This window comes from Mauremys mutica, chromosome 1, assembly GCF_020497125.1.
Source record: "Mauremys mutica isolate MM-2020 ecotype Southern chromosome 1, ASM2049712v1, whole genome shotgun sequence".
Lineage (NCBI taxonomy): Eukaryota > Metazoa > Chordata > Testudines > Geoemydidae > Mauremys > Mauremys mutica.
This window is the reverse complement of record NC_059072.1, coordinates 115,988,306-116,132,484: the sequence shown is the minus strand read 5'-3', so window position 1 is coordinate 116,132,484 and position 144,179 is coordinate 115,988,306. Positions and strand designations below refer to the sequence as shown.

The window sequence follows — 144,179 nt, the reverse complement described above, 5'->3', positions numbered from 1 at the left end:
GCGCAGGGCCACGGCTTCTGTCCTGAGCTGGGCACTAGGCGGGCGTACATAAATGCCCCGGCAGGCACCATGGCGCCCGCAGGCACCACGTTGGGGACCACTGTATCAGACCTTTTGGATACAAGACATTTGACAGACATCTAGCGTTTCAGAGCAGGTGCCATAGGTAAAATTTTCAAAAGCACCTAGGTGACTTAGGAGCTAAAGTTCACTGGCTTTCAATTTGAAAATGGAATTTAGGCTCCTACGTCACTTAGGGCCTTTTGAAGATGTCACCCCACACCGTCACATATGTTTGTACAGCATCTAGCACAAAGCAATTGCAATCCTGACTGGGACCTGTGAGAATTATTGCAATAAATAACACTAGGCCTGAGTTGAACAGTTAAGATCAGAAGTTCTCGCAAACTGTGGGGGTATTTGGTTATCAGGATTCAGTCAAGACTCATCTTTAATCTATTTTTATCCAATTACAGGACTATAGGGGCTGAGAGGGTCCTGGGTTTGCCAGGGGCCAGTGTGACCCCCTAGTACAAGTTAGGACCGCTCAGGGGCTCACCCTTGTCCCTGCCAGCAGGTATATGGGATCTTGGGGAGCAATTACCACACGGGTGGGGTGCAAAATAAACTTTATTAAGAAAATACAAAAACAGGGAAAATTCAATAGTGAGGGGTATGGGGTTGTTAAGGTAGACAATTGGGGAGGGGTTTCTTTTTGGTGAACAGTAAGGGAGTTTCAATAGTTGGGTACAACACAGTAGGATGCAATACAGTGGGTAATCAGTTAACACTGAGGTATAAATGTAACAGGTAGCTAGCGATTTCTATGTTAAAAGGTGTGTCACAGCAGCATATAACCAACTAACAGTTATGGATAAAATGTGTTAAATAACAAACAATTCCAGGTAAAAATGTGTCACAGTGGTGTAAATGTAGAATGTGAGGGGTACCAGAAAGGAAGAAAGTAACCAATGGGGTTTTATGCTAGAGATTTAAACTTAGTGAGACAGAGCAAACAGGTTGCAAGCTTAAGCAGCAGAGAGAGTGTAACAAGGTAGAAAGACACAGAGAAGCTGGGGGGGGGGGGGTGTTTGCAGTGGGAAGACAGACAATTACAATTATAAAGAACACAGCAAAATCTTATTTATGAGCTAACTTAACCAAGACTACACAAATTAAAACACAATGCAACAATTCTCTAAGCCTAACTTACAAAAGTATAATGCTAAACTTAACTTAATGGGTGCACCTTATGCTAAGGATAGTTCCAGAGGGCTGAGTGGTGTGTGTCCAGGACACAGCTCCAAAGAAGGGGGGGGGGGGTGACTGCAGCAGTGGATACAGCTGAAAACAGTCCAAGGCAAAGCCCACAGGAGCAGAACTTAGCAGCAGCACAAACTTATTTTTAGTGGCAGAGTGCCACAGAGTTTAAGAGAGAGGTTTTAGGACACAGACCAAGGTTTAGCTTGAGTCTGTGTGCTGGGGAGACAGAGCCAGCAGCCAGGATAAGGGGGGGGGGTGGTAAGAGAGGCTTTAGGACACAGACCAAGGTTTAGCTTGAGTCTGTGTGCTGGGGAGACAGAGCCAGCAGTTAAAATAATAAAATAAAAGTATAGAAAGTTTCACAGAGGGATTCTTACCATCCCCCAAGGCAGCAACAGAGGCAGAAGCAGCAAGAACATCAGAAGGCTTGGTACAGTCTTGATAATCAGGAGATCTCTCAGGCAGCAATTCGTTCTTCGTGGGGGGGGGTTCAAAAACAGGGGTACGCTCAAAATAAAACGAGAGTGGAGAAAGGACCCCCAGAACCCCTGGTTGATCAGACCAGGCAGCAATGCAAGAACCTTTCTGAAGTCTGTTCAAAATGTCTGTTTTTAAAGGCAAACCCTGGCAGCTTCCCGCCAGTAACTCTGATTGGTTCCCCTTCTCACAGGGAGGAGAGCAAGCAGGGAAAAACTGCAGGTAGCCACAGAGGCATGTTAGGACTAGTCCTGAGCCCAGAGGTATGACTCATGCCCAGGATCTTAAAAACACAATAGTCTTGCAGCTCTGGATAGAGCCTACCCTACACCCAGCCCAGGTTTTAACAAGGTGATAACAGGACTAACCCTTTGAACAGGGCAGTGGTCCCACTTAGCATAAGTGGCCATTCCTTTGAGAAGGGCAATGGCTTTTGTTAAACAACTTAAGGGGCCCTCCCTTTGAGAAGGGCAGAGGCCCTGGTAACAACTTAACAGCCAGGGAAGGGCGGCCACAGAGGAGAACAAGAACAAAATGGAGTAAGGGGACAGCTTTAAGAAACAAAATGGAGCTGTAACAGACATGCCCCCCTGGCCGACCTGAACGGGCTGTGAGGGGGATATCCCATGCAAAGACCAAAAAAAAAGGTAAAAGAGAAAAGAAAAAAAAATAGGTGTTTTACAAGTCGTCGTCTTCGTAGTATGGAGGTGGTGGTTTGCTGCTGTCCAAGGGGATGGAGGAATACCTCACCTGCAAAGGCAGGGCTGACACAACCTTACGAATTAGCTGCTTGACCACTGCCATCCCCAACAAAAAGGCTACAAGAATAAAAGCAACAGTAATAAGCCACTGCTCAATGGACTGGGCCCAGGATCCCACTGCTTACGCTCCTTACGAATCTGCATGGCGAAGGAGGACAGTTGGTCAGCCACGGCTGAGATGTTGTTCCACCCAGGCTGAAGGTGCAGGCAACATTGTCCCTTAAAGCGAGGATCAGGGTCCTCTAAGGCAACACAAAAGTCCTTCTGTAGGTTGGTCTGGATCAGAAGACGGTTCTGCTCGGCGTAGCTGGCTAGGATAGTGAGGGCGTCACTGGTGGTGTGGCACGTAAACAGAGGCCGATGAACCCAGTCTGTGTCATTGCAGGGTGAAGCTGGATGCTGTGGAGTCAGGTTCGTGAGGGGGAGGAACTCCCAGAGGGAGGGGGACCCTCCCTCTGAGGCCTGTGGTCTTGTACAGGCAACGCAATCGTGCGATGGGGGGACATCTGACAGGTTCCCGATGAGGACCTCCTGTAGGGCGTAGGCTCTCAACCAGGCAACCAGGGGGTTTTCTCGAGGCGGGGCGGCAATCATGGCGACTGATTCCCCCCACTGGGACACCGTCTGGTCTATAGCTCTACTCTTGAACGGTGGCCCTCCATTGGTCTGGATCTCTTCGGGTGCCCCCCAGGCAGCAATTACCTGGAGAAGGGCTACAGAAACAGCTGGTGCAGTAGATCGCCTGAGGGGAGAACACATTAGATACTGTTTTGCCCCCGGGAGGGAGCCAATGAGGTCCATCTGCCAGGTTTTACCCGGGCTAAAGTGCTCAGGGCTATAAGCACCATGAGCATAGACAGGCTTGTTAGTGACTCGTGCCTGTTGGCAGCTCAGATACCCTTGGACAGCTTGGGTGCACTGCTGCCTAGACACACTCGATGTTCGTCTCCCTCGGTCAGTCAACAGCTGATGTAGGGCACGGGCAGGCAGGTGCCCCCACTCTTTATGGAGCCAGGTGATGAAGGGATCACTGCAAGAGATAATGTTAACCTGGGATGTGTTACATTTATGTTCTCGGAGTTGTAGATCCAGGCTGGAATGAAGAGGGTTACTGTCAGACCTGTGTGAAGGACAATGGGTAACAAACCATGGCAGCTTGGACTGTGCTGCCAGTTGTGCCCATATTTCTTCATGAGCGGTGGGCCGTCCTTCTCCCACCAGGATGGACACGCAGTAGCTTGAGTCCACTCCCAGGACCACATGTGTTTTCGGGCGGGCTGCCACAATGTGAGAGGCTGCCAACAGGACGCCTTCTGCTTCGGCCTTCTGAGCTGAGCTGCAAAAATCTAAGAGTTTAACTTTGAGGGTATTACAGGTAGCACATAGCATTCCTGCTCGGGGAGAAGGCGATGTGCCCCCATCAGATACAATCCAAGGGGCATAGGCACTTAGTTGGCCAATAGCCCCCGGCTCAGTGGGAGCTGTGGTGGAGGAGGACTTAAGGGCCCAATGTCCAAATACCTCTTGGGCCTGGTAAACAAGTCGCTCCCAAGTAGCAGGGGCTCCCTGGAACTGGGGGGCCGGGGTGAAGGTGAGGTATGGGAGAAGCTCCACATGAGGCCTCTTTAGGGTGCCTGTGGCAGATTTACCCCATGGGAGAGCACACTGGACAGCAAGCATGGCGATGCCCACAGGCCCATCTGTGGGTATGGGTCTGTATTTCCAGGGTGTGGGGTTGAGCAATTCAGGCTTGTGGGGGGCACTGGCACCCGATAGGGTGACTGGTAGTGCATCGAGCACGGCTTTGGCCAGTTTAAAACGCCGTAGTTCCTGAACCCCAAGGAGGGGCGTGGGTCCCACTAGGGCCCGAAATGTTATTGGTGTGTGGTTTATGTGTGCATGAACCTTTACCTCTGAGCGGGGCTCTGTGCTATTGAGGCCTTGCACATAAATGGTGTGTCCTGTGGGAGTGTGAGGGATGTGAGGGGGTACAATGGACACCTGTGCCCCCGTGTCCAGCAAAAAGGGGATGACAAGACCCTTGTCAAAAACTAGCGGATAATAGGGACGGGGGTCCCCTGGCCGGGTGCTGGCCGCCGCCAAGCACCCGGCCGCTATTCGTTTTTTGGCTGGGAAGGTTTTGGGCGCTCTTCCCATCCCAGAGCTATGGCCAAGGCTCTTTGCTGCTCACTATTGAGCTTACGTACAACCTCCTTAGTGAGGCCCTTGTACAATAAGAACCCAAAGATTTTGCGTTCTGTAAATGAATGTTGTGAGTACTGAGACCTGGGCTGTGGACTGGCGTGTGGTGGGGGAGGACTGATGGGTAGAGCTTGGGCTGAGGGCCATCTTACTTTCTCGAGGGCTTCATAGAGTCGCCCAATGGGGCGCCTAGCATACCCCCTTAGCCACAGAACTGCCCCAGTGTCAGGGGTGGTACTGCTATCCATGGCTAAGTCAATGGCAGCTTCGGCTATGGGTATCTCAGTGGGGTCAATAACATGCCTGAAGGCATTGACCTGGTTAATCTGGGCCTGAGTAAGTCCGAGAGGGTGTAGGGCAGGGGACCATAGCATGATGGACCCCCCTGCGATGGCACATCTCAGGGAAGGGATGTCCTTGACGCTTCCTCTGGGGACTTGGACCCCTTGAAGGGAGTGCTGTAAATGGAGGAAAGCCAGGGCTGGGGCAGTCAGGGGCCATGCGGTGTTAGATATCACCGGGCTCCCTGAGAGACCCCGGGACCAGCTACTGGTCCTGGCTAGTACTATGCCCTCTTCTCTATTTACTAGCTCCTGTCCATGTTCCAGGGCCAAGCGGCCTAGCCACAGTAGTGGTGGCTCATTGGCTTCCCTAGCAGTGTCTGAGATGAACTCCTTCATCTCTGCTTTGGAGCGGGGTCGGAGTTCTGTCACCTGTGTGGTGTTGCCCTGGTCATCAATCTTTATACGACTGATGGATACTGGCAGGGCTTCACCAGAGGTGACAGTGGGTGCAGGTTCATGGGCTTGGGCCTCTAGAGGGGCTGAAGGTAGGGCTGGGTATAGTGGGGTTTTCTTGAGGGGAGATGAGGCCTCTGGGCGGATATATGGGGGTGGTTTTTCAGGGGATTTATTGGGACTGGGCAGGCTAGGGGTCAGTGGTGGTCCCTCCTGGCTAGGCTGGCTAGTGGCCTCCTTGGCCGAGGTCATTAGGGCCCCATGGAAGACAGTTAGTTTATCAAGGGCCTGAGCCAGGATCTCATAGGTAACTGTGGCTACCCTTTGGGGCTTATATATGTCATGCCACAGTTTCTTGGGCTTTCGAATTTCATCCAGCTTTTGTACCAGTTCTGTTAATATCTGGTGGGTGGGGGACCCCTGCAAAATTCGAGGTTCAGGGGTGAGCTTAGATGGGGCCCCCCCGCAGGCTTTCATGACCCTTCCCACCTCTCTCCAGAGGCGGGTGGGATCTGAATCTGCGGCTGGCTCTCCTGCCTTAGTGCAGACTGGCCGGAGGCTGGAATCAGCAGGGCTGGCCCTGAATGTGGGGTGGCAGGTTAGGAGGCACCCCACATCAGTGAGCCCCAGGTGGGTGGTATACACCCTGGAGCTCTGGCCATTGCCAATAGTACAGACCCATTCTAGGGCCTCAGGCTGCTGTTTACTTTGCAGCAAGTGGTATTGTAGGTGGTTGGTCTGGTCTTCCTCTGTCCCAGAGGTCTTGGCCTCTTTCCAGGGACAGGGATGGCAGTAATTGTTACCCCAAGATCCTGTTCGTGACGCCATGTCCCTGCCAGCAGGTATATGGGATCTTGGGGAGCAATTACCACACGGGTGGGGTGCAAAATAAACTTTATTAAGAAAATACAAAAACAGGGAAAATTCAATAGTGAGGGGTATGGGGTTGTTAAGGTAGACAATTGGGGAGGGGTTTCTTTTTGGTGAACAGTAAGGGAGTTTCAATAGTTGGGTACAACACAGTAGGATGCAATACAGTGGGTAATCAGTTAACACTGAGGTATAAATGTAACAGGTAGCTAGCGATTTCTATGTTAAAAGGTGTGTCACAGCAGCATATAACCAACTAACAGTTATGGATAAAATGTGTTAAATAACAAACAATTCCAGGTAAAAATGTGTCACAGTGGTGTAAATGTAGAATGTGAGGGGTACCAGAAAGGAAGAAAGTAACCAATGGGGTTTTATGCTAGAGATTTAAACTTAGTGAGACAGAGCAAACAGGTTGCAAGCTTAAGCAGCAGAGAGAGTGTAACAAGGTAGAAAGACACAGAGAAGCTGGGGGGGGGGGTGTTTGCAGTGGGAAGACAGACAATTACAATTATAAAGAACACAGCAAAATCTTATTTATGAGCTAACTTAACCAAGACTACACAAATTAAAACACAATGCAACAATTCTCTAAGCCTAACTTACAAAAGTATAATGCTAAACTTAACTTAATGGGTGCACCTTATGCTAAGGATAGTTCCAGAGGGCTGAGTGGTGTGTGTCCAGGACACAGCTCCAAAGAAGGGGGGGGGGGTGACTGCAGCAGTGGATACAGCTGAAAACAGTCCAAGGCAAAGCCCACAGGAGCAGAACTTAGCAGCAGCACAAACTTATTTTTAGTGGCAGAGTGCCACAGAGTTTAAGAGAGAGGTTTTAGGACACAGACCAAGGTTTAGCTTGAGTCTGTGTGCTGGGGAGACAGAGCCAGCAGCCAGGATAAGGGGGGGGGGTGGTAAGAGAGGCTTTAGGACACAGACCAAGGTTTAGCTTGAGTCTGTGTGCTGGGGAGACAGAGCCAGCAGTTAAAATAATAAAATAAAAGTATAGAAAGTTTCACAGAGGGATTCTTACCATCCCCCAAGGCAGCAACAGAGGCAGAAGCAGCAAGAACATCAGAAGGCTTGGTACAGTCTTGATAATCAGGAGATCTCTCAGGCAGCAATTCGTTCTTCGTGGGGGGGGTTCAAAAACAGGGGTACGCTCAAAATAAAACGAGAGTGGAGAAAGGACCCCCAGAACCCCTGGTTGATCAGACCAGGCAGCAATGCAAGAACCTTTCTGAAGTCTGTTCAAAATGTCTGTTTTTAAAGGCAAACCCTGGCAGCTTCCCGCCAGTAACTCTGATTGGTTCCCCTTCTCACAGGGAGGAGAGCAAGCAGGGAAAAACTGCAGGTAGCCACAGAGGCATGTTAGGACTAGTCCTGAGCCCAGAGGTATGACTCATGCCCAGGATCTTAAAAACACAATAGTCTTGCAGCTCTGGATAGAGCCTACCCTACACCCAGCCCAGGTTTTAACAAGGTGATAACAGGACTAACCCTTTGAACAGGGCAGTGGTCCCACTTAGCATAAGTGGCCATTCCTTTGAGAAGGGCAATGGCTTTTGTTAAACAACTTAAGGGGCCCTCCCTTTGAGAAGGGCAGAGGCCCTGGTAACAACTTAACAGCCAGGGAAGGGCGGCCACAGAGGAGAACAAGAACAAAATGGAGTAAGGGGACAGCTTTAAGAAACAAAATGGAGCTGTAACAGACAACCCTAACCTGCACCCCCACTGATACAGCCACTACTGACTGTTCTGGCACCCAGTGACAACTGGGGCATAGGAACTCCCCAGCTACACCCTTCCCTTCCTTGGCTTAGTTTAGGGGAGCCAAACTGGCTGTGTACCTGCCAGACAAGCAGAGAGTATTCTCTGAAGAGGTCTTATGGCCACAGTGCAGGGGGCATTTTTCCCATAGTCGGTAGCTTTAATAATTTATAGAAGGTAAAGAAACATTAAGAGTTGTCAGTTCTTGCAGTTGTCATGAGTCTCATGATATTTGGTGTTAATCTTAAAGCCCCACCCTGAAAGTCAGGTGATTACATAAATCTCAGCTTCCATTAAAAAATAAAATTTCTAGCCCTCGAGATTGTGGAGAAAAAATTGAAAACATGACCCAAGTGCAGCCTAAAGGCTCAGAGCTAGAAGGCAAAAAAAAATCCCAATTTATTTTTTGCTTAAAAAAAATAATCATGATTTACAAGCAATCTCAGGATCCTGGGGCCTGGTCCATGATTTTTTTAAACTAACCATTCTTTTCTGAAACAAAATCACTTTGCTTTGGGGGTGGGTAACCGGGTTTGGTAAATGTCTGGACTGGTTTTTATTTTATTTGAACTACATGGACCATCCCTAAATTCTAGATTAGTGATTTAAAAGAGTATTAAAAAACAGCCAGTCATATGGCGCCAGATCCTGGAAAGTGCCGAATGTCTCCGGGCAGGGCTGACTGCCTTCAATGAACATTAGCAGCAACATTGGAAGTTGAGGGTGCTAAGCACCTCAGGTTCAGGCCTATGGTCCTTTGGAGCAATTAATAGCTTTCAACAACATACGAGTTCTGGGGCATTTTATTATGTGTGAAATGATGGACAATCTTCTGGTGAAGGCATTGGACTGGGACTCATGAGCTGAGTTTGAGTCTCAGCTCTGCCACACTTTTCCTATGTGACCCTGGGCAAGTCACTTAATCTCTCTGTACCTCACTGTAAAATATGCCCATCTGTAAAATGGAGATAATGACATTTCCTTTCTCCCAGGCTTTTAGTCTCTTGTCTACTTAGACTCTTTGGGACAGGGCCTGTAACTGTACACCTCTTAGCACCCTGGGGCCCTGATCTCAGCTGTAGCCTTTCAGTGCAGTTGTAATACAAATAATTAATAGTAATGTCCAACAGTCAGTGGTGTTACATCAGGGATGGATTTGGCCCAAGGCCCATATAATTTAAATATGATAGATTTTTAATTGATTATTTGGAAAGAGACCTTTTCCCAGGTTCACTAACTCACTTAGCCCCACGCACCAGTTAGCTATATTTAGGGATGAGGAGGAGGCAGAGTAATTCTTAAAGTGCTCTGTGTGTCTAACAACTGAGTTGACTGACAGCCCTTAAGTGCTGCCTCTTTCAAAACAAACATGACTCACAGCCCTCAGGCAGAGAATATGCAGGTAGGAAATGTTATTGAACTGTCCATATTTGAGAAACAATGAAATTCAATATAATATCAACTAATAAAGTTTCATTTATTTTATTAAAATCAGGCTAATACAATGAGGAAAGGGTAGTTATAGCTGCAAGAAGTCTAGCAGTGAAATGCAAAAAGATGACGTGAACCTAGCGTTAAGAGCTTAGTGTAAACCTGGAGAAGCAAAGCAGTATTTTCACCTCATTCCCTTGTGCTCGAAACACTGAAAGGTACAATCAGGGTCCCAGCCATATGGTGTGTTCTGTGTAATCTGTGGTTCTCTTTGTAAGAGTAATGGCTGTAGTGCGGTTGTTGTAGCTCAAGTCTAAGACCTCAAGTGTATCTGGCCTTGCACATGGTATCATTGCCCTTTTTCAACCTGAGTGGCTAGTCAAAGTTTGGGATCTGGAATGTTGCAGTTGGGGTAGAAATTGATGACGGAGTCTAGCATTTTCTTTGATGCAGTCTTATTCACAAAGAATATACAAGGTTTTGCTGCTCCAAATGCTGGAGGAAACCGAAACAACGGTTTCTTAGATTGCAGACGCGCACGTGGTCAGAAGACTATAGTGGAACATGGTGCTAGTTTCTGGGTAGGCTTTATTAAGCTTTGTTTTAGTGGTGGCCCCTTGATTGTCTCACAACCTTCTTAACTGAAGGGTCAGTTTTAATGAGGTTTAACTTTTGACTCATAATAAGGTTTAACCCTGCTCATAACAATCTGTTGCTATTTTACCTATAAGAGAAATGGGCAAGAGCTTGTCTCCTTTCCTTCCCTTGTACACTTTCTGTCCCAAACAACATTTTAAGACAAGAAGTGACAAATATATTTTCCAAATGATGCTGCAGGCAGAAACTAAGTAGGCTGAATCAATCCATAGCGAGGTGTACAAGAGAGTGGGAATACACCCCAACCCTCAGACTTCTGAGCAAAGGTTAGCACAAATATAGTCCAGTGGGGACACTACACTCTGTCCAAGAGTGATGCTGATGCTCTGCTTTACTTGTGCTCCTGGAGACACTGGGCCAGGTTCATTGTCACTCTGTGCCTTGCACAGTCATCTACCTCAGTGCAAAGTGGATGTACAATCCTACCATTCGGATAGGAAGCATTTTGCATGCCCTCTGCATGGAGGTATATGGACTACACACACTACAGGCCAATAGTGAATTGGTCCCATTGTGACTGTCTGGAAGACAGTGCATCCAGAAGCTGCCACTGAAGCAGTATCAACGTCTTAAGAGCACAGTTCAGTTCAATCCATGGTAAACTACCTTAGGCCCTAGCCTGTGGTGGTTTTGTTTCATTTAATATTTATTTAGCTCTTATTCAGGCAGATTCCCACTGAAGTCACAGGAGCTCTGCCTAAGTGAATTATAGAATACCAGGGTTAGAAGGGACCTCAGGAGGTCATCTAGTCCAACCCCCTGCTCAAAGTAGGACCAATCCCCCGGCAGATTTTTGCCCCAAACGGCCCCCTCCAGGATTGAACTCACAACCCTGGGTTAAGCAGGCTAATACTCAAACCACTGAGCTATCCCTCCCCCTTCTGAAGTCCTTGGCCAATTCTGCCTACTTACATTCTTTCTTCAGTTTCACTGGCAATTATATTAATCACTTCCTGTCCTAGACTTGGTTGCTGTTTAGCAGTCACCATGTTTTATTCCAGAGGTGGCTGCATTTAGTGGATCCTGGAACATATAATTTAACAGTTAGTGCAACACTTTGGAATAAAAGGAACTACATAAATGCAAGGTCATGATCTTTAACTATCTCATGATTGTCAGAACAGTGTGTGATACACACCGTGGGTGAAATCCTGGCCTCATTGATGTCAATGGCAAAAATCTCACTGACTTCAATGGGGCCAGGATTTTACCCCATGTGTATTACCACACCTAGGAACAATGGGATCTCTTGAAGACACAGTAGCAGCTTTAGCTCTGAATTTCTTTGGTTTTGTCACTTTACAGAAAACTCAATATTGATTTTGTATTTACCCCGTAGTCTGTTTTTAACATTTAACCCAGTGAGAGGGCTATTGTGGTAGCTGGGAATAACACCTTTCTCATGTCATTTAGCAAAGGAAAAGTATTGGCAGACACTCTTCAGTGTCTTTTTTTCCCTTGGGTCTCACCAGCCTAGGAATCATTGTCTTAAAATTCATCTCAGGCATATTTTCATGTGGCTTTAGTGTTCCTGAGAGGTGGCCTGGCAGACCCAGGGATTGGAGACCTCTGTTAACCATGGAACAGGGAGTGGCAGCAAAAGCTTCCCAGCCACCCTGCCAGTTTGCTACTGTGTCTTCAGCCTGATCTGAGTGGACCTCTTCTTGAGGAAGCCAGGCACTTCAATCTACAAGCTCATTTAATCTTTGGCCTCCCAGGATATGGGTGCATAGGAACACAGGAATTGCCATGCTGGATGAGACTCTAAATCAGTCTAGCCCAGTATCTGGCAGTGACCCATACAAGTTGCTTCAGAGGAAGTTATAAGATCCCCACTATGCAATAAGCAGAAATGGGACAATTTGCCTCTACAACCTAGATTGCATCTAATCTCTAACAGAGATTGGCCTAAGGCCTAAAGCATGAGGTCTACATCCCTTGCAAACATTTTTGTTAACAATCACTCTGATAACTCTGGATATTCTTGTTAGCCATATAAAAATCCAATCCTTTTTTGAGTCTTGCTAAGTTGTTGGCCTCAGTGCCTTCTTGTGAATAAGAACTATTTTAATACATTGCTTATATTCAGTGTTGTGAACTGACAACTGCTTGTGAAGCATTATCTGCATCTAAATAAAAGTACCTTTCATCATTTTGTCTCCAGACTGGATCTTTTGCCACAATTAAGCAAAGTAGAGCCCATCACAGGACACCCATTGGTACTGTAAATGACTCCTTCATCATGGAAGTATCTCTGGAAGACCACAGAATTTGCTACAGTGTCAATGGAACCACTACAGTCCAGGCCCTTGTAAATGTGAGGCACTTCTACTGACATGCAATGAGATTCACAAGTCTGGATCCAGCACACACACCATGGAAGTCAACAGGAAAGCCACCGTGTTCTCTACCTTGATCTTGATGAAGGTACAATTGGGGGAAATTAGCTACTGAATTTGATTCAAGTAAATATTTCAAATAAATTCACTAAAAAAACATAGACTAAAAGCACTCACACAAACTATAGCCCAGGGGTCGGCAACCTTTCAGAAGTGGTGTGCCGAGTCTTCATTTATTCACTCTAATTTAAGGTTTTGCGTGCCAGTAATACATTTTAAGAAGGTCTCTTTCTATAAGTCTATAATATATAACTAAACTATTGTTGTATGTAAAGTAAATCATGTTTTAAAATGTTTAAGAAACTTAATTTAAAATTAAATTAAAATGCAGAGCTCCCAGACTGGTGGCCAGGACCCGGGCAGTGTGAGTGCCACTGAAAATCAGCTCGCGTGCCGCCTTCGGCACTCGTGCCATAGGTTGCCTACCCCTGCTATAGCCTCTGCAACAACTCTTCAATTTGTTACGGTTGGTATTATTGTCCTTGACTGGGGCCTAGACACTAAACGTCCTAGACACTAAACAAATTCTCTTTGTCAACAGAATAAGTACAGCAGTGACCGCTCTTCTCTAAGGGGGAGAAGATGGAGTAACTTACCCTTATGGCTTATTGAGGCTTTGCCATTGCCAAAAAAATGCTAAATTAGGGCTTGATCTGGCACAGCTGAAGTCAATGGGAGCCAAGCCATTAACTTCAGTGGGAGTAGAATGAAGCCCTCATTACTCATTGCTGAATTGATGTTGTGGATGTGGACACCTGACCACCAGAGACCCCCTGAGACTACAAATTCCTTTCTCCTTTTTTAAGGCACTTAAGGGGGGAAATGAATAACTATGGTGGGCTGTCAACTATTGTGCCAACTTTCCTCCTGATCTGATTCCGAAAACAGCTAAGATAACCTCTGGGGGGAAAAAGATGCTTTGTAATGGAAATAGCAAGTAGTTCTTATTCTAATGAACACAGTGCTGTCATAAGTTTAAAGTTCAAGTCTGAGGTGTAGAGACTGAAAAAAACAGAACCCTTAAAATAGGACTATTACAGTGTGTGTGTTCATTGTCTGGACTCTATATAAAACAAGAGAAAGAGACAAAAACTTAATTTTCCCAAGGAGGTTTACAATATTTCTTAATTCTCAGCAGGTAGATATTTCACAACATTACAGTTTGCTTCTGCATTCCTTGTGCAACCCTGCGTGGGATTGGTAGGCATTTTTCCCAGCCCACCTCTTGTGCCCTGAGGTCCTTCAGCATTGTAAAACACACTATCACAATTGGTGCTAATTGACCCCTTGTTGGCAGTTTCAGCCAAGAGGCCAAAGACTGAATGGGCCATGGAGATTAAACTACCCTTTAACTCTTAGGGCAGTGATACGAAAATTGAGGCAAGTGGCCCTTTAATGTATCTCCTGTGGCTCTTTGCAGCACAAAATTAAAAAACTATGTGATTTAATTATTAACCAATCAGGATGTTTTTACTATGTTATTAACCAATTGTAGCTGATAAAATAATAATACTTGGTCAATCATTTCGCTGGGAGAATTATATCAGAATTGTAAATGAAACAATGACTTCACACTATGGTGGCTCTTTTGGGTAATGTTGATCGCTAATTTCATTCCTGAATGACTGAGGTCTGAGGGCTAGTCTACACTACTGCGCTACATCGGTGCAGCTGCGCCGTTATAGCGCATCTGGTGAAGACACGTTATGCTGATGGGAAAGCGCTCTCCCATTGGCATAATTACTCCACCTCAACGCGAAGCAGAAGCTATGTCAGTGGGAGAGCATCTCCTGCTGACTTAGTGATGGTGTGGACAGTGCGTAGGTCAATGTAACTTCCATCACTCAGGCTTTTTCACACCCCGAGTGATGTAAGTTACATGGACTTAAGCGGTAGTGTAGACAAGCCCTGAGCAGGGGCGGCTCTAGGAATTGTGCTGCCCCAAGCAGGGCGGCATGCCGCGGGGGGTGCTCTGGCGGTCGCCGGTCCCGCGGCTCCAGTGGACCTCCTGCAGACGTGCCTGCGGAGGGTCCACTGGTCCCGCGGCTCTGGTGGACCTCCCGCAGGCACGCCTGTGGATGCTCCACCGAAGCTGCGGGACCAGTGGACCCCCCGCAGGCACGCCTGCGGGAGGTCCACCGGAGCCGCCTGCCGCCCTCCCGCGGCGTGCCGCCCGAAGCATGCGCTTGGCGCTCTGGGGTCTGGAGCCGGCCCTGGCCCTGAGTATCACTATCTTAAAGTATGTCTGTGCTGCAATTAGACCATAGCTGGCCTGTGGCAGTTGACTCAAGCTCTCGAGACTGAGACTGAGAGGGTGTGAGATTGTGGTGTAAAGGTTTGGGCTTGGGCTGGAGTCTGAGCTCTGGGAATCTCCCACCTCACAGCATCCCAAGCCTGAACGTCTACACTGCAAATAAACAGCCTGATCCCCGCAAGCCTGAGCCAGCTGGCACAGGCCAGCCGCAGGTTTTTAATTGCAGTGTAGACATACTCCTAGAGAGGAGGCTCTCCTACCTAGAGTTGAGGTGCACTGGCCAGGGCTGCAAGAGAGAGTTTGTATTGTTGCTTCTTGTTCAGTTAAAAAACAAAGGACTTTATTACTAGCCATCCAGCTGATTTCACTAGCAGTTAATTCGTTTCAGAAATGCTTTCAATAAATAATAATAATTTAAAAAATCTTTTCCAGGAAAAGTTTCAGGCAGGAAGTACATTACTAGTAAAGTTTATAAATCAATGGCAGGTTAACCTGCCCCTGAACTTAGATGACACATTTCTCCTGATCAGAGCTATGCTGAACTGTATGAATGTAATTTAGGTATTCAGTGAACCATGGTATCTGCAGGTGTGCTGAGGTTGATAGCTTTTTACTGTTGGTCTGACTTTTTTTCTGTCCCAAGGCTAAGAGTTGCACTAAATCTTCACCATCAGCTGTCTTAGAAACTATCTAGTGTGTGGAAAATAAACGTAACAGTTTTAAAATAGTTTGTACTAAATACTATATAGCTATTAGTCTGATTTTTCTAAGGATGCACCCTATGTCAAAGCACTAGGCTAGTAAAAACTATTTTATTGGCCTCCTCTGGATTCCTGGAATAATCTATGAAACATTCCAGTGGTCTTTCATGTATTCAGTGCTGGCTCCCTCCTCCAAAATAAGTCTTAGGAGGACCGGAGACAGAGTTTTAAAAAGGGAGATTCTAGCGATCAGGCCAAATTCAGTTCTGTTATACCAGTGAAGCGCCACTGAAGTTTGCCCTGGTGTTGCCAAGAATAGAATTTGGTCCACTGTATTCTTTTAAAAAACATCTTGGACCAAACTCTACTCTCAGTTACTCTGGTGCAAATCCAAGTAGCTCCATATAATTCAATAAAGTTACTCAAGGTCCCTCCTCCCCCCCCCCATTCAACAAGATACCTAAGTATGTGTATTTTAAGCATATGAATCACTGACGTCAATAGGATTAATCAGGTGGTTAAAGTTAAGCACGTGTTTAGGTATCATGTTGAATGGGGGCCTTAATACATGCCAAGTCACTAGAGTTTCTGCTTTACTGTTATTAGGTTGTTCAACTTGTGCTTGAGAGTAAAACAGACATTTTTATGAGAGGTCTTTCAAAGCTGTATTTGGTGTCACAGCACTTTGACTGCTTTAGGTTAGAGATCTTTACTGGTATCTCACACAAACTAGTATAAATATTTTTATATTTATTTCTATAACTTTTTTGCATATATTGAGAGGGAGGGAACCAACTCTAACCCTTCTAAAAGTTTTTTTTTTTAATGAGCATGAATTAATCTGAAAAGATGGGTAGTATATGTTGATGATCAATACAGAAATTAGATTATAAAATCTTTAGGGCAGGGGCCATCTTTTTGTACAGATCCTATCCCAGTGGGGTCCAAGTCTGATTTAGAAATAATCACGACACAAATACTATGAAATAATAATGTTCTCTAACACAACCATAATCCCCTCAGCGGAAAAGGCTAAAGAGAAACAGGCATTACCTGCTTCACAAGAGAATGATCATATAATATCCATATTTAATCTAAACCTGTGATGGACAAAATTTGGCTCTTAGACGCACATGCTGTCTGTCATTGACTCAAGTGGGAGTCACATGTACACACTGAGGGCAAAATGTAGTCCTGTCTCTATTTTCTTAAGCCTAAATACTAACTGATCTGATGGATAACTAAAATATCCAGAGAATGGCTAGATTCCACAAAAAGTTTGGATTTTCAGAAGGCTCCTACATGCAGGGGCGGCTCTAGGATTTGCGCCGCCCCAAGCAGGGCGGCACTCCGCGGGGGGCGCTCTGGCGGTCACCGGACCCGCGGCTCCGGTGGACCTCCCTCAGGCATGCCTGCAGATGCTCCACCGGAGCCGCGGGACCAGCGGACCCTCCGCAGGCACGTCTGCGGGAGGTCCACCGGAGCCGTGGGACCAGTGGACCTTCTGCAGGCATGCCTGCGGGCGGTCCACTGGAGCTGCCTGCTGCCCTCCCACAGGACACCGCCCCAAGCGCGCGCTTGGCGCGCTGGGGTCTGGAGCCGGCCCTGCCTACATGATCCTGTGAAGCTCCCAACATAGGAGTATAACCAGAGCCTACCATACTTCACCAATCCCCAACAGATGGTCCCTTGGCAGAGGCTCCTCTAACCAACTCTGGAACCAGACTGGACATAGAACCTACCTCTAGATCAAGAGGAAGCCACCAGCTTCTTTGTGGACCCTTCCTTGCTGCACCCAGTGTCCCTTTCAAGAATAGTTTCTTATGAACCATGCTCACTAAAAATTTGGCTTGAAGTCTGCCAATGTCAAGACTTGTATACTAGATCAGGTTGGAAAATGGGGAGGAAGACAACAATTCTGGCAAAGTTTTTTGTTTCCTTTTTGAAGCAGATTTTTGTTTTGCCAGACAAAAACAAAAAAAATCCACCCATCGCTACACTAAATACTAAAGTCTAAACTTGTATGCAGTGTTGTTGTAGCCAATATTAGAAAGACAAGGTAATATCTTTTATTGGACCAACTTCTGTTGGGGTGAGAGACAAGCTTTTGAGCTACACAAAGCTCTTCTTCAGTCTGGGAAAGATACTCTGATGGTTACAGTTAAATACTAGGTGGAATTTTTGCATAGGTAGTTAGCACACATTCTACAGGACTGTTCAAGGAGTGGCCCATTAACACTGCTGTGGTCATAAGGCAAAAGAGAGGGGGGAAGGGGTATTGGGTTACAGATTGTAATAAGCTATATATCCAGTGTCTCTATTCAGTCCATGATTTTTAGTGGCTAGCAGAGTTATGAATTTAAGCTCCCAGGCTTGTATTTTGAAAGTGTCGTGCAGGTTTCCTTTGAGGATGAGGACTGCGAGGTCAGATATAGAGTGATCACTTTGTGAAAAGTGTTCATCCACAGGTGATAGGGTGTTTGTCTTTTATCATTTTCCTATCTGAGTTCATCTAAGAGCATAGTGATTGTCTGGTTTCACCCTCATAACTTGTTATTGGGGCATTTAGTGCACTGGACAAGGTATATCACATGTTGTGATTGGTGTGAGTAGGAGCACTGGATCTTGAAAGGTGTGTTGATCTTTGTAGCAGTAGAGATATGTCTGAAGGTTTTGCATCTGTTGTCCTGGCAGGGTCTGGTGCTGTTTTGAGTTGGTGTGCCCTGGTCTGTGAGGGAGTTTGCTTCTGATGATGCGCTTGAGGGGTTCTTTGAAGGCCAGAAGTGGGAGTTCAGGAAAAATTTCTTTCAGGATGGAGTCCTCATTGAGTTGGATTTTAGTTGTTTGATGATCCCCTGTATGAGACCCAGTATGGGGGGGAGTAGACAACTGGGATATGCAGTCAGAGGGGTTTTTATTTCTGTGTTGAAGCAGGTTGTCTCTAAATTAGATTATAAATTCCCTCTAAACATGGTATAGAAGCACTTAGAACAATGTAGAAAATCAGCTGCTCTGCACACTCACTTCACTGTCAGCCCTATGAAGCTTTGTTGGATCCCTGTAGATCAGTGTTTCTCAAACTGGGGTCGCCGCTTGTGTAGGGAAAGCCCCTGGTGGGCCGGGCCGGTTTGTTTACTTGCCCCATCCACAGATCCGGCCACTCGCGGCTCCCACTGGCTGCAGTTCGCTGCTCCAGGCCAATTGGAGCTGCTGGAAGTGGCATGGGCCGAGGGACTTACTGGCTGCCGCTTCCAGCGGCTCCCATTGGCCTGCAGCAGTGAACTGGAGCCAGTGGGAGCTGCGATCGGCCGGATCTGCGGAGGGGGCAGGTAAACAAACCAGCCCGGTCCGCCAGGGGCTTTCCCTACACAAGTGGCAACCCCAGTTGAGAAACACTGCTATAGATATAGGTGCTGGCAGAATGAGGTGGTGAGCATGCAGTGCTTTGGCATCATGTAATGGTTCATTTGTTTGTGGGGTATAACCCTTCAATGGCAGCTGCGTGGAGTGGTAAATAAGGCCTTGACTACACACAGAATTTGTATTGCTTTAAGTAAGTGGTACAGTCCTCTAGTGTGATGCAGTTTTATTGGTATAAGAGTGCTTTTACTATTATAGTTATCCATGTATGGGAAGAAGACTAAACATACTGATATAAGTCACCTTTATCCACTGTGTCCATACTAAGACTTTTACTGGTATTCCTAGATCATCAGAAAAAAAAATCACAGTCTTAACCAAAGTGCTTATACCAGTAGAACTTTTATGTGTAGACCTAAGTCAAAGACTGGGAGCTTCTTAGGGCAGAAACCATAGATTGTGCCTAGCACATTATGGGTTCTACTGTAATATAAATACATAAATTATGAATGATATAGTAAGGCAAAATAGATTCAGGCAGGGAGAACACACTTTTCTGGTAATAGCAGCAGCAGCTGAAAGAAATGAACCATAGCAGAGAAGCGTTTCCCTGAGATCTAAGTGCTATACATTCAGATTAACAGAATTAGGGAGACCTTTTCCAGTAACCGCATCTGATAACTTCCAATAATGTTCTGGAGAAGCACCTGGGAATTCAGTGGGAATTGATGTGATCAGGACCTTTTGGAAGGCGTTAAGCACTTTGCAGGATGCTCACAGTATTTCCCCCCTTCTCCCCAGTCTTAAATCATTATTGGAAAAAGTTTCAAATCAGAGGCTTGAGATCAGGGCTCTTTATTTATATTTTGGCTCTATTACTGAGACTATGTGATTTGGGGTAATTTCCATAACTTCCCTGCGCCATAGTTTACGCATCTATAAAATGGGGAATACTACTACTTACTTACCTGTCAGGAATTTTCTAGCCTTAATTAGCAGAGGACTAAAGTTTCAAAAATGACTATAGTGCAGAGGTCAGCAACCTTTCAGAAGTGGTGTGCTGAGTCTTCATTTATTCACTCTAATTTAAGGTTTGGCGTGCCAGTCATACATTTTAACATTTTTAGAACATCTCTTTCTATGAGTCTATAATATATAACTAAACTATTGTGGTATGTAAAGTAAATAAGGGTTTTAAAATGTTTAAGAAGCTTCATTTAAATTAAATTAAAATGCAGAGCCCCCCGGACCAGTGGCCAGGACCCGGGCAGTGTGAGTGCCACTGAAAATCAGCTCGCATGCTGCCTTCAGCACGAGTGCCATAAGTTGCCTACCCCTGCATAGTGACTTTGGATGTTCAACTTGATTATCCCTCTGAAAATCAGGTCCCTTTAAGGTGTCTCAAGGTGGGCACCCAAAATCACTACTCACTTTAAAAAAAATTAGGGGTATATGGTCATAAAGTATTTTTGAGACCCTCCAGTAAGAGTGTTTATATGCAAGGACAAAGCTATAATATTTGAGAAGGGGGAGGTTACCCATCACTGTATATTATTTATCATCATTTTGGTATAAAGATGTTCTGAAACAGAAATCTCCCTCCCTTCATCTTCTCCATTTTGGGGCAGAGAGGGAGATGGGGGAAATCAGCCAAACCTACCCAGAGCAACCTGCAAAGATCCATAGAAGAAACAAGCCACAAATTGTGAGAAGAGATCAGTTAGGGAAACTCAGTTTGATCCCAGTTCCCCTCAGGATATGGAAACCTCATGAAAGTATGTTACGTGATTGCCAAAGGCAAGTGGTTTTAATTGCAAAATACCATACGTCATCGTGTCATCAAAAAACTGCCAGCACTTACTTGCATAGCGCACGTGAATGCTACAAGGCTTAGCTTTCATTACGGATCTCTTGCTTGCTGACCCAGTTTTGACTGGTGTCAACTCAGTGCTGCAGTGTAAATTCTTTTTGAACGACTGGACAGAATTCCACTGAAGCGTGTGAATAAACACAAGTTTGTTGGAGGCTGAGTTAAAATCTAACATCTCCCTGGTGGAGCTACATAAACTACTAATTTTTTTCCTATCAGTTGTCTGAATATTAATAGATGTTGTAAATGAATTAAAAACATCTCACTTCGGCTTCTTGCCATCAAGTAGCTTATTTCATCCTTTCCTTGGAAGGAGCCAAATAACATCCTGGAATATATTAATTAGAATTAAAATACAATGTAAAATGCAAGCATTAATACGTGTTCATTTTGAAATCATGAGCACAAAAGTGAAGAGACTGTAAAAGCTAAAGTGGCTTCTCCCACGTTAGCTTGGCTGAATCACACCTCCTAGATTATGTTATGGAAATACATTCATAACAAGCCATAATATCTTAAGGTTAGATTTAGAAAACAGAAAAAATATTACTCAGGGGCAATGTGACTATGTAACAATATGGAGCAACCTTAATTTTGAAATGTCACAACTTTTTAGTGCTTGACCTTCAACCTCGCATGCACATTTTCTGTTTTGATTTTATCTTTTGGCCAGGGGTGAGGTGGTCGACAAGGGAATGCATTTTACTCCCCGCCTCCTTTTCAATGAAAAAGTAGTTCAAATGAAATAGAGAAATAAGAATTTCTTGGGCTCGGAGAGCATGTAAGTGAACAGACCCAGGCAATGGATCTAGTCAAAATCTTTAAAAAGTGCCTCTGAAATTTCTCCCTTTCTGCACAAATTAGTATTTCAGTGTCCTGAATTCTAAGGGCCCTGGTTGTACTCAATAGTTGACCAAGTTTTCTTCCAAAATTAAAAAAAAAAACCAGACAAATGTATGAAATCCTAAAGAAAATAACATGACTTGGGGAGAAGAAATTTCCGGTGTTCAGATGGGCCTGATAAATAATGATAATAAACATGATTTAAGATAGATGTAACTTAATATTTATATACCAGTAGTTCTGACAGTCACAAAACAAGATCAGGGTCCCATTGTGCTATACAAGCACACAGCAAGGAACGGACCCTTCTCCAAGGAACTTGCAATGTAAATATGCTTGAAAGTGAACCCTGTTCACAATACCAATAACTGTTATAGTAGGCAGCAGAAGCTTTCTGATCTACTTCTAAGAAAGTCAATCGTAAAGGTGTGAAAAGGTCTAGAAAAATCTTACTTGTTGCTTGGTCAAAAAACTGTAGCTGTTACTCCTTTCTTACCTGATTGGGTGTGTCCTTACAAGCACCACCAATACTGTATTGTTAAGGGGTTAGGTAATAGTTGGAGATATACCAATCTCCTACAACTGGAAGGGACCTTGAAAGGTCATTGAGTCTGGCCCCCTGCCTTCACTAGCAGGACCAATTTTTGCCCTAGATCCCTAAGTGTCCCCCTCAAGGATTGAACTCACAACACTGGGTTTAGCAGGCTAATTCTCAAACCACTGAGCTATCCCTCTCCCCTGGGTCACATCACAGCAGGCTTTTACACAGGAGCTCAGAGAGCAAGGATGCTTCTGTACAGTGATAAGCATGATGGTTACCTGCAGTCAAACTCCCTTTACTGTCAAGTAGGGTGCACCACGCAGACAACCCCAATAGTGACCTAACAGCTATGAAATGTGAGGAGTAAGTCCTCAAAATGTTTCCTTCGCTCTGTGCTAGAACACAGAGTCACTCTCAGTACAAGATATCTCCTATCTGCCACATTTATAGAGAATGGGTAGTTTAAACTGTGCTAAAAGAAAACATTGTCTGCTGCTGCCCATGCTGAACCACAGTAGAACAGAACTAGCCCACTAGGTAGGATGCTCAGGGTGGATTTGTCACATAAGACTTGGGTTTAGGGTTTTAATCACAGAAATGTAGGGCTTGAAGTGACCTTGAGGTCATCAGGTCTAGCCCCCTGTGCTGCGCCAATAAACAAACCATTCCGGACAGGTGTTTGTCCAACCTGTTCTTAAAAACCTGCAAGTATTCCACAGCCTCCCTTGGAAGCCTGCTCCAGAGCTTAACTACCCTTATACTTAGAAAGTTTTTCCTAATATTTAACATAAATTGCCCTTGCTGCTGATGAAGCCCATTACTTCTTGTCCTACCCCCAGTGGACATGAAGAACAACTGATCACCATCCTCTTTATAACAGCCATTAACTTATTTGAAGACTGTTACCAAGTGCCCCCCTCAATCTTCTTTTCTCAAGGTTAAACATACCAAGTTTTTTTTAACCTTTCCTCATACATCAGGTTTTCTAAACCTTTCATCATTGCTGCTCTCCTCTGGACTCTCCAATTTATCCATATCTTCGCTAAAGTATAGCACCCAGAACTGGACACCGTACTCCAGCTGAGGTCTCACCAGTGCCAAGTAGAGCAGGACAATTATCTCCCAGGTCTTGCACATGTCACTCCTGTTAATACACCCCCAGAACTATATTAGCTTTTTCAGGGTTATTTCTGTGGGGTTGGGGAGGTTAAAATGTCTTCTCTATATTAGAGCTGGTCCAGTTTCTGATTACTATATTTAAAGTTGCCTGGCTCTTTCCAGGCACTGTGTCTGTGGGCACTGCGATGGAGAGCAGGGAGACTGTCAGTCCTAGGCTCTTGTTCCTCCACACAAGCAGCACGGCGAGTAGAGCTGGGAGGACAAAGGTAATTTCATTTTGCCGAGGATTTTAATCTTTCAAAATTTGGTTTCATCACAATTTGAAATGAAAACCAAAATTTTTTCACACTCTGGAATGGAGCCCCTGCTCTGAGACAGTCATCCTGGCAGGCTGTTTTAGGGATGTGGACCCTAGAAACCCTGGGATCCAGAATCCAAAGGTAGCCCTACTGAAGGGTTGTTGAGGGACTGACAGGAACCAAGCACGTTTCTGATGCAAACCTGCCTGAGATCCGTTGGATCTTTGCTGAAATCAAACTGTCTCTGTGAATGGTTCAAAGTTCAACAAACTGACAAAATCTGACCAAAGAATTATTGGAATTTTTTCAACTAGCTGTACTGGAGAAGAAGGAAGAAAAAAGCCTGACAAACATAAAAAGAATGAAGACAATAGGGAAAAGAGGAAGAAATGCTGTGATGCTGGTACAGTAGGTGCCAGCTCATGCAAAGGCCCTTATGTCTCACTAAACACTGAAAAATGCATAGCTGGAAACCAGTCTGACTCACCTGTGTGTTAGCATTGTTATAATAGATGTTCAGTTGGATTTATATAGAGGCAATATGATATTTTCTGTTGTCTTATCTATCCCTTTCTTAATGATTCCCAACATTCTGTTTGCTTTTTTGACTGCCGCTGCATATTGAGTGGATGTTTTCAGAGAACTATCCAATATGACTTCAAGATCTCTTTCTTGAGTGGTAACAGCTAATTTAAACCCCATCATTTTCTATGTATAATTGGGATTATGTTTTCCAATGTGCATTACTTTGCATTGATCAGCATTGAATTTCATCTGCCATTTTGTTGCCCAGTCACCCACTTTTGAGAGATTCTTTTGTAGCTCTTTGCAGTCTGCTTGGGACTTAACTATCTTTAGTAGTTTTGTATCATCTGCAAATTTTGCCACCTCACTGTTTACCCCTTTTTCCAGATCATTTAAGAATATGTTGAATAGGACTGGTCCCAGTACAGACCCCTGGGGGACACCACTATTTACCTCTCTCCATTCTGAAAACTGCCCATTTATTCCTACCCTTTGTTTCCTGTCTTTTAACCAGTTATCAATCCATGACAGGACCTTCCCTCTTATGCCATGACAGTTTAAGAGCCTTTGGAGAGGGATCTTATCAAAGGCTTTCTGAAAATCTAAGAACACTATATCCACTGGATCCCCCTTGTCCACTTACTTGTTGACCCCCTCAAAGAATTCTAGTAGATTGGTGAGGCATGCTTTCCCTTTACAAAAACCATGTTGACTATTCCCCCAACAAATTATGTTCATCAATGTGTCTGACAATTTTGTTTTTTACTATACTTTTAACCAGTTTGCCTGGCACTGAAGTCAGGTTTACCAGCCTGTAACTGCCAGGATGACCTCTGGAGCTCTTTTTAAAAATTGGCATCACATTACCTATCCTCCAGTCATTTGACACTGATTTAAATGATAGGTTACAAACTACAGTTAGTAGTTCTGCAGTTTCACATTTGAGTTCCTTCAGAACTCTTAGGTGAATACCATCTGGTCTTGGTGAATTATTACGGTTTAGTTTATCAATTTGTTCCAAAAACCTCATCTAATGACACCTTAATCTGGGACAGTTCCTCAGATTTGTCACCTAAAAAGAATGGCTCAGGTTTGGGAATCGCCCGCACATCCTCAGCCGTGAAGACTGATGCAAAGAATTCATTTAGTTTCTCTGCAATGGCCTTATCGTCCTTGCATGCTCCTTTAGCATCTCGATCATCCAGCAGCCCCACTGGTTGTTTAGCAGACTTCCTGCTTCTGATGTACTTAAAAACAAATTTGCTATTACTTTTTGAGTCTTTGGCTAGCTGTTCTTCAAATTACTTTTTGACCTTCCTAATTATATTTTTACACTTCATTTGCCAGAGTTTATGCTCCTTTCTATTTTCCCCACTAGGATTTAACTTTCACTTTTTAAAGGATGCCTTTTTGCCTCTCACTGCTTCTATTACTTTGTTGTTTAGCCACCGTGACTTTTTTATTATGTTTTTTAATTTGGGGTATACATTTAAGTTGAGCCTCTATTATGGTGTCTTTAAAAAGTTTCCATGCATCTAGCATGGATTTCACTTTTTGCACTGTACCTTTTAATTTCTGTTTAACTAACATCCTCAATTTTTTATAGTCCCCCTTTCTGAAATTAAATGCTACAGTGTTGGGCTGCTATGGTGTTTTCCCCACCACAGGGATGATAAATTTAATTAGATTATGGTCACTATTACCAAGTGGTCCAGCTATATTAACCTCTTGGACCAGATCCTGTGCTCCACTTAAGACTAACTCAAGAATTGTTCTCTTGTGGGTTTGAGGACTAGCTGCTCCAAGAAGCAGTCATTTAAGGTGTCAAGAAACTTTATCTCTGCATCTTGTCCTGAGGTGACATGTACCCAGTCAATATGAGGATAGTTGAAATCCCCCATTAATACTGAGATTTTTATTTTAATAACCTCTCTAATCTCCCTGAGCATTTCACAGTCACTATCACCATCCTGATCAGAGGATCAGTAGTATATCCCTACTGCTATATTCTTATTATTAGAGCATGGAATTCCTATCCAAAGAGATTCTATGATACAGTTTGGTTCATTTAAAAGTTTTGCTTCATTTGATTGAATGCTTTCTTTCACATATAGTGCCACTCCCCCACCAGCACAACCCGTTCTCTCATTCCGATATATTTTGTACCCTGGTATTATTGTGTCCCATGGATTAGCCTCATTCCACCAAGTTTCTGTGATGCCTATTATATCAATATCCTCATTAAATATGAGGCACTCTAGTTCACCCATCTTATTATTTAGACTTCTAGCATTGGTATATAAGCACTTTAAAACCTTGTCACTTTTTAGTCTGCCATTACATGATGTAATTGAATGGGACTTTTTTTCATGTGATTGTTCTCATCAGATCCTACCTGTATTTGATCATCTTCCATCCTCTCCTCCTTACTAGGACATAGGAGAGGATCTATTAATGGAGATTCTCTAAGGGATGCCTCTGCCTGAACCATTTGCTCCTCTACACCTGCTGGCTTTCCCCCCAGCCCTTAGTTTAAAACCTGATCTACGACCTTTTTAATTGTAAGTGCCAGCAATCTGGTTCCATTCTCCTATAATCTGCCAGATACATTTTGATCTCAGAACTGGAACATCACAGGGTTAATTCATGATATTGGCTTCAGATGCTCTTGCTATGGGTAGACAAGTTGGCTCTGATTCTTCTTGTATTTACACGGGGGTAAATCATTAAGCAACTCTGTGGGACTACAAGAGATTACACTGGTAACATTTATGGAAGGAAGAATCAGGTTCATAATGTTTATATTGTTCTGGGTTGGTTAAACCTCTTTGAAACTGAGGGGTGTGCTGGCTTTCATTTAAGATAGGTGTAAGATACCATTAAGCTCCTTTATGGAATCAGATAACTGAAACAAGAGCAGCCTCCACCCAAAATAAAAGGCACATGCTGGCAGAGGGGTTCTGTGGCTCTTGTTCTGTGAAGGTTTGTGTGCCTGTGAAAGAGAAGGAGAAATGGCAGAGAAGTTTCCTTGCTGCCTTCTCTCTCAGCACCAAACACAGCCTGAACAAGTACTGGGTCTGTGGCTCTGAGAAAAGCCTAGAGAGAGCTTTTTTAGGCTGAGTCCCGGCTAAAAGGAGTTTAGAGCTGCAAGCAAAGAAACTCTCTCCTATTTGATTCCTCCTGTGCTGTGGTAAACAGGACTTTATACACATTCTTTGTCAACAAACATGATTGCATCAAAGAAATATCAACCCCATCATCAATTTCTCCTTCTAATGGGACCAAGCCACAAGACCCCAAACTTTGGGTATCCACTCAGTTCAAAAAGGGTAACAATATTAAAGACCTAGTATTTTATAGCAGCTGGATTACTACCCAAACAATCAAACATATGTAGTAATACACACACAAAAACTACATGAAAGGAACACCATGTTTGCAAAATCATACACTCCAAAATTAGGAAAGGCTAGAATAAAGGTTTCCTGTGCAACCTTAATTTGGCCCTGTTGTCTGTATGTATTATGATATAGTCTATAATTACATGATCACACAGGACCCCTGCCTCATTCGGTGCACAGGATGGACAATGCTCACTTAATGAGCACCTATTCAATATTGTTTTTGCCTTGTTGTTCAACATGTGGCCCCAGGCCTTATTTACTGCACACTTTTCAAACCCTGCTCTGAAAATGGAACTATTAATTTCCTCCTGGGCTTTTCTAGGACACATTCTTGTGTTCCCCGCATACCGCTGAAATGATACTCAAAGCCTGCCATCTACTTTCCACGCTAGGAATGGCTCTCAGTTGGCCAGCTCAGATTTGAGATCTTAGCCAGGCCCATTCCCAAGACAGCAACGAACAGCAAAGCTGGGAACGTGACTTCAGGTGCAGACTTGCTCCAATCCAGGCTTTGGGTCCGCCTCTGCTGTGAAGGTGACAAAGGTTTTGTGACTGCACAAACATGTGTATAGTTAGGGGGGCAGGGATAGCTCAGTGGTTTGAGCATTGGTCTGCTAACTCCAGGGTTGTGAGCATCTAGGGCAAAAATCAGTACTTGGTCCTGCTAGTGAAGGCAGGGGACTGGACTCAATGACCTTTCAAGGTCCCTTCCAGTTCTAAGAGAGATATATATAATTGGAGATATACCTATTATATTAATTATACAGCATAAGCACCTTGTACTAGCAGATTTTTATCCTTCACTCTTCTCCAGTTGACTTCCCCTCTCCATTTATTCAGACCAGTCCTGCTTCTTGTGCCATTATCAATTATGTTTCAACACCATACTGTATCCTACCTAATCTCTCTGCTATCAGGAGTCCTTTGTCCTCTCTGTTTCAATACTAACTCTTCCTCTGCTAACCAGTCAAAGGAATTCTTTGTTTTGTACCTGTTGTGGCAGTCTGTAAACACAAATTCACATTCTTTGAACCAACAGAGAATTGCTAAGTGTATAACCATTTGTAATGCATTTGCATTAAAAGCTTTGAATTGCTATCATATATTATCTATGATTAAGCCATTTAGTTTGATTATATGATTTTGGAATTACATATTCAAGTTTGTGTATGTTTTTGAAAAGTGAATCTGTTTCAAAATGTAATATTTCTTGAAATGTCTTGATTTTTTTTCCAAATACTGTATGATTTTGAATAAGCAATGGTATTTCTGACATCAGTCCCAGCTCCCAGCAATTAAGAGTAGGATTCAAAGTTCATTATTTTATCTCTCATTTAAGGATATTGCAGATATGGGGAAGATAAATAATCTTGAAATTTTATGCAGCTTCTCAGAAAGATCCAAAAATGCTTTATAGATTGTATATATAGGGATCGCTCACCCACCACTGAAATCCATTTCTTGAGTGGAACATGACATGTATTTTGCACAAACAATAGTTGGCAATTTTAAAATGGAGAGTGAAGAATATCTTCTTCCAAGTGAATGCAGGGGGAATTTTAGCTCAGTAATATGTAATCACTCATATTGGAATTTGGTCAGGATATCAAAGTAATAAATATCACCTAATCTTTCAGAAATTCTGTGGGATCTTTAAATAACCATGATTGGCCAGGGACCTGAAGCATTAGATAACTATCTATCTTAGTACCAGTTACTTATGTAACACCAACTGATCTGCTATCTGTTGAATCTCCATGATAACTTCTTGCAGCACCCTGAATTTTCTTTGGTCATCGTGCATCCAGATACTTGGCCAGACCTTGTTTGGCTTATGAGAGTTAGTGCAATCACAGTCCAAGACTCTGTATCTAAAAAAAAAAAAAAAACAATCGAGAAATTCACACACACAAGATAATCTATGAACTATCTGTGGGGAGTGGGGGAAATCCACTGTGTTTTGGTATATTTTCCACCTACATTGTTAAGTGGAAATACATTTGGAGTAGTTAAATATAGAACGCAGCCATCCACATCATGTCAGTTTAGGGTTAATATGATTAAATTTTTTAAACTCTCAAGAGTTATCCTTATAGGGTACTGCGCATATCTTGAGCTATAAACAGAGCACCCACAACTTCTGTCAATGGCTGCTGAGATCACCCAGGACCTAACCAGGAGTGCTTAGCACCTGACATAATCAGGGTCTAAATAGACTTTTAAATCATCCTCCAGGGGCCAGATTTTAAAAAGGTGTTTTAGGTGCCTAACTCCCACTGATTTCCATTTTTTAGATAACATCCTACTTTCACTCTCTTAACTGCTAACTTGACATCTGACCCTTTTTCAGTGATTTAAAATGAGGAGATGATCATTATTCTTTTTTATTTTTAAGAAGACGCTGATAGCAATGATGGAACAATGATTAAACTGGCCTAAGCATTTGGAACATGTGACAGGCACTGATCTAACTGGCCTCTGGAATTAAAACAACAACTTGTATTGTGACTTATCATGCTGAGAGACATCTCAAGGTGCTTTATAAAAAGCTTTGCAATGGTTTAATGATACATTCTTCAGTGCCACGCTAACAAGTCAAAGCCAGAAAGAAAACAAGCGTGTCTCGGGTTTTGTTTAGTTTTTAAATAAGTACAGTGAAATCAGTACCCCTTTCACATCTGCTTAGCAGGCTCCAGAGAGAAACTACTAAATGGAGACAGTGACAGCATTGCATTATATTAGTAGCAAGGCACACAAGCCAATAACACACAAAAATTGCAATTCAGTAGGAGTTAAGTGCGGATGGCAAAAGTTAGGTATCTAAATAGGTGGTCTGATTTTCAGGCCCAGTCACAGAGGTTTGAGGCCCCAGTACATTATGTTTGCTGAGGCCCCACCCCTCCCATTTCACGCTATTTACTCAGACAATACAGATGCTCAGAGCCCCAGTACAATTGTCCCTGCTTTCCCTCCCTATTGTCAGTGCTGTGAGCAGCCACAACTCCCCTGGGCACCAGTGAGAATTGCAGGTACTTACTACTTCTGAAAAAGTCAGGCCATTCTTATTTTGGTGCCTGGGTTTGAATAAAAGGAGGGATTCTCCCCTTCACTAAGGCACCTGCACTAGCATAGAGCAGCTGTAAAAGCCCCATAGTCAGCTAGGAAGAATTCCTCCAGTGCAGGCCCCTGCACAGGACCTCACATAAGCCCTGGCACAGGTGAAATACCAGGAGGGGGAGGGATAGCTAAGTGGTTTGAGCATTGGCCTGCTAAACCAAGGGTTGTGAGCTCAATCCTTGAGGAGGCCACTTAGGGATCTGGGGCAAAAACTGGTCCTGCTAGTGAAGGCAGGGGGCTGGACTCAATGACCTTTCAAGGTCCCTTCCAGTTCTAGGAGATTGGTATATCTCCAATTATTACATATTTGGGGCACTAGGGGAGTCCCCACAGCACATGCTACTTTAAGAATTTTGGGCTGTACCATGCTGTGGATGAGCCCAAATGGTAACCCACAAGAGGCAACCATCAACTAGAGCAGTCTCTAGGTTCTCAAATTTATGCGAGGGGCCCTCACTGGAATCCTACTGCACACAGACGTCTTAAAGCCACCTTACGTGAGACATTTAAAACTAGAGATGGGCCACTTGTGCTTCAGTTTGGGAGCATTTGAATCTAGCATTTTGATTCAGGCCTAAGTTTACTTTAAGACTGCCTTCACACGGCCCTAGAGAAAATACTATTGGGAACAATCCTGAATTAGGTTGTGGGGAGCATCCTAAAGTAGTCTTTTACTCTCTGATTTCTGTGTTTTAAGGCAGTTAAGTGCTCACTCTTCCTTGAGCTGGATAGGATCCTAGCAGCAGTATTTTGTACCAGCTGAAGTCTGTTAATTGTGCGTGCTAGGAGATCAGCCAAAAGGCCATTACCACAGTCTAAAGGAGATAAAATAGAGGCCTAAACATGGTTCTGTGCATCAGCAATCAAGAACTATTTCTAAGGCAGTAAAGGGAGATTTTCACTCTACCAGAGAGATATAATTCATATGTTAAGCTTCAAAGCCTAAGAAGAGAATAAAGATGTGCTGGAGCCTGGAAATTCCTACTGAAATCCAAACTTTCCCAAAGTTCAAGGGTGATCCATGATTCTGATTCAGGCCTCTCTCTTGAAGAAACTTCATTAGACAGTTACCAAAAAAAAAAAAAAAAAGACAAAGATGGAAGCCAGTGTCTCGACTAGACACGCAACAGCTCTGGTTTGGCTGAATCGAATTAAAGCTCTAGACATCTAAGCCTTTATATTGGCTATCCAAGCAAACAGCACAAAGATGTGAGAAATATTAGAACTATTTTAAAATTCACCCTAACATATGTATCATTAGAATAGGAATGCAATTTCAAATCCGCATTGATTCATTCAATTGCTGACAGTGACTTGCATACACAGATTAAAAGCAGGGATCCAAGCACACAGCTCTTTGGGGCACCCTAGACAATTGATTTTACTGTCTGGGCAAAAGGTCAATGTTAATTATTTCAGTTGAAGTGTTACTGCATATTATAGCCCAATTCCCCCATTTAAAAAAATAGAAGCAATTGACTAGAACTGTACAAAGAGGAAGGAGGAGGGGAACCACACACACAAAACCATACTATTACAAGCTATCTGGGTTTGAACTAAAAAAAAAAAAAAAAAAAGATGAGGTTTGAGTAAAATTAGCTCTGCAGCTAGCAGTCTACTTTGCGGGTGTCACAGTTCAGGGCAACTGCACCTGTATTTCCCCTCCATAGTTCAGCATGGGTATCCACTCTAGGCTTCTGGCTGTCAGTTGTCACCTCCCCTGGGTGCTTCTCTCCTTCCTGACTGGGGTTCTTCCAAGCCCCACAGTTTGGGTATAAAAGGACCTATTATTTTCTGAGAACAGTAGGAACCATCTCGGATTCACAGATAATATTGTCTCAGTTGTAGACACAGCCTTAGAATCTATTTCCAATCTCTACCTAAAAATCTATGTCAGAAAAGAATATCCTAAGTGCCATCTACAAACTATAATGTGACATAAAAAAGCCATCTTTCTATATGATAGAACTGGTTCTAATCTTCCCATTAGAACAAATGTCATCATAAAAAATATCTGCCAACAATGTGATATAAAACCGCACCATGCATCATGAAAAATAATTGCAATACAATTATTCCTGTATTATAAAAACGTCAAATAGGTGCAATAAGACAAGAGCCTGAGAACATATATAATTAACTATGCTGAGCAGTTTTTCATATGTTTGAACAAAATCTCAAGAAATAAAACCTCTGCTGCTCAAAGGAACAGTGTAATCATGCCAAAAATCATTCTTATTATAGTAGTGGTTTTTGGATCAGCAATTTTAAAATCAGCTCCCTGCAGAGGACTTTATAAAGGCAAAATTAGTTGACTTTTCTCTCAGGTAGTTATAAACCATGTACTCAACAGCAGAACCAGTAGCCATCTTCTCCCCTCCTTTGCTTACTCTCTATCGTTCCATTTCAGCAAGGTAGAGTACCTTATAACTGTAAGCAGGCGAGTAGCCACATTCACTTCTGTAGGACTGCTTGTACTTAAAATTGCACATGTGGTGAAGTACCTGCTGGATTGGCCTGTAAGGATGGCAATAGAAAACTTAAAGGTTATTTCTAACACTTTGTACTTCCATAGCTCCTTTCATCTAGGATCTCAAAGCACTGTACAAATTTTAGTGAGCATGGCCTCATACCACTATGGTGTGGTAGATAAATATTATCCCAATTCTGAAGATGGAGAAAGTAAGGCCCAGCTGAGGTAAACGTGACTTGCCCACAGTCACACAGGAAATTTGCAGAAGAACCACAATAGAAATCTTGTCTCCCTGACTCTTTTCATTATTTAGGGCCTGACTTTACAAGGTGACAGGGACCTTCAAATTCTATTCACTCACATGACAGTTAGGAGACACAGGATTGGGTCCTTAGTTTTAGGAGGGAAAAATATAAACGGGGGCATTTTAAAATGATCACAAATTATTCTGAGGGCAAAGGGACACTACTTTTTGGAAAGAAAAGTGTAGAACACAAGGGGAAAGGAAGACGAGTAAATTTATTGCTACCTTATGAAAGTTAACTGCATATATTTTCAGATTTGAGATCTAATATTTGAAGCAATCATAAAAATATCTCAACATTATCCAGCCTCCACTCAAAAAGGGGGTTATATGATATCTAACCCCCCTAGGGATGCTACAGATTATTCTCATTTGAGAGTTAAATATGAAACTGGTCCTGTCTGCACACTTCACTGTTGGTCTGGAGTGATGCTCACTTCCGGGATTTGGTTCCATCTGTTGTGGTGTTTCCTTCAAACAGAATAAGCAAGAACTGCAAGGGCTTCCCCAAAAGTCCCAATTTAATTATGGCTGGAAAGTGAAAAAATAAACATCTTTTTTATATATTCCCCTGCCCCAAACTTAAATCAAGTGCCTTGTACTGGTGCTGCACATCTGAGGGCCAGTCTTTGCTATTGTCTTTGAAAAGGGGGTTATTCATATTCTGCAGCAAGGGGGAGGAGGGAATCAGGCCTTGGGTTCTCCGATTCCTCTAAGAAGTTGAAAGTTTTTCAAGAATACACATACCAAAGAAGGAATAAAACTATGCAAATGTTATTTAGTAGCATAACCACATAACTTCTAAGGGTATTCACAGAGCAGTTCTCTTGTAATCAATAGTCTTAATAAACTGGTAATTTCGTAGCTGTTATCTCCCAGCCTTCAAAGTGTACTTTTATCACATTTAATGGTTGTTTATAGCTTAGAGAACTTTGAGTAGATGTGCTGTTTTTCCCACTTTCACAAATATGCGTTCTCAACTCCTTGATAATTGTATTTCAGGGTTTTAATTGGTCTTTAACACTATTTACAAAGCATTCTGGTTTTAATATATGTTTGCTCTTCTGGAACGTATGGTCCATAGGCCTACGGACATTATTCAACATTATTCATTGCTGCTGACAAGATTTATCAGCAGCATCAGATATACATTTTAAATACAAGAATACCAAAAAAGCACCATTGTGTATTACGATTTATTCCAATTATTCAAAATACAGATTCAAGGTTCTGTGCTTAGACTATAGTGCCTAAATTCCATAGGGATGAGCAACACAGAAATCTCATAAATAGATACGTTAAGTGGAAGATTATAATTTTATTAACCTACATATAGCCTTTACTCTGAGGCTGTCACAACAATCACACATTTTATTGAATCAGGTCTCATCTTGCTTCTTTACCTCAGAGGAGGAGTTATTGTCCCTGTTTTCCAGATGGAGAAACTGACCTTACCAGACTTTGCCTAAAGTCAGGCCACAAGCTTGAGTCAAAGCTGGACTCAAACCCAATTCTTCTGCCTCCCAGTCTGTGCTTTAACCACATGGCTATCCTATCACAGCTTTTAATTTATTTTATTTTCAGAGTTGTTTATGTAGTAAACAACTACATAAGTAGCAGGTTATCTTCAGACTGTCAAAGACCATTGCTTCCAGTAATTATTTTTGTGTCTCAGACAGACTGAAAGATATTCTACTTTTTCCTTTCCTACCAGGGAATCAACTGCACAGAGAACAAGAGGAGGATTCACCTAATAATTGGAAGAGTGACCCTTTCTTTGAGGTGTGGAAATGGACACCGTGCACTCCACTAAAACAAAGTAGTCATGAACAGTGCCTATCTAGCATCATGATTATTCAGCTATTCTTACTAGAAAATATTTTGTAGGGAACAATGCTTCATTGGCAGGGAAATGAATTAGTCACAGCTATTACCTACATTAAGTTAAACAATTCTCTCTCTCACACACAAGAAAGATTAAAGTGGTAATTTTAAAAAACATAAGATTCTAGTCTTTGCCTCTCCTATCACATCTCTGTTTCCTGTCACTGAAGTGGTCACCCTTTTAATCACATTGCAGTCTTTGGATCAGTATACACAGGACCAAATCCTTGTCCCATGGAAGTTAACTGGAATTCTGGCATTGACTTTAAAAGATGGTTACTGTTGGAGCCATAAAGTATTTCTGCTTTAACCACTATGGTCCAGATTTTTAAAGGTATTTAGGTGTTACTTTGCTCAGTGTTGCAAAGCCTAACTGACATAGGACTCTAAGTTCCATTTTCAAAATGGAACTTAGACACTTCAGCTCCTAAGTCTCACTGAAAGTGAATAGGATTTAGATGCCTACATGCCAGAGCCTCAAAGGTCTTTAGGTGCTTGATTTCCTTTGGAAAAAAAAATCAGTGGAAGTTAAGCATCTAAAGACCTTTGAGATCTGGGCTTACATTACTTTTGAAAGTGAGACTTAGGAGCCTAAGTCAGCTAGGACTTGCAACACTGAGCAGAGCAACACCTAAATATTTTTAAAAATCTCAGCCTGTGTTAAAAAAATTACACTTGTACTGCCAAAGAAGTCAGCGAAATGTGCATGAAGTTTTCCCCTCAAGAAATGTGGCAAGAGCTAATTTGACTTTTCCAGCCCATGAAGAGAAGTTTAGATCATTTGCCCTTTAGTCATAGAACCACAGAGGCAACCAGTACTCAACCAAGTCAGAGCAGGTAGTAGGTTAGTACTTGTTGGTGTTGAGCCAAACACAAGTGCCTGGGCTACTTCCTAGCCAGATTTTACTATTTTAAATGGACTCTAGAACCAAGAGATTTCCTTTCTGGTGCTGGCCTATTCACTTGACAGATGGCCTGCCAAAATATAACTTGTACAGTCAGCCCACCCTCTGTTACACCAACTGTGACCACTAGGAGCCCTGGAAAGAACAAGTGCTTTTATAGCAAACCCCTCTGCAAGAACTAGTTGTCCCATCTTCACAGAGCTATCCCTTTAAAGAAGATGCTTTCAAGGATTTCAAGATCCAGATCCACAAAGGTACTTAGGCACCTAAGCCCCAAACTTACACATCACTGCGATCCACAATACTCCCACTCAGCTGCCATCTAACCCTGCAGGGGCCTCAACTCACTCAGTGCCTAAGTTTGTGCAGTAAAAGTTCCCTCAGTGCCTATGTTTCTGGCTAGGGGCATGCCCATTACTACCTCCCTCTAGAAGCCCACATGCTCATCTCACATCTAAGCCCCAGTGCAATTTACAAAAAGTGTGGGAAGATAGGCACTTCTCTTCCTAAGTCATGTGCAGGGCCTGATCCAGTAGATGTGCTCAGAGGCCACATAAAATACTCAGGACAGAGAAGATGGTAGCCCAGTGGTTAGGGTGCTCACCTGGGATATAGGAAACCCTCAGTTCAAGTCTCTATTCTACCTGCTGAAGATACCAGATTGGAACAGCAATCTAATAACTCTCAGGTGTGTATCCTTGCTATAGGGTGAGTCTCAGTCTCCATGGCCCAATTAATATTGAGTTAATTAAAGTGGAACAACTTCAGCTGAATAGAATATCCCCTAAGCTAGTGGTCCCTTTGCCAATCTGACCCAAAGCCTTTTGCTGGGGACTAAGAGGATTTGTCAGATGCAGGACTTCTCTTCTAACCCACTTCAGTCCTGAGCTGCTGTTGTTGGTTTCCACTTAAAATCTCACCTGCTTCAATAGTGGTGTAACTCTAAAATATATTATTAGGTCTACCACCACCTTTTCTCAGTCACTTTGCATTAAGCATTCTAAGTACTACATTAAGGGGTAAACCAGTGAGCAGATTGACTAAAGGGTTTCATCAAGACCATACAGCAGGTCAGCTGCAGAGCTAGGTATAGAACACATGTTCCCTGGGCTCTCATCAGCAAAACATACCACCATTATTATAAGATACATATACTTAGAGTATCAAACATTTCAACTCACAGAGCCAGAGCTATATCTAAAACAATCACATCAATAGAAGCCCACTCTCACACACCGGTTTCAGCCTACCTTGAGGGTTTTATGGGGGTTAACTAACCAAGCAGTCAGTTATTCTCCCTGCCTGACCCCCAAATCAATCAAACTAACATCAAATAAGGAATTGTTGTCATCTAACCCAATTGGCAAGCCTTCTAGCTCTACCCCTCTTCCCATGAGCTCATTTGCCCTCAATCAGCAACACCTGTGAGAAACAGGTGCCCCACCCCAAATAAAAATCCTTTAAAGACAAAAATCAACAGTGGAACAGGGAATATTCCCTATTAAAATGTGTGTAGGAAGCAGAGTGTATTTACTATAGCGTTTTCAATCTGGTTTTATACTATAGTTATATCTTCCAATAGAATAAAGAAAGGGCACCTTAATACACCAGCAGCTAGGTAAGAGGTACTCCCCAGAATGGAGTAGGTGTGTATACTGGTCATAGTACTTTCTTCTTCCCTGGTTTGGGACCAGGTTTGTTAAACTATGAAAGAGAAATCAGATGGGGCTGCAGGTGATCTCTGTAGCTTGCTTTTCTCCAGCCATCAAAAATGAATGAAACTCATCCTAGTCCATTTTAGAGAAGGTGGCAGACATAGATACTGGTATGATACAAAGTTCCCTCATCCCCCACAGTCCTACCCAGAACTAAGCAAACTCTGTGATACTGCTTGCCAAGTTCTGGCTTTAGAACCCTGTTTGAATTAAAAAAGAACCCTGGTTGAGAAAGGGGCTCAACTAATGCTTGGATCTGTGTTTCAGGGCTTCTGGATTTGGTATTTATGGGCCATTACAGAAATAAGTTAGGGCAGTAACCTTTTCACCTGATACCAAAGTTCAGTGAATTTTGGATCTGGGATTCTGACTTGGGCCTATCCATGTCATTTATATACTATCTTGCATCTCTATTACTTAATAATAGGTAGGTATAACAGCTGCTAAAAGGTAGGGAGCATGTGTGCATATAAGTATCTATATAGTTAGATGAAACCAAAAAAGAGTCTCTGTTCCAACAACTTGCAAAGTGAGGACTTGATTTAGACTATTTAGAAACAGTGGGTCTGATTCACCATTGCCTTTCACCCTGTGTAGTCATTTACACCTGTGCAAAGTGGGTGCCTAACACTACCATTTGGGACATGTATAAATGGCTATGCACAGTAGTGGAAAATCACGTCTAGGAGGTCGGACAAGTTTTCTGTAAACTTCTTAGTGGATTGCCTGGTAGGGACATTGTAAACTTGTAGGACCTTCCCAATTTCTCTTTAAGTTGACTATATAGAGTCTAATTAATACCCAAGATCCAAAGTCTTTCTGACTCTGATTCCCTATGACACGTTATAGCTGTGGTACAAGGTCAGGCTAAAGGAACTGAGCTGGTTTGGGGTGCTCTTGTATTGCTTTTTCTCTTCATTAATACCCTGGGATTACTTTCTTGTAAAACCTGCTTATTGTACTTAAATGTACTAGCATTTCTTACTTTTCTAATTAACCTTATCTGAATTTCAACCAAAAATAACAAGAAATGTAATAATAAGATATTGTTCACCTAAAACCATACATTCTTTCTATCTTTATCTCTTTGCTTGCAGTTTCTCACTTGTTGCTTAATTAAGGTATCAGAATATTAGCCCCAAATTATTTTCTTGATCTAGTACTTGAATTCTGCTGAAACAATTTAGCCTTTCTCAGTATTTAACCTTTATCTGTAACGTGCAGATACAATTTGGCACATATTGTATTTGAGTCACATAATTTAATGGGTAATATTATTTGGGGGGGAGTCTTGTTCATAACCAGAGAAACTAATTAAATAAACAGATTGGATTCAGCAACTTTGTGCACTCAGAGAAGTTTAAATACTGGTGTCCCCCATGCTCCTTGATCTTGAATGTATCAGCACTAAAGTGATAAGTACCCTGAGGAATTGTGGTAGTAAGGTGTGGAATTCAAAGCAAGGGTCTTACCAGTTTGTTAATTACAGTGGAGGATAACAGAAGTGTACATACAACCTAACCCACTCAATTTAGTCTTGCTCAGCACAGCTAAGTATGCCTGTTACAGACCTTAGAGACTTACAAGAAAAACAACTTCTGAACCACACTGCTGAGAGGGAGAAAAGGAAATTCTCCAGGAAAGGCAAGCATGATGGAGACTCATCTGGGTTCAAGTCTCAGAAGAAACTTCAGGTGGCCATTTGCCTGCTGTTGATGGAGCTGTGTGAGAGGTTCACTTTCTTTGGTATTGTCTGCAACATGATTCTCTTTTGCACTATCAAACTTGGCTATCCCAATTACCAAGCAGCCATCATAAACATGTGCTTTGTAGGTGCCTCCATGTTATCACCTGTGTTTATGGGTTGGCTTGCTGAACATCTGGTGGGGAGGATCAAGTTGGTGTATATCTGCATATTTCTTCACTTTCTAGGTAGGTTCTATGCCATGATTATTTCATCTACAATGTGCTTTTTGTATGCAATTCTGGTCTAATAAGTCAATTTTTAAAAAAGTACTATAGAAACATACTATTCCTTACTTACATGCAAATTCAAAAATTGTCTCCAACCTGATGGCCTCACCAAAGTTCTTTAATAGCTAAGGACTTAACTTTTCTTTCACAAAATGTACTGGAGTAGATTTGCTAATATACCTTAATGAAGCATTATTTTGAACAACACTAAATAATGTTTGTAAAATAAGATCTAAATTTTCAAAGGTGACTAGAGATTTTGGGTGCTGCAGTCTGAGAGCCTAAACTGTGACACCTTAAAGTGGCTTAACTTTTCAGAAAGCAGGCTCTCAGCATTTTCTGAAACTGAGCCCCTTTAAGGTATCAAGTTGGGCACCCACAGTCACTAGTCACTTCTGGAAAATTCAGTGATATAACCACTTGTTAAGGCCATAATTTGCAATGCATTTCTCCAGTTGGTGCAAATTTATGGGGTTCTGCTGTATTTAAAAGCTACATAGTTGTTAATAAGATGTATATGTTGCGTAGATAAACTTTGAACTCGGAAGCCACATTTTGATGCTTACCTTTAGGGCCTGACTCATATTAGCACTATCTGACTCCTTCCCCCACCCAATAGGCTAAAATCGTTTATACAAAGTTCAGGATAACTTCTTAAAATATTTTTCCAGGTAACTTACATGTGTGAATTTTATTGACCCATGATCTTCTGTACATTTGAAGTCCTCTCAATATACAGATATGTAATGTATGGACACCTCCTAATGATCCTCCACATAGTGGCTGGAATGGGGGACAGTATGAAACTTTAGATATGCACAGCTATTAGTATGGGTTGTCAAGGAGATTGGGTGATATAGAGGGTGGAACCACTCCCCTTCCTAAACAAACTGAGTTTGCAAGTCTCTGCTCACTTTGTACAACTGTCATGTGGAATTTAGTAAATGTCAAAGCTGATGATGGCTTTGGCAGCCTGAGTTGAGCTGATCTAAAAACTGAATTATCTTTTGTCTCTAGGACAGAGTTGAGGTGAAGCAGAGTTGAGGTGATTGCTACTCAGATCAGGCAGGTACAACTAGACAGTAACAGTCGATCTCTGATGCTGCAGCCTGTTCTTTAAACTGCACAACTACCAGAATTAACTTCATAAAATCACCAACCTTTAAGTGGACAGCACAGGCAGAAGATGAGGGCAGAACAAATTATTGCTGCTCCAAGTTAATAGGGCCACATTAACATAAACATTGGAAATTCACCCAGATTTCCAGAACTCTATACTAAAATAGATATCAATTGCATTGCTGCTTGATGTATAGCTGACACACAAGCTTATTCACATTTACTCATCCCAAGAATTTGTTTGCATGCAGGCAAATAAGTTATTTAGATAGGCATCAGAATAACATTGGACTAATTGAGATAATTTCTGAATTGGTCTTCTCTCGAGACAACATTTCTGTCCTCTTGACCTCCATCCAGAAGTGTGAATTTGAATTCAGTTGTGTGCAGCAGATGCCCCGAGGTCATGTTTCAGAAAGCTTTGCACTGGAAACTCTAGCGCCTCCTTTAGAGTGTTGCTGCAGCAGGAAATAATTCTGTGTTGTGTGCCTCAGCTATAAAAACACCTGCTGTGGATGACTGAAGAGAAATTGCCGCAAGAATTTAAAAGAAAAAAAATGACACAGAGTTTCAAATGGGTCAGTGGAAAGGGAGAAAGAAGGGGACCACTTTGCCTAGATTGCCAAGGCACTGTATGAACTACCTGAGAAAATGACTTCCTTTGTATCCTCTTCCTTACTCCATAAACTCCCTGTTTGGAATCCCCTTGCCCTTTGATTCTAGATTACCAAAAAAAAAAAAAAAAAGACATCAAAGTGGGACAAATTGACTCTAATGATAAAACAAGTATAAATTGTTGAACTGAATACTAAATATACTGCATCAGACCACTTAACCATCCATTGACAACTGTCAGAGGTAGCACAAAGCATTTTCCAAAGAGGAACAAATGTCACTATAGCGAGGGAAAGTTTGTGGTAAATAAATATAAAATATTAGGGATGATGATTTGATACTAGACTTGTTAGTGTAAATACAATGTATGGGATATGACTCTTTATTGTGGGAGCTTATTACAAATTTTTGCTTAATCCAGGCTGGGGTTACAGATTTTGATGTTTAGTATCACCTGTTGCCATGCTTGAAGCAGACATGTGTGCAGATATTATGTATATAATGTATTTGCAATCTCTCTCAAAATACACTTAAAAGGCTCATCGAATATAGGAGCCTCACTTTGCTTATAGAAACAACGCTGTAGATTGGAAGTGCCAAATTTCGACTGCAGAGTCCTAAAATGTGTTCTGGGGCTAACTTTTTCTGAAGCTGCAAAGGGAAGAGTAAAACTGATAAAATAAGTCAAAATAATCAAATAGCATATCTGAGAATACCTCATAACATTTGCCAAATTATCTGATGAATATTGTTCATCTAGCTGTAGTGATAAACTACAACTTTTGAGTTCAAGCAAGCAATTTCTATTAATCCATCTAGACAGATAAAAGAGTAGCACAAATTATGGTCATGTTTCTTTATCTGTAAAGAGAACTTCTATGCCACTTAACTGCAGCCCTCTGGCCCCAGGCCAGCCCTGAAAGCAGCGAAGTTCGGGTACTTCTGCCATATGTAGTCAATATTCTTGCCTAATAGTAGTATTCAGAAAAGTTTTGGACTTGTAGTTGTACCCACATCTCACTCTAAAGGAATGAATAATTTTCTCTCCCATTGCTTGTGTAGATATATTTTTTTAATAATTCAGAGACTATAATTCCAATATAGCTGTTAATCTAGAAAATAAATACTGGATTCAATGCTTCATCATTTTAACCAGTTACATATGTCCATTTTCTTCCCCATTGCAGGTACAGCCCTACTACCTGTTGTTGCCTTCCCCTTTGAAGATTTTTATATAGACAGACACTATATCATTCACCCGCTAGCCAAAAAGGAGCAGAAAATACTCTTCTACTTTGGGCTAATAACAGCCTGCTTTGGTTCAGGAGGCATAAGAGCTGTAGTTTGTCCACTGAGTGCATACAACCTTGAGGACTTTGAACCAAAGGAACTTCTTTCTTTTTTCAATTGGTGAGTTTCTTAATATTGCAACAGAACAACCGTGTGAGATAATGGAGCTTAATTAAAAACTCAAGTGCATCTCATTTTTTAAAAATGAATGTATATAGGAAATCTCATTTTTAGCTGTAACAATTAGTTTTCAAAAGGACTACATACATTTCCTTCCAGGTACATAGATTCATAAATCTTAAGGCCAGGAGGAACAAGTCTGATCATAGTCTGACTTCCTGCATAGCACAGGCCAGGGACTTTCGGCCAGGGTGAATCAAAGTCAGGTGATTTGCCCAACTTGAGACAAAATTAATAAGCTAGTTGCTCTTTAGAACCAAGCTATTCTATTTGAGTTCTTACACTATGGTACTTAAAGGCCTGCCAGGGATGTGGTGAAGTTGCTTGCTGGGTCTCAATCCTTTGCTCTAGATTGAGTAGACTCCGTATAGGTGGCAAAGTTCCTTGAACACATATAAGTACCAATCAAAACATCATGTTTGGAACTGTCATTTACTTCAAGAAGTGGTCAATTTTCCTCATGTGAGCAGTGGTGATAGAAAGATAAGCCTCATAGATTCTCTTTCCAGCTGTGACTGACAGTTTAGGGCATCAGGTAAGCCACTTGACTTCTGTTCTTCAATTGAAACATCTGTATAGTTACCAAGGCTGGCTGGAAAATTTCAGACAAAAACATCTTTCATTGGAAAATGGGGCTTCATCAAAATCACAATTTTCTACAGAAAAAGAATTTTCATTGGAAAAATTGACATGTAACATTTTGTCAATCCAAAATGAACTGTTTCCTTTTGGTTAATAAACTGAAATGGAACACTTTGACATTTACAAATTATTATTTTTCTGGACACTTCCACAAAGTTCCAACAGTTCAAGATTTTTGTTCTGATTTGAGACAAAATGATGAAGTATCGGAATTTCTCTTGGGACAGAAATTCCTTTATTAGATACGCACAAATATTTACCTGCCTCAGAGGGAGCTTCGTGATACTTAATGTTTGCCAATTATCCAGAAATTCTTGATTGAGAGGTGCTATACATGTGCAAAGCATTGTTGGTACTACTAAAAATAAATCAAAGTGTATCTATTATGAACTGAAACTGAGCACATTTGAATATTGATAATGCATCACTGATGAATCAATGAAGAATTTATTAGGTCATATTTCTGTTCATATAGGGATGCCTTTGAGGGCTATTCCTTTTCTTCCCCCCAGTTATGTTAATATTGAAGCTCTTTGGATAAAATCCAAACTTCAGTGAATAGTGTAGCTTTACTAAAGGTGGAAAAGACTGTTTGGTTCCTTAAAACAGATTCTGCCTCCTTGACCTGCCCAAAGGAGAGAGAAAAAATCCTCCTTTTTTATTCTATTCTGAGTTTTAATCCTTAATTAGCAACATCATTTTGATTAAATAAGACTCTGGAGGATTAAGACTGGAGAGCAATCAGTTGTTCTGAAAGATAGCTCTGGAGAATTTATTGTACTATGATTTTAGTCATTCAGAGTTGTGTTTAATCAAAGTGACATTTCTCAGTGTTGATTACAAAGGAGACATAACGACAGAATGAATAAAATATTTCCTTGGGGGAATCCAAATGGGTCAGTTCTTGGGGCTTTGGAAGTATCAGGAAAGGTGTGTGTGATTAAAAACTAATTTCTACAGTTGTCTGGCATCTGAGGCAGAAGCCATATGATTTGTAATCTTAAAACTAACAAAATGGGGTTTACTTCTTCGCATTTCCTAGTCTTATTACAACCTCTTAAGTATATAATCATACGCTATTTTCTCTTCTTGGTAGATTCTTTGTCACGAGAATAAATATTTAAAATACATTGTTGCTTTTTAGCAAAATCTAGATTCTTATCCAGCCTGCTTTACTTCAGAAATCAGGCCTAACAGCTTTTCAAAAATCAGACTTCTTGCAAAGGAGTGTGTAACTATGATCTTAACCCTAGTGTGTGGTGAGGGCTGCATTACACTTCTAGGGCCTGAATCCAGTCTCTGGAACAAACTAGGTGTAAAATCATAGAAATAAATGGAATTTCACTAATGTTAAACTAAGAAGAGGAAAACTGGGCCCTGAGAGTCTGAAGCCTGGGGCTATAAGTTAAGGCTGTAACCTGGTACTACTACTTGATGCATGAGAACTCCCATTGCTGTCGATGGGAGCTGAGCAAAAGGGTCGGGGACAGAATATGGTTCTTAAATCCTCACCAGCAACTGAGCTAGTAAAGCAAAATTGCCTTGCGCACTGAGGTGTTGGAAAATTGTGGTTTGTATAGGACCACTTCTATATCTGTCTTTGTCTTCTATTCCTTCTCCATCTTGCTTGGGGTTTCCCTCTTCCTTCTACTAATATTTCTTTCCTTTTTTGTTTGCCTCAACTCAATCTCTCAATTATTTTCGTCACTCCTATTTTATATTTATCTCTCTTTTTTTGTTCCTTTCTCCCCGTGTTCACTACCATGGCCACTGAATTTTTGTACCCTGCAGGGTGTCAGAAGGGCTTTCCTTTCTGCAAAGCCTCATTGTCAAATGAAGAAAAGTATGGTAAACAAATGTTTCTGCATAGTTTTGGAAACGGACCATTATCTGGTACTTGGAGTCCAAACTCCACTGCCTATAGCTAGCCTAGCTTCTGTGTAACACTCTTCATCGGTAGATATCAAAACACTTCATCAGTATCATTATCTCAATTTTACAGACTGGGTAACTGATGCATAGGGTGGGTGAGTGACTTAGCCAAGGTCACCCAGCAGATCATGGCAGAGCCAGGAATAGAATGCAGGTCTCCTGAGTCCCAGTTCAGTGCTAATCTAATAATCATAGCAGTGTGGGACTGGATGGGACCTCGAGAGGTCATCTAATCCCCTGCATGCAAGGCAGGAGTACATAATAACTAAACCATTCCTGACAGGTGTTTGTCTAACCTGTTCTTAAAAACCTCCAATAACAGAGATTCCACAACCTCCCTAGGCAATTTGTTCCGGTGCTTAATTACCCCGACACGTAGGAAATTTTTCCTAATATCCAGCCTAAAGTTTCCTTTCTGCAATTTAAGATAATTGCTTATTGTTGTATCCTCAGAGGTTATCAAGAACAATTTTTCATACTCCTCCTTGTAATAACCTTTTATATACTTGAAAGTTATCATGTCCCCCTTCAGTCTTCTCTTCTCTAGAATAAACAAACGCAATTTTTTTTCAATCATTCCTTATAGCCATCTTTTCTAGACCTTTAATCATTTTGTTGTTCTCCTTTGGACTTTCTCCAATTTGTCCATATCTTTCCTGAAATATGGCACCCAGAACTGGACACAATACTCCAGCTGAGGCCTTATCAGTGCAGAGTAGACTGAAAGAATTATTTATTGAGTCTGGCTTACAACACTCCTGCTAATATATTGAGAATGGTGTTTGCTTTTTTTGCAACAGAGTTACACCGTTGACTCATATTTAGCTTGCAATCCACAATAACTCCTAGATCCCTTTCTGCACTACTCCTTCCTAGGTAGTCATTTCCCATTTTGTATGTGTGCAACTGATTGTTCCTTCCTAAGTGGATTACCTTGCATTTGTCCTTGTTGAATTTTATCTTATTACTTCAGACCATTTCTCCAGTTTATTTTGAATTGTAATCCTATCTTCCAAAGTACTTGCAACCTTTCTCAGCTTAGTATCATGCACAAACTTTAAAAGTATACTCTCTACACCATTATCTAAATCATTGATGAAGATATTTGACAGAACCAGGACTGATCCTTGTGGGACCCCGTTCAATATGCCCTTCCAGCTTGACTATGAACCACTGATAACTAGTCTCGGTGAACAGTTTTCCAACCAGTTATGCACCCACCTTATAGTAGCTCCATCTAGAACATAATTCTCTAGTTTGTTTATGAGAAGGTCATGCGAGACAATATCAAAAGCCTTACTAAAATCTAGATGTACCACATTTACTGCTTCCCCCCACCCCATCTACAGGGCTTGTTACCTTGTCAAAGAAAGCTATCAGGTTGTTTTGACATGATTTGTTCTTGACAAATCTATGCTGATAGTTACTTAGCACCTTATTATCTTCTAGGTGTTTGAAAATTGATTGCTTGATTATTTGCTCCATTATCTTTCCGGATACTGAAGTTAAGATGACTGGTCTGTAATTCACAGGGTTGTCCTTATTCCCCTTTGTATAGATTGGCACTATATTTGCCCTTTTCCAGGCTTTTGAAATCTCTCCCGTCTTCCATGACTTTTCAAAGATAATCGCTAATGGCTCAGATATCTTCTCAGTCAGCTCCCTGAGTATTCTAGAAATGTATTTTATCAGGCCCTGATGGCTTGAAGACATCTAATTTGTCTAAATAAGTTTTAACTTAGTCTTTCCGTATTTTAGCCTCAGAGTTTGCCTCATTTTCACTGGCATTCACTATGTTAGACATCCAATTGCTACTAAATGTTTTGGTGAAAACTGAAACAAACCCATTTAGTACTTCTGCCATTTCCACATTTTCTGTTGTTATTTCTCCCACCTCACTGAATAACGGGCCTACTCTGACCTTGGTCTTACTCTTGCTTCTAATGGATTTGTAGAATGTTTTCTTGTTACCATTGATGTCTCTAGCTAGTTTAATCTCATTTTATGTCTTGGCCCTTCCAATTTTGTCCCTACATGCTTGTGTTGTTTGTTTATATTCATCCTTTGTAATTTGACCTAGTTTCTACTTTTTGTAGGACTCTTTTTTTTTATTTTTAGATCATTGAAGATCTCCTGGTTAAGCCAGGGTGATCTCTTGCCATACTTCCTACCTTTCCTATGCATTGGGATAGTTTGCTCTTGTGTCCACAATAATGTCTCTTTGCCAACTCTCTCAAACTGTGTTTTCCCTTAGACTTGCTTCCCATGGGATCTTGCGTACCAACTCCCTGAGTTTGCTAAAGTTTGCCTTCTTGAAATCTATTATCTTTATTGTTCTGTTTTTCCCTCCTACCGTTCCTTAGAATTGTGAACTCTATCATTTGTTGTCACTTTCACCCAAGCTGCCTTCCACTTCCAAATTCTCAGCTATGATCCTCCCAGCCTTGAGGGTACAGAGCTTTTCCTCCTCCATCTTTGGGGGTGATTCCTCATCACCCATTGCCAAGGCAGCATAATGGTTCTTCTTCACCATGGTTGGTGGGTTGTTCATAGCTAGTTCTATGGTAGCATCATGAACTTCCAGTCTGCTACATCAGAGTGCCACAGAATCTGGGGCCTTGTCATAGAAAGAATTTATATAGATTGTGAAAGGTCTTACCTGGTGATTTTTGGTTTGTTTGTTTCTGTCACTACCATCCTGACCACTTGCCCTACAGCTCCATTACAGTCATCCTCAGAGGTGGAGCTATTCCACCTCTACAATAATGATGTTTGAAATGTGAGGGGGCACTAAACAGTGATTAAAGTTTTTGACCTTTCAAACACCCACACACACATCCCCAGCCAACCCCCGCAGGTGTGTGGTCTCCAGCAGTGCAGTTTGTTGCACTGGTGCCTGTAAGACTGCTTAGCTGCTGAATCCAGGGCTCGAATCTCAAGTATCCTGCCTGTCTCTACTCCAGAGAGGTCACTCAGATGGCCTGAAGAATGCAATGGAATGTCAGGAAAGGAGGTGGGGCATCAAAATCAGAAACAAGCCATAGGCTTGTGTCTAGGTTCTTATATGCAATTCATCACTGTGACATGATGATCATGATGGTCCCTTCTTGTCTATGACACGAGCACCCCTCAGAATTTTGAAATGTGCACATCAAGATACATTTCTCTTTCTCTCTTTGCTCCAGTCAGCAAAGACTTGATATTTGTTCTTTACTTATTTTGGTGGCAGTATTGATCTCAGGGCACCAAGATTTATGGAGGTCCTAATTTCTTCTGAGAATGAGTTCCAGTTGCTGAAAAAAGTCCATCTCCTGCACATATGGGTTTCATTCTTTAGGCTGCCATTTCCAGTGGAACACAATTGACATTATAGTCATGTAGGGTGAGACAGCCTGGGCTGATCTCATGGAGAGCTCTGGATACCAGTATTAAAACCTTGAATTTGGCCAGCATCTGGAGCTGTTTGCCCCATCGTGCAATTTTAAACTTAAAAACAAAATTGCCAGGAGAGGGCTAAAGCATGTGTATGCAAAACACTTCCATAATCTTTAATACTTTCTCTCCAAAGTGGTTAACACCAAATCCCAGACAACTGCTTTACATTTAAATAAAAAAAACCTCTCTAATAGTTTCATATCTCATGACAGAAATGGTTTAAAAGACACAGCACTAGCTAAAAATAGTTAAAGTTGAAATTCTCAGGGACTTTTTCAGATGGCTTTGGAGGCTGGTTTAGGCCTGGAAGTCCCTGCTTCCTGGCATACATAGTATTGCTAGTCCCCCTGCTTCCCAGCATACATAGTATTGCTAGTCCCCCTGACAGCTGCCAAATGCTTCTCAGAAGCACTGAGTTCATCCAAATTGGATATGTCATTATTCTTTCCTTGGCCATTGCCTGTATTTCCACTAGGCTTGCTGCTTAAAAGTGCACTCCTGCCCACTGCTTCTAAGCCACTGTCGGATGCTCTTCTTCCCTAACAAGGCAAGAGAGATTATTTTGTTTTGAGTTGAACAAACTTGGGTATTGTCACTCCTCCACGTCTTCAGCATTATAAAGGCTTTTCTTCTTGGTTCTAGCTAGATAGGTCAATGACAGAGTAGTCAGAAGCACTACAGTAATGATCTCAACATTGTAACTTACAGTGATGCCACTACAATTTTCTGGGCAATTACAACAGACTAGCAAGGAGCCTTTTAAAGAGAAGAAGCAGAGGCAATGCAGATGGGTCCTTGGTGTTTAATAGCAACTGCTTTTTCTCCCCTCCCACCCCTTCCCCTCTTCTCAAGGTTCACAGCCAAAACATTGATCTGATCTTTAATACATGTTCTCTTATGTAGAGGACAGTGATACTAGACAGATTTGCTGCTCCAGTTGAGCTGATAGTACGCCCTGCCCACTCACTTGTGCTTCAGATAAAAAGTTGTAGAGGTGAGCAAGAATAGCTAAGGTCATCTCTCCTGCTTGTTTATTTTAAGCGAATTCAAGACTAATGATACATGCTGAATTGACAGCGCAAAGACTCAAGTTCTTTGTTCATATTCCGCAGGACAGGTAGAACCCAAGGCAATAGCAATATGCACTCCTCCAGGCTTCCTCAGTGTGTCTCAATCTCAATACACAGAGTCTGTGTTGTGTGTGTGTGTGCACGTGCGCGCAGGGGTGTGAAATCAGTTACCTCCATGCTCAGTCAGTCCTTGCTCTCAGTGCAGTGGATCTCAGCAAGGGTGACAGCTGTGGTGGTGCTCTCACTTTGATACTGAAACTGCATACAAAAGAAATCTGAGCAATGTGTTCTGTTGATTGTCGAGTTCTTGTTTATATTCTTTAAAATAGTATTAGCTTTTTAACACATTCGGTAGTTTGAGACACGTTTTAAAGAGGCCTGAATTTTGTCATTTTCATGCCACTCTTTGAAAATCAGGGCAATAATAAGTATCAGAGGGGTAGCCGTGTTAGTCTGGATCTGTAAAAGCAACAAAGAGTCCTGTGGCACCTTATAGACTAACAGACGTTTTGCAGCATGAGCTTTCGTGGGTGAATACCCACTTCTTCAGATGCAAGTGGTGGAAATTTCCAGGGGCAGGTTTATATATGCAAGCAAGAAGCAAGCTAGAGATAACGAGGTTAGATCAATCAGGGAGGATGGGGCCCTGTTCTAGCAGTTGAGGTGTGAAAACCAAGGGAGGAGAAACTGGTTCTGTAATTGGCAAGCCATTCACAGTCTTTGTTTAATCCTGAGCTGATGGTGTCAAATTTGCAGATGAACTGGAGCTCAGCAGTTTCTAGGTGGTGCTGTTGTCATCATGAACAGGTCTGACTACCAAAAGGAGGCCGCCAGACAACTCTCCAACACCAAATTCTACAGGCCACTTCCCTCAGATCCCACTGAGGAATACACTAAGGAACTGAACCATCTACTCAAGACACTCCCTACACTAACACCGGAACAAGTCAACATACCCTTAGAGCAATAATAAGGTGTCTCAAGTTTGATACAGAGATTACCGAGTGAGATTTCTTTGGCCTGTGTTATGCAGGAGGTCAGACTAGATCAGTGGTGGGCAACCTACAGCCCGTGGGCCGCAAGCAGCCCGTCAGGGTAAGCTGATTGTGCGCCGTGAGACATTTTGTGGGTGTTGACCATCTGCAGGCATGGCCCCCTACAGCTTCCAGTGGCCGCAGTTCACCATTCCTGGCCAATGGGAGCTGCAGGAAGTGGCGGCCAGCACGTCCCTGCGTCCTGCTGCTTCCTGCCGCTCCCATTGGCCAGGAACGGCAAACTGCGGCCACTGGGAACTGCGGAGGACCATGCCTGCGCCAATCAGCGTCCGCAAAATGTCTCGCAGCCCTCAAATCAGCTTACCCTGATGGGCCATAGGTTGCCCACCACTGTGCCAGAGTCAGCAAGGAAACACTTTCTCCTTGTGTATAGAATTATACATTTGGCATGGGGCATTATGGGTTTTTTCATCTTCCTTTGAAATGGTGTTGCCAACTCCACACATTCAAAAACCTTAGTCAGGCATCCATAAACCAAGAGATTGACTTAAAAATCATGAGTTTAAAAAAATGAGGTACTTTTTGTCTTCTGGCTTTTGAGCCTTTAGGCATCAGTATTTTTTCTATAACCATGAGGGCTAGAAACTTGGTCTGTTTTTATAAGTAAATGCTGAGACTCTCCCATAATCAAATGAAAGTTCATGTAGACTGTCAGGCTATGCAGGATCCTGGTGCATACCACACGGGTGTAAATACACCCCACTCACTGTTGTTAAAGTAAGTAAATTTTTTAACTTCAGAATGCTTAAAACTGTACTTTTTGCAACAGAATTGCATTCTTAATTACTTGCATCTCTTCACCGGTTTCCTTCTTAGAATAACTTTTGTCTGTTTACCATAGGTTTTATTGGCTGGTTAACTTAAATTCAGCAGTTGTCTTTGTTAGCATTTCTTATATTCAGCAATCTGTGGCCAAGAACCTGGGCTTTCTTATCCCATTTGTGTCTGTGCTTATGGCCCTAATCACAATTCACATGGTGCGCAGTGAAATGATTTACCAGCCCAAAAAAGGTAAGATGCAAATATCTGTCTCTTAGAAATGTTTTAAAGGTGACTTAAAAAAATTGTTTAACTGTTCTTTCCCCAAAGCTACATTCATTCTGTCTGCACTCATTTTGGACTTAATCCTGCTGAGTGCCTCCTCTGAAGGGCTGAACATCTTCTACCGCCATTAACTTCAGCACTTTGCAGAATCAGGCCCATATAAAACCAGTTAAAACAGGCCCTTACCAGGAGGTGGCTGCATCACGGAGATCTGATGCTGATTTTCGATTTTAAAGCTATCATTGCTGCAATATAAGCTATTACAATAGAACCTCAGAGCTACAAACGCCTCCGGAATGGAGGTTGTTCGTAACTCTGAAATGTTTGTAACTCTGAACAAAACGGCATGGTTCTTTCAAAAGTTTATAACTGAACATTGAGTTAATACAGCTTTGAAACTTTACTGTGCAGAAGAAAAATACTGCTTTTAACCATCTTAATTTAAATGAAACAAGCACAGAAACAGTTTCCTCACCTAGTCAATTTTTTTTTAACTTTCCCTTTATTGTTTTAGTAGTTTACAGGTTTTGTTTTTGGGGGTTTTTTTTGTCTCTGCTACTACCTGATTGTGCACTTCCGGTTCCAAATAAGGTGTGTGGTTGACGGGTCGGTTCGTAACTCTGGTGTTCATAACTCTGAAGGCCTGCTGTATCCCTAAAACTAAATATTAGAAATGTTGAACAGTTTAAACATGCAGATAGCTTTGAGTACTTTAAAACAGATGTATTTATACAAAGAAATGTTTACTGCATCTCCCAGCTTGTTGCAACATTTTAACATATAGCAATTCCTTAAAGTATTTTGATTCTGCTTTATAACTTGTAAAATGCAATTTGTATGCAATAGGAGACAGGGAGCCCTACCAAATGCAAGAAATTAAGCTACCAGAAAAGAGAGTAAAAGCTTAATGTTAAAATAAACCCTGCTTGTTTAATCAGTGGAAAATATAGTTAATAGAAACACATGTTAGATGGATGTTGGGAGTGTTGTTGTAGCCATGCTGGTCCCAGGATAAGAGACACAGTGGGTGAGGTAATATCTTTTACTGGACCAACTTCTGTTGGTGGAAGGGACAAGCTTTCAAGTTGTACAGAGCTGAGAAAGACCTTGGTGAAGCTCAAAACTTTGTCCCTTCTCCCAACAGAAGTTGATCCAATAAAAGCAGTTACCTCACCCACCTTGTGTCTCTTACTTTTGAACGATGGCTATTGTTTCTGGAATTTTCAGACACATTCATTACTCACATATATGAAGCATCTTTGAGTTCCAAGGTGAGATTAAGATTCAACCCCACGATGCTGTGATCAGGTGGCTTCTCCTACCTGCTTCAAATACAGTTCACCTAAGCTGAGACAAGACAAGGCTCACTGCTTCCTTGGGCTTTGTGCTATTTCTTTTTGAGTTCCATTTGTGAATAAAATCAGCCTCCCTCACAAGGCTAACTACTGCCAGGGTTGCTCAGCCCCCATGCTGAAGTGTTGAACCATTCTGAGAACCATTCCCTGTACCCTAAGGTCAAGGTGTAGGGTGACCAGATGGCCCGTTTCTAAAAGGACAGTCTTGTTTTTTGGGACTACTTCTTATATAGGCGCCTATTACCCTCCACCCCCTGTCCCTTTTTTTCCACGGTTGCTATCTGGTAACCCTATCAAGGTGGGGCAATGTCACCTGCAACAATGAGTCAGCAAATCACACACCTCTTCTGATTCTCTATTACTTTGCACTCTGGATAGTATTTTACTCCCATTTTGCACAAGTATAAGCTCTATCAAATCACATTGGTAGTGTTGCACATAATGTGTACAGGTGCAAAGAACAGAGGCTAGGATTTTCAGAGGAGCCTCAGGAAGTTAGGGACCCAAATCCCATTGATTTTTTTCAATGGACTCTTTTGAAAATTCCTGCCAGAAACTGAAGATAGTGGAGATTCTGGCTCATGGCACATTGACACCAAGGACATATCTGAACAAAAGCCGTAGATCTGAATGTACTTAGCATGAGGAAATTTGTATCTGAACTTTGCAGCTTGAGCCAGCCTGTCTGTTATGGAAAAATCACAGCACCAAGGTCACTAGCAAGGTTTACTCAGTTCCTTATGGTCACAGCAAAGAAAACAAGAGATACCAAGAACTTTTTGGTAACAAAAGTGGCCTTACAAAAATGTTAATTGCCCTACAAAGTCAGCAGAGGCAGCACTTGTTTGTATATCGTTGCTTAATGTTTTTTCTGAATGAATGTTGTTTGGTTTAATTAATATTTTGCAAGTTTCAACAGAATTGCCCATTTTGGAGTAATATTCTGAGGGTTTTAATCCTTATTTTGGCTCCTTCCAATAAAATGACTACATTGGAAATTCTTTAGAGCCATAATTCAAATCCAGAGGTGACCTTAAAGAAATGATTTTTATATATGCTCCTTTTTTATTTTAAGGTAACATTTCCAATGTGGATCATGCATTCCATCATGTTTAGCGGTCAAGCACTGACTTCATTTGCATTTCTTCCCACTGCTATAATTTTAAGAACTGGCAGGTGACCAAAGATGAGAAAAAATGTGTGTCTACCATCTAGAGTACAATGTAGGCTTTTTATTGTAATTAAGTAGCATAGATATTCATGATTAGATCAAGGTCAGAGTAGCAGAACATCAGAGCCAAAGGCTGTAAGTATAAAGAAGGGGAAAGATTGCTTTCTAAATGTTTTTATTTTAGTGTCTAAACAGATGTACATTTCCAAGGAAACATTAAAAATCTCAACATGTATAAACATGAAATGGATAATGTTGATATATACTGTGGTACACGGTTATGTCTGTAGAACAGATATCTGTTGCAATGATAGTGCTGCACATCATAAAATTTCTGTACCTTCTCCCTTTGCGCTTCTTACCCTATGCCTTCCTGAATTACTGCTTCAATTAACATCAAAGTTCAAACAGTGTATTTCTCTAAAATTACACTCCTCCTTAAAAAGCAGGGGTAACTCCTGGCACTACTAATATCAGTGGCAAAGCTTTTATTGACATCACTGAGGCCAGAATTTCACCCAAGTTGTTCATTTAAACAAAACTGCAACTACAGATAAACAAGCTTCATACACAGGTTGAGTTCCAGATTTGTCTGTCTTGTTTACCAGGGAGGGACCAAAACTCATCTGGAACTCTATACATTGTTCAGAAATATCTAGTAGCTAAATAGTATACTGCAAGTAAATATATCATTGCATTCTTACTCTTGTACAGAGCAAAATATTTTCTAGATCTTCATAAGCGGTTGATTCTCAGATTGTATTATGAAAGGAGGGAAATTGTTCTAATAGGAAATGCATTGAAATGTCAGGGCTTGACAATAATCTGTCATCCATGTTAAATCTTCTTTCCAACGTGAATAATGGAACTTTGTCTGATTTTTTTTTAATGGTTGTTGTTTCCAAGGGTGTAATCTGCAATAAACTGGATATGCTACAGCGCAAACATTTCTTAAGGTGTAACACTTTTCTTTATTCATCGTGGCCACCTATTTAATAAATGAGTACAGCTGTCTAAGACCTTAATCTCCCGAAAGGGCTGATTTCAAGAGGAGTCCTGAGTTCCTGACTTCTCACAGGACTAGGCTGTAACTGCACCTCCTGTAAATGAGTGCATTCTTTGTAATGACACAATGTCAACTGTGGGGCAAAAAGCTAGAGATCAGCCCATGCGAGTAAACATCAAATAGCTAACTACAGCCCCGAACCACGACAGCTGGTGAAAACTGTACCCTTACACTAGTTCTCTAATGTCCATTTTCACTTCTAAAAACAGTCTTCATACTGATTTGAGAATCCAGAATCTATACCCTCTTTCTTTTTTCTGATCAGTTTATCTTAATTTGAACACTCCTATAAAGATTGCTTTTTCTTCTTGGTTATGTTTTTGGACCTCAAACCTTTTTTTTTTTTATAAAAAGAGTATGTAAGCCAGAAGACTCGATATTTGCTAACTTGGATCCGTATTGTATATTTCCCTCTCTGTTAGGGAGATCTTATTTATCAATGCCAACAGTCTGGCTGTACCAGAGAGTGGGTTTAAATCTTGATTAGCCAATAGCCATTGCTTTCTTAGTTCTTTCCCGACATTAAGTGAATAAATAGTGTTTGTGATAGGTACCAACTCAGGAGATGAACTCCACCATCAATAAACAAAATAGGCCCCAGGCAGCAGCAGTGCAAACTTACCTCACACCTCTCTGTCAGTATGTCTCAACCCTGGGATGACCTTTGTGGGATAAAGGCATTTAAGATCTATCTTATCTTATCTTATCTAATCTATCTATTTTACTCATATTACCCCTCCTTTACTGTAGTATCCGAGTGATTCAAACACCCCGTGAGGTAGAGAAGTGCTATTACCCCGTTGGACAGATTGGAAACTGAGGCACAGAGAGTAAGTGATTTGCCTGAGGTTGCACAGGCAGAGCAGGAATGTGACCCCAGGACTCCCAGACCGTAGGCTCGGACCGAATGACTGAACCATCCTTCCTGTCTAAGTTTCCATATTTGTACTATTGCTGGTTTCTCTGAGACTGACAACAAGGATGGTAATTGTGGTTGAGGTTTTCGTTGTTTTGCTAGGAACTAAGACTGAGAACCTCTAATTTATTTCAGACAGCCTATCACATGGCCATCAGAAGGTAATATATTTAATAACGACTAACCTGACCATGAAACATAACCATGACAAGTTCTCTATCCCATTAGCATCCACTGAGCCATACCTCAATTCACCAGTGCCTCCCTCTTTCATTGACAGTATTGTTGCTTGGCATACAATAGCTCACTACTGGCTTGAATGGAAAACGACCCAGATCAAATCAATACAAAACACATTCAAAGGAAAATATTAATACAGTTCCTGCTCAGCCATAACAATAAATCATTCAAAGTGTTAACTGGTATTAACCTGTGTACCTCAGTAGGGCAGTTTAGGGTGGATGCTGCAACCAAACTTGGCCCTGTACATTCAAGTTGTCTTGTAAAGATGAATGCACTGGAACAAATCTGGTCTGCTACATCCTTTGGAAATAACCAAGATAAATCATATCAAGTTGTCTTTTGTTCCAAAAGTGATTTGGCTTGTCTTCAGTTTGGCAGCAAGTAAAACGTACTGATGCATGATGTCTCTGATCATTCGCAGGTAGTTCCCAGCTGACCACCTTTGGGGTAGTTGCTAATGCACTGAAAATGTGCTGTGTGAGATACCGCCACCTTAGTGGAGATGTGCCAAGCTGGTTAGATCATGCCAAGGAAAACTATGGTGGCTGGTACAGTGAGACTCATGTGGAAAGCACTAAGTTGCTTGTCAGGCTCTTTCCGCTCTTTGCATTTCAAATTCTATATAGAATGTGCATCATGCAGGTGAGTAAAAAGCTTTTAATCCTAAATTCCCATGATTATTAAAATATGATTAAATATATTTAATACAATTGTATATCTAGTTTCTTGGTATGGTCTTCAACAGCTGCTTTACCAGTACAGTAGTCTTGATTTACTAAAACTTACCAGGCTATGGTCACATTGACTCTCATAAACTAAGGATGATTGGCTTGATCAGTGCTTGAGAGAGAGCCTCAGGTGACGCAGGAAGACCAGTACGTGCTACTTTTTTCTTTGAATCATTATTGTTCTAGTGCCCAGTGCTAGGGTGCTCTGCTGCTGGAGTTGGTGTGTTTCAGGTGAGGACCTACGCACTTGTGGTTATTAAAGACAGAATACCAGTGCTCATTAGAAATACCATTATCTCCAATTTCCTCAACAAATTGTAACTCATTTGATTTTTTTCCACCACAGACTTTCTCTGTAGTCCTAGTTGTATGCTCTTTATACTGCTCTGGAGGGGATGTGTTGCTGGTGTCCCCTACCCCAGAGATGGGTGTATTTCAGTGGTGGATAAAGTGATCCTTTCACAGCCTGTGTAGGGGTGTCTCTGCTTCTGGGGAAGAGGTGTTGTATAAATGTGAAAGTGTCTTGCAGATCTACTTAGGTAGACATGATTTTTTTGACTGGATGTTCCAGGTTAAGCAGAAGTTTTCAAGGTAGTTTACCCTGTGGCAACCTGCTTAGCTGTATGTTACTGAGCAGGCTTTGCACTTCACTTCCACTGATTGGTGCTAAAATTAGTGCATAGTGCTAGGCTGCTTGAGGAAAGAAAATCTTAAAATACCATATCTTAATTATACTGCTATTATTGACAGTCATTCCTGAGACAGCCTTTTCCTAAAAATAAAAAAGTTGATGTTGACACTTGACATTACTAGCCACTACAAGGTGACAATGAACCCCTAGTGACACTGCTTATAGTCAGAATATTCAGGCATGTATTTGAAAAGGGAGTAAAAATTTTTGAAGGAGATGATTTTTGTACTTGAGGCAGAGGAAGCAATGATTTCAAGGCTTGAGCCTTTTCTTTGATTAGGCAATAGATTAATATTGCTTCTGTAAAGATGAATAGCACTTTCTCTATATTATGAACAGATTTGTGTGACCGTGATTCCTGCTGATAATGTTATTCCTATTCATAACATCGATCTTCATGTGTAATTAGTGACAGAAACCAGAGGTCTATAACAGGGGTGGCTCTAGTAATTTCGCCGCCCCAAGCAGGGCGGCGCGCCGCAGGGGGCGCTCTGCCGGTTGCCGGTCCTGCGGCTCCGGTGGATCTCCTGCAGACGTGCCTGCAGAGGGTCCGTTGGTCCCGCGGCTCCGGTGGACCTCCCACAGGCATGCCTGCGGATGCTCCACCGAAGCCGCGGTCCCAGTGGCCCCTCCGCAGGCACGTCTGTGGGAGGTCCACCGGAGCCGCGGTCCCAGCGGACCTTCCGCAGGCATGCCTGCGGGAGGTCCGCCGGAGCCACCTGCCACCCTCCCCGCGGGACGCCGCCCCAAGCGCGCGCTTGGCGAGCCGGGGTCTGGAGCCGGCCCTGGTCTATAAGTTGTGTGGCAACCATTTTGAGTTCAGCCACCATTTCTTTGTTCACCTTAAGTTTTTGCATAGTTTGTATCCTCCTCTGGAGGTGAGCAATGAAAATCCTTTTTTTTTAAAAAAAGAGATTTAATATTCTGAATAACCCTAAAAGTCCTGAAGAAACTGGAATCATTTTGTCCATCACTGACTTGCAGACACCTCAAAGGTGAAAACATGGCAATTGTTTTAGGAATGCCTAACAACACCGAACAACAATTTAGGACAGCAATTGAATACTAGATCTAACTGAAGCAGCAAGAGGCTTAAGTAATTGGAAAGTAATTATCAGAGTTGGAATCTCCCCAGGAAACTAAGATTAACATGATGATGTTATGAGAAGCACCATGGGGTCCTCTGTGTAAGTGCTCCAGACCTCAGTTTTATGTCTCATCTGAAAGAATTATGGAAAACAAAGCTAATGTAAATAACATTAGTTTCATACATTTGTCAAATCAGAGATTCTTGCTCAAATGCATTTAATTCAATTGATTTACGTTGGGTTTACTGAGGGATTCATCTTATTCTGGAGAATTAGCAGGAGTAGAAGGCATACACTTGTGGTAAAGATACAGGGGTAGGCGTGAAGCGATCTCGGTTCTATACCCAACTGTTCTGTGTGACCTGGGCAAGTCACCTATCTCTCTCTCCCTATCAGTCTGTATAATGACACTTCCCTGCTGCATGTAGGGATTGTGAGGCTTAATTCATAAATGTTTATAAGGTATGAGGCTAGAAAAGAAAGAGACTTAGTAAAAGATCTGCAAGTATTTGGTTTACTGTCATTTCAACTTGGAGAAGAGAAGATGGAACAAGATCCATTTGGAAGAGGTTTCCAAATGTATTAGAATTTTGTCCCTTCAAAAAAGCCTAAAACTAGTATACTAATAAACAGGGTTTTTCCCCAATGCAGATTCCTTCAGGATATTATCTCCAGACCATGAATTCCAACTTGAATTTGAATGGATTTCTCTTGCCAATTGCAGCAATGAATGTGATAAGCATCATACCCTTATTAATTCTTGCTCCTGTTTTGGAATGCATCAACGCTCATCTATTGAGTTCCAAGAGAGGCAGATGCTCTCCAACAGTTTACATTAGTGAGTATGAAATACATATGTATAGGGTCTTCATCTGCATTTCATTCCTGATTGAAATACTAAACTAGCTGATGGATAAGAAGGGTGCACTTGCTGAATGACGCGATCAGCGTATTTGAAATTATGAACACAGAGATGAAAAACCAACTGTTTTGGGGTTGTCCCAGGATGGATACTACTTGAAGTGATTGGCTGTAACTGAGCCAAGGAATCATGCTGGTGATTAAGAAAAGGTCTCCACCTCCATTTAGAGACAGGTTGGGGGGGGAATCATTTTGCCTTGAGCCACTAAAAACAGACAAAAAGTTTTGAGACAAACCACTCAAGGATGTACTAGAGGGACAGTCCTGAGTCCCTAGGTAAGAATTTTGCTAACCACCTAAAAGGTTTCTGCTAGTTCTAGTTAGATTCCTATAATGCCTGGTTTTCCGAGTATGAAAAGTTGTGTCTTGTCTTTACCCTCTGTAAATATAACCATGAAACATTTACAAATGTGTAGTTGTTGTGGCTGCGCAGTGCTAGAACACACCAAAGTCCTCGGGTGCCAGTCGTGTGCTCGGTGTACATCACTCAGAGGCAACCAGTGTAGGTGCTCCAGCCGCTAGGCCTTGTAGGCAATAGCCCTGGTGGGGCCCAATAACCACTCAGACAAATGCCTAAGTGAAAGGGTATTTTATTGGGGTGGTAGGAAAGGAAAAGCTTGCAGATGCCCTAGGTACAGAGTCTTTAACAATTACAGTTCAAAGTGAGCAAAAGCAGTTCTTGTTTGGGTCCCTGGGGCAGTCCAATTGAGAGTCAGAGCTTGTCAGGTCTAGTGTCTTGGCTACCTTCTCCAGTCTAAATCTGGATCAAAATATGAATTTCCCAGTAGGCTCTATTTCTGTAGGAGGTCAAGCAATAACCATGATTCTAAATCTCTCCCAAAATGTTGGGGCATTTCACATATAGAGACAAATTTTGCAAATTTGGGACTCATGCCTTGTCAGTTCATATCTGAGAAGAACAATGTTCACCCATTATTTATTTAAATCTGTCTCCAGTCACAAGGATTTCCAGACAAAGCGAACTCTATTCCTGTTTATTTTATCATCCACCCTGCAGTGTAAACTTTTCAGACAAAACTGTTCATAAACCAGTATTTCCTCTTCTGTATTAATTCAGTGCCCTGTGGCACGGAGCACAGTCAGTGCTGAAATGCAGAAGTATTAATCTGACTAATGTTAGACCCAGGGACGGCTCTAGACATTTCGCCGCCCCAAGCATGGTGGCATGCCTCAGGGGGCGTTCTGCCGGTCGCCGGTCCCGTGGTTCTGGTGGACCTCCCGCAGGCGTGCCTGCGGAGGGTCCGCTGGTCTCGCAGCTTCGGTGGACCTCCCGCAGGCGTACCTGCGGAGGGTCCGCTGGTCCCGTGGCTCCACCGAAGCCGTGGGACCAGCGGACCCTCCGCAGGCACGCCTGCGGGAGGTCCACTGGGGCCCTGCCTGCTGCCCTCCCGGCGACCGGCAGAGCACCCCCCACGGCATGCCGCCTCAAGCACGCGCTTGGTGTGCTGGGGCCTGGAGCCGCCCCTGGTTAGACCAATTAAGGCTGTTATTAAGTCTTACACAAACTAGAAGCGTATAACCCAGCAGGTGGCAATTAACCTTGGTTTTCAAAAAACATCTAAATTAAACCACAAAAAGTACATTCAGATAATAATGTTTTCCTTAAAACCATGGAAATTCCAAAAGGGTGCTAGGGTACTATCTTATTGTTCTTTACTGCAGCAGAATACATGAGGTGGCTCATTCTTAATGGTTCCATTTTTAAAAATAGCCTCCCATTTTGTGACCATAAATAACTTGAGGTGCAATTAACTGTAGGTGCAAGCGATGGCTGTTAGATAGCTAACTCATGATTGCACCTGCAAATCTGCTAGAGCTGTAAGTGCCAGCATTTTGTGCCAGAAGTTAATTAGGTTCACAATTATTTGCAGGAGCAAAATTGAAAGTGTAAATAGGCTGTTGGTTTTAAGCCAGGTCCTAATGCATTCAAATGCAAATTTCATTACAGAAAAGAAACCCAATAACAGTGATATTAGAGAAACTTTAAAAAAAAATTAAGACAAAGTTACAATAAAACATTAACCTACTACATTATATATTATTTATTCATGATCAGGTTAATATCAAAGAACCTGGCTAAAGACTAAAAATCTTTAAAGATGTAACTGCATAAATAATATAAACTATGCATTATTAATCCGACAGTAACATTACCTTTGGAACTATTGTGGTTTGTCATGGTAATCCTTATATGCAGAATGTTTAAAAATTCTATTTACCCATTAGACTATATTAGATCTTCCAAAAACATTGTTTTCTTTTTATAAATTAGGGACGATTGAACTCATATGAAAAATTAGTGAACCTAAATCTTAGCCCCAAACTTATTCTGAACCTGAACCTCTCTCTGAGACGTGCATGTATTCAGTCAACTTCTTTAAGATTATTTCTCATATTTGTGGAATTCTTCTATTTCTTGATTCAATAAAGTGACAAGGATTCAAAAAAGAAATGGCCATATATGTGGATAATGATAATATCCAGATGTACAATAAGGATTTTTAAAAATAAGGTGATATTAATCCTTTTGCTGCAGGATATAAAGGGGAGTTAGGAATAAACTTTCTCTATTCCATAATTGCTTACTGTAGGATTTCATGCATCTTCCTCTGAAGCAACTGGAATTGGCTGCTGTTGCAGATAAGAGACTGGATTAGATGGACTGCATGGTAATTCCTAGGTTAAGTTGATATTTAATGCATTTCAGGCTCAACTAGAGGTAGGAAATGTTGTCTCTTTGCCAGGTAATAACACACTTTAGGGCTCTTAGAGATTTCTGGTAGACGATTCTTTAATTTTGAAGGCAAAAGTTTTCCCACTGGAAAATAGGTGAGGCAGAATCAAGATATTAGTGCAATTTGTTTACAGGATGTGCACAAGTTCTGTTCCTTTGAACAAAGATCACAAACTGCACTCAGGGGACCTTCTCTTGGAAAAACCTCAGCTAAAGCCCTGCTATTCTGTCCCTAAGGGCATGGCTACACAGGGATCATACATCGCATTAATTTAAGTTTATTCACCTTCAAGTGCCTTGCGTCCACACACAGCATTTTTTTTAAAGTGAATTATTCAGCATTTTAGGTCACAGTAATTAATCCCCTTTGGAACAGGAGTAACTCTACTTCACAGTTTGTTTGTGTCATGGTTCATGCTACAGATTAATCAATTTTAAGGCCAGAAGGGACCACAGTGATCATCTAGTCTGACCTCCTGCATAACACTGGCAGTAGGACTTCCTTGAATGAATGTCTCTTTGAACTAGAACAGATCTTTTAGAAAAAAACTACTAATCTTGATTTTAAAATTGCCAGTGATGAACAATCCCCACAACCCGTCGTAAGTTGTCCCAATACCTAGTTACCCTCACTGTTCCAGTCCGAATTTGTCTATCTTCATACTTCCGGCATTTGCCTACTAGACTGAAGAGCTCTTTATCAAATGTTTGTTCCCCATGTACATACTTAGAATGTGATCAGATCACATTCTCTTTGTTAAACTAAATAAATCGAGCTCCTTGAGTCTGTCACTATAAGGCATATTTTGTTTTCTAATCCTTTGATCATTCTTATGGCTCTTCTCTGAACCATCTCCAAGTTTTCAACTTCTTTCTTGTATTGTGGACACCAGAACTGGACAGCAGTCACACCTGTGCCAAATACAAAGGTAATATTACCTCCTGGCTGCTACTTAATATTTCCCTGTTTATGCATCCAAGTCTACCACTACATCCAATTGCTAACTACTCTATTTCTGGCAGTACTCCAACTGCTATCCCTGGATTGGCCTCTCTCTGTACCCATCCACTGCTTCGGGGTCATCTTGGCCAGATGTTCTCTCTCCCTTTAAATGATGGCACAGTCAAAAGTGCCCTGTTCCAATACCAGGTAGTGGTAAAGTCACAAACCCATTAAAGCACCCATGCTTCCCTACAGACCGCTGCAGAGCTCCTGGACTTGATTGAACTTTTTGGAGAGCTAGTCCCATCCGATGAAGTTATCAGAATGCAAACCTCATCAGGACACAGTCAGAACAAATGAAGAGAGGGTATGCTCCCAGAGCTGCTTTCAGTGCCAAGTCTAAGCAAAGGAGCTCCAGCAGAAGTACCCAAAAGCAAGGAACAAGAGTGGGGCCTCCAGTAATGCTCCCACTACCCACCCATACTGGACCTGGACCTCATTTTTACAAGCAATGCTACCACCACACTTAAGAATGATATGATGGATAGTTTTCCAGAAAGTGTCCAAGACAATATGGAAAGGGCCCTTGACCCCATGTGTAGAAGGTCTGACCAGAAGGAGATTTTTCTGAGCACCCAAGAACAGTACGACACAGCAGATTCAGAAATTATACAAGAACTCCATGTGGCCAGCCATACTGAAACTGCTGTTGAAGAGAGCTCTATCAGCAGCCAACCTGAAAATGCAGTGGATGGGAGTTGTACCACTTATTATTGTGTGCTGTATTACAATACAACAGTACAAATTAATTCAAACAACTTTCTTTCTGGGTAAAACAGCTGTCTACTGCCATGTTAGGTAACACCAGTAGCCTCTCTCTTTTTGCTGGGTTTTTAACCCCTTCATCCAGCAACTTGCTCAAAATGGCATTTGTGCCACAGATTTAAAGAGAGAATGTTTTATTTCAATGGAGTATGAAATTCCAAAACCATCAGCAACACTTGCTGCTTCATTTTCCCCCTTCCTGAGATGCTCTCCTTTCCTCCCCCGTCATCCACAGCATCATCCCTTGTGCTTGGCTCACAGTGCCATTAGTGCCCTCAGCTTTTAGCCAACTTGAAATTTTGAGGTAAATGTCTGGCAAGTTTTAAGGCATTCATGGTTATAAGAAGTCCTTGGAATTAGAGCAATTATTGCAGGATTCTATTTATTTTGCAGTATACTTTATGCTGATTTGTGAGTGTCATAAAAGAGAATTTAAGTCAAAGCCAGACCCCTATTTTGACATGCACATTGCAAGGCAAAGTAGTTCTCTCAAGACTGCTTATATAACTAGTGTTTCCCTTCTACTGCTGCACTGGCTAGGAGGGACATCATCCTGGTCAAGAGCAGCACTGCATATCTTCTGGGTTTGCCCATTGCCTTTCTGAACGAGTCTCTTCTGTCTCCTGGGGACCTGCCTGAGGATAACGTCCACCAACAGGAGGACAGCCAGCAGAGGTGCACTTGTAATTAACAATCTGCTCTTTGCTGACCCCTTCACCCACCCAGCATTTTTAAAGGGGTCCTATACAAGAAGGAAGTAATTTGGAAAATTTCTTATCTCAAAATGAACCAGAGCGTGAAGAGAATTCCACATTCCAAAATTGCGAGGAAAAGCAACATTTTATCATTGTCAGCATGGAGACTAGGAGTGATACAGTATGTACTTGTGCTTTTTCTGACTCCCTTTAGCACCTGTAACACACTGCTCCATGCGTATAGGGGACTTATCACCTGCTGAGAGGCTGACAAACCTCTGATGGGAGTGGGGAAAAGGACACAAGGATATGTTCAAGGAATGAGGGACTGCAAAGAGGGAAGTGTGGAGAAAAAGTTTCCTGGAGCAATCACAAAGGCTCAAAATGGAGTAGCTGACCCTAGAAAAGGACACAATGCAGAGGCAAATGGCTGTGATGGAGCACTTTTTGTTACAAAGGTCAAGACCACCTCCTGACTCCCATGCTTCAGAGCCAAGCTCCAGCCTGCGCCACAACTTCAAAGCGCTGTCTACACAGCTGTTTTTAGAGCACAAGCCCTGCAAACCCAAGTCTGTTGACCCAGGCTGGGAGGGTCGCTTCTGTGAGCTGTGTAGACATACCCTCAAGGATCCCAGAGGAAAACTGAGGATTATAATCAAAGATGTTCACAAGCTTATGCAGTGGCTAGGGCTGCTTTTTCTGTTTTGTGCAGTGCTGCTCTGTATTGGTTAGTGCTCATGAGACACATGCTACGGGGCACCACAGTGGTGATTGTTCCTGAAGGAGGACTGCCCCATCCCATAAGATGAGGCATTAGCTGACACTGTAGTGGTTTTATTTGGCTTACATAGGACTCAAACTCGTGTATTGCTCAGGTCTTGCTTTATTTCTCTCAATGTCTGAATGTCCTCAATACCAAGCATTTTGTGAATTCATGGATTCTCATAATGGCTTCAAACTCACCACCAGGTGAAGTAGGAATTTTCCCAGGAGTGTCACCATACCCATGAATCAACATACTTCATTGACACTTTGAGGCTCCTTTACCTAGGTAATCACTTGCACTTTCTCTGGATCTGATCTGATCCCTGCCCATCAATGATCTGGCCTAGAAATGAGATTCTGCCTTTTTACAATTTTCACTTGTCATTAAATGTTAGTCCTGCTTTCTCCAGTTTTTCCAGGACTGTAAACAGATGTTGGTTATGTAGGGTCGATCAGTAAATAATGAGATAAGGATCAATTTGGCAGAAAACCCCTTCCAGGAGTTGACATTGTTCTCTGGAAGTGTTCAGGAGCAGATGGTATTCCAAATGGTAGCCTATTGAAATAAAACTTTCCAAAAGGTATCATGAAGATCATTAGCATTGCAGATTCTGCAGCAAGTGGTATCTGCCAAAATCCAGATGGAATATCCAATTTTAAGACATCTGTTTCAGTAAGTTGTCCAAGACTGTGTTCAACATATAAGAGTATATGTTGCTCTCTACTACAGATATTCTTTTCGAGCTTGGTAAGGTTTACACAGATCCAAACTTTGTCATTTGGCTTTGGGACCACTACCATGCCAATACACCGTTCAGGTGGGTGTCTATTCTGGAAATTGCACCCATCTGATCTACGCAGCTGAGCTCTTCTTTTACCCTGGGCAGTAATGGGAGGGGGACTCTACTAGGTGTTAACAGAGCAAATGGTATAAGTTTAATGTGGTTTCTCCCTCCGTTTCCCCCAGTTCTTGGAATAATTTTGGGAACCTCTTCCTGATCTCAGGTTCTAGGGCTATGATTAGTAGGTGGCTAGTAGCGCATTGCATAGGCCATCTACAATGTAGACCTCTTTGGATGTAGTCTTCTTTCTGAGTTTCAGTGGCCAAAAATTTTCCTTTCACATTTAATGGGGACTGTCCTAGGACTTTCAATATCTTTTTGTTAGCTCTTGGCGTTTTGGTGGTTTCATCCTACTGAAAAATTATTCTGAAGTTACTGTTATATCAATGCCTGTATCTATTTTGGAGTTTGCTTTATATTTTCCCAAGGCAATTGTGGATGATCAATGGTGGTTCTTTTTGGTTATCTCCTACGGCTCCAAAGTAGGAGTGTCTTTTGGATCATGTTCTTGAAAGACAAGGTGTTACTATATGTTTAGACTGGCAGACTGCTGCATAATGTCCCTTTTTTAAAAGACCTTTCCTGCATGTGGTGTTTCTTGCTGGACAAAGCCGTTTGCTGTGAGGTTGTTTGCCACACCATGGGCATTTTTTCACGCTCTTGCTGTATTTCTTTTCTTTACTCCATGTTAGCAATTGCTCTCTTTGGGTCCCTTTGTACTTGTACTGGTCTGGGTAGGTTTGGTTTCTTGGCATCCTGAGATATTTTCCTCTCCATGTCTGTGGTATCTATAGTGGATTCTTCCTCAAAGTTACTCCTGAGAAGAATCTCTTGCTTTGAAGGACTATATTCTTGGCTGTCTCTAGTTTGATGTTAGGATCATTTTGAAGTGTTTCTGATAGTTGGCTGTCCCTCAGCCCTCAAGTAAGCCTGTCTCTGATCAATTCTTCACTCATCTCCCCATAGTCACAGCATTGGATTAAGTTGTGCAGGGCTGTTTATGAAATCATTCACTGACTCCCCCTTCTCTTGCTTGTATAAGTGAAATTGTGCCTACTCAAAAAAATCACATTGCAGTGTGGCAAGAAATACTTATCCAATTTTTCAACTGTATTGAACTATTTCATCTGAGCAGTTGAGAGGCTTCTGGGAAGGATAATATTCTCTTCTACTGATCCCATTGTATACAGCAGGGTATAAACTTGTTTCTCCTCTAACTGCTGGTGTAAACTGGAAGCCTGACAGAACATCTGGAATCTGCTTACCCAGAGTGGTCATCCCTCAGGGTGATGAAAATCAAATTCTGCTGGGGTGGTATTTAAAAAAAGGCTGGGTAAGATGTAGCCACTTCTACTACTTCTATGCCCCCTAGTGGTCACGCTAAATGTTGACAACCCACCAACCTCCTGGAGATGGAGAACACATCACTTACAGGAAATTGTGACCACTCCATAGTTTGGTGATGCTATAGTTCCATTGGTCTTAAATTTGCACTATGTTCATGTTTAATTGTTTTTATTCAATTAATATAATTTGTTACCTATGTTATTTGTTACCTCAATAGATATTTTTGGTAAAACTTGGTTTAAAAATGTGATTGAGGAACAGCTCCCCCATGTAAATTCTTCATACAACTCAATACACAAACATATTTTAGTAGTCTTCTTGGTAACAGTACATTTATTACCCACAACTAACCCCTGGCCTCATAGTAGGCATTTCCCTGACCAGTTGGGTCATTTTTCAGAAGCACCCTCTTCAGCTGTCCATGAAAGAGCAGTATGCTAAGCCACACTCCATGACTTCCACTGCACTGTAGCAGCATCTATGCAGGTTTTCTGCTCAGCAAGCTTGTGTGCACTAACCTACCATGCAGTAAGTCCTTGAGTGATGTGTGAAGGAGGTCTCAGGCTGCCATCCTTGGAATTTCTAAGTAATTATAGATGACAATTTCCTAACTCAAGAAGTGTTGTATCGAGCACAGGGGGGATTTTATATTAGACTTTGTCATGCTAAATAAAGAGGAACTGATCACAGAACTAAAAATTAGTGGTAGCTTAGGTACAAGTGATCATGACTTTATTCTGCTTGCACATAAATTTTAATCAAATCCAAACAATTAATAAATATACTTGGTGCTTTAAAAGGGTCAATTTCACAAATCTAAAAACAACTATGAGCTAAATCAATTGGGAGAAATAATTTAAACAGAAAACTGTAAATGATAATTGGGGATTGCTTAAGAACATTTTACTAGATGCCCCAAAAGCCACAATCAAGCAAAAAGCCCACATTTTTAAAAAATGGCTTAAGGGGAAAGGGAAAGCAGTTATAATAAGAACAACATATAACAAATGGAAGAAAGGTTGATAGAAATGACTAGAAATCAGAAGTTAGGAATTATAGAAAATTGCTAAGGGATGCAAAAGGACACAAGGCAAACTCTCTGGCCAGCAAATTTAAGAACATCATTTTATTTTTAAGTATATTAGGAATAAGAGAAATCCTAACAATGGTTCAGGTCCATTTGTAGATGGAAAAAGGTAGCACTGTCAATAATAATACAGAAAAGCAGAAGTGTTCAATAAATATTTGTTTTATATTTGGGGAAAAGCCAGATGATTTATTTACTTTCCATTCCAACAGTAACTGAGGATGTAAAACAGCTGCTGGTAATGCTAGACATTTTTAAATCAGCAGATCAAGATAACTTGTATCCAGGACTTTTAAAAGAGCTGTCTGAGAAGCTTTCTGGACCATTAATGATGATTTTCAATAACTTTTGGAATACTATAGAAGTTCCAGAGGATTGGAAGAAAGCTAATGTTCCAATATATAAAAAGGGTAAATTGGATGACCCAGATAACAATAGGCCTGTCAGCATGGCATTGATCCCAGGCTAATTAACAGTTGATACAGGAGTTCATTAATAAATAATTAAAGGAAGGTAACATTAATGGTAGTCAAGGTCAGTTTATGGAAGACAGATCCTGTCAAACTAACTTGATATCTTTTTTTTTTAAATATGATTACAAGTTTGGTTGATAACGGTTATAGTGATGATGTATTCTACTAAAACTTTGTAAAGCATTTGACTTGAACTGCATGATATTTTGATTCAGAAATTAGAATGGTACAAAATCAACATGGCACACAGCAAATGGCTTAAAAACTGGCTAATTCAAAGGTCAAAATATAATCATAAATGAAGAATCATCATTAACTAGGTGTGTTCAAGGATTGGTTCTTGGCACTAAGCTATTTAACATTTTTATCAATGACCCGGAAGGGGAAAAAGAAGTCATCACTGAACGTTTGCAATTGGCAGAAAGATTGGAGAATGGGTTACTGATACAGAGCTGTATCCATCATTTGGTAATTTGAGTGCAAGCAAATACATTTGTTAGTATTAAAAACACGTAGTAACATTGTACATCTAAGGACAAAGAACATTACCCATACTTACTGGATGGGAACTGTATCCTGGAAAGCAGTAACTTTAAAAAGGACTTGGGGTCATGGTGGCCAATCAGCTGAACATTAGCTCTCTGTGTGACACTGTAGCCAAGAAGATTAATGAGATCTGTGGATATATAAACAGGGGAATATGGTGCAGGAGTAAGGTGGTTATATTATCTCTTTATTGGGCACTGGAATATAGTGCCCATTTTTGGTGTCAACAATTCAAGAAGTATGTTGAAAAATTGGAGAGGGTTCAGACAAAAATCATAAGAATACTGAAGGGTTCGAGACAGCCTGTTGTCATAAGTATAAATCCAAGTATCCCAAATCTCTTTTTTTGTGGGGGGAGGGAGGCAAAGGGGTTAGATATGGGAGTGAGGTCCAGTGGCTAGAAGAGATGAGTGGAAACTGGGTCTTTCTTAGATTCTCTGTTCCTAGATCTATCAGATTTGTGACCCTGGGCAAGTCTCTTAACTTCAGTCTTCCTGGATACCTAGTAGTAGGGTATTCAGATGTTAAATACATATTTGTGAAGTGGTTTGATACCCAGGGTGAAAAACACCATATATAAAATACCAAATAGTAATATTTTTCTATCTGGATCCTCTGTGGCTTGACCAACACTAACATAGCTTTTTATTTGGGGAACTTTTGACATAATAGATTGCAAGAAGCTCCTTGAGGGCTTTATACCTATCCTTGACATGATGCATCTGCTATAAAATTCTCTCCTGTCATTGATTTTCAAGCAATAATTCATCCAGGTTCCTAATAAACACTGAAGGGGTCTTAATCAATGATAAAATCTTCCCAGAATGCAGTTTTTGTTTTTAAAAAAGTGAATTACGAGTTCTAGAAATGCAAGAAAGCTTCAGACTGGTGGCAGGGGTTAGAGAGAAGTTTTGCTGGGGGAAAGGAGACCACACAAGGACTTTATTTTGAGTCATGTGGCTACCAAAACCTTCAGTGTTCTATCTCTTTTGTCTCAACGTTGGTGTAATCTTGACTTTGGCATAATTGAAACAGTCTCAGAAACAACCACCCTTTGAATATTGTAGTTCAGATGGTGAACAATTTTGGGATACAGAACAGCATGAGGCTTCATAAACCAAGGTGTACCAGCACACAGGTCAGATATTTGGGCCTGAACTGTCAAAAGTGACCTCTAATTCTAAGCAGATACAATTTTTTGTAGCCAGCGCCGGTATCTTAGGGCTTGATTCTCAGGGATATTGAAATTTCATAAGAACATAAGAACATAAGAAAGGCCATACCGGGTCAGACCAAAGGTCCATCTAGCCCAGTATCTGTCTACCGACAGTGGCCAATGCCAGGTGCCCCAGAGGGAGTGAACCTAACAGGCATTGATCAAGTGATCTCTCTCCTGCCATCCATCTCCATCCTCTGACGAACAGAGGCTAGGGACACCATTCTTTACCCATCCTGGCTAATAGCCATTTATGGACTTAGCCACCATGAATTTATCCAGTCCCCTTTTAAACATTGTTATAGTCCTAGCCTTCACAACCTCCTCAGGTAAGGAGTTCCACAAGTTGACTGTGCGCTGCGTGAAGAACTTCCTTTTATTTGTTTTAAACCTGCTGCCTATTAATTTCATTTGGTGACCCCTAGTTCTTGTATTATGGGAATAAGTAAATAACTTTTCCTTATGCACTTTCTCAACATCACTCATGATTTTATATACCTCTATCATGTCCCCCATTAGTCTTCTCTTTTCCAAGCTGAAGAGTCCTAGCCTCTTTAATGTTTCCTCGTATGGGACCCTCTCTAAACCCCTAATCATTTTAGTTGCTCTTTTCTGAACCTTTTCTAGTGCTAGAATATCTTTTTTGAGGTGAGGAGACCACATCTGTACACAGTATTCGAGATGTGGGCGTACCATGGATTTATATAAGGGCAATTATATATTCTCAGTCTTATTCTCTATCCCCTTTTTAATGATTCCTAACATCCTGTTTGCTTTTTTGACCGCCTCTGCACACTGCGTGGACATCTTTAGAGAACTATCCACGATGACGCCAAGATCTTTTTCCTGACTCGTTGTAGCTAAATTAGCCCCCATCATGTTGTATGTATAGTTGGGGTTATTTTTTCCAATGTGCATTACTTTACATTTATCCACATTAAATTTCATTTGCCATTTTGTTGCCCAATCACTTAGTTTTGTGAGATCTTTTTGAAGTTCTTCACAATCTGCTTTGGTCTTAACTATCTTGAGTAGTTTAGTATCATCTGCAAACTTTGCCACCTCACTGTTTACCCCTTTCTCCAGATCATTTATGAATAAATTGAATAGGATTGAATAGGATTTCAAAATTCCAGATCAAGTCAATTGGAGCTGCAGGGGCCCAGGACCTATGAAATGCAGGTGTCCCAAATTGGGCACCTAAAATTAGAGGTCAATTCTGAATATTTGGGCCTTGATATAAATTTGGGGAGTTACAACAGTTTCTTTCTGTCTACTCAATAGATACCCAATAGTATAAATGTGTGGTATAAGTACTGTTGCTAGCTACCATCCCTCTCACCTACGTTGTAGTCCATAGCATTTAAAACACCACCAGGTCAGAAGGATAGTGCAGTATAGCTACTTTACACTCATCTTGTACAGGTCGGGAGGATGAGTAGAGAAGCAGACCCCACTTCTAATCATTTCTGCGACAGCATCTAATAGTGGTTCATGAGTCATCCAGTGATAATATTGGTTGCTCAGAGGCAACTGTAGTCATGTGATCAAGATCTTTGACATATGAGTGAAAACTAGAGAGCTGTGAACTTTCAAATCCATATTATAGCTTTTATGCCATTTCCTCTCTGTTAAGAACCAAACTTAAGGGGATTGCTTGAATCTGGGTTCAGATGAAAACTTCTGCTTCTCTATAACAAAAACAAATACAGTTATTTAAGAACGAGATTACTTTTCTTTCCCAGTACTGCAGCCTCACCTTATCTTAAAATGTTAAACAATATAGCAAAAAGTGTATCTCTAAAAAATGTATTTTCAAAAGATTAGGTCAGTAGAATTCACCCAGATCAAGGCAAGCTCAGTTAATATGTATGGGAATGGTGTGAAAAGGCTGAGCTAGTTAACGGGGCCCCCCAAAAAAGTTACCTGTCCTGTAATGTTAAATAAGATATTTTAACTCCACTCATAAGTATGGATAAAATTTTGTTGTGGTAAAACTAAGCAAAATTCATGGAACAGTTGTGGGGAAAAGGTACAAAATCAGAGTATGGTCATGGTGGGGCTGAAGCTGAAGCCAGAGCCTGGCTGCTCAGGGCTGACAGCCAGAGCTCAGCCGCCTAGGGCTAAAGCTGAAGAAGTCACAGAGATCTGTTAAAGTCACAGAACCCATGACCTGTGTGACCAAATCATATCCTTCTTCATAAGCTACTAAATAGATTTTCTGCACCCATGTGGAGCCCTACTGAAGTCAAGGGGGCTTCATGAGGATGCCAGGGGACTGCCAGTGTGTACTGCAGTTCAGAATCAGGGACAAAGGGGGTTAAAACCACCTTTACAAATTAAATTAAATGCAACCTTAACTATGGAGCTGCTTATGATACCTTGCTAATAAGAGCTTCAAAAAGCTCTGTGTGGTCCTAACTGGGTCTTGTGCTCTTCCACATCTAGTGAATGGGCTGACAAGACACTGTTCATGTGGGTACATCCCTTGATCAGACCATTACCCTTTTACTGGCAATGTAAAATGCATCCAGGGAAATTTCCCCATGCTCTTTGTAGCCTTCTCACCTTACTCCCACCCTTTTCTCCTCCTGCTTTATGCCTTCACTCATGTGACCCCTCATACCTTCAAAGTCTCCTTTTCCTCCTCCACTTACCATCTTGTCTCTCCTGTAAAATGCTTCTTTAAAAAATGCTACCTCCTTTCTCACCTCCCTGTGCTCAACTCTTGCCCTTTGCTTTATCTTGTTTAGACTGTAAGCTCCTGAGGGCAGAGAACACTTTTTATCTATGTGCTGAAGTGCTGTGCAAATGTGTTGTGCTGTATGCATGGATAATTAAGAACTCACTGAACTCCATTTTGTTACCATGTTTTTAAAAAGAATACATTACAATCATATGTCACTTGAATATACTGGAATCCTATAACTTCATTCTTGTCAAAAAGCCTCTCTCTCTATTTGCTCCATTTACCCAGTTGTAGGTCATTTCTCTGCGGCTCTGTCTGTGATGGTCGCTGGCTTTTCTGAAATACACAGGAAACACTTCCCTCAGATGGAACAGACTCTGTCAGGCAAGGTGCTTCCAGTTTCCTCCATGCCTTGTTTTCATCTGGCTCCTCAGTACATTTTACTTGGAGTGGCTGAAGCTTTGGTAACTCCCACCTGTAAGTACATTTCATCAACTAACAAGGAATTACATTAACTTCACAAGAAGAATTAGAATGACTGTCATCTGATTTCTCACCCCTGGCTCTCTTCCACAGGTTTTCTGAATAGGCCTATTCATCACCTGCACTGAAGGAGCTTAATTTCTGTTCTTTGCTGTACTACATGGTGAACAATAATGTTCTCTGAGATTAGGAGGAATTTAGAATTTGTCAGACTTGGTCAGCCCATTGGACCATTAAATCTAGTAATCCACCCATGAGCAGTGGAGCCAATAACTGCACTAGGCAAACTCCATCCTTTCTCGCTTGTATGTTGACTTTCTACCCTCTGCAAGCTGTTAATTTATACTGAGAAGCATGAGATTTGATTACCCTTATTTTAGCTTGCATAACTGCAAATGCTGTTAGCCTTCAAAAATTATGCACAAACTCTTTTTAAACAGTTGTTTTACAATTACAGTAGTTGACTAAACGACCTTCTCAAGCGGTGAATTCCACAGAAAGAATAATATACTGTGTATATTTCTCTTCTTGTTTTTATTGTTCTAAAACAATTTCAGAAGTGTTCAGATTTTACATAGGGGTAGGAAATAGCTTGAATATTTTGAGTGTTTGAATTGTCATTCTTATACTCTTAGATTTCTAGGAACTGAGGGTCACGGTCTCACTCAAAAAATAATTTTCCCTGGATGTAATGCTTAGTACATACATAATGCCTCTTCATCCATACATTTCAAGCACTTTACTGAGGCAAGTGTATGTGGTTTCTAGGTTACAGGCTAAGTGTAACAGAAAATTGTGACCTTCACTATTTAGCTTAAAAAAGAAAGGGTTAAGAGGTGACTTGATCATGGTCTATAAGTATCTGTATGAGGAGAAGATTTTTCATGATAGAGGGCTCTTTAATCTAGCAGACAAAGGCTTAGCAATGTCCAATGGCTGGAAGATTAAACTAGATAAATTCCAACTAGAAATAAGGCACAAGTTCCTAAAAGTAAGGGTAATTAACCATTGGAGCAACTTACCTAGGGATGTAGTGGGTTCTCCATCACTCAGTCTTTAAATCAAGAGTGGATGGCTTTCTATAAGATATGCTCTAGCTCAACTAGGAGTTGTGGATTTGATGCAGGAACTGCCTGGTAGCATTCTATGGCCTGTGATATGCAGGAGGTCAGATTAGATTATCATAGTCTTAAAACCAAGACAAATATTCAAAAATGTACACAAATTTTGGACATCTTGGGTTTGGGGTATTCAGTCTGAGGGCCTAGGTTTGAGGTGCTGACCCTTACGACTCCCACTGATGCCAATGTTCCCATGATACAATAGAGGGGTTATTTATTATCTTGTCTAACACAATTATCTGTTAGTTACCTTTTAACACAGGGTTTTGTGAGCATCCCTTTCCCAGGCTGATCCCTCTAGTTCTGTTATTACATTTAAAACATTACATTAAAGGAACATTAAGGTTGCAAAGTCAAGTTCTTAAAAGGTAGGAAATGCTGGAATTAAGGTTGCTGGTGCATCCTGTTCGTAGTGTTGCTGAGGCTCTTGAAAGCTTGATTTTGCAACCGTCACGTTACTTATAGCTGTTCTTTTACAGTGTAATTTCCTAAGCTTTTAAAAAAAAGCAACCTGAGTAAACAAATTCCATCATGTGGAACAACGCGCACACATGCACACACACCCTGCCATGGGTCATCAGCTGGGTTAAGGATCTTTAGATCCACTGCGCAGACATATGCCACTTAAGCTAATAGAGTAACTGGTAGTGTTGGGCTGTTATCCACTTCTTCTATCAGCTTTCTAAGAGATTCTTCTACTTCTCTGGATATTTCTAAGCCAAGCATGAATAAAGTTCAGCCCATGGAGTTCTGCCCTTTGCCACTCTCACCGCACAACTGCAGAGTGAAGACAAAACTGGTGAATTCAGGCAATTCCTGTTCTGTTAAAGATACAAACATATTATTATGGTTGCATTAAACTTAAGATACAGTTGAAAGTTTTAAATTTATCCCTGTGGCTCCTAGCATTTTGCCTACACCAACTAAACAGAGGAACTTTGCTCATATGTGACCCTGATGTAGGCTGCTAGTTGAAGCAGCTACCCTCCTGTTACCAGGTCAACTCAAATCCTGAATCTCTTCAGGAGGAACAAAATTTCTGCAACAAATCCATGGCTGCCTATGGCTTTATTCTTTTAAAAACTCTTAACACTGTTCCTTTAAAGAAATCTACAGAGAGTTGAAAGATAGGACTCCTATAATAAATCTTTCTAGGAGCACTCAGTATCTCCAAGGAGTTTTGTGGGGTGGTTTCAAGCCCACAACGTACATCTGTTCTTTATTAAGGAGTATTTAGTTCTTGTTACAGTACTTTCATTTTTTAAAATGTGCTCAATTTAAAGCATGTTTCAAATATTTTGATTGGTAGCTATGGCTGAACACACACACACACACACACAGACTGGGAGCAAAAAGTCAACAAAAGAGAGAGCAAGGATACAATAGAGCTAAATGAACAACTTGAACTAGTTTACACTAGCTATGTTAATCTGCTAATAGAGAATTTATATACTGTGACTGCTTTGTCAAACAAAGGGTTACCACATCTGCAATGTCTGATGATGCATTGCAAAAATATCTGCATTTCTAATCCAAGTGTCTCAAAGTACTTTGCGAATGCTGAGTCTCATAACAAACAGTCTCTTAGTTAAGGAATATATAGGGGATCACTTCGCCCACCACTGAAATGCAATAGTCTCTCTAGGGTAGAATGCAGCAGCTGTTTAATAGCTCACAGAAACACTGTGGGAGAAGTGAAGAATACAGAGTGCAATTGAAACATCAGGAGTAATTTAGGTAAGCAGAATGCAATTACCAGAGCTGAATTTGTCCAGGATGTGTGCTTTATACCCCTACTCTTGCAAAAAGAAAGCTCCATCTGCACTTAATGATTACAAGTGGTCTGGATATTGGTTTTACAACTTCCTTTGGCTTTGTCTTCCCTGCTAAAATAAGTGTCTCTTTTATCTTGGGGTAACTAATGTGTGCAAGCTATCCTGAGATTAAAAAAACCAAACACACACAGTGAAGACTCGGAACTTCAGTTTTACTATGAGGTAAATTCACCAGTGTCAACCCCTGAAATGGGTATAGGGACATTTACCTCATGGTTTATCTCATAATACAACTAAACAATCCTATAGGCCTTCTATTAGTTATCCCACATTAAAAAAACACACCTTTTCTTTTCAGCAGTGAAGACTAGGCCACAGACTGTACTGTCATACACACAGCACAGCATATGATCACCTTCCCCTTCCCCACACATTCTGGTTTCACTCCTGAGTGAGGTAAAAGCACCACGTACTGAAATCAGGTTCAAAACCTAAATTTGGACTTGCAAATCAAGGATGGGGACAGTGATTGTATTTTGTCAGTTGTACTCCATGATGATTCAGGCATCCAAATGTGGAATTGGGATCTCCCATTGACAGTCTTCGCATTGTGAATTCTTTCCATGAAAGTTGCTGCAATATCAGCTAAGGAGGGGGAAAGGGAGAGGGGACAGAGGATTGGAGTTCCTGGGAGTAGATACAGCAGAGCTCCAAAAATGAGATTATGAAGACTAGAGACTTTGGCAACAGCTGATTCTAAAGAGAATCTGTTATGATTCACAAATGTTTCCTGCAGAAAACTGGGCAGGAAACATTTGTGAATCATAACAGAAATTCTAGTGAGGCAGAAGTCCATAATTAATAATTGGCAAATAGTCTTGATGGGTCACTTTCCGTGATGAAAGAAGCAGTTCTGCTCATTATCAACTGTTTTTTCTCTGATAGTCTTAAAATTTGAAATCCAGGAGGAGGCAAGTCCCTTGTTCAATTTGGCTTGTTCACATAGAGACGCCTTCTGTACCTCCCTAATAATCTAGTTTAATAACTTATTTGTAATTAGTCTAAAGGTGACCAACTTGTTTGCTTCACTCTTTTTTAAGTAATTGCTGGTTTTGTACTAAAGGTGCAACTACCTAAACATCACTGTGAAGGAGTGAATACATGGCAAATGATGAGTTACTAGGGGGAATTTACTGCTTGTTGAAGGTGTTCAGGGGCGGTGCAAGGATGTTTTGCGCCCTAGGCAAAACTTCCACCTTGCGCCCTCCCCCGTTCCCGAGCCCCCGCCCTGAGGCACCACCCCCGCCGCGGCAGCTCCCCCCTCCGCCCTGAGGCACCCCCCCGCCCCAGCTCACCCCTGCCCCGCCTCCACCCTGAGCACACTGTCGCTGCTTCACTTCTCCCGCCTCCCAGGCTTGCGGCGCCAATCAGTTTAGGAGCTGTAAGCCTGGGAGGTGGGAGAAGTGAAGCAACGACGGCGTGATCGGGGAGGAGGCGGAGCAGGGATGAGCTGGGGCAGGGAGTTCCCCTGCGTGCAGCCCCCCCCCTTACTTGCACATATTGTTCTACTTAAATTAAAAAAAAAAAGGTCCTTTATTAATTACTTTGATTTGAACTTTTATTTTCTACTGACTCTCCAGACCACTGAGCAAAGCCATTGCAAAGGAACAGGGTGACAATTAAATCCCGCTGTACCATTTCTGAAATGCTTGAACATCAGTGTAGCATTAGGCTGTACACTAAACTTTTTGGGGGGAAAGGTGCAAAAATCCCCAAAGATGCATCTCCACTCATCAGGGTGGGGAGCATGAATGTAGCAAAGCTGCTGAGGCCACTAGCATTGTTAACATGTCATTAAATGCTGCTCAAAACAAATCTAAATGACACCATCTAAAAACACTGGTAACCATGGCATCCTTGTCTCCACTAGCACCCCCAGTTGTTGGTAGCACTAGTGGAATTGCTGCTAATAACAGTGGAAAACTTTTGTGTAGATAAAGCAACGTAGTACATTAAGAAATGTAGTACATTAAGAAACATCTCTAACCTCTCTAAAGCCTCCCCAAGCTACCACATGTCGTGTCTGCTGTTTTTGTTTTGTTAGTAAGATCCCTTAACTAGAGATGGTCAGACTTTTGGTTATGACATGGGACTGGAAGTTGGGATGGAGAGGCAAGATTTCTCAAAACTGACTAGCGACTTTGTGGAGGAGAGGTCCTTAAGTTTTTTGGGTGCCTGGCATCAAATACCTTAAACTGGGAGTCTGAATTTCAGAGGTACTGATCTTCCACCCTCTGAAAATCCAAGCCTCTTCAAGGTTTCTCAAGGTGGGCCTCCAAAATCACTAGTCACTCTTGAAAATCTGGGTTCAGTTCCTCCCTCTGCCACTTGCAGTGACTTGCCTGAGGTCACATACAGCATCTCACAGCCTGCTTCCTCTTTTGTATAAAATGGAGAAACGAGACCTTTCCCACTTGAGGAAGTTTGAGGCTAAATTAAGTAATTGTAAAATGCACTGTGATCATTGGATAGAAAGGAATACACATCTGCCAAGTAGCCTTATTTCTAGATGACTGATTTTGGGATGGTCCACTGTATGATCATTTTAAGTAGCTTAACTTAGAATGTTATACTTCAATAGGTTGCCTTTCCATAATGATTCAGTTTCACTGTATATTTTAAAAGTAGTGGAATATAAGCTTCATGGTGTATCCTGTTGCAGTAGGCTCTGGGCTTTTTTCTTTTTCAAATTTATTGGATTTCTAATTATTGTATCTTTTGCCTGGCCATCCCTAAAAGGTTATTTCCTTGTGTAACTTGTAACTATCTTCTGCTTCCTTGCAAAGGTTCCTTACTAACATTCAGGCTTGTGCCAGGCAGAATTCGAGGGATCGCAATGCACTTTTTGACCGTCTTCAATGGAGCTGGTTGTTTTATGGGAGCCTTTATTGTTCAGACAACATACATAGGCTCTCAAGGTAAGAATATGCTCATGTGGTATGTTTGCGAGATGAGTTTTCTAATCCTACTGGCTATTGATTTGGAGAAGCATGTACTAGCATAAAAGTGGCTGCCAAAGTTTATTGATTTACTTTCACAATTAAGATAGAATTAAGATAGGAAATAGACTTGCAGCTGTATTCATCAAATTGTAATGAGTCCTCTTACTTTTGATAGGTGGAGTAATTAGAGAATGGCATCTGTGAGGAGCCCCATGCTTTCTGTTCTGAAATCATGGGCAATAAATTGGCTATCAAGAACCCTTCATCCACCAGAACCGTCAGCATGTGTCTATCCCCAGCCACATTTACTTGGGGATCATCTGAGCCACCAGAATGTGTGTTCAATGCTTTACGAAAGGTAGAATAGTGGAATACATTGTAGGTATGTTGTACCGGGGCCTTGAGAGTAAGGACAAAAAAATAAGGTTGAGATTTGCAAAACTGACCAGGAGATTTAGACACACAGCTCCTATTGAAATAATGAGAAATGTGTGGCTAAATCCCTCTAGGACCATATTTTGCCACCCTATCTCACACAGGGTAGTATCTTACACTGCAAATAGTCATTGACTTTAATGGGATCATCAATTGCATAAGGTACTACGCAGTGGGAGCAAAGGTGTCTCAGTCTGATGCTTAGTCAGCTATGAAAAGCTCAACCTTGAATTTCATGCAGCAGGCAAAATAAGGGTGAAGTTGAACCTCATTCCAAAGCTGAAACCAAGCTCTAACTCAACCTTTCTTTTCAAGTTAAATATTTCCTTGGTCTTTCATTTTTCACACACGTCCAGGTGCTGCCAGAACCCAAAAGTAAGAAAACGTTGTGACAAGATATTTTCACAGTATTTCTATCCCACTTAGAAAAGAGCTAGCATTCCCAGAAAACTCATTCTCATGACATTTCTAAGCCAATTACATACATTCAACCAACTGAAAGCATTTATTATAAATCTGACTTTCTGGTTACTCTTCTCAATTGGTCATGGTAGGAATCTGGCACACAGTTCTTAAAAATACCTTTTTTGTTGATGAACCTTTGTTAGATACAGTTAGTACGTAGGAGTTCTCTATTTTATGATTACCTTTAAAACACCAGGAAGTATTTAGAGCAAAGGAATAGGGCCTCCTTTGTTTATATGTCCAAAATAGTTACCATATTCGAAGTAATCAGTTTTACAGATTGGTTGACATCCATAAATTTGATCATTACCACCTTTCAAGAAGTCACCCTTTTAACATGCTACTGTTGCTGGCTGTAGTACAAACTACAGCTGTAGTTAAAATACCTGCCAATTTTCAGAGATGCTTGGGTTGCACCTATGTCTCCAAGAGACTTTGTTCTGGGGAACAGTGTAGTTAAAAAGATTGTGTATCATTGAAAAAGTATGTGTCAGAAAATATTAATCCATGCTTCCAAGATCTGGATGTACAAGTAGTTGGTATCTTAATCTGTTTCACTTCTGTAATGAAGTTTCTCTTATATTTGCTTAAGTTAAGTTAGATAGAATTTTATTTCAAGCCATGAATTTCATCTAGAAATGGAAACAGATATTAAAATGCTTAGCTCAACAAGTCACCTACAAGTCTTCAAGCAGAAGGGCCAACAGGCATAATAGTTGAGGTTACAGCTGGTCAAAAAGTTTCCAATAAAGCACATTTCCTTTTGAAATGTTGATTTCATTAAATCAGCATTTTCCCAGAATGTAATCAACTTTGTCAGAATTTTCAGTGATAAAATTATCAAAATGATTTTTTTATGAAAAAGTTGGAATATTTTGTTTTGTTGAGGGGAAAATGTTTTATTTCAACTATCATTTTGATATTTGTTATGATTAAATATAACATAATTTATATGATATTATAAAAGTCAGAATGCTTAGACTCATGTTATGTCACAACATGATGTCATTTTATGTATTTTTGTTATACCAATTATAATAGGAAATTACTGATTTAAAAAAATATAAAATCAAAAGTCAAAATTGAAACAAATTTTAGGGGGGAACAAAACTCTTTGATCCAAAACAAATGGGTTTTTTTAGCAATTTTTGATTCACAGGTAATTTTGCAATTTCAACTTTTTGTTCCAATTCGGAACAAAATATTTAGAATTGTCAGAATTTCCTATGGAAAAGAAATTCTGAGTTTCAACTCGCTGTCATTGAGATTTTCAAAGGCAATTGGTGGATTTAACCATTCATCTCTTATATTTTTATGGGAGTTGTGTGGCTAAATCCCCTAGTCAGCTTTGTAAAATCTCAAGCCACATCTTTATCTCCATTACTGACTTCCTGTGAGTGAACACAGAACTGAAGACAGCTACTGAAAGTGACTTTCCACTAAGGAGAATTATTTCCGAGGTGGTTCAGCGGTTGTCTGAACTCCTAAGGTTTGGGGTTTGGCCTGGGTAAGCCCCTCTAAAGACTGATTCTTATCCAAACCTGTAATGAGAATCAAGGTGAATATTATTCTTCAATGGTGTCCTCCTGTTCTTCCAGTGAGAACACTTAGATTACTCTTTTCATTTTCATGTAATTGATATATTTTTAGGGCCTCAGAAGTTCCATTCTAAAAATGGGTAGAGATTCCTCTGAGGTTCTTTTGCCTCGACCCTAAACAGAACCAGTTCACCTATTCCTAGCAACTATTCCTGGAATGATACTGTGATTTGGGAATATGACTGAACAATTTATGAATTCTGTGTAAGATTTTGAACCTTATGTGTCTGTGTCAGGCTGCAAACACCATTCTGAATGTGCAGCTTTTTGCCTTCTGCATGGTCTCTTTACCTCTGTTGGGTTAAAATTCCAAAGGATGGTGGCAAAAGAATAACAGTAGAGGGTAGTTGTCTCTTAAGTACCCTATCGTTGGAAATCATTTCATTGTAGACAAGACTAGTCCCTGCCCAGAAAAACTGGTTTAGCAGTGAGGAGGTTGTCATAAAGTCACTTGGCAAGGGTTTGTGCTCATGGGGGGGGGAGGGTATCATCTGGCACAGTGGGACTGGAGGCTTTAAAAGGACAGAAGCTTTTCTGCTCAGGGGTCCTTTTTCTCCAGTCCATGAAGAAGAAGCAACCCAACATGTAACACCTCATGAGGTAGGGACACCCTGCCTGCTGGAACCCAGTTGATTCCCCACAGACTCACATGGGGAGAGTGAGCTTGACAGTAAGGGACATTGAGGTTTAATATGTTTATTGTGTTATTTGTTCTGTACGCTCCTGTGCTGTACATGATTAAGTATAAAGGAGCATAAATGTGTTAGACTATGTGAAGGGAGTGTGTTGACTGTTTGACAACTACTGCATGCCAAGTGATAAAGCAGAAGTTTCACACCTTTAGGGTGAAGTTTTGGTAAAGGGCTGTGTTTAAGTACTGGGGTACCTCAAGGGTCAGCAGTGTGCCCAGAGGGGACAGGTGGATGGACAGGGGCTCCAACTCTCAGAAGGGGGTGCCATCTAGAAGGTCTGCACCCTGAGAGGTTGCCTAAGGACCCCAAGTTTGGGGCAGTGGCTGTTCAGGCTGCAGGGACTTAACATTCCTCAGGGGATCCAGAGACTTGGATTCTCCCTGCAACAGTCCTAATGGGTGGCCACTCGCTAGCATCTGTGACAGACACACAACCTTTAAATATAATGTAAATATTTCTGTATCTCTATTATATAACCTTTTAAGTGTGAGATTTTATGAATATTGTAATACTTGCTACTTACTTCTGCTAACTTTTGATTCTGAACCATGAGTTAAGCTAGGCTTGTTTGTAAAAATTCAGACCTTTCGAGCTGAGTTTAAATTATAATGAAACCAGCAGAGGTTTTCTTACCTCATTTCCAAAGGAATGCAAGAATTTGCTGCTGCTCCATCTATCTTTTGATGCCCATTCTGGAAATGGTGTCAGACATGATACCCTTTTCCAAATTATTCCATTATTTTTGCATGATTAAACTGTCTGTATTAGGCTATGTTACACTCATATCATTCTTGATTACCTTTCTTGGGGCTTGTGTTGTATTGTTACAAGTGGTATGAATAAAGTAGTTTTGTTGCTTTAAAAACCTCCAGAGCTGCTTATTGTTGACTGTTGACCTCTGACCTGATCATGGAGGGTCTATAATTTTGGAGTAAAATATCATATATATGCTTACAGAAATAATGACGTTATTGAAGCTGTAATAGGAAGTAGGTGAATATAAATAATTGTGTTAGTATGCTTTTGTTACGTTAGTGGCCTGTTTTATGGGTGTGAGGCCAGGCGCGACAGTTTGGGTTCTGGTCAGGCTAAGGCAGGGGTTTTAGTTAAAATTATATAGACCTGAGGACATACCCAGGTAACAGTTTATGCCTTCTCTTGCTGTGCAAGTAAACAGGTGACCGCAAGTTGCACAAATTAGAGGGGACTTGGGGGCCTTCTGCAATATGTTAACTAGGCAGTTTGACCCCAGTGATGTATGGGAATTATTAAGAAATGCTTGACACGATGTATTAATGTTAATGAGTAGAAGATTAATTAAGGAAGTCCGCAATGCCACATATGGATAATGGATAGGTATTAATCTTGTTATGGTCATGGAAGATGATCAAATATGGTTGTAGATTCAAACAGTTATATAAAGAAGGGGGTATAAAAGATCCAGTCTAGTTTGGGGGTTTGTTGGGTCCCTGAGACTTTGTAAACTGAATCAGGACCAACTCTCCACTTACTTTTCCTTCCATCTTTGTTTTTAATGGTCTTGTGATGAAGTGTAGTAGACTCAGAGGACCCCTGCTGGAGTCCTCACGGTCCTACTACACCCCACTCCAGGAAAGAGCAGTAGAGAGAAGTCCTCCAGGCTGCCTAGGAGCTGCTGGTTAAAGTAGATTCAGTTGCTGGCAGGAACTAGGGGAGCAAGGAAGGTGCTTCTGGCTGGCTGCAGGGACACAAGCAGGACTTCAGCCTTGGGTTGAAGGTGCTGGGGCTGCAGGCAAGTGGCTCAGGGAACACAAGCTGCATCAACAAAGTAAAAAGGGATGCAGCAGATGGCTGTTATTTGTAGGGTCCTTGGGTTGGGACCTAGAGTAGTGGGTGGGCACCAGGAAAGTGGCTGCATAAGCCCAGGGAAGGAGCTGAAGATCTGGAAGAGGGTCAGCATTTGTTGGACTTTGATACCTCCCCAGAAGGGGAATTAACTGAATTGTAAACAGTGACTCATCTGGAGAGCAGGGGTCAGTTGAGGCTTGCCAGGGGGCAAAGGTCTCCAGGGAGGAAACCCTGGGGGCACTGCTCCATTCCAGAACTGGGATCACTTGAGAGCTAGCCCAGAAGAGGCTGAGGAATAAGTCCCGGGAGTGCTACAGGAAGAGACCAACTGAGCGTACTGTGATAGTTGGACTTGTACCCCAGAAGGGGTTTGTTTTGTTCACATATGGACTCTGTATGACTCGGCTGGTGGCAGGGGCAGCTCTAGGAATTTTGCCGCCCTAAGCACGGCAGGCAGGCTGCCTTCCGCAGCTTGTCTTCGGGAGGTCCGCCAAAGCCGCGGGACCAGCGGACCCTCCGCAGGCAAGCCGCCAAGGGCAGCCTGCCTGCCGCCCTCCCAGCACCGGCAGAGCACTCCCCACAGCTTGCCGCCCCAAGCATGCGCTTGGCGTTCTGGGGCCTGGAGCCGCCCCTGGCTGGTGGTCTGAGTTGTCAAAGATCCACTGAGGTGAGTGGTAACCAGTGGAAGGCCCTATGAACAGCGCAGAGCTGAAAAAGAACAGGCATGCACATATCCGATAGAGGGCGTTCATGAGAGGTGAGCGGACCCCATCACAGGTCTCCATGATGTAATATTGAAGGTCTGAACAATGCACGAAATCACTTTCCCGTACTTATTCTCCTCAAAGGCAGCACTTCTGAGAATGACACTAGGGGCCAGTACCAATTAGCCAATACTGACATCAGCTACATCCCAATCCCTAAAAAAGTTTAAGTTCCATGATAAAGAGTGCTAAAAAATAATCAATATCTGAACAACTCATGGTGAAGGAGGAAGGCAAACCAACTTGAATTGGTTGCTTTTAAACCAGCTGAACCTGGATTAGGTTCTGAAGTCCAGACCTTGTTCTGTCACAGTGAAGCAGGATGACACGTGCATTGTGCTGTTGTAAAGCTAAATTCAACAAGGCGTGTTGTGTGGATGTTAGGCTACCGATGCTTTTGTATTGTCCCATGATTCAGGTTTACTGGAACAAGAGCCTAAACTATTTTGCGTTCTCCCACCCTTAGTTCAGTGGAACCCATGCTCTTGGGAAGCTGTTCAGAACATACTGAATTAGAGTCAGTGAAAGGATACAATTTGTGAATTACACCGCTGAGCATGAAAGGTGTTGATTAAACTACTTCAACCTTTTTTGGATCGTGCTCCATATCACTAGCTTATAGTATTTTTTATTGGCACAGTTGATCAGCTATCAGTCACACAGAGTCTAGGCTGCATTAATCACATTTTAAATCATCTAAGGAGGATGGTGTGAATATGATAAAATAAGACTTCTTGAAATCTGATGAGTGCAAACAGATGATGGGTGACAGTGATATTTTCAGTACAAGCTGGGAAACTGATCTCTTTTGCATCTTTTACCTTTCCTGACATTTTAATGGAAAAGATGCAAAACTAAACCTGTCCTCCTTTGCTAATCATTTCAGAATAAATGTATCTAAAAGTAGTAATGCAAATATGTAAAGGGGGGTGGGTCAGAGGGGAGGAAATTAGTCCAGATTGCCTCTTTCTGTTAAGATCTCTGGTACCAATATTCTCACTTATGAGTTTTAACTTACCTGTGTGATTAGCACCAAAATGTGATACTGCCAAAAGACGTTTTACAGTCCAGATGGCAGTGTCCACTGATGCCTGTTTAACCAATAAGGATTTGAGACAGCATGTACTAAGACTTAGACTTGGGAGTGATAAGCATTAACTATATCCCATCACTTGGTGAATTGATTGAGGGATATGTGAAGCTCTTGAAAGATTTGAATTTAAGTGTTTTTTTTTAATTCCAAGTCTCAGTAGTGGGTTAAATGTAAGTATCTGGGATTTATTCAGGATAGACTAGTCTGTGGGATGGGTTCACTGTGGTTTATATGTACCCATTTAACTATGAGTTTATGGCATTATTTGTATGGCAGTAAACAAACTGCACTACCCATCCAGCTTGGTGCTCTGCTGTGCCTTCAAAGTACAGCCCTGCAAGGGAGGTAGTGTAGCTCCAGGCACAGCCCTGAAGATGCAGCATCCATTTTTTCTGTATCCAGGTGGACCTGCTAGCTTATGTGGACAAATGGTGGTTCTACAGCCTTGCCTTTCCCTACCAGCTTTGGAGAGGCTAGTGCCTGCAACAGTACTAGCCTCATGCATATGCTTTGTGCTTCATGCAAACCTGGCATAATGTGGTCTTTGCATTCCTCATAGTAGGCCAGGCTTTGCATGGAGCACAAAAGGCATGAGGCTGCTCTTGCCGTCCTGCCCAGCCCAAGCCGCTACCTCTTTCTCTGTATACATGTGCAAGGCCAGGCACCATTGTCTTAGGGTAGGTCTACATTGCAGCTGGGAGCAAACCTCCCAGCCTGGGTAGACAGAGATTTGCTAATGGGGCTCAAGCAAGAGTGGTAAAAATAGGCGTGTGGAGCACGCCCAAGCCAGAATGTCCATGTTGGTTATTTTTAGCATGCTAGCTTGAGCCTCACTAAGGCTGTGAGGCATTTTATATTGCCACCCATCACTATAGTATATGAGCATCTTCTATGTAAAATTGATTGCAATGGCTCTAATTAGGTTAAGTAGATCTTCAAATCAGTCATGGAACACACACGCAATTCATTGACACCCAAAAGGAAAAGGATCTCAATCTATCCATGGTTAGAAGTAGCTGATAACATTTCGCAGCATGAATCAACAATGAGAATTTTTGTGTTGGAATAAACTTGAAAATAGGGGAACTGTTTTGCAAGTCTAATTCCCAGTGAGCCAGTATCCACATGACAAACCATCCCCACAACTGGGACTTCTGTTGGCAATCTCAGTAGAAAAGCCCAGGACGTGACCAGGGTGTGGAGATACTGCCAACTAAAAGCACAGACACTGCACGTTAGTGTCTGAGGCCTGGTCTACACTAGGCGTTTAAACCGGTTTTAGGAGCGTAAAACCGATTTAACGCCACACCCGTCCACACTGAGAGGCCCTTTATATCGATATAAAGGGCTCTTTAAACCAGTTTCTGTACTCCTCCCTAACGAGAGGAGTAGCGCTAGTATTACCATATTGGATTAGGTTTAGTGTGGCCGCAAATCGACAGTATTGGCCTCCGGGCGGTATCCCACAGTGCACCACTGACCGCTCTGGACAGCAATCTGAACTCGGATGCAGTGGCCAGGTAGACAGGAAAAGCCCCGCGAACTTTTGAATATTTCCTGTTTGCCCAGCATGGAGCTCCGATCAGCACGGGTGGCGATGCAGTCCGAAATCAAAATAAAAAAAGAGCTCCAGCATGGACCATGCAGATGTGATCGCAGTAAGGGCAGGCAAATCTGTTCTATCAGCGCTCTGTTACAGAAGACGAAATTCAAAATCATTTAAAAAAAATCTCCAGACAGACGCCATAGCAGGGACTCAGCGCACTGCTGCGTGACAAGCGTAACGGAAAGCCAAAGAATCAAATGGACGCTCATGGACTGGAGGACTCAAGCTATCCCACAGTTCCTGCAGTATCCGAAAAGCATTTGCATTCTTGGCTGAGCTCCAAATGCTTCTAGGGTCAAAAACAGTGTCCGCGGTGGGTCAGGGCATAGCTCGGCAATTTACGCACCCCCCCATCCACCCCCAGAAGTGAAAGGGAAAACAATCCTCTCTTGACTCTTTTACATGTCACCCTATCTTTACTGAATGCTGCAGATAGACGCGATGGTGCAGCACTCAACACCAACATCCTTGCCCCCCCCCCCCGCCATGGGTGGCTGATGGTGCAGTAAGACTGATACCCATCGTCATCATCAGCCTATTGGCACATGGGGCAGTGCAAAAGGACTGGTAACCATGCCGACTAGCATCCGTTAGGTCTATCAAGGGCGCCTGGCCCTAATTTTTCCTGGTAGATGGTGCAGTATGGCTGGTAACCGTCCTCATCATAGCAACAGGGGGCTGAGCTCCATCAGACCCCACCCTTCATGTGTAAAGAAAAGATTCAATTGCCCCTGGACTAGCAGCGCGATGCTGGGCTCCTCTCCTCCACACTTCTTAATGTCCTGTCTGGACTATCATAGCAGCTGGAGGCTGCCTTCCACTCATTTCTCACTAACAAGTCACTGTGTCTTATTCCTGCATTCTTTATTACTTCATCACACAAGTGGGGGGGGCAATGCTACGGTAGCCCAGGAAGGCTGGGGGAAGAATGGAATCAACAGGTGGGGTTGTTGCAGGAGCACCCCCTGTGAATAGCATACAGCTCATAATTTCTGCTGGATCTGACACAGAGCAGCTGTGCTCTCTGGTTCTATGATACAGTGGTTCTCTAGTACACTTGCCCAAATTCTAGACAGGACTGATTCTATTTTTAGATACCAAAAAGGAGGGATTGACTCAGGGAGTCATTCCCAATTTTGGCTTTTGCGCCCCTGGCTAAGAGCAGCCAGGGGCACTTATGACAGCAACAGATGGTGCAGTGCAAAAGGACTGGTAACCATGATCATCTTTTTACCAATTTATGGATTGGTAGATGGTACAGTATGGCTGGTAACCATCTCTGCTGTCATGCAAAAGCAAAAGCATGCTGCTGTGTAGCGCTGCTGAATCGCCTCTGTCAGCGGCATCTAGTACACATACGGTGATAGTCACAAAAGGCAAAACAGGCTCCATGATTGCCATGCTATGGCATCTGCCAGGGCAATCCAGGGAAAAAAGGCGCGAAATGCTTGTCTGCCGTTGCTTTCCCAGAGGAAGGAGTGACTGACGACATTTACCCAGAACCACCCGCGACAATGATTTTTGCCCCATCAGACATTGGGATCTCAACCCGGAAATTCCAAGGGGCGGGGGAGGCTGCGGGAACTATGGGATAGCTACGGAATAGCTACCCACAGTGCAACGCTCCAGAAGTCGATGCTAGCCTCGGACCGTGGACGCACACCACCAATTTAATGTGTTTAGTGTGGCCGCGCGCACTCGATTTTATACAATCTGTTTTACAAAATCGGTTTATGCAAATTCGGAATAGTCCCGTAGTGTAGACGTACCCTGGGACACCAGCTCCTGGAATTCTGTGATTACAACAGACTCTCAGCTTCCATTTGAAACACTGAACAATCAAAACAGACCAAGTAAAGTTCTGTGTCTCATGGTGTAGAAGAAAAGCTTAAAAACATGAACAGACTTTACTCCATGCAGGGAGGCTTTCAATCTTCAGCCAGCCTGAAGCAATAGCTCCTAGTGAGCTGCCCCCATGTGTCTCAATGGAATTTTAAATCCAAGCCCTATTGCTTTGTGGAGGCCACCTCAGCAGACGATGGTGTGTGGGTGCAGGATAGAGCCGGACAGATGTCACACTCCACACCTTTACCCCCCCCATGGAAAATTTCAACTTTTCATTTAAAAGAAAATCTAAGTCAAAACTTTCTGTGGAAATTTTTTTTAAACAAAAGCTGAAAAACCATTTTGACTGAAAATTTTGGACCATCCCTTGTGCAGCAGGCCTGGGCAACCCACGCAAATACATGCTGGCTACTGGCTAAGTATTTGGAAGACTCCCAGTACTGCTGTCACCCCTGCCTATCTGGAGGAGGATCTCTGCTACTACTGGGGAGAGACTGGCCCCTGCTGCCAGTATTGGAATGGTGGGGGAGAAGGGAGCCCCACTGCTGCCTCCTACTTTCAGTGCAGCGGGGGGCATGACACAGGGGCAGGACTTGTCACAGTGTGCCTATCGTCTGCCTTGAAGACAGAACAACTTTCTCACCCCAAAACTAGCCCTTCTGATTCGAGGAAGGGGGTGCTTGCATTGTTGTTGCTTTCCTTGTCAATTTTCTATTACACTATTGTCTAAAGACCCCCCTTCAGATCTGGGCCCCACTGGGTTAGGCACTGTTCAAACACAAGGCAGAGAAGGAGCGTGAGGGAAAATAAACCCAGAGAGAAGTAATTATCGAGGGTCACACCGGAGGTCAATGGCACAGCATGGAGTAGAACCCAGGTCTCCTGATTCCCAGTCCGGTGTCCTATCCACTAGATCATGCTGCTTATTGCCAGGGCTGGCTCTAGCTTTTTTGCTTCCCCAAGCGGCAAAGAAAAAAAAAAGATAAAGCTGCGATCAGCGGCACTTCGGCGTCATCTCTACCGCGCTGCTTCATTCTTCGGTGGCTGGTCCTTCCCTCCGAGAGGGACCGAAGGACCCGCCGCTGAATTGCCGCTGAAGACCCGGACATGCTGCCCCTTTCCATTGGCCGCCAAGCACCTGCTTCCTGCACTGGTGCCTGGAGCCGGCCCTGCTTATTTCTATACTTGTTCTGCAGATGAAAAGAGGGCTTCCATCTCCAACACTATTAACACTTCATCAGCACTGAAAACACAGTCTTAGGGACTCGGTTTTGGGACTGTTCTCTTGGAAGCAACAAACTCCGCAGAGCACAGGCATGGAACTAAATTCATTTTTCTTATAATTCAGTAGTATTTTAATGACATAGTTTCTATTTGGATTCCCTGGTAAACTCAGTTCCATTACGAAGCTCCTGCTGCTCACATAGTTAGACCAATAGATGTAAATAATCCAACAGACAGTGTGAACTCTGCTTTGACAAGCTGTAGTACAGAACCCCATGCTTGCTTTTCCTTTCATCAGATACTCACTCTCCCTCCTTCTTCTATCGGCCACTGGGGGATGTAAAATGAAAAACTGCCTGATTGTGAATTATGTCAGTAAAAGTTTATATGCTACTAAAATGAAGTTATGGTACCTGGGAGCTCAGTCAACTGACAATGTTAAGTGATACGTTTTAAAACTAGTTCTGAGATAACACCACAAAGGGAGCCACACATGCAGAGGTGAGGTGGTGCTGTTCTCCGACAGGCGGAGAGGCATCACTGTGCAAAACAAAGTCTGGAGAAGGATGAGGGAAAATTACTGTACTGATTACAGTTGATCCTTATTGATCCAGAGAGATCTAAAGGGGACTGCTTAGTGGAGTGAGAGATGTTTACAACCTTGAGGTATGGATGAAAGCATATGAGGATGAAAGAGGAAAGCAGAGATCCTTTTTTCATTCCTTTGGTCACTCTCTCAAAGTGAAGTAGTTTCCTTCTCCTCCTCATTCTAATTAGGTTAAGTAGCTCTTGCAAACTGAGCTAAGAATGCCAACAGACAGCTTAGGTCAAGTAAGGCTATTAGTTTTCAATGGCACAACTGCAAAAAGAAAAGTTATTTTTTTCTTATTCCCCTTTTAGCAAAGCCTTCTGGGGAAAAGCTGCTTTCTAATACTGGAGGACTTCATATTGGAAATGGGGGAGTGAAGAAAGCTGTTGTTTTTCTTGGTGATAAGCAGCCTGAGTTCCCAGTTAGAATAAGTATCAGAGGGTACGTCTACACTACAAGACTATTTCGAATCAACTTAATTCGAATTTGTGGAATCGACCTTATGAAGTCGAAGTTGTGTATCCACACTAAATACACTAGTTCGACTGTGTGAGTCCACAGTAACGGGGCCAGTGTCGACTTTGGAAGCGGTGCACTGTGGGAAGCTATCCCACAGTTCCCGCACTCCCCGCTGCCCATTGGAATCCTGGGATTTCCCCCCAATGCATGCTGGGGGGGAAAAATGTGTCGAGGGTGGTTTTGGGTAACTGTCATCATTGAACCGTCAATCACAACTTCCCTCCCTCCCTCCCTCCCTGAAAGCGCCTGCGGGCAATCTGTTCATGCACTTTTCTGCTCAGTGACAGCGCGGGTGCCACAGCACTTTGAGCACGGATCCCGCTGCAGTTATGGCCGTTGTCAACTCCTCGCACCTTATCGTCCACCTCTTCCACAGTCAGCTGCTGAGAAATAGGGCTACTTTTCAATGGTGCTGCGAGCACTGGTGGACCATGGGGGACGTTTTACCAACATCAACGTCAGGTGGCCAGGCAAAGTTCATGACGTGCGTGTTTTCAGGAACTCTGGTTTGTTTAGACACCTGCAGGAAGGTAGTTTCTTCCCGGACCACAAAATAAGTCTTGGGGATGTGCAGATGCCTATAGTGATCGTCGGGGACCCAGCCTACCCGCTAATGCCCTGGCTCGTGAAGCTCTGTGCAGGCGCCTTGCACAGCGACAAGGAACTCTTCAAGTACCAGCGAGCAGTGAGCAGCGTGACCTGTGACTGTTCAGTTTCTTTACCGAGAAGCTGAACCTGCCCCTGTTTCTTTACCAAGTGACTGTTGACTAGCATCTGCAGTTACAAACCCCGCCCACCCCGCTTCCCCAACTTCCAACACACGTTTAAAAATAAAATACATGTTCCGCTGTAACTTTACAAAGGTTTCTTTATTGATGACTTTGCGTTACAGGGTTGAAACTGGGACACGGACTGTGCTGGGTAGGGTGTGCAGTGATGTAAAGACCGCCTGTAAACTCGAGGAATGACAGGCTCCTGCTCCCAGAGCGGTCTGCAGTGCCGGACTGGATGTTTCAACGGAGCCTGCCATCCCTCCTTTTTGGGACTCTGTGTGCGGGGGCTATGTGGCCTTTTGGCGGGGGAGGACGGATACAGATTCCTCTGCTGCGTGGCTCTGTGGTCCAGGACAGGGACCGTTGCATGAGATCTGTAACCCCCCTCCCCCGCTACAAAGTCACGTACCCCCCCACCCACACAGAACCTGCAAACCACCTCCCATACCGACCAGGGTGCGTACTGACTGCAGTGTGTGTGACCTGCTGCTGATCCTGCCCCCATGTCTGTACCCTGGTAAAGGTGATTGTCCTGTCAAATTACCAACCCCCTTCCCCCCCTTCAAACACAGTCTCCTCTAAAAGAACATGACGGAAACAGTAATTAACAGAAAAGTATTTTTTATTATCAACTAGACAGTTAGGGGATGAAACTGGGATGGGGGCTTGGGTGAGGCGGGAAGGAAAGGACTTCTCAAAATTTAGGGTATGAGAGCTTTTGGGTACTTGAGCACTCTGCTGGGGTGCAGTGACAGTTTACACGGCCTCTGGCGCCCCTCCTTCTGGTTATTTTGGGTGAGGAGGGTATGGGACTTTGTGGCGGGGGGGGGGGGCGGTTGCAGATACACTGCAGGGGGGCTCTGTCCTCCTGCCTGAGGTCCTGCAGAACATGCACAAGGCGCAGGAGCATGTCTGTTTGCTCCCTCATTAGTCCAAGCAGCGTTTGAGTCGCCTGCTTGTCTTCCTCACGCCACCTCTCCTCCCGTTCACTGTGTGAGCGCTGGTACAGAGAGAGGGTCTCCCTCCACTGGCTGTGCTGGTCCGCCTCGTCTCGGGAGCACCCCATAACTTCAGCGAACATCTCGTCCCGTGTCTTTTTCTTTCGCCGCCTAATCTTTGCCAGCCTCTGTGAGGGGGATGCTGTGGCGGGTCTGGAGACAGTCGAAGCTGTGTGATGGGAAAAAGGGAGTGAATTCCTTGCAAAGATAAATTTTTGCGAACAATGAACACAGTCTAGTCTGTCTCTGTGAATTCTGGGTTGAGATCCCAGTGCCTGATGGGGCAAAAACCATTTTCGCGGGTGGTTCTGGGTAAATGTCATCAGTCATCCCTTCCTCCGGGAAAGCTACAGCAGACAATCATTTCAAGCCCGTTTTCCCTGGATTGCCGTGGCAGACTCCACAGCGTGGAAACCATGGAGCCTGTTTTGCCTTTTGTGCCTGTCACCGTATGTGTACTAGATGCCGCTGACAGAGGCGGTCCAGCAGCGCTACACAGCAGCATGCTTTTGCTTTTGCATGACAGCAGAGATGGTTACCAGCCATACTGTACCATCTACCATACCATAAATTGGTAATAAGATGGGCATGGTTACCAGTCCCTTTGCACTGCACCATTTGTTGCTGTCATAAGTGCCCCTGGCTGCTCTTAGCCAGGGGCGCAAAAGCCAAAATTGGGAATGACTCCCTGAGTCAATCCCTCCTTTTTGGTATCTAAAAATAGAATCAGTCCTGCCTAGAATATGGGCAAGTGTACTAGAGAACCACTGTATCAGAGAACCAGAGAGCACAGCTGCTCTGTGTCAGATCCTGCATAGATTATGAGCTGTATGCTATTCACAGGGGGTGCTCCTGCAAACAACCCCACCTGTTCATTCCATTCTTCCCCAGCCTTCCTGGGCTACCATAGCATTGTCCCCCCACTTGTGTGATGAAGTAATAAAGAATGCAGGAATAAGACACAGTGACTTGTTAGTGAGAAATGAGTGGAAGGCAGCCTCCAGTTGCTATGATAGTCCAGATAGGACATTCAGGAGTGTGGAGGAGAGGAGCCCAGCATCCTGCTGCTAGTCCAGGGGCAATTGAATCTTTTCTTTACACATGAAGGGTTGGGGGCTGATGAAGCTCAGCCCCCTGTTGCTATGATGAAGACGGTTACCAGCCATACTGCACCATCTACCATGAAAAATTAGGTTCACCTGACACTGGGGGACCTGACAGATGGTAGTCGGCATGGTTACCAGTCCTTTTGCACTGCCCCATGTGCCAATAGGCTGATGATGAGGACGGGTACCAGTCGTTTTGTACCATCAGCCACCCATGGCGGGGGGGGGGGAGCAAGGATGTTGGTGTTGAGTGCTGCACCATCGCGTCTATCTGCAGCATTCAGTAAAGATAGGGTGACATGTAAAAGAGTCAAGAGAGGATTGTTTTCCCTTTCACTTCTGGGGGTGGGTGGGGGGCTGCGTAAATTGCCTAGCTATGCCCTGACCCACCGCGGACACTGTTTTTGACCCTAGAAGCATTTGGAGCTCAGCCAAGAATGCAAATACTTTTCGGAGACAGCAGGAACTGTGGGATACCTTGCATCCTCAGTCCCCCCTCCCTCCATGAGCGTCCATTTGATTCTTTGGCTTTCCGTTACGCTCGTCACGCAGCAGCGTGCTGAGTCTCTGCTATGCCGTCTGTCCGTAGATTTTTTAAAAATACTTTGGACCAGGCGTATCATTACAGTAATTCCCCTAATTAGATGCAGGAGTCTCCGAGCGAGATCACCCTGAGGACGGTCACTGAAGGAGATAGAGAGCGCATGCTGCGTGAAAGCCAGCACAAACCAGGGGCCTATGCAGCCATGCTCGGGGAGGCAATGCTCCCTGAGTACCTCATGAAAGCCTCGCGCGGAAAAGTGTGCTACCACGGAGCACCCAATAAGGCAGCTCTCCCCAGGAACCTCCTGCGGAGGCTTTTCAATTACCTCCAGGAGAGCTTCGTGGAGATCTCCCAGGAGGATTTCTGTTCTATCCCCATATATAGAGAGACTTCCTTTTCACATACTTCAGATTCCTGTTATATTAAGAATAAAAGTTTACATGGTTAAAGCACTTACCGACTGCTCCTTCCCCTGATTCAGGATCTGGGTTAATGGCCGGGGACGGTTGGTAGGGGATCTCCGTGACGGTGATGAAGAGATCCTGGCTGTCAGGGAAACCAGCGTTGTAAGCGCTGTCGCCTGCCTCGTCCTCCGCAAACCCTTCCTCATCTTCCCCTTCCGCGAACATCGCCGAGGAACTGGCCATCGACACTGTCCCATCGTCAGAGTCCATGGTCACTGGTGGGGCAGTGGTGGCAGGCTCCGTAGCGTCCGTTTGCCGCTTTGATTTTTTGGTAGCCTTGTCTGGGGTCCTTGGTTTTCACGCGGCGATGCGTTGCATGACGGCTGTATCCTCTGTCTGGATCATGGCTTTGGAGACCTTCTCGTAGGTCTTTGCATTCCGTTTGTTGGAGCGCAGCTCCAAAAGCACAGACTCCTCGCCCCACACACCGATCAGATCCAAGAGTTCCCGGTCAGTCTATGCCGGGTCCCTCTTTCTATTCAGAGATTACATGAACTCCTCTGCTGGAGAGCTCTGCATTGCTGCCGGTGCTGCTGAGCTCGCCCCGATGTCCAACCACGAAATGAGATTCTAACTGTCCAGAAAGGAAAAGGAATTCAAATTTTCCCGGGTCGTTTCCTGTGTGGCTGCTCAGAGCATCGAAGCTCGGACTGCTGTCCAGAGCGTCAACAGAGTGGTGCACTGTGGGATAGCTCCCGGAGCTACTAAGTTCGATTTGCATCCACACCTAGCCTAATTCGACATAGCCATGTTGAATTTAGCGCTACTCCCCTCGTCAGGGTGGAGTACCGAATTCGAACTAAAGAGCCCTCTAGGTTGAATTAAATGGCTTCCTTGTGTGGACGGGTGCACGGTTAATTTGAATTAACGCTGCTAAATTCGAATTAAAGTCCTAGTGTAGACCAGGCCAGAGGGGTAGCCGTGTTAGTCTGGATCTGTAAAAGCAGCAAAGAATCCTGTGGCACCTTATAGACTAACAGACGTTTTGGAGCATGAGCTTTCGTGTGTGGAGCATGAGCTTCGTCGGATGCATCCGAAACGTCTGTTAGTCTATAAGGTGCCACAGGATTCTTTGCTGCTTTTACAGTTAGAATAAGGGCTTGATACTGCCTGTAAAGTTTTGCTCTGATATTTTAGCTCCTCTGTCACTGTGCTTTCAGTTTGGTTTTGTGTGTTAACTATATTTGATCATCCTTCAAGAACTGAACTTCTGGAAATCCAGTCTAACTAATGACTGGCTTCCTTCTGTGAAACCCAATCTCTACAGTTACCAAAAGCAAATCTGCTTCTGCAATTATGATGTGCACAGCATATCTGACAGGCAGGGGGAAACTTTTAAGGTATTGCAGTTACCCAAAATTCTTGAGGTGTTTTGGATTGTATGTGCATATGTGCCAATGTCCTTTACTTGATGGAATTTGAAGTGCTGAAATGTGTCATAAGCTCTATACTACCAAGAGGCCAAGTGGTAGGGGTCTGTGCTTATAGAGTATTTACAAATAGCTATGGTGTGCAGCATAAAGAGGACCAGAAAGTCCTAGCTGTTGCAGATCCCTGGCCAGTATGTTAAGCAACAAAAAGGCAAAGCTTCTTGTTTTTCCAGTGACTGGTGGATGGTGCTGCTGGAAGGCCTGAAGCACTTTGACTTTACCTTCTCAGATATCCATTAGCACATTTCCCATTCACAGCAAAGTTTGAGAAATGTGGTTTTGTTCCAAACAGTGCAAGGAGGCGGGAGGAGGAAGTAGAAAGAGACTGGGACTCGCTGGACAAGAAGACTGGATCTGGGTGCTGTGTTAGGGAGACTGCAAATGGCTGGGTCAACAGACTGGGATTGGGAGCCTGTAGGTGGGAGGGAGACTGAGATTGCATGAGGAGCTACAGAGAGACTTGGAGTGGCTAGGAAAGGAGACAGGGATTAGGAACCAGTGTGGCGGGAAAGGAGGGGAGGAAGGAGAAGAGGCACATCTGACAAGGAATTGGTGTTGGGGGGAAGAACTGGGACTTGCTGGACAATGAGCCTGAGACAATGAGCGGAGGACGGACGGACATTGAGGTTGAATGAAGAGTTCAGGGAGAGAGACTGGGACTGGGAGCCAGTTAGGGCAGGAATGTGAGCAAAGGGGAGTGGCTGGATGCCAGGGTGAGGGAAGAGACAAATTGGATGAGGTGTGTCATTCTGAAACTCTCTGGATAAGGAGACTGCAGTGGATTTAGGGGTAGACTGGGGTGAGACTAGGATTTGCTGGGCAAGGAAAGTGGGACTGGGATGAGACGTCTGAGGAGTGGAAAGTGGAAGATATTAATAATTTTCTCTCAAGAGCTGGGTTTAATAGGGTGCCATAAATAAGGCCTGGAGGCACCTATTGCTCAATGAGAAAAAAACAAAATATTGAATAACTTCTCACAAAGTGAGCACCATTCATTCTGCGCACTCAGTGAGTGTCCTGTGGAAAAATTAGTATGTGAGCATGTAATTAAAGACTGCATCATAATGCATATACACATGAGGTTTAATTAAGGTTGTATGGGCAACCTTATTTCTGCATTTCCCAACTTTAAAATGCTTGACTTTGCAACCTTAAATATGTTCTCTTTAATGTAGATTTTGTATGTGTGATACAAGTATAGAGAAGATGATCAGAGAGCAATGTTCAGGGTGCTAAGTAGAGACCTAGGTTCAATTCCCTCATCCACCATAGATTCCTTTGTGACTTTGGATATGTAATTTAGTTTCTCTATGCCTAAATTACCCATCTGTAAAAGGGTACAATAGATGTGTTAAAGACTGTAAGGCGCTCAGATACTGAGATAATGGGGTTATATAAATATCTATGATAGAATTCAAAGCCCCCATCACTGTAGGATCTATGTGATCTTACACAAGCTTATATTTCAGTAACTTATATGTGACCTACCTCCTAGCCAGTTGAATAAACTAACACTGCTTCAAATATTTGCTTCACTAGGCAATTGGTTCCCAAACTTCCTAAATGAGGGTAACTTGGAGAGATTCTACTTCTTCTTGGCTTCATTAATGGTGGTGAACACCTTGGGGTTCTGGACCATTTCACACAGGTAAGTACCAGAAAATGAGGATCTGACACTTCACGAGTGTGTGTAGGATTTCTCATTAAAATTACAAGTAAACCTTATAACAAAGCAGTGCTGACTGAGCAGCCTAGAGGTAGTTCATTGGATTACCATGCAGAAGGTCAGAGTTCAGGATTTTCCCTCTCCCCATTGGAGAGAAGAGGCTTGAAAGTACTTTCACTGGGATAAGATTAAAAACAAAATATACATCCTTTGTCCCAGTTGTTGAAGGGGTCTTAAAAATCTAAAATTCTGTGAAGAATGCTAACACTAAAGATGGAAGGGAACTGTTTAGGGGAATGTAAGCATAATTGGATGGAATAGAGCAAAGGAATGCATAGGGAATATTTCCTGCTTCTCAGCTGTATACTAATGTCAGCTAGACTCCCTGGTGGAGATGTTGGAATGACTCAAGTCACTCAAATGCAGGAATCAATTCTATATTGCCAGTAGGCCTTACATTATATAATCTGGGGGTTCCCAAACTGTGGCCAATAGGACCACCAATAATGTTTGCAAAACTGTCGGGGACATGGTGCTGTCTCAACCTCCTTGTTTCCAGCTGCTGAAACATGTTAAAATCCAAAAATACACTAAATACTTAACTAATATTTTCCCTGTAATCAACAGTTGTCATAGGGATGCTATTCAGTCCCCAACAGAGGGACAGGCAGCCCACACCATTGCAAATGGGAAGGGAGGGGTCCAACATGAGGGGAGGGATAGCTCAGTGGTTTGAGCATTGGCCTGCTAAACCCAGTATGGTGAGTTCAGTCCTTGAGGGGGCCCCTTAGGGCTCTGGGGCAAAATCAGTACTTGGTCCTGTTAGTGAAGGCAGGGGGCTGGACTCAATGACCTTTCAGGGTCCCTTCCAGCTCTCTGAGATAGGTATATCTCCACATATTTATTTAACAGATAAAGTCTCTCTATTAAAATGTGATTCACACTATTAAAAACATCAAGAACCCTTGAGATAAGCTAAATGAACTTTGCTAATTTTAATTTCTATGATTCTTCTGCTGGAAGGCTGGTAGCTTGATATGGGCACTAAGTATTCTTGAAGTGAATACCTCTGAGGGAAATGTGCTTCTAGTAACAGGGCCTGATTAAAAATCTGACTTGTTTTATTACAGATTTCCCTAACTTTGCAACACCAAGGACCACGCTGGCATCTTGCCAACCACATAAATGCCATATCTAATCCAAATCTGAATTTATACCACGAGGCAGCAACTAGAGGGTTAGCTCTGGACTATATTTTTTACTCAGATTCTTGCAATGGATAGATCAATTTCATCTCTGTGTACCTCAGTTTCCCTCATATAAAGTGGAATATTATTATCCACAAGTTCAATAAAGTGTTTTGAGGCCCATTGCTGAAACATACAAGTACGAATTATTCAAAAAGTACTATATTTTCCTATGTGTTAATTTATTTCATGCCTGTTCCTTTAAATGATCAAGACTATAAACTACTGCCTAGTTTTTCTACAGCACTTTTCATCAGTAGATCTCAAAGTGTTCAATATCTTCATTAACGATCTGGAGGATGGTGTGGACTGCACCCTTAGCAAGTTTGCAGATGACACTAAACTGGGAGGAGTAGTTGATAGGCTGGATGGTAGGGATAGGATACAGAGGACCTAGACAAATTAGAGGATTGGGCCAAAAGAAATATGATGAGGTTCAACAAGGACAAGTGCAGAGTCCTGCACTTAGGACGGAAGAATCCCATGCACTGCTACAGACTAGGGACCGAATGGCTGGGCAGCAGTTCTGCAGAAAAGGACCTAGGGGTTACAGTGGACGAAAAGCTGAATATGAGTCAACAGTGTGCCCTTGTTGCCAAGAAGGCTAATGGCATTTTGGGTTGTATAAGTAGGGGCATTTCCAGCAGATCGAGGGATGTGATCATTCCCCTCTATTCAGCACTGGTGAGGCCTCATTTGGAATATTGTGTCCAGTTTTGGGCCCCACACTACAAGAAGGATGTGGATAAATTGGAGAGAGTCCAGCGGAGGGCAACAAAAATGATTAGGGGGCTGGAGCACATGACTTATGAGGAGAGGCTGAGGGAACTGGGATTGTTTAGCCTGCAGAAGAGAAGAATGAGAGGGGATTTGATAGCTGCTTTCAACTACCTGAAAGGGGGTTCCAAAGAGGATGGATCTAGACTGTTCTCAGTGGTAGAAGATGACAGAACAAGGAGTAATGGTCTCAAGTTGCAGAGGGGGAGGTTTAGGTTGGACATTAGGAAAAACTTTTTCACTAGTAGGGTGGTGAAGAACTGGAATGGGTTACCTAGGGAGGTGGTGGGATCTCCTTCCTTAGAGGTTTTTAAGGTCAGGCTTGACAAAGCCCTGGCTGGGATGGTTTAGTTGGGTTTGGTCCTGCTTTGAGCAGGGGGTTGGACTAGATGACCTCCTGAGGTCCCTTCCAACCCTGAGATTCTATGATTCTATGAAGTGCTATTATCCACATTTTACAGATGGGGAAAACTCAGGCACAGGGAGGGAAGTGACTAGCCCAAGGTCACACAGCAAAATCCCAGCAGAGCAAATCCTTAAAAAGGAGGGTCATATTGCTTTGGTTTTTTTATTTGCAGATACAGCAATCTGAATCAAGAATATGACCAAGGGTTCAGAGGAAGCATCCTTGACAAGAAACTTCTGCAGCATGAAAATTCTCCCAAGTTTTATGACAGTGTCCTAGAATATTCTTCCACTTTATCTCCTATGGAGACAGCCCTATAAAATTTTACCCTTAATTGACAGACCTGGCATCAGAGTGCAGTCTACCTGCTTTGTTGCAGTCAGTCATCTGGAATATTTTAATGAAACTGCCTATGTATTTATGAATGGACTTAGCAATAATACCGATTTGTTGTTATATTTTTTACCAAGTACCACAAACAACTGCAAGCTTAGGGCCTGTCCCTGTAGCTGCTCCAGCAGCATAATTCCGGTTGCTGTCAATGAGAGCTCCACAAGCAAAATGGCTACAGAGCAGAGCCTTTTAAATGGTGAGGGGAAACGTATAATGTGTTAACATATGTATTTAATTATGGCTTAAACCGAATAAAGTCACTTAGAAATTTGTTTAGCAAATCATTGAGTCACACATTTACATATAAACTATTTTAAAATCTTGTTTGGAGACAGTGTTGCGTACTACATGGAACAGTGGGTTGGAACTCAGGAGCTTTGTGTTCTATTCCCGGCTGGATGACCTTGGGCAAGTCGTTTCACCACTCCACACCTTGATTTTCCCCTCTGTAAAATGGGGATAATACTGACCTCTTTTGTAAAGCACTTTAAGAGCTACTAATGCAAAGCACCCTGTGCGAGAGTTAGGTGGTACTATTATAATTATTTAAATAACCCCAATTATTTTGCTCATCAGATGCATGCACAGGAATCACTTCACTCATCACCTCTGGAATACAGTAGCTGTTTAACAACCTCACCTGGCAAAAATACAATGGAGTTTTTAAATGTAAGAATGCTATATCCAACCCCCCTCCCCCAACAGATTTGGAAATAACTCCCTACTTTGGAATTTGACATGTTGACAGTGAGGCTACTAATCATTCCCTTGTCAGCAGTGTCAGGGGATTTTAATGACTACAAGTAGGTGAGACCCTTTTAAAATCTCACTGGGAACATGAAACAGTTAGCTTCACAGTTTTCTTCCCTTAAACACTATACTGGGGGATTTGCTGTACAGGGTACATCTACACAGCAACAAACAAACAAAACCCCCACAGCAGTGAGTCTGAGAGCCCCGGTCAACTAATTTGGGCTTGTGGTATGGGGTAAAAATAGCCATGTAGTCATTCAGGCTTGGGCTGGAGGCTGAGGTCTGAAACCCCACAATGGGGGAGGACTTGGAGCCCCGGCTTCAGTCCAAGCCTGAATGTCTACACTGCTATTTTTTGCTTTGTGGCCCAAACCTGAGTCAGTTGACCCAAGCTCTGAGACTCGTTGTTGCAGTATTTTTTGCTGTGTAGACATATGTGCCCGTAGTGGTTTGGAGGGAGGAGGACTGCCTTCTATAAAAGTGATAGGTTCTTTTGCAATAGGGCTTGCATCCAAGAACTGACCACATCTGTCACTGATGCTAGGCAGTGCTTATGCCAATCTGTCTGGAGTGTTATCCAGAAACACAGCACAAGTTTGTAAATATAGATATTCCCTAGATATCTATTACCCACAATACAAAGGTGATACAAACCTATAAAGAAGATGATCATATTTAGTGAATTATAACTTTTCCACTGATACCTTACACAATATAGCTGGTAAGATTCATTGCACTTTTATAATGATGATGGGCAATCTCTCATTACCAAGTTTGATCATCTTCCATGGGAGTTATGGGTCCTCAGGTGGCTAATGAGGCCAATCCTTGAACCACAAGTTCTATTACAATGAGGGCAGATGTTTTCAGGCTCAGCAGAAAGCCGTTGACCATGACTGGAGACCAGTCTCTCCTTCCTCCTGCGCCTCTTGTCCACTTCGGCTTGTCTGTGAGCAAGTTCAAAATGCAGGGGACCATCACATAGGACTTCACTCCATATTAAGCGACCCTGGGCAAGTGTCTCCCAAGTGTCAATGTCAATATTACACTTTTTTAGGTTGTCCTTCAGCAAGTCCTTATAATGCTTCCGTTGTCCACCCACATTATGGTGCCCTTCTTTCAGCTGAGAGAACAGGACCTGTTTTGGGAAGCGATGGTCTGGCATCCGGACAATGTGACCAGTCCAGCGGAATTGCTGATGGATGATCATTGCCTCAATACTGGTGGTCTTTGCCTCTTCCAGAACACTAATATTGGTGTGCATGTTTTCCCATTTAATCTTCAGAATCTTATGAAGGCACTGTTGATGGTGCCTCTCAAGGACTTTCAAGTGGTGTCTATAGGTTGTCCAAGTTTCGGACCCATACAGCAGTGTTGGGAGAATAACGGCTTGATAAACAAGAAGCTTGGTGTCTGTTCGAATGTCGTGATCTTCAAAAACCCTGTGCCCTAAACTAGAAAAAGCTACACTGGCACAGCTCAGATGATGTTGAATTTCTGCATCAATATCTGCCTTGGATGAAAGATGACTTCCAAGGTAGAGGAAATAATTGACATTCTCCAGTGCCATTCCATTGATTTTGATAGATGGGGCACGTAATACCTCATTTGGAGAAGGCTGATAGAGCACTTTAGTCTTCTTGATATTAAGAGTGAAATCAAGACATGCGTAAGCATCTGCAAACACATTCAAGATAGTTTGAAGATCTTTCTCAGAATGGGCAAAGATTGCGTTGTCATCAGCATACTGAACAGCTTTCCATTCATTCTGTAAATGATTTCAATGCCAGCAGTAAACTTCACAGCAATTAGGTAAAGAATGATGGCAATAAAAACCACAAACATGGTTGGAGCGATGCTACAACCCTGTTTGACTCCTGTTTGTACTTTGAAAAGTTTACTTTGGGAGCCAGTGCTGCTCAGAACAGTCACTTTCATGTTATCATGAAACAATTGAGGACATCGGATGTCCTGATAAATACATCAATCTTAGAAAGTACAGTCCAGAGGGTACGGCGATTCACTGAATCAAAGGTTATATCAATAAAAGCCATGTACAGTGGTCGGTTTTGCACCTGACACTTTTCTTGTAGCTGCCATGCTGTGAAGATCATATCTGCCGTTCCACGACATGGTCGGAAACCATTCTGTGACTCCAGTAAAATTTCTTCTGACAGGGGCAGAAGGCGGGTTGCAAGGATCCATGTCAGAACTTTGCCTGCAGTGGCTAGGATGGAGATGATATGATAATTTCCACAATCCACGTTATCCCCTTTCTTGAAGAGGGTGACAATCAGGGTATCCCTCATTTCACTGGGTATCTCCTCCTTTATCCAGATTTTAAGGATAAGCAGGTAAAGCTGCCAAATTAGCTCTGGTCCACCGCTTTTAAAGATTTCAGCAGGGATCCCATTTGGACCTTCTGCCTTGTTCTTCATCTGCTCATCCCTAAATGGTATCTGCTAACCTAGTGAATGGGAACCTGTTTGCCACTAGGGACTGGTCCCAGCAACTATTCAGCTTTCTACTACCATAGGTTAAGGTGATCTCTCTTTATGTCATGGGGTGGTGACCTGGTACTGATGAGCCTGGGTTCAGTTCCTGCTGATGAACACAGTGGCTATGTACGTATATATCTACAGTCTCCTATATATTCACACTGATGGGCTTCAAACTTTATGAGAACAGTTCATGACAGGAGGAAAAGTCTGACATCTGGTGGCAGTACAGAATGCATTCCAACTACAAATATCAAACTATCTATTGTGATGGTGGATGTATCGTATCCCCTTCCCCTCACAAGGGGAAGAAAGTTAACTAACTCCCTGCAAAGGAAAGAAACCCTGCCACAGTCATGATGGGAGGAGCAAGCAGCTCAACTTCATTGATGGGGGGGATGTGAAATGATTTTGAGAGGGGCCTTTCCACCCAGCAGCATCTCACTTGCATCCTGGACCTGGGCTGAAGAGGACCCTGTTTCTAGGGCTGGGTAGGCTGCAGTAGTAGATTTGCTTTTGGCTAGAGGGCTAAAGAAGGGAACTATCAAAACAATAGAGATTCCCTCCCTCCAGAGGAAGGACTTTAAGGCAATGGCCATGCACCTGATGGAGAGGTAGGCTAGGTGTAAAGTATTGTTTACCCCTTCTTAGCCCAAGTGGTTATAAAAATTTGGGTTCTAGTGGATTCTTTACCTTAGGAGGATGGAATGAGATGTTTCTATGATTCAGTTCAGTTACTTATCATGAAGATACCTAAAGTCCTGTTTCCCCGAATGCAGCAGGGATGAAACAGGAGACAAGTTCTTTGTTCACAGAAGTTCACAACTCCAAACCTCTTTCCAGCCAGGCAGCACTTAGTCCAAAAGCTCTTTCTAGCTTTTTTTCCCTCAGGATCACACTAGCGATTCTTCTGTGGCTGTTTTTTGCTTTCTGCTGCTTCTCTTTCACCTTCTCTGGTGTTTCTCCCTACCTATATCTTATATAGACACACAGCCCCACCAATCTGCCCTAACCTCTGCATTGTCTATATCAGTCCATAGAAACCCCATGGGCCACATGGTTCCATTTCTACTCAAGCCTTGTCATGTGTCTGTGCTGTGTTTTGGCCGGTGGCTCCTGTTGTTTCAGCTATTTTGTTCCATCAAGGAGCTCAATTGCTTTTTACACTTACCCTGAGTAAAAGACACCCACCAGCTTCAGCAAGGTTTAACCCACTGCATAATAGTATTTATACCATGCTTAGCATGATACTTGACAAACTAGCAGACAAGCTTCTAGGTGCTCGGGAGCTCATTAAACAAGAATACTGAGATTCTAAATCACCAAGAGTTATTGATCAGGTCTCCACTGCATGTGTAATTGCACAGCACTCTTCCACTGTTTTGTCCCAGCATGCACTGGATCAGTGTAAATGACTTTGTTGATTCAGTCTCATCTTTGGAAGAAGCCAAGTACTCTTCATGGAGCTGGGCTGGTTAGTTACAAAGGCCAAGGGGGCAATGTAGGGGCGGGAGATGCGAATGAGTGTGTAGAGTAACGTAAAGAGAAGCTCTGGAATGTCAACATAGCCTCTCTTTGCCCAGGATATTGTTAATATATGATAGTTTCTGGTAGGAAAAACAAATGTTAAGGCCCAGTTGCCTATGCTTGTTGTCTTATTTGATATTTGTACTGTACTGTGAGAAGTAAATCCAGGAATACGTACTCTAATCCTTCAATGCAAGAGTTCCAGTTCTGAAGCACGTTGTGAATGAACAACCAACTAGCAGAGGTTGTGCACTTAAGGGATTGGATCATTCCAGAAGTCTTGATTTAAGGGGTATGCTGTCTAGCAACCCAGAACCTGGCTACTCAAACAGTTGCTGTGTACACAGTAAGTAATATACCTAAATTCCATTTTAATATTCATGGATGTTGCTGGTTATCAAGTGTTCATCTAAAGGGTTAAATGTATATGGTGCAAAACGTAAAAAAGAGACCAGTTGTGTTCCAAACAATTTCCTGGGCACCACAGTTAAGGCGCAATGCGTGGGACAACATTTCAGGTAAGGGAGGGTGGAGAAAGATCACTGATGAGGATTAGGATATCCATCTGTTAACTTTGCGTTGACGATAGAACACATGCTCCCTATTGGAACAAGATGCATTAAAAGAGCAATTTCACTTCCAGTGCCTAGCAACAATGTCATTGAGCACCTGCAATAGTTTAAACATTAAGTGTAATTGGCTTTGCTTGACACAAATCTGTAGTTTTGTAAATAAGAACAGTTCAGTTTCCATGTAATACCAATTAGCTGAAAGGAATGCTTTGTTTACTGAAGTCTGCAGCTTTGCAGAAGAAAGATAGAGTTGTTAAGGCTAAGTACTAGACTCAGAAGATATGGGTCCTATGCCCTGGCTCTGCCACAGATTTTCCATGTGTCCTTGGGCAAATCACTTAATCTCTTTGACTCACTTTCCTAATCTGTAAAATGAAGAATAATGTTCCTAGGTGTCTTGGGAGCTCTCTCCAATGATCTTTACAAAGAAATTTAAGGTCTTCAGGTGACAGTACTTTACCTTGGTAGAACACCTTCTTTTTGTCTGCTGTACTCTTACAATAATAAGTTGCACAATAATAAGTCGGGGGAGGGATAGCTCAGTGGTTTGAGCATTGGCCTGCTAAACCCAGGGTTGTGAGTTCAATCCTTGAGGAGGCCACTTAGGGATCTGGGGCAAAAATTGGTCCTGCTAGTGAAGGCAGGGGGCTGGACTAGATGACCTTTCAAGGTCCCTTCCAGTTCTAGGAGATTGGTATATCTCCAGTTATTATATTACCTAGCAAAGTTCCCTGGCTCTGTCATGGGATGATTTTTTTTAATTGCACCTACTACTGGAGCTTGAAAATCCTCATGAATCTGCTAGAGCCATTGTCTCTGTTCATGGAGTGATAGAAGAATGAGGGAGTGAGCTATCTGACCAGAAAATGGGTCTTGTTCTGTTTCTGTTGGAGACCTAGGCTCTGGAAGAGAGGCTATTTAGAAGAAAGCTTTGATTGCATGCCTAGAAGAGAACTGTATATTTTTTTAAACTTCTTTGTATTTCCTTTATCTTCAATGTCTGAAAAGCCAGAAGCATCAACTTTCTAGAAACTACAACATTCACTGGAAGTTTGCCTTAGAAATGGGTAGGCATTCTTGCTTCACAAGAGGCACTTTCTGGGGCAATGTTTCCATTAGCATGGTTTCTTTTTTGTCACTAATGTAAGTCCACTTTAAAACTAATGCAAGGCACCTCACCATGCCTTTTTGTCATTAATCGAATAGAAATTATCACTTCTCTTCTACTCTTCTGTCTGTAGCAACTCTTGATTTGGAATTACTATTCCATTTGCCCAGCCCCTTTAATCCTTTTGATTTTAAAAGTCCGATTCCACCTGTGACTGCTTCTCTAAGTATAGCTTTCCTTGATTCAAAGAAGTTTTCTATTTCTATTGCATGATTTACACACTATATTTGTACTGGCACATGGTAAAGCCTTAAAGACGACCTGCACATTCTTACTGTACACAATTCTCTCGGCTTTACCAATATATGGTAACAAGACTAAAAACCATTCAACTAATTAAGCTTTTTTTTTTTTTTGCGGGGGGAAGATCCTGAGATTTCTAGGCCTACTGAGATTGCAGGCTGTTCCATGTTATAGTGTGGGGTGAGAGCACTGTATTAGAGCACCATAAGCATCATGTTATACATCCACCATATAGGTTGCACAAAAAGGTCTTTCTTTTTAAAAATCATGTGACGTAGTGGCTTTTATTTACGTCCTGTTAAGATTAAAACATGTTGCAATATATTAAATACCAAAGTGACTAGAGATTGCTGGAGCTGGATCTAACCTCTTCCAAAGTTAAAGGTTTTGGGTAGAACTTTTTGCTGCAATTTGAAATATGCTGGTTCAACAAACATTTCACAAAAAAGTACCGGTTTCCACTTAACTTTTTTTATGAAGGTTTTAGAGAGAGTGCAAGAGGCAGATACTGTAGCCTGGGAGTTGGGGTACTGGTTTGGGAGGTGGGAGATCCTGGTTTAAGTGCCTGTTCTTTCTAATTTGGCATGATCTAGAAGGAAAAGCTCTGCTCTGAATCAGGCAGAGCTGAGATTTGAACCTGGGTCTCCTGCATTCTAGACACAGATAGACACACACAGGCCTCTCTCTGAAGAGAATGCTGTTTTTTGTGAAAACATTTGAAAGGTTTTGGTTTTGTTCCAGTGCAGAATGAAAACAAATCTCAAAACCTCAAAAGTTGCCATGAAATGGAATTGTCATCCTCTGGTTAGCTCTAGTTTTGGGCCTATATGATTTCTTTTATAAACAAACAAAACACTACAATAACTTACTCCTATGGGGTGTCTTCATGTGTTTGGCAATACACTGCTCTTGCTGCTATTATGTCACCAGCATTGCATTAGCAGGATCAGCAGTGAGGTAGCAACTAGAGGACTGCAGAGGTGTTTATGTAAAAATGCATTGTAGTCTCTTTCAGCCTAGCTATTGGGGTGGATGAGAAGGTAGGGTTATGCCACTTATTGCAGTGAAATTGGCTTTCTGGAAATAATGTGGCTAAAGTAATAACCAATCTCCAAAAAAGAAGGCTGTTTGCCTTAGTGTAGCTGAAAAGAGGAGGAACCAAACTGAATCACAAATTCATTTACAAAGCAAAACACTAGATTGTACATAAACTGAAAATTTGAACAGACCAGGGCAAAAATTCTGTTTTTTAAACTCTTTTGATTTCAATTGAACAAGCAATACTGGTGATTCCAAAATTCAATGTATCAGTATGTGGAGCTCTTTTCTACTGTCCTTGGATCATTTGTTTTGAAGTATTTGATGCATATGATGCAAAACACATCCCCAGTGGAGGAGACATGTAAGACGCTGAATAATAGAAAATGGTGCTTGTGTCCTGGAAACGGGAACACAGAATACAATGGAATAAGGAGACTTCACTGAAGAAATCCCAAAGGTGCAGATTATGTAGATATTGCAAAAGGAAAAGGTAGCTTCCACAAGAGGGAAATCACAATTCTATTCCCCTCCCACTCCTTTCAAATGACTTTGCTGAGAAAGTGATACCTTGTTAAAATACTTATCGTTTCATTGTAGAAAAGTTTGCTGTTTTGTATTTTGGCATTTTTCAGGTATTGTAGCATTTTACTGCAGTGCATCCAACACTTATTTCTGTAACTGATACTTGAGCTCCTACAAACATGCATACACATGCCTCTTAGAAATTTTGTTTCAGAGAAAAAAGTCTTGATGTTGTGGGAATGAAGTATTCCAATTTTTTGTTTTGAATTTTTAATGTTGTATGATATACTTTTTAAAGAGTCCAAATCAAACAAAATATTTTGCATTTATCAAAAGGAAACGTTTTGATCATCAGAAGAATTTTCTTTCATGGAAAATTTTGAAATTTTGGGGTTCCATTTGCATTCTGAATGAAGCCAGATTTAAAAAATCTCAGAATTTTTCACAAAATCAGAATTTCCATCCTCCACACAGTTCTCATTATGGGATCTTTGGGTGAAAGTAAGGAAGCTGCATAAGGCCATGATATGTGTGTTATTGGATGTGTATACGTTGAGAGAATGGACCTGAGTGGTGCCCATTTTGGGAAGTGATTTCTGGGCAGGATGGCGCAAGACTGCATTGAGTCTGTGGGAACTAAGAATTCATTCTCTTGTTGGATTAAGGGAAACTTTACAGACCAGAGTCCTGTGTTCCATCCTTTGGAACAGGATAGTCATGTTAGCTGATGGTCTGAATTGCATCTATTAGGGTTAAGATCTATTAGTGCGACAGTGTGAACATGTAATGGATGAATGTCTCATATCTGAAATATATAATGGGAAGAGGGTTCTACAGATAATAATGCTGGCTGAAGTATTTATAGTGAATTCAGCACATTTTTTTCTATCTGTGAATTACCTTTTAACCTTTATCAGAGAGGTAGCTGTGTTAGTCTGGTTCTGTAAAAGCAGCAAAGAATCCTGATGCATCCGACGAAGTGGGCATTCACCCACGAAAGCTCATGCTGCAAAACGTCTGTTAGTCTATAAGGTGCCACAGGATTCTTTGCTGCTTTTAACCTTTGCATATTTTGTTCATCATTTGATTAATGGTTTATGTGAACTATTCTCTGCCATTATTACTTTGAATACATATTATAAATAGTGTATGATTGGTCAGATAAGTCACATGATATTGCTACTCCTTTCTGACCTGTGCAGTTAGCCAAAATTCAGGTTTCTGCAGGTTCTTTCTGTTAGGAGGAGAGAAAATGATGATGGAGTCAGGTATTCCTCTGCAATCCTGTTGTTTACAAAGAATGCAGTTAATATCCTGTTTCCCTGAACACTGCAGGAATCAGATGGGGCACAGACCAAGCCCCTTTCCAGCTGGCACTTAAACCAAAAGCTCTCCCTCTACATTTTTTTTTTCCTTAAGGCACGTTCCCAATGGTAGTTCTAGCTGTGTCCATGACTTTCTGCTGGTGCTGTCTCTGATTCTCTGGTGCTTCTCTTTGACTCTCTTACACTTTTTTCTGTCACACACACCTGTTGTTTCAGCTTCCATAAATGGACTTAATGGTTTCTTACAACTATGTTAAATAAAAAGTGGTGATTACCCCACCAGCTTTGAGGAGCTTTAACCCAACCTGTAACAATATCATTTCTGCTCTCCAGTTTTGAATGGCTTCTAAAATCACAAAGAGCTTTCAAGCTAGCAACATACATACTTGAGTACTATTCATATACTCACTAGCGTTCATGACACATACCCTTTCCACAAACATTTGCGCATCCTGGAACACTCATGGAGGGTGATGTAAGAGTCCCAAATAATTAGCAAAGCAAATTTGTGGTTTAGTCAAATGTTTGTGAATACTTTTCTGAGGTATCCACACAACTCTGGTAATGAATGAAGCATGTGGATCCTTTAGAAATACTTAGAAACAGTGGCCCAATTTAAATTATTTATTGAACACTGAAACACAAATTGCACATTAAATCCCCAAGCTTCGGGGGGGCGGGGTGAAGTGTGTCTCTCTGGCAGGTCACATAACACCAGTCACTCAAATGTGTAGTCAGTGGTACCCCTGCACATACGTAAGTAAGGCTGCTTGACACCTCTGAGAATATTTCTGATGTTAGATCTGTGGTAAATGAGCACATGGTCCAGAATAATTAATGGTAACACTTCAGTCCTTTTTGACAGAGCTGTGTTGCTTATGCAATTTGCGCTGGTCTGTCTATTTAACTACAATCAGCCATGCCTGAAAGACAGGAAAGAACAAGATGGACAAGTGTGTCAGTGAGTGAACCTCTTTGCCGTAATTAGAAATGCACAGGGAATAAATTATCCTCTAATTCAAGCTGTCCAGCTCACGCTAATAATAACAACCCAAGAAGCAATCTGTTTATAAAAATCAAACTACATTTGTGAGAACGTTTCCTGCAGCATGAATCTCATCATGTAGCATTACGTCAGTTTATCATGTATAAATGTCTTTATCAGTGCAGTTTCTGTCTGGAAGACATGTTGATTTTGTAGATGACTTTGTTATTGATTACTTAGATCTAGTCAAAATTACCCTGGCCAGAGGATTCAGAGCTAAACATTGATCCTCTGGGCTAGCTTCTCTCCTGGTCTAATTTAATTGAGTTAATTGACATTAGATCAGGGATAAATTGAATACAATTAGAGCATGGGTGACTTGGCCTAGGAAGTTTGTGCTCAGTAGACTCCTTTATACTTCGTTCTTCTTTGTTCCAACCACTGAGAGGAAGGGTCATTTCTGTGGAGGATGGGAGAGAAGTCTGTTCTTTTTATGTGTCCCTTCAAAGCACTTTTCATGTGAGGCTCTCTTTGTGCTTTAGAAATATTGGTAAACTTGACCTGGTAGCACCCCTATGAGGTCAGTTGGTATTATCACCATTTTACAGAAGTGGAGATTTAAGTGAATTATCTGGGCTATTGTGTGTCAGAGCTGGTGGCAGAAACCAGATCTCTTGTCTTCCAATTCCTTGCTTCAGCCCCAGGACCAGCTTTCCTCCACCAAATCAGATGAAACTGCATAGACTTTTGGCACGGTCTATAGACATCATCCTGATGCAACCATGTTTGGTTCACAGGGAGCTACATCGGTGACAATGCTAGAGATAAACTGAACCAAAACTCTGCATAGGAGCATGCCTGAACTTCAGGGAAATTAGCCTTCGAATCTTAACGTTAGGGCTCAATGTCGTCTCTAAAGGGAAGAGATATAATTTCATAGAAATAGATTATAAGGGCCAGAAGGGATCATTGTGATCATCTAACTTGATCTCCTGTATAACACAGGCCATAGGACTTCCCTGAATTAAAGCTTGTTTGAACTAGAGCATGCCTTTTCAGAAAAACATCCAGTCTTGGTTTTAAAATTGCCTGGCAAAGAATCCACCACAACGCTTGGTAATTTGTTAACCTTTACTATTAAAAATTTGCTCCTTATTTGCAGTCTGAATTTGTCTGGCTTCCAGCCATTGGATCTTGTTAGACCTTTGTCTGCTAGACTGAAGAGACCTTTATTATCAAATTTTGTTCCCCATGTGGGTACCTTTAGACTGTGATCAAGTCACCATTTAGCCTTCTCTTTATTAAGCTAAACAGATTCAGGGAACTCTATCACTGTAAGGCAGATTTTCAAATTCTGTAATCATTCTTGTAGCTCTTCTCTGAACCTTTTCCAGTTTATCAATATCCTTCTTGAATTATTGACAGCAGACCTGGACACAACATTCAGTAATGGTCACACCAGTGCCAAATACAGTGGCAATATAACTTCCGTCCCCCTTCTCGATACTCCCACTGTTTATTCATGCAAGATTGTGTTAGTTCTTTTGGGCCACAGAGTTGCACTGGGAGCTCATGTTCAGTTTATTATCCACCATGGTTGCCAACTTTTTTATAGAGTCCCCCATCTTGCAAGTATGGCCTATGTTCTTTGTTCCTAGATGTATAATTTTACAACTGGCTGTATTAAAATGCATATTGTGTCCAATTTACCAAGCAATGCAAATTGCTCTGTATCAGTGACCTGTCTTTCATTATTTACCACTCCCCCAATTTTTGTGTTCTCTGCAAATTTTAGTGGTAATAACTTTGTTTTCTTCCACATCATTGATAAAAATGTTAAATAGTGCAGGGCCAAGAGCTGATCCTGAGAACAGGGCCAAGAGCTGATCCCATTAGACTGGTCAGGGTTAGGGTCCAAGATACTGGAAAGTGGGAAATTGGGTTATGGGTGACATGTTCATCCTATTCGGTATTGCAACTATAAGAATAACAGCTAAATGTCTTCCTCCTCTGAGTTCAGTGCCAGAGAGGGAGACTGAGGACAGGTCTACACTACAGAATTACTTTGGTATAACTACGTCATTCAGGGATGTGGATTATTCACACCCCTGAATTATGTCGTTTTACCGATTTAAGCACTGGTATAGATAACACTGTTGTCCACTCAATTTAGGGCACCCTGCCTATCCCCTACCAAGGGCTCAAGGTGTGACCCAATCAATTTAGGCACCCCTACCCTTCCCCTTCCAAGGGCTCAGGGTGTAAGGCTCCTATGCTTACCCAGGGGGCTCAGGAAGAAACATGGTCCATTTAAGTACCTACCCTTTCCCTCAGGACTCAGGGCTCTATGGGTCTGCAGAACCTTTTCCCAGTGAAAGAGCCTTACATAGTTGTGCTCTAAACATCTATTTATTAGCAACACACAGAGAATAAATATACCAAGCAAATCTCTCATGCTCACCACTCCCAATATATAGGCAAATTTCACCCCATGTCTATTCAGGATCCACTCATCTGGGGGTTCCTGGTGATGCCTCTGCACGTCATGGTCATGCAGAGGGGTCAGAGTTCCAGCAGCTTGATGTTGAGCTGCAGTCCGGAAATGGTTCCCAAAGAGCATTGCTTTTCATTTACATTATATAGGTACAACTAGCTCCCTTCTTCAAATCTACTAAACCTATTACATTGTCCCACACTCCTAAATAACAAAAATGTTAACCAATTACACACTGGCACCTGTGTGTTTTCCTTCCTGCCCAAGTTTTTTACATTTTATCTTTGATGCCCAAATTGTAACTTAGTTGTAACCTGCTCTGTTTATGCAGATGGTCAGCATAAAAATGCTGGTCTGAGCTTATCTTACCATTTATTGAGTCTCTTTCAGTATCCTCCCTAATTTTTCCCAGTGCCTGGGTGTCTCTACTTTACAGCCTTGATGGTTATAACACTCGTTAGGAACGTTCCTGAGGTGGGGGTGCTTTATCAGCAGCAGAACATTGTTTTTTCGATTTTAGTGGTGAACTCCCCAAGTTTCAGCCAAGGCTGTTTTAACTTGGGGGAAGGGGGAGTTGATCAGGTCTCAGGCCTACAGTGCTATGTCAGCAGGAGCGCTTCTCCTGCAGATATAGGTACTGCCAGGGGCGGCTCCAGGCACCAGCACGCCAAGCACGTGCTTTGGGTGGCAAGCCACTGGGGGCACTCTGCCAATTGCTGCGAGGGCGGCAGGCAGGCTGCCTTCGGTGGCTTGCCTGTGGAGGGTCCGCCGAAGCTGCAGGACCAGCGGCCCTCCACAGGCAAGCCGCTGAAGGCAGCCTGCCTGTCGTGCTTGGGGTGGCAAAATGCCTAGAGCCGCCCCTGGGTACTGCGCCTCTCACAGGGGAATGAACCACACCGACTGGAGAGCTGTCTCCCATCAGCTTAAGTGTCTTCAGGAAAGTGCTAAAGTGGATGTAGCATTTTAAGTGTAGACCTGTCCTGAATTTCAGAGACAGCTTGAAACTACTGAGCCCCAGAAGCATCTAGCCCAAGTGGTCAACTGTTTTTGCTCCTGAGCTGGGCCCTGAGTCTGATCAGGTGATTGTTCCAACACAGTATCTGGTAATAGACTATATGGGCCTGATCCTGCAAAGTGCTGAGTGCTCTCAATTGATTTCAGTGGGAGCTGAGAGTGCGTAGAGGCCCGCAGGAGGGTACTCAACACCCAGAAGACCCTTCCAGAGTTACAGTAAGAGTGAGAGAATTAGCCTCATAACATGGAGTCTATAAACTTGAATGCACTGTACACACTTTAAAATTGGGAAAGTAATCAGGGTCTAGGATTAGATTTGTTACTTATCGTCCTTTAGAGCCAAAAAACATAAAGAAACTGCTCGAAATTGGAACAGCTGTCATGAAGCATCTCTGACATTTTTAAGCAATCTGGGATCTTTGGATGAAGAGTCATGATAGTAACTGTTTTTCTGGAATGCTCAAATATACACATGAATTTTCTCTGTTGGACAATGTACCTGAAAAGAGAATACTAAACACAAGCAGTCACCCTAAAAAGTACTCATTGTTGCCTTGGATAATAGTTTGCTAGCTGCAGTATTTCTTACACTAAGTGTGTGTAGCAAGGCCAGATTCTGATCAGGAAATTTATAGAGGTACAGTTTAAGCAACCAAATGCTCTTTCCAGGGCCTCTGGTTTATTTACAGGTGTCTCTTCAAACAAAACAGTACAAATTAGAAAAGTCACTGGCCATTAATTCAGAGCAAATAATTTATTCAAATGCAAAACATGAAATTGTCAAATTAAGTCACCATTCCAATTTATTCATGTTCATTTGCCCCCCACAAAAAAAACCCACCTTTCTCTGAACAACTCAGCTTGACTGTCTGAAATATGACATTTGTACTGTCAGTTACCATCCGTAAGTCATGTTTCTGTTCCCTGATTGGTAACAGCACAAATTGCAAATTTAGACCATAACAATCAAATGCTCAATTAGACATTTGTTTTCCATTACTAATCAAGCTTCAAATCCATCCTCGCTTGTATTTGTGCTACTAAAGTTTTTCACACTCTGGTTCTCTGATACCCAAAAGGAATTCCTGAGCTCACTGAAGGCCATGGCAAAACTCCCATTGACTTTAGTGTGGCCAGGATTCACTGTTGGGGCTTGTCTTCACTTCGGGCTCAATTGGCGCTGCTGCGATTGATGCAGCGGCATTGATTTAGATGGTCTGGTGAAGACACGATAAGTCAATGAGAGAGCATTCTCCCGTCGACTTCAGTACTCCACCTCAACGAGAGACGGTAGCTATGTCAACAGGATAGCGTCTCCTGCCGACGTAGCGTGGTGTAGACACTGGGTTAAGTCGACGTACTTTACATCAACTTAAGTTACGTAACTTACATTGACATAAACTAGTGTAGCCAAGGCCTGGTCGCTTAGGGTATGTCCACACTTCAAGCAGAGGGTGTAATTTCTGGCTTGAAAAGACATATCCGAGTTTAGAGCTAGTGCACTAAAAATAGAGTATAGCAGGAGAGGCTAGCTGCCCCGAGTAGGTGCCTGTCTGAGATGCTAGGCATCTCGTTAGCCCCCTCCCACTGCTTATGCCGCTGTGACTATGCTCTATTTTTAGAGTGCTAGCTCAGTTAGTTCTAAAATAAATATACCTCCTTGAGCTGGGATTCTCACCTCCAGCTCAATGTCAGCGTACCCTTAGGGTACATCTATGCTGTTGCAATCAAAGGTGTGAGCTCTGCTCAGGTAGGCATACCCATGGTAGCTTCAATCTAGCTGATACAGGTAAGAATAGCAATGATGCTGCAGAGGCAATGGCTTCTGTGTGGACTGTGCAAGCCCTCCTGGCTACATATTCGTGTTGCTAACCTGCACTGGGGTCCATGCCACCACGTCTTCACTGCTATTTTTAGCTAGAGTAAAGCTACCACAGGTATGCCTGCCCAAGCTGCAGTCACACTTTTGATTGCAATATAGGCATCCTCTCAGTGGTGGCACTTTCTCTCTTTCCTCTTTGTTTCCAGACACGAGCAGGAGACTAAGGGCAAGTCTATATTACTGTGCTACATCAGTTGCTGTAGTGCCTCTGGTGAAGACACGCTATGCTGATGAGAGAGCACTGTCCCATGGGCATAATTACTCCACCTCAATGAGAGGCAGAAGCTATGTCAGCAGGAGAACGTTTCACACCGACATAGCGAGGTGCAGACACCGCTTTAAGTCGATGGAACTTACATTGCTCAGGGGGATGGCTTTTTCATACCCCTGAGCAATGTAACTTACATTGACTAAAGAGTGTAGACAGATGAAGAGCAGAAGTCAACAGAAGTAACTAAGCATTTAGTGCTACTATGGACATTAAAAATAATACTATGGACATTTTTTGTGTGAGCAATTGCTACAGTTGCCACAAGGATATTATTAAATGCCTAGCAGACGGGAGGTAGTCTCCATGATATTGAGTGAGAGGGGGTAGGCAATCCTGTTATTAAGATATGGTCCATACTTTGAAAAAGTCTGATATGCGGGTGCTAACAGAGCATGACAATGTACACAAGGGAACATAATTGAAATGAAATTTGCTTTTGAATGACCATTAGTGGGAAATTCTGCCCTCTCGCCTCCAAACACACTCATGCTGTTCTCTCAGCCCTTCTTATAGCAATAGATAAAGCACTAACTTTCTTCACTTTTGACAAAACAATCCTGGCTCACTTTTTTTTTTTTGTCACATGGCACCATAAACCAAAACTTCAGATCCCTATATCCCCACACAGCTTAACATTGTCCCATGAGTCTTTTTTCCCCCCAGAACTTATATGAAAACTCCTATTATCTTTGCGTTGTAATAATAATTTTTATCCTTAACACCACCCCCCCAACAGCATTTTGTTCCTGAGGTCAGCACTGCTCCTACACTGCACCAACACAATTGTTTCCCTCTGTGTTCATCTCCCCTTGCATTCCTTACCTCAGAGATCCCCTGCAGCATGAGAGAAATACCCTGTGTTTCCATCTTTCCTTCCCCTCTGCATCATTATAATATGTCCCATTTTGCCCCCACTCTGTTCTGCTCTCCAACCCAAACATTCTTGAGAGCACTTGCTTTCCCAACTCTTTCACGTACTCTGCTACCCAAGCTTGTTCTGCACTGTAATATTACAGAAATTCCCCAACTCTGAGCACTGGAGAAGGACTAGAAAAATAAGCAAACATTATCTGTAGGATTTGGTATAGAAGAGCATCTTTTCAGTGATTGTAGTTTTCAGGTCTCTTCTATCTGTAAGGGGTGACCAAAGCAATGTTTCCAACAAAACCCAATGCAGTGGCAGGCTCTCACTACTCTTTGTCGTACCGCTTCTTTCTGTCACTGCCAGTTAAGTGATGCCTCAGCTGCATTTGAGGAACAGTGGGGACATCCAGTGGTCACATGGGTTAATTAATTGCAGCAGAATCCTTCAGCAAGCTTAGGGTTTCCAAGTGTTCTTATCTTCCTAAGGATACATTTGACTTGTTTTTCATCACAGATGATTCTGCTGTAAAGTGGCTGACAGAGATTGCTTTTGGGTTTGATTTCTTTCTTTGTGGATGTGTGCGCATTGTGTAAGTTATACCTACCAGCGTTTGAAACCAATAAATGGGGTCATATGCAGAAGAAAAGGGGACATCTTGTAATTGCAGTCTAAATCCAGGAGGTGCATTCTGAGGAGGGAGTGGGAAAAACTATAGCTATTTTGTTAAATGTAAAATATAGGAGCATTTGCTATGCATGTTACTCTTGTCTGGCTATTGGATGGCTTATGGGGAATGAGTCAGTGTCTAATGTACGCTTCACAAAAACTACTGTAAAAATTGGCACTAATTGACTCACTCATTAGCAGTCTCAGCAGAGAAAAAATTGACAACTCCCCTGTCGTAGTGTTGCCAACTCTTACTGTTTTTATACACTCTAAAATTACAAGATTTGCAATGAGAATCTAAGCTTTTTTTTTAAAGTACATATTTAGCCCTTATGGTTATGGACAACAGCTTGAAAACATGAAGGGAATGCAACTTAAATGCTCAGAAACCAGGAACAAAAAGATCCCTGCCCATTTTTTTTAATATCATGATTTTTAAACCATTTTCATGATTTTTAGAGGCTGGACTTGTGATTTTTGTTGCTTGAAGCTGAAAATACAGCTGTCCTCTCACCTTTAGAGCTGTTTTTTCCTTGCCATGGTGGTGACACATGGCTGGAGCAATGTGTGGGGGAAGCTTGTATGGCTTTTGTTTCTTGTCTAAACTGCTTCAATTTCCAGAGCTGTTAACCTGACAGCTTAGAGAGGAAGGAGGATTCTCATAGTGAGGGTGTTAGCCTCAGCGTCAGGAGACCAGCATTCAAGTCCTGGCTCTGCCACAGACTTCCTCTATGACCTTGGGCAAATCACTTAGTCTCTCTCTGCCTCAGTTCCCCATTTTTCCTCAGTAAAAAGGGATAACAACACTTCCCTACCTCTCAGGATTGTTGTGGGGATAATTATATTAAAGATTATGAGGTGCTCAATACTATGATAATGAGAACCAGAAAAATCATACTACAAAGTTTTTTCACAAGAAATATTTATTTGAAATACTATATACGTCATGAGAGAGGTGGAGAAAGATGACAGAGGGGTATAGAAGTTTTATCGACATGAGTTTGTGATGACTTTGATGGGAGAGGCCCATGAGATATTCCTGTCTCCCATATGAGGCAGAGAGAGCATTTATATAAAGCTACCCCCTACCAGGGTACCATGAGGCTGATACAAGATGAGCCACTCTGAGTTCTGGCCAATGATGGACCAAAGTCCTCCAGTCTTTCCTTGTTTTATTGATCATTTTCCATATCAATGCTGCTGCTGAGCTCTTTGCATGCCCCACTATGGGGGCGGGGGGAGATTAAAATGCATTGTGTACTGAGCATGGCAAGGCTTCAGCAAATCCTGTACCCTGTTAGGGAGTTCCATAGCATGGGAATGTGAGCCAAGAAAGCCCTGTGCCATTGGCTTATGACTTTTACCCTGTCAGTAACACTGTCTCAGTGGATTGTCAGGCTCCACATTACCTCACCATGTGCTGGTGCAGCAATTCCTTCCCTGCATCCAATGGCAGCAGGAGAGACCAAATTACCAAATTGGCCCCTCCTGCTTCCTTTTCAGAGGAAGGATAATCTTTGGCTCCAGTCTTGGCTTCTTGGGCTGTTGGTCTTCAGATTCTGCAGAACTTCTAGCACAGAGGGTCATCGCAGCCTGTGTAGGGTCTGCAGCTGGGACCTGGTATTGATTTTGCAGAGGGCAGTGGGGAGAAGGGCACGGTCACAGGTGAGGATGGAACAAGACTAGTCCTCGGAGGTTTTACTTCAGATTCAGCCCCACAAAATCCAGAATTGGTCCTGGTCACGCCCATCCAATTTCCTTCTCCATTTCCTCCCTCTTCCTCTCCTCTCTCAGCTCTTAAGCCCTAGTCAGTCTAGTCATTCTCCAGGCCCTGAAGCATCTCTCCCCCCAGCTGCCAGAGATCCTCATGCTGCTTTCTCGTACTGCACAGCTGCTGCCCCCGGCCCAACCTATCCCCCTTTCCTCAGTTCTTCCCTGCCTCTAGCCTCATCTTCAGACATGTCCTGCTTTGTTACTGCTGGTTCCTAGACTGAGGGAGGAATTGGGAGCCAAAGCTGGGCAAACTAGGACCAACAATGGGAGGAAATGTGGAGTGTTAGGTTGTGCTCTTCTATTCCCCATCAGGCAGGTTGGATCTTTCTTTTTTTAAGAGCCCCATTCCCCCAGTGACCAGAAACTTCCCCTCCTCTCTAGTGCATCTCCCTGCCCCTCAGTGGCCTATGGAAAACTCTGAAAATTGGATAGTTTTAGTGATATCCACCTCAGAATTAGCCAGTTTCCAAAGGATGAATGAGTTATGAGCACAACTCTCGGGGAAAAGAGACACTGTAGATTGCAAGGAAGCCATGAGCACTCTCAGTATTTTCCCCTTAGCAAATCAAATCAAATCCCCAAGGTACCCTTAATTAGAGGTCACTCTGGAAAATTTGGGCCTAAGTGACTCAGTGGCAGAATTAGGAGTATAACCTGTCTCCTGCTCCACTGTTCTAGTAACTAGGCCACACTCCTTTCCCAAAGGAGTTGCTTCTGATATTGTGTGTTTTCAAACAACTTACAATAATATGCATTTGAAGTTCTTTCTATTCCAGTCCTGCCAACAGAGAAGTCTAACGACTATCATCAGTAGTGGATATTGCAAAGATATTTTTCCTTTCTTGAGATGAGCCGTTCCATTTTTTTGCTTGAAGTTTAACTTGATTATGCATTCATTAAAGAGGAGTGATGGCAATGATTAAACAAAAACATCTTTAAAATGCAGAGTTCATTTCAACCCATTTGGTTTTGTTACACACAAATTGGATTTGCATTGCATCCCGCACAGCAGGTACTCCACTTGAAATCAAAGACAGATGCTTTTATGGGATTAGAAAGAATATCTTGAGGAGTTGGGGGGGTGGCGGTGGAGATTGAGAGTTTGGGGGTTTTGTTTTTGTGTTTTTACTTTTTGTGTAATAACATTAAAATGAATAATGATGGCATTGCTGTTTTATCTATCTTGAGTATTATTAATATTATTGTTCACTTACAATTAAAAGGAAATGAGAGCCCCATTGTAAGTTGAGTTGTTGACAAAACAAAAATATTTAATTTTGGATTCCTTTTCTCATAAATATCTAACGATACCTGAAACTATTTGAATTTTAATTGTAAATGGCTTAGAATGAAAATATTTGACTGTTAACTGAATCATATCAAGTGAGGACATTGAAAGTTTAGTTTGAAATTAAGCATTAATTCAAATGTCTCCCCAAGAACTGACATTAGAACTTTAACCCATTCACTGTAGACATGAGGGGGAAGGTCTGTTAATTTTGCACGTTGTGAAGACATGTTCCTGAGACTGGGATCTTGTGTGATAAATAGGATAATTCATTTTCTCTCATGGGTGATCTCAAAGGAAAACTGAGATGTTCCAGGAAGTGACGCCAATGATTCAGAAGGTGCCATCATGTGGATGACACTAAAACCAAGATCCTGACCGCTTCCTTAAAGCTCTTTCTGCACTTTTTACCAGAGTATGGCTATTAACCCTGATGCTGGCAATTACATTTTACTTATTTCAGTTGGACAATGGATTCTTTGTGTGGTATAGAGCTGTTATGCACTGCTAAGCAGCTGTCATCTTTAACCCCTGAGAAGGCTTCAAAATAGCGATGTAATGGGTTACCTAGGGAGGTAGTGGAATCTCCTTCCTTAGAGGTTTTTAAGGTCAGGCTTGACAAAGCCCTGGCTGGGATGATTTAGTTGGGTTTGGTCCTGCTTTGAGCAGGGGGTTGGACTAGATGACCTCCTGAGGTCCCTTCCAACCCTGAGATTCTATGATTCATCCATGAAGGGCTGATCTGGCAGGCACTCTGCCCAGACATCCTGTTGACTATAATAGCATTTCTGTGTGTGGCGCACTTGCAGCATCAGGCCCTTCTGGCCTGATTTTTCTAAAGTAACTAGTAATTTTGGATGATTTAATTTTTGAGTCTCTAATTTGAGACACCTTAAAGAGGCCTGACTTTCAGAGAGTGGGTGTTGACACTTTCTGAAAATCAGGTTTCTTTAAGGTGTCTCAGATTGGGCACCCAAAGCCACCAGTTAAGCAGAAAACTTTGGCTGTAGTCTGTGAAGTGCTTTGTGAATCCTTTGGGATGAAAGATGCTATATAAATGTAGGCTGATTAGACCAAATACATTCCTGGTGTAACTACTGTGTATATAATGATCGCATTATTCTGGATACTCTGGCTTACTGTCACTTACTAATAGCAACCTTAGTTACAAAAGTGGTTGCTAAACAACTTCCATAATAACCCCCTGATTTCATATGTTCTTAACTTTCTGAAAGTCATTTTTTGAATTGAAATATTTTATGTTTAGTCCTTAAAAAAAAATTCCTTCACACAATTTTGAGACATGGGAGTGTGAAAAAAATATCCTTCCATTATGAAAACAAAACAAAAAACCCGCTAGCCACACTTACTGGAATAGGGTCAAAATGGGAAACTTCTCATGACTATAGTTCAAGGAAGAAGAGACTGGAGGTAGAAGGAAGAAAATATGTGAATTATTATTTGAATTGCAGTAGTGCCCAAAGGCTCTGTTTGGGTTGAGGTTCAAACACAAAAGAAGACATTGTCCTTAGCCCCCAAAGAATTCTTAATTTATTTTGAAACCAGACAAAAGATACAACAATAGGAGAGATGATTCGAGAGGGGGCTGGTGAACAGGTGAATCATCATCATCGAACAGGGTAACAGTAAAATCACATGATTATCTATACTTTTTGTGCACAACCTGGTGGTTCCAAGCAGTTTGAATTCTTAGTAAGTTAATAAATAAATTTTGTCAATATCAGCTCATCTGGCTTGGCCCTCAAACTATCTATGGTTGGATAGACTCAGCTATTGAACTCAAACTCAATGGAGAGATTCCAACTGATTTCATTGGGCTCTGTATCAGGTCCTGATTTCTTCTAGGTCTTGCTTCACTGTGCATTCTTTCTGACTGACTTGACCAGGTAGTTAGGCAGGATCAGGGAATGCTTTTCAGAACAATTTGCATCTGGATTATTGAAACACACAGCGCAAAACTGCCAATACAAAATTGCTTTGATATTAAGGTCAGGAGAGTTTGAGGTGTTCATAAAATTGCAGATCCCATAATTAAAAGTTTCCTGAAATGTTTGGATCCAAAATTCTACCATATTGTGTACGTTTTCGATGAGTGATCACAGAAATAAGGTTCTGCATGAGACTGCATTCTGGTCACACCCATTTACCTCAGTGAGGTTTGGGCATCAAAGCCTAAGTGTGAATGCTAAATTAGTTATGGACAGGCAATTAAAAAGACAACCCTGGGAAACTAAATAGAAGCATATTCTTTATTGCAACATTAGGGTTCCATAATTAAAAAAATCACAAGTCAGAAAATGAAAACCTTAAGATTCTGAAAGGGATGTTAACTCAGCCACATTACACATCCAACTAGTACTTCTTCCTCTTCTTGTTTTCTGGTCAAATATGTAACTTAACATATTACTTTTTATATATAGGATGCATGCAATAGAATTAACATTGCTAAAGAAACACCAATTTTGCATTTTTTTTGGCTATCTGACTTCAACGATTCAGCTTCTATATAGTGCAATACAGCAGGTTGTTTCCCTGGTTGCTAACCACTTTGGACAATGTGTTAAAATTCTGGTTCCTTTTTGTTGTTGCCTTGCAATGCTGTGTCAGGTCGCTCATTCTGGTCTATTTTTAGTTATTCTCACCTATGGAACTGTGTCTTAGCACTTCTTGTAGAGCTGGTGGCAGTTTTGATAACATCCAATTCAGGAAACCTATACATGTTCTGATATGTTGTTGTTGTCCTTTGCCTGGATATATTCATTAAGTATTAGCATAAACAGTGGTGAGTGAACCTCAAAATAAAGTTCTGAGTGTGGCACAGAACTAGATGCAAAATCCAGATGTTTATCAGACTATTTCAGAACTTCTATGTTCTAGAAAATGGGTTGGAAATATCATGAGACCAAGCTTGCTTATAAGATGCCTCCTACTTTCAGCCATATTGGAAGTATTTTGAAATATTCTTTCCTGTAATGTATTTAGGATTGCAAATTGAGTAATGACTGAAACCAGGAAGTACAAAGGAGCATGATAGTAAGGAATCTGAGACCATACCTACATAAGTTCTCCTGACAATCTATTTCAGCCTGTTAAATACTGCTTTCTTCTTGTTGAGCTATTCTGGTAGGGGAAAAAAGGAAGGAGACAAAATTAGAAAATGCCAGCGATAGTAAAAGGCATAATGTTTATATGGGGGACAATAGGATTAATGGAGATGGGACATGTGGGGAGAGGTAATGGAGCAGAAATTTGGAACTGAAAACTGGTGTTGTGCTCAGGGGTCTTTTGGCAGACAGAGGTAGGGAACTGGATCAAGTGAATGGTAGAATGGAGTTGAAGAAGGACCCGGTTGTGTTGGGAGTGAAAGGATAGGAAATGGAAGAGTGAGGGCATGGAAGGTTTAGATAAACAGTCAAATTTTTCAAAAATTAATTGAATCATCACATTAGAGATGGCCCAGAGCTCTGAAGTTCAGATCCAATCTCCCAGTGTTCAGTGGGCTCAGATCAGTTTTTGGAGTTTTAGCTCTCCTTCTTCAAAACTCTTGAGATCTGTCTATCAAGTCCTAGGTGTAGATGTTGAGTTTTTGATCTGATTCCTTATTCTGAAAACCAAGAGCAGAGCAATCTTGTTCAATATATCTCTTGTAATAAATTCCAAACAGACCCAGTATCTAACAACCAACTTCTAATGGATTAAAGTTTTGTCTGACCTACTTGAGAAGAATCCAACTTCTCATTTGACTACATGCAGAACAATACCTCCCTATACATCTTTCACTCAGTGGCCCTCTCACTAAATTCTTAAATCAACATATAAAAGCCTGAGGAAGATATTCAAGCTTGAAAATACACACAAGGTAATTTGAGAGCAAATTTTAGGCCATTTTGAACTATAAAGTCATTCCTCCACCCCAAGAGATGCTAATGAGATTCAGATCAATATATTTGGATATGAAAGGTCAATCTGCTTCCCCTCTCGTCCTGTTATCCATTAACAATGTGTTGTAAGGCTGAGATTTTCCAGAAGGACCTTTTAATAGATGTTTGCTTTCCATTGAACTTTTAGAGAGAGAAATTTAAGGTTCTACCTTTGAATTTATCATTCCAATATCTCAATGAGTTTGTTTTGCTTATTGAAGAAAAATATCACTACCTGCGAACAACATTTTGATATTCAATTACCAAATGATCATTTAAAGGCCTTCTATTCTGAAGTTAAGTTTCTTGTGAGGCTTTTTGAGGGTCTTATGATGATTTCTTTTAAACATTCTTAGCAGTATAGATTTTTCTGTTAGAGCTAGAATTTATTAATCCTGGATGTAGATTCCCACATCCAAGGGAGGGATCTTGCTATACACTGTATATGTGTTAATATGATATTGGTCATATGTTATAAGTTAGCATTTGACTTAGAAAAGCTGTTTATATGGGAAGTCTTTCTTACTTCGTGTCTGATAAAAGCTCTCAGTAGCTATGAGCCTGAACCTGGGAGATGCTGAGCAACCTAAATTCTCATGGAAGTCAAAGGGAATTGGAAGAGACACAGAACTTTACAGGATTCGTACCCATCTCCTTCATTACTTGACATGATGGTTCAGTCAATTTTCTTTCTCTCAGCTCTTTAATAGACAATTTCACATCCATGACAGAGTAATAATACAAACAACTGAATGGATTTTTGAATGCTTTTTACTCTTTAAAGTATTGTGCTGAGTTCTCAGATTTTTGGAGCTAATTGTGTTTGCAAGGTCTCTTTCTGCTTACTCTTTCAGTCTCTACCTTATGTAAGATCCATGGTGTTCCTCCTCAAAAATTGGTCTGGTGCTTACAAATAGCAAATGAGAAACACTCAGCTCAGAAAATATGAAAACCTCCACAAAGACATTCAGATAACATGGTGATAGGTGCAGTATAAGAACCTAAATAGAACCTTCATCACTCCCGCTCTATGTTAAGCCTTGTTGAAACACAAAGTTGTATCATTGAAACTATACTGGCATACTTAAATAAAACAACTACCCCCCCTGTGGTGGACAAAGATATGTCAGTATAAAGGGGTCTTAAACTGGTATGACTATTCCCATACAGGAAGGGAATAAACTATAGCAGTAAATGGCATCTTCATACCAATATAACTATGCCCACTGTAGTGGCAGTACCCAAGACTGGTGTTTTCTAAAATACACGCTCTAGTTCAAAAGGAATTATTGTGGAAGCTCTGCGGGCTGTGTTATAAGGGAATTCAGTCTAGATGATCACAGTGGTCCCTTCCGGCTGAGACACTATAAACAATTGGGGAAGGGGGGAATCACACCTCTAAAATAGTTATAATGGTACAAAAACAGCGTGTTGACCATGCCTTAGAGTTTCAGTGCTGTCACCTATCACTGTAGTATCTTTATAATGAACTTCCTCCCCACCTCTGGTCTGAATTTGGCCGAATTTGATCATCTTCCAGGCACATTTGCAAAAACTATTTATTAGACAGGGTTTAGGAGAAAGCTTTTGAGGATATGTTCCTTGAGAGTATATGGGTTTTTTGTTGTTTGCTTTGATTGGCTGGCTGAGTTGATTCGATCAATATTGGGATGAGCTTAGTTTATTCAGACATGATTTTTAGGTTCACTTGGCTGTCATAATTATATTGTTGTCAGGGTGCCTACAGCTCTTTGTACTGGAGTTTTTAAACTATTGCTTTTCTAAAGAAACTAACATTCTGAGTGCCTTCCTGGTAAAATAGATTGGTGATAGCAAAGTCGTTAGTGGACTCCGTCTCGGGCACTTCTCCCTTTCTGGATTATAGGTAGCTGTATTTAATTAAGGTCTGTTTGCTTGTTGTTGTTTTGTGGGACAGTGAAGGAATGTTAGTCGTTCTGGTTTATAGTGGAGAAGCTTTATCAAAGAGGAAGCTTCTGCAGCTTTTCCTAAAAGGTGGTTCAGATTCTGGCTTCCTCTAACCTCCTCTGGAAGTTGATTCCACAGCAACAGTGGCTTAAATTATATTTAGAATAGGAAATAAGTGTAGTTAACTCATATCTGTTGGCAAATACAGACTTCTTTTTAGTGGGGATTGCAGTATATACCTGTAACTCTTATTAGATCATTTGGATATGCTGATTGACAACAGCACTCCTGTGTTTTTGACTTGCTTGTCAAATTTGGACGGAAGAATTGCCAGTGTGAATGGTTTAAAAGTGATAGCTATTTGCAGCATGTGTCTGACAAGAAAGATAGGTGGTGATGTATGAGTCAATTGTATGTTGTTTTGTAGTGAGGTAAATTTTTAATCACATTTCATAAGTATTTTAGGTAGAGAAAGTAATTGATCGGAGGGACATAGAGGGGCATAAATATTTCATGCCATCTCCTAAAAATAAAAGGAGTCCTGTGGGCTCTTTCATGAGTGTGTATGGTTTTATGTTTTCATGCCATCTCCTAAAAAACGAAGCTGAAGGTCTACCGAGCAGTGGTGCTTCCAATTCTGCTGTACGCCTGCGAGACGTGGACTGTGTATCAGAGTCATGCACGAAGGCTCAATCACTTCCACATTTCCTGTCTGCAAAGCGTCTAAAAATCAGATGGCAGGACAAAGTGCCCGATACTGAAGTCCTTATCAGAGCCAGTCTGCCGTCAGTTCACACACTGCTGATGAGAGGCCGGACATGTCGTGAGAATGTCAGACGAGCGCATTCCTAAACAGCTCTTCTACGGAGAACTCACCCAGAGAAAGCGCTCCCATGGAGGACAAAAGAAGCGGTTCAAGGACACGCTGAAGACCTCTCTGAAGTCCCTTGAGATCAACACCGCCACATGGGAAACTCTCGCACTGAACCGTCCAGCATGGCGCAGCCTCATTCACACAGGCAGTAATACCTCTGAGGCGAGGCGTACTGCTGAGGCTGAAAGAAAGCGTGAGCTGCGCAAGTCCAGAGCTGCCCGCACATCATCGACAGTGCCATCACATGTCTGTCCGATGTGTGACGGGACGTTCCACGCCTGAATCGGACTGATCAGTCATCTTCGGACGCACAGAGTCCGGTCATCGAACGAATGAGTTGTTGAGGTCTTCATCGACAACGATGGACGAACATCATCATGTTTTTATATGGTTCAGGATGAGGGAATTTATTCATGAATGTTGAAAAGAAAAGATAACAACAGTAACAACAGCTGCTGGAATTGGTTGAGACTCCAGTGACTTACACAGCTTCGTTTTGAAGCAGTTAGTACTTTTGTGGGAAGGGGGCTTGTAAACACTTTCCTTTTAAAAAAAAATAAAATAAAATCTCCATACATGGTGATACCTTTTTCCTACTTCACTCAATTCCATTGCTAATTCATGCAGACCCTCCCCTGGAACTGACAGAGTATAATATTATCATTGTAAGCTGCAATGCTAAACAGAAACTACTCTTCACTTGGAAAAAAGTATGGGAAAAGGAGGATACAAAAGACGGTTCAACATCATCACCACCAGTGCCGGCTCCAGGGGTTTTGCCGCCCCAAGCAGCCAAAAAAAAAAAAAAAAAGCCGCGATCGCGATCTGCGGCAATTCAGTGGGAGGCCCTTCACTTCAAGTGGGAGTGAGGGACTGTAACAGTCCGGTGCGGGGGGGCTCGGCCCTCTCAGGTGCGGCCGGGAGCCAGGCCGACTCACTACATGGCCTAAGTTTGTTATCAGTCTCCGAAGGTCCAAGGGTTCCGCCCCTCAGGCGGGCTGAACAAAAGGCAAGCAGTCAATAAGGCCCACGCCCTCAGTCAGGGCGGGGCAGCAAATAACAGTTCTAAGCTCAGACCCTCAGTCCGGGGCTGAGCACACAGAGTCACTGAGATAAACCCAGGACCTCCGTCAGGGCGGGGCAGCAAACAATAGTTCAAGGGGCTCAGGTCCTTACAGCAGGAGCTTAGCAATAACAAAGTCAATAAGGTAAGCCCAGGCCCTCAGTCAGGGCGGGGCAACAAACAGCAGTTCAAGGGGCTCAGGTCCTTGCAGCAGGAGCTTAGCAATAACAAAGTCAATAAGGTAAGCCCAGGCCCTCAGTCAGGGCGGGGCAACAAACAGCAGTTCTAGCCCAGATCCTTACAGCAGGAGCTGAGTAACCAGAGTCAGAGGTTTAAGCTCCAAGCCCTCAGTCAGGGTGGGGCAACAAACAATAGTTCTAGCTCAGACCCTCAGGCAGGGGCTGAGCAGACAGCATTAGTCCAGGGCTCAGGTCCTTGGAGCAGGAGCTGAGCAAGCCACAGGTAAGTGTAGGCTTCTATGCCGGAGCGCTGGTTTGAGGGGGAGGCTGCCACCCGTGAGTGGGGTGGCAGGGGGGACACAGGCCCACCCACTCCACTGTGTCCCAGCCCGGGGCCCTAGCAGTGGCTATCACTCCCGCTGGTCAGTGGGGTCCTGACCGCAACACACTGACACGGGCACCTCGGTGCCTACAGCCTGACAGGGGTCGGCTACCCCCGGGCTACACTCCATCTCCTCCTCCTCGGGTACCTGCTCGTCTCTGGGGTCGGGCGCTGGGTCCCACACCATGGGCTCCTCGCCGTGCTGAGAGCCGGCTAGCTCGGGCTGCTCCTCCGGACTCGGGCCGGGGGAATGCTCCAACAGCTCCTCGGGGTACCGAGCTCGGGGCAGGCTCGGCCAGTCCTCCTCTGGGTATCTGGCTCGGGGAAGGCTCGGTCCGTCCACCTCCAGATACCTGGCTCGGGGAAGGCTCGGCCAGTCCTCCTCCGGGTATCTGGCTCGGGGAAGGCTCAGTCCGTCCACCTCCGGATACCTGGCTCGGGGAAGGCTTGGTCTAGCAGGAGCTCGGGCAGGAGCGTCTGTCCTCTCCGGCCGCCGGGCTCCAACTGAGCGTTGGGGCCGGGCCTTTATACTTCCTGTCCCGCCCCTTGACTTCCGGAGGGCGGGGACAGGTGGTGGTGGCTCCGCCCACTGAGGTGGCTGTTCTGGTTCCTCTCTCTCAGGTGCGGCCGGGAGCCAGGCCGACTCACTACAGGGACCCTCTGCTGAATTGCCGCCGAATACCTGAAAGTGCCGCCCCGCTCCGGAGTTGCCGCCCCAAGCACCTGCTTGATAAGCTGGTTCCTGGAGGCGGCCCTAATCACCACCAAAACCACGTGGCAATTCAAAAAAATTTGCTTTTTTTGAATAGAGCTTAGCATGTAGAGAAGAACACTATTAAGCAGAAATAAATCCAGGAGATTGTAAACTCTTCATGACAGGGACCATATTTTCATATGCATTTGTACAGCACAGTGGGACCCGGACCCTGATTGAGGCCTCTAAACATTACATTTCCCCCCTCCATAAAACATTATGGTAAAAGAATGTTAAAGTGGGAGAGTCAGGCATTCAAAAGTTAGAAAATGCCAGAATTGCACTGAGTGATACAATAGTCCTGTAGGAAAAAACACTATGTGAGTATGTAGCTAAAGACTGTATCATAATGCACGTGCACAATGGGGCAGATTTAAGGTTGCAAATGGTTACAAATTAATTTAGGCAGTCACTAAATCAAAGCAACCAACAACAACAAACTCTTCTTTCCACCCCATATTTGCTCCAGAAATTCTGATGTTTCCTAACTTGAATGCTTGACTCTGCCAGCTTAACTTTGTTTGAATAGGGTGGGGGTTGTTTTGGTCTGCAGTTAGGCTAAGACTGTATATATCCACACTGCAGAGTGGTCCCATTTGCAGCTTGAGTGTAAACAGCACTCGGGCTGTAACCTACTGTCCAGAATGGCACAAATAGCCCCGGAGGAAAGCACCACCCCACTTGGAAGAAAAAGGGGTGATGGTGTCTCTCTTTCTCTCCGAATTGTGGGAGTGTTTGGGAATGAGGCTAAGAGTGGCTGTACTTTGCTGTTCTCTCTCTATTTCTTTCAGCTGTGGAAATGGGGTTTTGGTTTTCTATGTTTGTTTAGTTTTGTGGTGGTTATGGGATTTCTTTTGTTTTAGCAGGCTTTTGTCTGGCCGCAGGGCCAGGATGGCCAGCCAAGGGAGACAGTTTGTTGTGGACTCTGAGGATTTAACGTGTGACTGGCTGCCTGGAATGGGCCATGCTGAGAATGCTACACTCAGGGCAGACTGCGAGAAATAGGACAGAGAATCCCCAAGCTGGTGGTTTATTCTATAACTAGATTCACCAACAAAAGAGTTTTTGCAGTAGCAGTGCCCCACTAGTTAACCAGAAGCCAAACACAGTTCTCCTTAGGCATTCCTGCCCTTGGCTCCCATCCAGATAAACAGCTCTAATATGGTATGGGGCTATTGAAAACCTAATTCACCATATGTGAGATTCTTACTAATCCCAAAGGATCAGACACATACCCTCAGATCAATTTATATTTCAGATCTTACCCAAATATCACGCCGCCAGCCAATCCTTAGTAAACTAACTACAGATTTATTAAGAAAAAAAGAGAGTTAGAATTTGGTTAATAAATCATACGCAAGGTCCTCATATCAGGTTTATAGCAGTGGTGGAATGGGCTGTTGGCTTGTAAAGTCTCTGATAACTTCCGAAAGATTGAAAGATCCTCAGTCCATAGTTCATGATGCTCCTTTTAGTTGTAAATCCACAGTCCAGAAAATTAGGGCAAGGAAAGAGGCACAATGGAGATGTCTCCGGGTGTCTTTCTATATCCTCTGCTGTGTGCATGGAAAATTACTTTCCCAAGCAAAGCCCACAACCGCTGTTTGTAGAAAGTTACTGGCCCAAGATGGAGTCCAGGATCACATGAGCAGATCACATGGTCTGCTGAATCACAGGGTGTGGCCATTGGCCCCTCTCTGGCTGAGACATCCTCAGGAAGGGCTAGCTAGGGCAAGATGAGTTTCTTCTCTGGCCCATTGTGAATGCTGAGGGCCCTTGATTGGCCACCACTACATAGCTGTCTAGCCTTGGTGTAAATTTATCTGAAGGGTGTCATCCAGGAATACAACACAGGTTTAAGATACAAGCACATAGACAATATTCATAAATTCAGATACAAGGATGATACTTGTATATAAACAGTATAATCCTACTTGGCAAATGATAATTTGTTCATTGACATCTTACATGACCTACTTTATACAAGATTTATGGTAATTGTATAACAATGGTTATACCAATTCTATAAATGTTTACCTTTAATCATACAGCATCACATAACCCCTGGCTTGTGGATTTTGCCTCCAGGTTCTAATCTGCCTGTGTGAGGAGTGTGTTCTAGCTATGGGGAAGGTGTTTGGGTTTTAAAATGCGGGCTGTGTCTCCTTCCTGAGCAAGGCTGTTGTGTTTGTTGCCTCACTTAGCCTTGTTGAGCAGGTGGTTGTGGAGAGCATTGTTGAATGTTTTTGTCCCTGTAGTGCCCCTCTGTTAAAGCCACTCTCCAATGTTCCTCCCTTTTTAGGAAATGAGCAGCTGGCTAGAGACCTGGCGAGTTATGGTAAGATCACTTGCCTGTAAAGCTCTAGAGGTTTGGCATGTCTTGTCTTTATGTAGCCAGGTTTATATGATACTAAACAATGTTTCCAAATTTCTAAAGTTTCCTGAAGTATAGGACTGGGGAGTGTAACCACATTGAGCTTGTTGCCACTGAGGACATGGTCTGTGTTCATTGTGGGAGTCTGGCACATGTGGTTAATCAGTGCCCTAAGGAGAGATGGGCTGCCTCTGGGAACAGTGACCCCACCCCTTGGAATGTGGAGGTTTCTGAGAGTAAAGCACAGGGAGTGGTGGCTGTGGTGGAGACTGAATCCCAACAGGCTCCAAATGTCTCTGGGGGTGCTGGTTTGTGCTGTGGGGGAGGGGTTAGTGCCACCTTTACAATCTTGGGGACATGGCATTACTGGCTCCTGACTCAGTGGCCTCTCGGCCTGAGCCCCACTGTGAAATGGAGGCTGTGCTATGGATTCCGCAGCCTAGGCTGTGGATTTTGGCTTGCTGGCAAAGCCCCAAAGCAAAAACAGCCATGGAAGCTGGAGGCGGCTCTAGTTGGGAAGCACACTGCTGAGGATGATTCTTTGGTTGGGGGCATGGAGAACTCTCAGCTATTAGTTTTGCCCCCTTAGTCCCAGCAGCCCCCCTCAAGTTCAATAGTGACTGACTCAGAGAGTGTGAGTGATGCTGAATTCACAGATTCTTTGCATGCTGAATTCCCTGAGGGGGGATATACTCCAGATGCTATTGGTAGGTTTCTGGGTGAGACTAAAGGGAAATGTGGAGTAGAGGTGGCAGATTGGTTTCCTGATTTTGATTTGATTTTGTTGTCTGCTCAGTATGCAATGAGACGTGTCTCTGTGTCTAAGGGTACATCTACGCTACCCGCTGGATCGGCGGGTAGTGATCGATCTATCAGGGATCGATTAATCATGTATAGTGTAGATGCGATAAATGGATCCCCGATTGCTCTCCCATCGACTGCTGAACTCCATCTCGGCGAGAGATGGAAGCAAAGTCAACAGGGGAGCCGCAGCATGCCACAAGGACACGAAGTAAGTAACTTTAATTCAATCTAAGATACGTCGACTTTAGCTACGCTATTCTCGTAACTGAAGTTGCATATCTTAGATTGATTTCCCCCCATACACACCAGTGTAAACCAGGCCCCTGAGTTTGACAAACAGAAGCAGTACAGATTGAAAAAACATGACCAAAGTGCATGTCTCTTTGACCAGTGAAAATATTGGGAATGAATGGATCTAGGAGAACGTGGTGTTTTTGTTTGAGTGGGGCTGAGGGCTCTGTCTCTCTCTTTCTTATTTTTTCTGGTGATTACTGGTCTGATGGATAATTTTGTATGTGGCTCTCTGAATGTGAATGGGTGCAGGGACATCAGAAAACATATGGCTCTTTTTTCAGTGTGTGTCCCAGAGGAAGGTGGACTCACACAGATGCAGGCAACCAAACCCATGGACTCCCTAGTTGGAGAGGGGAGTTTTTTCAGTGTCATGGTTCCGTGGCAAGCACAGGGATTGTCATTCTCTTTGCAGACAGGGTGAAGCCTGATTCAGTGGTTGTGCAGGAAGTTGTTCCATGACATTCCTTAATGGGTTGAGCTACTTTTGAGCAATATCTTCTTTTTTGATTACTATAGGGTGTGTTGCTCGGGCGGAGGTGGGGAGGAGGCATGTTTGGTTTTTTTCCAGAGGTTGGGTGCACTTTTGGCAAATTGTTTGACAAATGACATTTTATTTTGAGGGGCATTTTTAATTGTACTCGTAATGAGAAATTGGATAGGAATCATTTGGAACAACATCCTCTGTCTGCTCAGAGACTTGCAACTCTCTTTTACAGGATTCTGACATATTGATGTGTGATGACATTTTCATCCTTATGCACAGCAATATGCTTGGTTGAGTGCAGTGCCAGGTCTTTCCCTATGGCCCATTTGGACCGTCTTTATGTTTTTAGTCATCGTTTGTCTTGTTTGCTTTCTAGCTGTATTGTCCCTACTGGGATTTCAGCTTATGGTTTAGTCTTACATATGTTGTCTCCTCCTTCTATTCAAGACCGTTGTCTATATTAGCATTTTAAAACTCACTTTTTATAAGATGTTCACTTTCTGGATTCTCTCAGTTATTTTGGGGGTGCCTAGGTTGCCTCAAAGGATGTTTTCCCCTCCCTGAGGCAATGGTGGGAGGTGAGTAAAGTTAAATGTTTTTGTCACCAATACTTTCAGCAGACAACCCTGAGCCTTCACCTAAGAATGAGTTGGGGGTTGTGGAATTTGAAAAGGCCTTTCATAGGCACTAATGATGTTGGGTTGCTCGAGAGCTTGAAATATAAAAAACATCTCTTGCAATACCTATTGGATAGCCAAGCTCAAGGAGCACTAGTTAGAGCCTGATTTCAGGGCCTTTCTCAAATGGATGTGCCTACTCGGTTTTTCTTTAGCCTGGAAAAGAAACACATGGAACAGAAGATGATTGGCCACTTCAAGATGTTGTCAGGCCAACTACTTTCAGAACCTGTGAGGATTAGAAACTTTTTGTTGTGAATTTTTTCTCAGATCTCTATGCTGCAGAGTCTGTGTGTCTATCTGAGACTCAACAACTCCTTGAGGATCTTCTTAGGATCTCAGCATTGGGCTTTGCTCCAGAGAAGACAGCTGGTATCAATGCTTTGCCTGTTGGACCTTTGGGCCTGACTTGCTCCAGATCTTTTTCAGGAGAACATCAGAGAGAAGATATTGCCACTCACTTGTCATTGAGCAATTCTTACTCTGTTGCCTAAGAAGCGGGACCTTGAGAAGGTGAAGAAGGGGAGACCTGTGTTCCTGCTTTTCTCAGTACATAAACTTTTTTCAAAGGCCTTGGAAAATACACTGGAAACTGTGATTGGTTTGATCATGCACACTGATCAGACCTATTGCATCCCCAACAGGTCCATTTTTGATAAACTAGTTTTAAGGCACTGGGATTCATGCTGGAACCAGATGCTATTTTGGATCAGAACGGGGGGGGGGGGAGAGAGGGGAGTTCTGGAAAAGTTGGAGGGGAGGTTGCAAAGGTGGATATGGGATTTGCCTCAACACTCCATCCAAGAGTGGGTGTCAATCATTAATAATTGAATTGCCTCTGTGTTGTGGCCTATGTGTATTGTTTTGGATCCACCTCCACTCTTTTTCTAAAAAGTTCAGGAGGTTCTTTTGGACTTTTCCTGGACTGGCCATCATTGGCTGAGGCAGAGTATTTTGTAGCTGCCCATTATGGAAGGGGGTCCAGGTCTCATTGATCTTTTGAGCAGAGTTGCTACTTTTTGGTTACAGTCTCTGCAACAGCTGTTTGGAGATTAGCCTGTTCCTTGAAAACAACTGGCCTTTGCTTTTCTTTGGCAGTTAGAGGGTTTGGGTTTTGATCAGGACCTTTTTGTGTTGGACCCTGGGTGCCTCACTTTTTGAGTTGTTACCCAGTTTTTGTCAAAGCCTTTTTAACAGTTGGAGATTTTTTTAACGCTGAGGCCACAGGGATAGGCAACTGGAGTTCCCAGGTCTGCTTGCCATGAGGATTCCTAGTTTTGTTTCTAGGAGTCTTCTCTTCCCTTACTTCAGCGGGTGTAACAAAACTGGTCCATTTAATTGATTTTGCGTGGGTCTCAGCTGGTAGCTTGGCTGTCAAGCTTGGCTTTTATTTCATTCACTGGGTTTCTCAGTTTTTATCAGAGATGGGCTCAGCCCTTCTTAGAGGCAGTTTTGCCAGTCTGCACAGTTGCCTCCTTAAGCGAACCATTCCTGATTATACTAATGTTTCTACTTTTTTGCCTGTTGAGCCTGTTGTGGATTGGGATGTTGACAAACCTGGCAGCTTTGCCTTCAACAGGTCTTCTGAATTTATTTTTAATAGCTTAGGGCATTTTTAAAAGAATATGCTAGTGGTAGAGATTTGTCCTTTTTGAACATTTGTTGATTATTCGGATACGATATGGAGAAGAGCACTTCTGTGATGGGCTCCAGCCAGCTAGCCTGGTGAACAGTATACAAGTCTCGAACTGCAAAGAGGATGGTTGATCTCTAATAGCGAATTCTTCACAGGGCTATTGCCACAAATACATTTGTGCATCATGTGACTCCAGAGGTGTCAGTGTCATGTCTTTTTTTGATATGGAGGAGACTGTTTTTCATGTTTTTTACTTGTTCTTACTTTTTACTGTTAAGTATAGGTTCGCAGATAGATCTGTGATCTGCTTTGCAACTTTATTTTGGATCAAACAAAGATGTCCATTTTAAAAAGAAGACAAAGTAAATTATTTGGTACTGCCAAAGTTCTTTGGTTTTTTTAGATTTTTAGTGGCTTTATGCCTTCATTTGGAGTTTATATTATAAGTGATTTGGATCAATTTATTCAGCATTGGCTATTGGAAATGCAACTTGTACTGCTCGGGGTGGGCAATTATTTTTGAGTTTGTAATTCATTTTTCAGTTTCTACTATCTTTCTGTCCTGACTTTATTAAGTCTTTTTAAACGTCAAAATCTCTATCAGGTTAGGGGCAAAACCCAAGGAAGAACTTGTGTTAACTTTACTGAAGACAAATCCTTAGTCTTCAAAGGGGTAAGATTACCAAAGGCAGTTTTGATTGTTTATTCTTTAAGAAACTGGCTGCTGGCATGGATGTGGTGGTGGTGGAGTGTGTGTGTGTATAAACATAAATAGATGCTAATTATAGAATAGTTTTAGAAAATGTCTGTGGGAAAGCAGCCTCTTAAATCCAATAAATGCATTACCAGGTCCCCTCCCTGTCTGTTATCCAACTTTGGTAACACCATCATCAATCCACAAAGTAATTCTCTGCTTAAAAGCTGGGTAGTGGTCTCAATTTTTCTTTTCCTCATGTTACTGCTCATCTCCTTCCTAGCACAACACCCTGTTTAAACAGACTGTGAAAATATAGATTGGGTGATCTGTCTCTTTTAGCCCATCCTGTGATGAAATTTCTACTGTACTATTTTATTGTGACATTACCTGACTAGATAAAGCCATTTTCTTTCTGAGAAGCAAAAGGAGCTAGCAGTGTCTACATAAATCATGTTACTCATCTCATGCTGAGACAAGAGTTCCCAAAGGGAGATCCTTTGGGACAATTCCCTACTCAGTAGAAAAACAAACAAAGGCATAATATGCGTTTGAAGAACAGGGTTTATCAGTTTTATAATGTTGCTGTTATTACAATAAACATTTTTGTCCAGCTATCACATTTTATTTTAACAAATATGGTTATTAAAGTCTAAAGCAAAAATGAAGGAAAAATCCCTTTTTTCCCTAAAGCATGTGACGTTGCCGTTTGTCTATAATGTTGTTGAGCTGTATAGATGTCTCAGAATAAATGTTGACCTTATCACCCTGAAGTTAGGGGCCATATCACCCTAAGATTGCTTCTTTGAATCTTCCCCAGCATTGGCTTATTACTACCTGGTGGAGATTTGGCAGCCTCTGTTAAATCAGTTAGTAGAAGCAACTCACTTCTAATAACACCTAGCTTTTATATAGCACTCTTCATTCAATATTTTAAATTGCTTTACAAAAGAAGATACATTTCAGAAGATAAGTTTCCTTAGCCCCATTTATAGCTGGGGAAACTGAAGCATGGAGAGGTGAGTGACTGGAGAGTGTCAAAGGCAGGTCAGTAGCAGAACTTGGACTAGAACCCAGGTGTCCTCATTGCCAGTCCAGTGCACTCGTACACTGGACAATGCTGCTTACTTCCTGTAGAATAGTCCATTGTTCCTAATAGATCAATGGCACAAAAGCCACTGTCATACTTAGCACCGCTTGTTGATGGTTTCAGCAGAGAGGCCAAGAAGTGAGTGGCCCTAAAGACTGAACTACTAGAGGCTGGCCTTTTAACTCAGGACTGGAGGGTAGTATACGAGAGCTTGCAGAGCTGCTACTTGTGCTGTCGCTGTTTTGTGGATACGCTGAGAATTGGGTTTCCACTCCACATCTTCCTCAGAATCCATCGTTTGGATGCTGTGATCTTCACCCTGTCCCTGTGGGGGAAAGGGTTGGGTTTGGGGTGGTTTTTTGTTTTGTTCCCTGCAGTCTATTGACTTCTGGGTTCTCTGGCCCCTCCCTCACCTGAAGGGGCAGGCCTTCAATTGCTTTGGGACTCCACCCACCAATTTCAGTGATCAAATGCATAGGTAACAGCACTAAAATAAAATCGAAAGCAATGTGAATTAAATAGTCAAAACTTGGATATACTAATTCCATGTTGGCAGGAATAGCAATATATAGTAGCTCTGTCCTACCTCTGGTTCCTGGGGGCAGCCACCAGCGAACGTATAATAGAAAATCAATAACTACGCATGCACGGTATTTTGGAGGGTTATTTGTCTTTACTGTTGTTCAGAATCCCTAGCAAAAGGCTTCTGTTCTGTAGGAGTCTCTGTGTAATGTGCAATAAGCAACCAAACAGTAATAATACTTTACACTTCTATAGTACCTTAACTCAAACCACTTTGCAAACATTGAAGAATTAAACATCCTAGCATTCCTGTGGAGCAGGTGAGTCTTGTCTCCATTTTATAGTTGGGGGATACTGAGGCACCAAGAGATTAAGTGGCATGCTGTCACAGGATTCAGAGGTGCAATCCAGACCAGTGAGGGTTTGTCATATTTTACCCTGTAATCCTAGGTGTCTAAAATGCCATGCTGCTGTGGCTCATAACCTGGACACCAGCAGAAAAGCATGCAGCTCGCACCCTGAGTGTCTGAGTGCTTGCAGCCTGTTGTGGTTGAGCAGCTCAGACCCCAGCAGCTTGTCTACAGCCCCACTCTGACTTCCACCTGCCTTAGCTACAACCAGCAAGGTGACTTCAACACCACTCCCAGTGCCTAATTTTCCAGTACCATATGCTCTGCTATATCCAGCCCTTTCCTGGACAGTTCAAAGAAAGGTTTGTTTGTTCCTTTAAAGAGACAAAAGTACATCACAGCTGATTGATTGGGGGTAAATACACCCTATCCTTTAAACACAGCACTGAGTTAGTTTACAATAAAAATAAAACAATTAACAAAATATACATAGGATTAAATGGATTCAACTATAAGGAATGAAGACGAGTTAAAAGAAAAATAAAATAAAATACGCTTCTAAAACTTGATCTAGCAAGGGTACTGACTTTGTTCAAGATGATTTTTCTCTTAAAAATCAACAATCTTCCTTCTTCCCAGACATGGCTGATTTTCTCTTAATCAGGACCTTCCACAAAAAGCATCAGGGGCTTGTTTCTCTTGTCTTCCAAAGTGAAAGATCTTTGCCTATGCAGGTTTCTCATCTATACTCCGTTTCCAGAGACTTCAGTCCCCACTTGGTTGAAGAACCCATCTTTCTCAGCTTGCAAGAGCTCTGTTCCCTTGCGACTAGTGATGGAGCTAAAGATGGCTTCTGTCTTTGCTTATATCTTCCAAACCTCAATGACCTTGTTTCAAGAGGCAGGATGATCTCATGCTGTTCTTCCCTTCCTGTGGGCTTCCCATTCTCTTGATGATTTCTGTGTAAATGGAGTTTCCATTGTTTTTGATGACACCTTCCTTAATCTCATTGAAGACACACTGCCTTCTCTCCCATCTGGGGGAGAAACTGTTTAAAGAATATCATTAAGTATCCATATTTCCTCATATAATATTAATGCATACATTTCACAATGATATTAATCACCAGTGTCATTAGTTTTCAGAAAAGACCTCACTCTATACACTTATATACTATAGAAATGTAGTATGCACTAAGGCTGTGAGTTTGTCATGGAGGTCATGGATTCCATGACTTTGTGACCTCCCTGACTTCTGGTGCGGCTGGCTCCGGGGCTGCCTGAGCAGCTCAGGCAGCCTATGGGCCAGTTTCACCAGCCGCTGCTGGGGCAGTCTTGGGCCACCCCAGCAGCAGCAGGAGGAGTTTGGGTGTAGGAGGGGGCTCAGGGCTGGGAGTTGGGGCATGGGAGGGGGTGAGGGCTGTGGGTGGCGCTTGCCTTGGGAAGGCTCCCCGGAAGCGGCAACATGTCCCTCCCTCCCTCAGCTCCTAGCTCTGCACGCTGCCTCCGCCCACAGGCACTGCCCCTGCAGCTCCCATTGGCCGCCCAATGGGAGCCACAGAGCTGGCAGCACGCAGAACTAGGAGCTTAGGGGGGACAAGTTGTCACTTCTGAGAAGCCGGGTAGGGAGCCTGCCAGCCCTGCCAACTCCCCCGTCCTCAGAACGAGCGGAGGTCCCGGGCTGCTCCCACCCGAGCACCCATGGCACCCCCTGGACCACCCTCCTCTCAGCACTCGCAGCACCCCTTAGACTGCCCCCCATCTGGGGTCCCCTGCACACCTGCAGTGCCCCCCAGCCTGCCCTCCCCC

The 144,179-nt window shown here is 42.6% G+C and overlaps 1 protein-coding gene across 10 annotated transcripts; it reads left to right on the top strand.

Annotated features, from left to right (window-relative positions):
• Positions 1-37,638: 37,638 nt before the first annotated feature.
• SLC15A5 (solute carrier family 15 member 5) lies at positions 37,639-103,687 on the top strand. Of its 10 annotated transcripts, none has more exons than XM_045016955.1 (10): positions 37,639-37,783; positions 39,450-39,812; positions 42,776-42,998; positions 52,034-52,203; positions 57,409-57,629; positions 60,146-60,332; positions 74,887-75,075; positions 80,824-80,955; positions 100,491-100,599; positions 103,220-103,687. In XM_045016955.1, the coding sequence occupies exons 2-10, from the start codon at positions 39,596-39,598 to the stop codon at positions 103,365-103,367; spliced, it is 1,596 nt and encodes a 531-aa protein (XP_044872890.1). In that variant the 5' UTR covers positions 37,639-37,783; positions 39,450-39,595; the 3' UTR covers positions 103,368-103,687. The 10 variants fall into 10 exon arrangements, with proteins under 10 accessions (XP_044872890.1, XP_044872905.1, XP_044872866.1 ...); XM_045016970.1 differs by having other exon boundaries at positions 37,669-37,811; XM_045016931.1 differs by having other exon boundaries at positions 37,680-37,783; positions 39,416-39,812.
• The last annotated feature ends 40,492 nt before the right edge of the window (positions 103,688-144,179 follow it).

Excerpts from the sequence above, each read along its gene's own strand:
- SLC15A5 (XM_045016916.1), top strand. The coding sequence starts at position 38,533 with ATGGCTATGCACAGTAGTGGAAAATCACGTCTAGGAG. Across the intron at positions 39,813-42,775 it reads CATATTTCTTCACTTTCTAG|GTACAGCCCTACTACCTGTT; the intron begins GTAGGTTCTATG and ends TCCCCATTGCAG. Across the intron at positions 52,204-57,408 it reads GATTTACCAGCCCAAAAAAG|GTAGTTCCCAGCTGACCACC; the intron begins GTAAGATGCAAA and ends GATCATTCGCAG.